This window comes from Panthera onca, chromosome B1 (genome assembly GCF_046562875.1).
Source record: "Panthera onca isolate mPanOnc1 chromosome B1, mPanOnc1 haplotype 2, whole genome shotgun sequence".
In the NCBI taxonomy this organism is placed as follows: Eukaryota; Metazoa; Chordata; class Mammalia; order Carnivora; family Felidae; genus Panthera; species Panthera onca.
The window spans coordinates 20,748,292-20,891,295 of record NC_138342.1 but is presented as its reverse complement, the minus strand read 5'-3'; the positions used below and the strand labels follow the sequence as shown (position 1 = coordinate 20,891,295).

The following is a 143,004-nucleotide window of genomic DNA, read 5'->3' as shown; positions in this document are numbered from 1 at the left end:
CTCTCTCTCTGCCTCTCTCCCACTCTCTCTCTCTCTCTCTCTCTCTCTCTGTCTCTCATTAAAAAGAACGTAGAAGTATAGGATAGGAAAGGTTGTATGCAAACACTGGAAAGTTAAACAGAAGAAGAAGAAAAAGCAGCAGCAAATAGCATTAAAATAATTATTGCATGAGTGACCGGACTATTGTTCCTCAGGGGAGAATATTTCCCAGTTTGCTGACGATAGCAAAAAAGAGGGGAAAACAAAGATTTGATGGTTATTTCTCATCTGTCTCCCCCCAGGGAAATTAGGCCTGAGTTATGGGGCATTTTTCATCAAGCCAGAGTCTGGTACAAAACTAGCAAGTGAGCAAACTACTGTGGGGCACCTGGGTGGCTCAGTCCATTAAGCGTCTGCCTCTGGATTCTGACTTTTGATTCCAGCTCAGGTCATGATCTCACACTTCCTGGGATCGAGTCCCACATTGGGCTGACGGCGTGGAGGCTGCTTCGGATTCTCTGTCTCCCTCTCTCTGACATTCCCCCATTCGCTCTCTTGCTCTCAAAAGAAAAAAGTAAACTTAGAAAAGACAAGACAAGTCAAGAAAAAAGAAAAAAGAAAACCACTATGAGGCGAGCCTAAGTGGATTCGGACAAGGCTGTCCTCAGTGCAGGGGTTTCTGGGCTCACCATCCCTGGTGCCTTGGAACTTCCTATTTCTCCCGCTCCCCATCTCATCCCTGCCCCACGACCTTGGCATGCTCAGGAGGAGTTACCCCAGCCTCTGTGTCCTATCTCCCTTGCAAGGATGTCCGGGTCGACAGGTCCCCTCAGCCCCCGCCGTTCACATCAGCCCTCCTCACCCCTAGCAATACTGCCTGCTGCTACGACGGTCATGTCACGAGGGCAGCTGGGCATTTTTACATTGAAGCAGCAACTCTCCAGCTCCTCTCTCTGAAGGAGACTCCTCTTTTCCGTCGGGAGTCCAGTCCATGGGAGGCTCCCTCCGCCCTTCCCCATTCACCTGACCCACAGCTGGTCCATCCATGAATCCTACGCTACTGGCTATTGTGACTGGTTCTGATGATCCAGACCAAGCAAACCAGAACCCTCCTTGGATTTTTTTTCCGGTGTTGTAATCAGCAGAAGCCATATCTTCTCTCTGGGGTCATGAAGCGAGGAGGATTTCAGTCTGGGCTTGCTGGTAGCCACGGAGCAAGGGCCTGTGTGAGAGGCAGGAGATCCCTGACAGCGCTGTTTGCCTACTGGATCCAGCCCTGCCTGAAGCCACTCTACTAGGGCATTATGGGAGCTAATAAATACCTGCCATGTTGCTCTTTGTTGAACGGGTTTCTGTCACTGACCACTGAGAACATCTTGATCAATACAGTTAGATAAGCCTCACATTTTGAAAATCTTGAAGAATTTATGTAGTGGGGTGAATGTGGTACAAAGTAATGTGAAATGGAGGGTAGTGTGCGGGGTTAAGTTTGCAATATCCTTTTAAAATAACACCTCCTGGGGCGCCTGGGTGGCTCAGTCGGTTAAGCGGCCGACTTCGGCTCAGGTCATGAGCTTGCGGTCCGTGAGTTCAAGCCCCGCGTCGGGCTCTGTGCTGACAGCTCAGAGCCTGGAGCCTGTTTCAGATTCTGTGTCTCCCTCTCTCTGACCCTCCCCCATTCATGCTCTGTCTCTCTCTGTCTCAAAAATAAATAAATGTTAAAAAAAAATTTTTTTTAAATAAAATAAAATAAAATAACACCTCTTGGGGGCCTGAATAGCTCAGTTGGTTAAGAGTTCAACTCTTCATCTTGGCTCAGGTCGTGATCTCATAGTTTGTGAGTTCGAGCCCCAAGTTGGGCTCTGTGCTGATAGCTCGGAGTCTGCTTGGGATTCTCTCCCTTCCCCTCTCTCTGCCCCTCCCCTGCTTGTGCTCTCTCTCTCTAAATAAATAAAGTTAATTTTTTTTTCAAAATAATGTAAAATAACACCTCCCATTTACTGAACATCTACTATGTGCCAGGCATTTTATATACTTTATCTCCTTGGCTTCTAACCACCATCCTGCATGCTGTATTATACCCATTTTAGAGAGAAGAAAATTGAGGCTCAGAGGAACTAAGAGACTTATCAAAGACCACTCAGGGCAGAAGGAAATAGAGGAGCCAGGATAGTGCACTCAGGTTTTTGGTCAGGTAACCCACATCATACAGATCTGAGAGAATTGCTTACTCCTTTGTTCAGCACTTATGGGACATTAGCTTTTTGGCAGATATGGGGTAGGCACTGAGGATATGAAATGAATAAGCTAGTGCCCGTTTTTCAGCTGTTTACAGTCCAGTGGGGGAGACCCCCACTAGGGTCATTATTATAAGTTGAACTGTATCCCCCCAAGGATATCTGGAAGTCATAACCCAGGGTACCTATAAACGCAAGCTGCTGTGGGAATAGGGTCGACGCAGATGTAATCAAGCAAAGGTGAACTCATTAGCGCGGGGCCCAATTCAATATGCCTGGTGGCCTTAGAAGAGGGAGAGTTAGACCCAGAGGCACACAGGGAGAGCGCCCTGTGAAGACCGAGGCAGAGACTGGAGTAGTGCCTCGATAAGCCCTGGAACACTGAGGACCGCCCACTTCCACCAGAAGCCCCAAGAGCGGCTGGAAAGATTCTCCCCACGAGCTCTCAGAAGGAAGCCATCTTACCAACCCCTTGATTTAGGCCTTCCAGCCTCCAGATACAGTCGTCCAGGGTGCCACTCCCAGGAGCCTCTGTTTATTTGAATCTCACCTGAGACTGCTCTTCCTGCCGTCCACCCAACAGCTGCCCTGGGACAAGCAGCCAGAGTCCCACCCTCCCCGTTATTGCACCGGGACCCACCCTCTACGACAACTCTCCCCTCACCTGCCCTCTGAACAAACTCTGGTCCCAAAGGCTAGCAGAGGCCCCACTGTTTGCTTTGGCCAGGAAAGTGCATGGTGACAGCGGTCAGCTAATGCCAGGGAGTTACACATCCTTTGTATTCCCAGGCTGTCTGTTTCCAGGATACAGGTCTCGTGGTTTCTCCTTTGTGATTAATGTTGGAGCCATTTCTTGATGTAGTGTCTTAATAACATGGTGAAGGCACACGGGCTTTGGTGGCAACATGTGACAGCACTTTTATCTGACCAGCTCTCCCCCACCCCCAGCCCATTTCTGAGAGTCAGGTAGGCAAGAGAGATGTGAAAGAAGGCGCAAGACGAGGGGAAATAAAGTCGAATTAATCAGCGATTTGCCTAGGGTAGTGATTAGCTATGATTTGGAGCTGCTGCCCGGCATTTTAAGCATTGGCTCAAATTCCTTACTTTTCAACTTTTTCACGACACTGACAGAACTCTTCTAGCATCAGGCATTCACCCGCTGATGTGTTTGGAGGGCAAAATACCAACTCGTTAAAAATGGTGGAGCCCTTACGAGCTAAAGCTTTCCCTGTGGGTAGACTTAAACTTTCCATACCCCAGAAGAATGGGGCAATGGCTGTCATAATTGTCTGCAGGTGGGTGCCCTCCTGTCAATACCTCAAGGCCAAGGCCCCGATTTTGCTTTCTTTTTGCACCTTTAAGAATGTCTGACAGAGTGGGTGCTTCCGGCCGGCTGGTAGGCTTGACTAAGTACAGAGATTTAATTCAGGCCATGGTGTCGCTAGTATGCTTTTATTAGGTATGGTGGTTAAGACTTTGGGCTTTGGGGGTTGGGGATTATTAGACTGCCTGGATTAGAATGCCAGCTGGCTGTGCGACTTTGGGAAGGTCACGTCACCTCTCTGAGCTTCAGTCTCTCCCCTGTGAAATGAATTGTTAGAAAGCATCAATGAGATAATATACCCGAAGTGCTTGGCATTCAATAAAAAGTCCGCCCATATTACTAACTGGTGACCGACAAAACGCTGACCACCCAGGTTTGTCTGGCTCCAGAGCCCAGGCCGATGCCCATCTAGAAAGATCAGCATGATTTCCATTGGAACTGCTCTCCACCATGGGGTGCTTTGTCACACCCAGATGTAGGACCGGCAGCCACATGCTGTAGGAGCCACACTGGACATTGCTAAATCCTTTCCACAGATGCCTGAGCTGAGGGCCCCACGCCCCCCAAACTCACAGCCAAGAATTCCCATACTCCCAGTCTAGCTCCCAGATATCTAGGGAATGTTCTTGCCACTTTGGGGGGAAATAGAAGCTCACTGGCCATCCATCTGTATTAGTTCCAAGCTATTCATCTGTATTAGTTTCTTGAGGCTGCTTTATCCTAGGTACCAAATACTGGATGGCTTAAAACAGACATGTATTGTATAGTTCTGGAAGCTAGAAATCCAAAATCAAGGTGCTGGCAGGGTCAGACTCTCTGTGATGGCTCTGGGAGGAGAACCTTCCTGTGCCTCCTTCAGCTTCTGATGTGGCTGAGAGTCTGTGGCCTTCTTTGGCTGTGGCAACACCAAGGCCAGTTGCATGGCCACCTTCTCCTCATGGCTCCGCAAAATCTTCTCCTTGAGTGTGTCTGTCCATGTGTCCAGTCATGTTGGATCAGGGCCCATACTAATGACTTCATTTTAGGTTGATTACCTCTGAAACGACTCTTTTCCAAAGATGGTCACATTCTGAGGTTGTGGGGGTGAGGCCTTCAATCTAAGTTGGGAGACAAGTCGATTCACAACACCATCTGTGATGGTTAATTTTATACGTCAACCTAATTAGGCCACTGTGACCAGATATTTGGTCCCACACCATTCTAGACGTTTCTGTGAAGGTATTTTTTTAGAGCAGACTAAATGTTTAAATCAGTAGACTTTGAGTAAAGCCGATTTCTCTCTATCCAGTCAGTTGAAGGCCTTGGGAGAAAAAGACTGACCTCCCTAGAAAGAGAGGGTACTCTGCCTACAGACTACCTCTGGACTCAAACAGAAATCCTTCCCCGGATCTTCCAGCCTATCCTGGAAGATTTTGGACTGGTCAAGCCTCCACAATCATGTGAGCCAACTCCTTAAAATAAATTCTCTCTCTCTCTCTCTCTCTCTCTCTCTATATATATATATATATCCACACAAATATATAAAAATATATACATATATATGTATATAGAGATAAATCTCTGTATATATGTGACATATATGCATATATTTGTATATCCATCTGTTTATATATACATATATAGATAGATCTATAGCTACCTATCTATATATATACACATATATGCATACATATATACACATACGTATATATATAGAAAGAGGGAGTTGGCTCTGATTCTCTGTTGGTTCTGTTTCTCTGGAGAACTCTGGAATACCCTAATAAGCCCATCTAAGGATCTCTGTAACCACAGGTCCTCCCTTCGGCCCCAGGATTTGGCGATGGTGCCCACAGTTGTGGCACGGCTGGGGATGCCCCACCTGGACAGTGGAAAATGACGGGGCTGTCCCTCAACCTACCCCACTGATAGACAAACTATCAGTCAACAATTGAACGAGCATTTCTGAGCCTTCAGTTTTTATTATTCCCTTAGCAAAGGAAGGTTGAACAGTTCAGTCTCAGCATGAATTGCTATAGGAGATGATGGGGAAGAAATGAGAAGAAATGTCTTAGCTTTACAAGATAACAGGGTGCTGGAAGTCTCTGTTCTATACAAGGAGTTAGAGCAGAATCCCTCTTTTCAAATAACGCACAAAGTTCTAAAATCTATCACATGGTTCCTTGTTTCCTTGCCTATTGCTGCGTAACAAACTGCTTCTGAATTTAGTGGCTTAAAATTGTAACCATGTTATTTGTCTCTGACTCTGAGGTCAGCAGTTCATTCTGGGCTCAGCGGGATGGCTTTCCTGCCTGATCCCTACGGGGGTCACTTACACAGCTTTTGCCACATCGGCAGGATTACTAGCTCAAGCGGCTAGAACACAAATGCTGTAGACCTTGTGGCTTAAACAACAGAACTTTATTTCTCACTGTTCTGGAGCCTTGGAAGTCCAAGATTAAGGTGCCAACCAATTCAGTTCCTGATGGGTCCCCTCTTCCTGGTTTGCAGAGGGAACCCCTTCCTGCTGTGTCCTTTCATGGCAGACCCAGAGATGATCGTCTCTTTCATGGTCTTCTTATAAGGGCACTATTCTCATTCACAAGGGCCCCACCCTCATGACCTAATTACGTCCCAGAGGCCCTACCTTCTAATAGCATCACCCTGGGGGTTAGGCCTTCCACCTACTAATGGGTGGGAGGCACAAATATTTGGCCCACAGCACCAAGTCTAGATGTTTCAAGATGGCTTCACTCACACATCTGGCAGTTGGGACCGACTGTTGGCAAGGCTTCCCTCTCCATTCAAGCTCTTCTTCTTCTTTTTTTTTTTTTTTTATTTTTTTCTAATGTTGTACTTATTTTTAGAGAGAGACAGAGTATGAGCAGAGGAGGGGCAGAAAGAGAGGGAGACAGAATCCAGGAAGCAGGCTCCAGGCTCTGAGCTGTCAGCACAGACCCTGACGCAGGGCTCGAACCCCATGAACCACAAGATCATGACTGGAGCCGAAGTCGGACTCTTAACCGACTGAGCCACCCAGGCGCCCCTCAAGCTCTTCTTTTTAACATTGTTAGCCAACGCTTCCTTACCTGGTGGTTCTGGGCTCTAAGATGGTGACAGTGGAAGCTTCAAGGTCCCTTAAGGCCTAGGCTCAGAGGTCGCCAAAACACCACTTCGATTGTATTCCTTTGACCAAAGCAAGTTACAAAGCCTCCTATGTTCAAGGCAAGGAGGAACAGATGCCACCGCTTGGCAGGAGGTGGTGCAAAGTGACATTGCAAAAGGCTGTGTGTGCACTGATGTGAGGTTCCCCGACGGCCAACTTTGCAAACAACCTCCCACGTTCACTAAGCAAATCAAACTGGTGAATGCAAAGGGCGGGTTACATCTGGATACATCGGGGGAGGTGAGAACACGATAGTGATCAGAGCCAGAGAGCAGAGGGGCATCTCGCATGTGCCAGGACATTGCCATTTATTATGTCGTTTGATTGAGAAGCCGGCATGGAAGTTTTCTGGACTCTGCCTGATTTAAAGGCTAGTCTATAAATTTTTTCCTATGAAATGAGTTAGTTGCCTCATCTCCGTAGCAGCACAGCCAGAAGCATCTGGCTGAGCCTGCTAACTTCTGTTCTTAGATTTTTCTTGGCAGAAATTAACTTTTTTTTCTTAAGAATATTTTTTTCTAGGGGCGCCTGGGTGGCTCAGTCGGTTGAGCGTCAGACTTCGGCTTAGGTCACGATCTCGCGGTTCGTGAGTTCAAGCCCCGCGTTGGGCTCTGTGCTGACCGCTTGGAGCCTGGAGCCTGCTTCAGATTCTGTGTCTCCCTCTCTCTCTGCCCCTCCCCACTTGTGCTCTCTCTCTCAAAAAATAAATAAATGTAAAAAAAAAAAAATTAAAGAATATTTTTTTTTTCTCTAGGCTGAGTCTTTGGGTTAGTACTGGGGATCCACAATTCATAAATTTGTTCCTCTTGGTTCATTGTTTCAAAATGAGACTTTTAATAGATTCCAAAGACTTAATAAGAGTGTTGCCTAGTCACATAATGAAGTTACTGTGCACGTGGCTGACAGGTAGTAATTTATTATTATCCTTGTCCCCGATAAGAGTCATGCCATGCACAGTGGGTGCCTAATAAATATTAGCTATAACAACACAAGCGATGGAAGAAAGTTTGTCCTTTGTGTCTTAACCAACCATTCATAATACATCTTTCCATTACCACCGTGTCTATTTTCTGTTAATTTTATCAATTATATGTCGAGGGGAGCTATAGCCGGGTGTCTTTATTATTGTTAGTTTAAATGTCCTAATTTATCCCACCACCGTGTTTTGCTGAGCATAGCAAATCACAATATTTTTCTGTCCCTGCAGTGAAAGACTGCAGTAAGTTGATCTCTCTAACAAGAGATAATTATTAGCTTCCTCGAGAATGTTACCGTACGTGCATTGCTAAGCATTCCAGGAGGATTCATATTTCTATGAATTTTGGACAAGCGGTCAAGAAAGGACTATTTTAACATTTGTCCTGGCTCCATTTGCATAGCCATCATGGGTAATTTGTTAATGCCGCATGCATTTCAGTCTGTGGTCACACAGAGAAGAAATGCATCTCTGCCGATTCCAAAGTGAGAAGTAGACAAGTCAGAACACCGGACGACTCTGGCAGTCACAGGGTTTGCATTCGGGAGCAACTTGTGTGCAGGGTGATGCTTTTCTGAAAAGTCGGCTACGATACGGCAGATTTGCCAGCAACAGCTCGTTGATGTACAAGGGTTTCGTCCTCACATTAGCAGAGCTATTCTGGCACTTGGAATTACACAGGTTTTTTTTCTTTTCTTTTTTAGGAGGCTTCGGGGGGGGGGGGCTTATTTGTTTGTTTCTATTGTTGTTGGGTACAGGCAGGGGAAGGTGAAGGGGGTTGAAATTCAGCAGAGCATTGCTGATGGAGGTCAGTAAGGCTGGGAAGTTTTTGCCAAGCTAAGGATCCAAAGAACTGGAAACCTTCTGAAGTGTCCGAGCCTGTGCATACATTGATTACACCAGACATCCTAACCAGACTGCATGTACGTGTTTATTAAAAACTGTTTATTAAATAATATATATGAATTATATTTAATATAATATAATTATATTTATATAATAATATGTACTGTTTATTAAAAATATTAAAAAATATCTTTGAAGATATTTCTAATTTTTTTAATGTTTTTACTTATTTTTGAGAGAGACAGGGCATGAGTGGTGGCAGGGGGCAGAGAGAGAAAGAGAGAGAGAGAGGGAGACACAGAATCTAAAGCAGGCTCCAGACTCTGAGCTGTCAGCCCAGAGCCTGACATAGGACTTGAACCTGTGAACTGTGAGATCATGACCTGACCCAAAGTGCAATGCTCAACTGACTGAGCCACCCAGGCGCCCTGAAGACCTTTCCAGTAAATTCTCCCATCTCAGAAAACTTCAGATAAACTGAAAGGCAAATGTTGATCTCTAAACTTGGAGTTGGAATTTGGCTGTCATTATTAAGCATTTGTGAAATACCTAGTTTAGTCATTTAGTTGTTCATTTAATCAACTAACAGATAATTGCTGAAGGTCTCCTATGAGTCAGATGCATGGCAGGCTTCGGGCATTCTAGAGGATTTGCAGTCCAGAGAAGGAGAAAGACAAGCCGATAGGCAGCTTCAACAGGATGGAATTTTTGGTAGGGGTCAGCACACAGGGCTGTGTGTGCACACAGAGACGCCCCGGGCCCAATGTCGGGGGTCTGGGTGGACCTCTCCTGAGGGCATATCCTCTCAAGGAGGGTAAGCAGCACCAGGTATGTGGGAATCAGACCCATGCTGTGGGGTTTGGGGGGGGTTGGAAGGCTTTAAGACAGGAAGGGGCGGGACCAAGCTGAGTGAGGCGTTCAAGGCTACCCTGCTTGCAGTGAGGAGGGTGGCCTAAGATGTCGCCCAGAAGTGGGGCCTGAGATGGGCTTCTTGGACGCACACTTTCCCGAGGGATGCGCACAGGGGAAAACTGGAGAGGCGTGGCGCGAACCCGCAGAGGGCAGGCAGAGATGTGGTCTCACCTCACTCTCATCCCATGGGGAGCTCTGGGGCGTGCCAGTCAGCCTCAGGCCTCCTTCTCTGCAGTCCTGGCTGTGGGCCACGGGCTGTCTGCAGACAGGAGGCAGGAGTGCCCCGGGCACGTCTCAGGACAAGGGAACAGCTGTGAGCAGGTAGCCACCCTGGGCAGGGGACATGGAAGGGGACCAGGAGCATCTATTTCCAGAGGGAGGGTGAGCAGGATAGGGGGCCCTCGACATCCTCCACGTGGGGGAGACTGTGGCAGGCCATTGCTGGAAAGGAAAAGGCGAATCCGTTCTTCTACTGGAAAATGCATTAGGCTTTCTAGAGAGAGCCGCTGAGCACGGGGCGAGAACCACAGGACATTACCGGCGGTTTGGCTGAGGGTGAGACCCGAGAGTGTGTATCCATCATCAATCACGAAGAAAAGAGGCCCAGAATTCAGAATTAATCGGAGGTAAAGGGAGTGGGATTTGAGTAACATTGAGGTATATATGTCAGGCAAGGCAGGGATGGGGTTATGCTAACGTTCTGAAAAGAAATGCTTCTCCCCTGTTTCCATCAGAGGCGCTCAAGGTAATTTGCAAACATTTGCAGACCAGTTTTCCCGGGGCTGAACTGCAGGCAAAGCCCCCACTGACTTCACAGGGAGCTCTCAGGGGATGCTCAGCAAGGTGAGGCCTTGGTTCTGGGTAATTAAGACTTACAGCACCCTTGTTAGTGCAGAAATCCCTGCTTGTAGCATTGAAATGCAGCGGCCCTGCAGTCCGGGAGCTTCTCGGTGGCCAGCGGCCGATAGAAGGCCACTCAAGCCGTCATTAATTTTGCTCTCCTTCACTTTCTGAAATCAGAGGATGATATCACTTTGACTTAGAGGGACAGTCACATTACAAACAGTGGAGTCTGCCTGTGTTTGTGTCAGGGCCATCTACAGATGGTCGGGTCTTCCACGGGGTGGAAGGAAATCGAAGGAGTTGGCAGAGATAGACCCCAAATCCATGTTGCTTCTGAGCCGCTGAAACTCTCCCCAGACACCCTACCTGAGCTTCTTTCTTACATTACTGTCCCCTTCTCTAAGACACAAAGGTGCTCATAGGTGGCCAGGACTGGACAGGAAAAAATGTCTCTAGAACACTCTTCCGATCCCTGCTCTAGAACAGGGTGCAGGAGGGATGGGTAAATGAGTTAGCAGGCGTCTATCAGACTTCACTATGTGTAAGTACTGTGCTGGCAGCTAGGAAGGGGGCTGAGAATTCTAAAACACACTCCTGACCCTCAAAGGGCTTAAAAATCTTATAGAAGAGGCACATCTCTACCCAGAGACAGATACCTACAAACTAGGCTTAGCAGGACAGCTTTGAAGATAGACAGCCTGGGTCTGAATCCCAGCTTTGCCACCCTAGCTCTGTGGCCCTAGGCAAGTTCTACAAACTCTCTGTGCCTTAGTTTTCTCATCTGTAAAATGGGGATAACAATAATACCGACTTCACAGGGTCATCGTGAGGTATAGATATATTAAGGAAAGGGCTCAAAACATGGTCATTACTCAATAAATGTGAGCAAAGCAACCAACGTTTATTGAGTATTCACTGTGCTGAGTTGCTTTCTACCCTTTATCTCATCTGATCTCTACACAACATATGATGTGGGCACCGTCACTATCCCTACTTTACCAACAAGGAAGTAGAGACTCAGAGAGGTTCAGTAATTTGTACAAAGCCACAAAGCCAGGAAGTGACAGAGCTGGGATTTGTACCCAGAGCCAAGGCACTTAGCCATCATTTTAGAACGTGTCTCCCGTAAGAAAACCAATGAGGGCCAAATGCTTTAGTTCCTCAGCGAACCAAGAGCTCCCTGGGAACCGGAACAGTCAATGGAGGTTTCTGCTGAGTCTCCCACTGGCGTATAGGAGGTTATTTATTTGTTCGGCCAGTATTTACTGGGCACATAATGCAATCAGGCACAAAGCTGGAGACATCGTGTGTAATGCGTGGTTTCTGCTGGCAGGTTAAAGGGGAAGAAGTAGGGTGCCTGGGTAGCTCAGTCGGTTAAGCGTCTGACTCTTGATCTCGGCTCACGTCATGATCTCGAGGGTTCATGAGTTCGAGCCCCATGTCAGGCTCTGCACTGATGGCGTGGCCTGCTTGGGGTGCTGTCTCTCCCTCTCTCCGCCCCTCCCCCGCTCATGTTTTTTTTCTGTCTCTCTCTTTTTCTGAAGAAATAAATAAACTTTTAAAAAAGATGAAGGGGAAGAAGGAAACCATCAAATGCTGCAGCAGCAGGGATAGGCTCCAAAAGGGTCACAGCAGGACCTTCAGGGGGGTGGACAAATCCCTCAGGATGGGACAGTAAGGAAGAAGGGAGAGGGCAGGAAAGGATTCCCAAGGAGGTGAAGGTTACGGTGCCCTGAGAGCAGAGGCTCAGAGGGATGAAACAACTGAAGGAAACCATTTCCCAAGTGTTTACTTGGCTGAAGCCAAGGGTAAAAGTGCGTATGATGGTAAGAAAGAATTATTAATAGCCAACATCCTTCGAATACTCACGGTGGGTTAAGCACATCGTACCATTTCATTTCTCTTATTTTTCCCTGGAAGTGGGCAAACTCTGGCCTGTGGGCCAAATCCAGCTCCCACCTGTGTTTTTTTTCAGCCCACAAGTTGAGACTGATTTTTACAGGGAAACATTTACGGTAGGTTTTGATGATAGGGGACACTAACTTTGAAGCTTACTTAACCTTCCCCCTCAAATAATTCTACTATTCTCATTGGCAGACCCGTATTATTAAAAAATTGTCCTTGATTATTACATTTTGAACTTTGTCAATAGCATATATTGTGGAAATTTGTTTTCTCTCTAGTTCTAAAAGTAGCTATACAATAGCCTTAATTTCGTATTTTGAGCTATGAAACCTGAAATCTTCACTACCTCGCCCTTTCTGGGGAAAGCCTGCCAGCCCCTGTTCTTTCCACATGCCCAGGATGCATCATTTTAAGGATAAGGAGACTGAGGCACAGAGGATGAGTTGACAGGACTCCTGTCGCAGGGCTAAAACGGGGTGGAGGTGGGATTTGAACCCAGGTGGTCTGGACCGCCGCACTCTGAATCCCATCCGATCCTAGTGCTGGCAGAGTTCTGGGGAAGGAAATTAGCACCTGAACTACCAGCAAAGGGAGAGGGAATGGAGGGGGACGAAACTGCCCAGATATGGGGACCAGGAAGAAGGAGGAGGTTCCCCCGGCTGACCTGATGTGTATGGACCTACACTCAGGCTGAGGGCACAGCGGGAGTAAGCCTCGTTTCCCAGAAGAGGATTTCTGATCAGGGGCATCGGATTGCTCTCTTGAATGACTTGGGCTCTTTGAATGCAGGAAATGCTGGAGGAAGAGCAGGGTTGGTGGCCGAGGATGGGACAGAGGGGATGTTCGGTTCGGACAAGTGGAGCTGGAGATCGCTGGGGGATAAATATATGCAGAAGCCCAGGAGGAGGGTGGGTCTCAGGGGCCAAGAGTAGAGTTGGGGGTCCTTGGCCATGGGGGCCGAAGTCTCAGAGAACCAGAATTCACACACAAAGGGAAGAAATTACTCCCTCTGTTAACAGGAACTGAAAGGTCTGCCTTCTCAGAATGGAGATGGGGACAGAACACTTTTTCATTTTTGAAGCCCTGGGATAGAGGGGAGTGGGGGACATGTTTCTGGGTTCAGTGGATCTGGGAGAAGGACATACGGATCTTTTTTAAAACCATCTGCTTGCTTGGGACACACGGGTGGCTCAGTCGGTTGAACGTCCAACTTCGGCTCAGGTCGTGATCTCATGCTTTGTGGGTTCGAGCCCCACGTCAGGCTCTGTGCTGACAGCTCAGAGCCTGGAACCTGCTTCGGATTCTGTGTCTCCCTCTCTCTCTGCCCCTCCCCTGCTCATGCTCTGTCCCTTTCTGTCTCTCAAAAATGAATAAACGTTAAAAAAAATTTTTTTTTAAATATATCTGTTTGTTTGTTTATTTGTTTATAATCCCAAGCAGGCTAGGCTCCTTGCTGTCAGCGTGGAGCCCGACCCAGGGCTCAATCACACCGACTGTGAGGCCATGACCTGAGCCAAATCAAAAGTCAGGTGCTTAACCAACTGAGCCACCCAGGCACCCCAACAAGGCTCTTTGTGAAATAGGTCACCATATGATAGCTCAAGTCACACACATGCTCCAAAAGATCTTAAAAGACATATTTAAAAAACTCCGGTGTGTGTATTCATTTAGACAGAATTATCTGGTTAACTTCAGAGGCTGCTAACTTGAGCGTGGAGATTTCCAAGTAAGAGCAGAGGGAAAATGCTCAGTATAATTGAGAATGCAAGGAGAATTTCCTTCTAGTGAAGTTTCAAAACACAAAGGAAGGAGCAGCCTCTGATTATATAATTCCTACCTGCGAAAGTAAAAATCTTTGATTATCTATTTATGCCCTGCCATGCTCAGGGCCCAGAGGAAATCAGGCAAACCTAAGAGAAACTAATCTCCACCCCTTCTCCCTTCCTCTTTCTTGTTTCCTGGCCTCGTAACCTTGCCATGCCCGCCAGCTCGAGGCTGACTTAGGCAGATTCTTAGCCAAGGGGCAGGTGCTCCTGCTGAGGGAGAGAGCAGGATAAAGGGCCCCGGGGCAGGGCTGAGCCGACCTCGCCAGCACAGGGGATTCTTACAGACCTAATGTTTCCCCCAAGAATTTGGGGGGCAAATAGGGAGAAAAACACCAGGCCGTGTGACGTTTTAGAGGAAGAGGTTTATCGAGGTCAGGATTGTGCCCGGTCTTTGCAACGTCTGCCTTGGTTTTCCTTGAGGCCAGTCCTGGTCTGTAGGGCTCCTGTGTGCAAGTTATAAAAAGGTGGCCCTGCTGCCCCTGGCCCCTACCCCGGAGCGAGCCCGAAGCCAGGACAAGTGGTAGGGTAGGCAGAGGGGGCCCCCACTTGCCTGCTTGGGTGAGCGTGGAGACAACAGAGCACAACAGCACATCTGGCCCCCCCGTCCTGTGGGCTGCATTTATTACTTTGCAGAAAGAGCAGCATCTGGAAAAGGGTGCCACAGCAACACCTCAAACGCCGATTTGTCCTTTCCCCTGGAAAACCGATGCGGAAGCAGGCCTGGGGGCACCTGTCATTTCTGGAGCCCCGTTCCCTCCTGCATTTAACCCTCCCAGGCACTCTGAAAACCTGCAGCCACACTTGGAGCTCCTATTCCACCGAACAAGTGATCACTCTGGCATTGTAAATGGAACCGGAGATCAAATCCACAAGATCGAGGAAATCCATGAAAAGGAAAAAAAAAAAAAAAAAGAGATGCGACATGGTGGTCCTCTATCTGCTACAAGAAGGAGGTTTTATGAGATGTCTTGCGAAGAGAAAATGCATGTGCATAAATATACAACAGCTGTGTAAACTAAAACAATTACCTCTCCTGATTTGAAGGGAGCATCTAATGTAGGTGGAGGCGAGACTTGTATGTTTACCTCTGAACCTGATTGGATTTGAATATCATTCTGTCATTTATGAACAGTCCCTCAAGTGCCTTGTCAAGAAGAGTCGCTTATTGAGCCACTGAAGGTAGCTGAGAAAAGTAGCAGAGAGCGTAAACGGTGAATCATTCCATGGAAGAACCCCGGTGGCCCCACTGGTTTCTGCACCGAGCTAAGAGCTGTGCAAACGTGTTCAGCACGCTTTCCACCGCGGTCAGTGCTAACCTCAGGCGAAGGAAGAGTCACAGCCCAGTGTGAAGGAGCAATCAGACGTTTAAAATACTATGCGAGGTAAAGGTACACATTAGAGATCAATTAGAAACAAACACCCTGACGCTGCACTGACCAAGTACGGGTCTGTCTAGGGTGCGACGGGAACAGAGAAGAGAGGGTTACCCAACTTAAGGGTGCCAGGGAGATGGCAAGGCAGAGACACCCGAATGAGGTCTTCAAGACGGGTTTGAAAGTGGCAAGGGGAGTCTCAGCATGGGCAAAGGTTTGGAGACATGACTGCACGCAGCGAATAAGGGCACAGCAAGGAGCACGGATGGCTGAACAGCGCCCTGCATGCGAGAGGGACAAAGAATGAAACCGGGAAAGAAAGCGGGGTGACCGGGCCAGCCCCACGGTGACTGCGAGCCCCGAAGGTTTCCAGGCTGAGAAAAGCACATGCAGATGGGTGTTTTGGATGGACTCTTCTGACGGCCTCCCACCTGCAGAGCAGAGCCTTTCGGTGAGATCCACCTTAAGCATGATACCGGGTGGTGGTGTCGTTTTTCTCACTGACTCAATGAATTCATTTCCTAGAGTTTTTGGCTCAGTCTCAAGGGGCGTTTATAGCCTAAAACAGGCTGCAAGCCCTGGCCCCGGGGATCATGTCTGGCCGGCCACCTCTTTTTATAAATAAAGTTTTATTGGAACACAGCTGCGTCATTCCATTCTGAGTTGTCCGTGGCTGCTCTTGCCTGGTGGCTGATTTTGAAACAGAGTTCAATGGTTGCAACGGAGGGCCTGTAGGCCTGAAATAATTATGACTTGGTGCTTACAGAGAAAATTTGCTGACCCTGGCCCTGAATGAAGTCTTTGCCCTCTCTCCCGTCAGACCAGAAACTTCGGAGATAACCCTAAAAGTCTGCCTCGTTAACTTTTGCACCATTTACCTCTGCCTTTGTCAAGCGGCCCAATTCAGTTGCCAATAGTGGGAAACAGAGTGGAGAATCACGGACAGAAGAGGAGGCAAGACAGTGAGCACCAGGCTGCAGGCAAGTCGGGCCAAACCCCTCTGTTTCTTCCCTGCATGGTCCCCGAGGATGAGATCAGCCTGCAATTCACACTAGGTATAATGATTGCAGCGGAGTTAGAAAACCTTTAGCCACGTCCTCGCGGGCAGGATGGAACCAGTTTAAGTACTTGTGTTGATGGTCAAACAGTGGCCCCCAAATGTCCAGACTCCTCTGCTGCTGCAATCTTGGGGAGATCTCCTACATGTTCTGGCAAGACTCTGGACTTACTCCTGTCCTGTTCAGCATTTTTATTGGTATATAAATAAATCAGAAGCCATGTTACCAATGTGGAGTTTTCTTATAGCTGGGGGCTGGGGGACAGCCAATAACTGGTCCTGATACATCGGCATCAGGATTCCAAAAAATTCTTGAAACACTCAAGCAGTGACCAACACGTGCTGTCGGCCAGAGAGGCAGTTTCTCCTAAGTGAGGACTATGAGGTTCTACCAGGTCCACCCCTAACATTCATGACGCTGGGGCAAGAGTACAGGGGAGGCCGGCATGCCATATGTCCACACATTTAGAAGTTATAAATCAAGCTCACAAAGAGCCAGACAAAATGTATGCTGTCCTCCTACCTTGATAAATATACTTTCTTCACCACCCAGAAGTCCAGATTCAAATCCAGAATTCTCTGACTCCTCGGGGTTTTAATGCCAGAACACGGCAGCTTGGGGAGAAGCAGCCCTAGTCCCCGGCCCCCAGTCCTTGACCCGTCTTCTTCTCTCTCACCTGTTCTTGGAGTCCTCAGCAACGTGTCTCCTTCTTTGCTGCCTCACCAGTGATATCTGTCATTTGGTGTCATTTATCTGGCTCTGCCCTCTGGCTTCTATACTCCTACTAACTCCTGTCCCCACTGCTGATTAATCTGTTTCCAGTCTCTTCAGGTAACCCTAGTTTAGTGCTTACATTTGGCACAATTCCCAGGCAATAGCGTTCCTGATGGATTTTTCCCAGGGCTAGGAAACAGAACCTGGCCAACTTTCTCCTATCTTCCAGCTCCCAGATCTTACATGATAACCCCCATCCCCCGCCACCACCCATGCCAATGCCCCTTGAGCTTAATGACAAAGGATGAACATACACTTCAGCAAATTTGGGGCTGCTGGGGGTGGGAGGCAGCCCCACCCACAAGTCATATGTTTATTTGAATGCTAGTGTTTTTATTTTCAAAGGGTCACATGCTTTAAGAAAAGGCTTCAATCACTGCAATACGATTTATGTGTAACATACATTCCAAGAAGTACACAAAACAAATATACAGCTTCATGAATTATCACAGGCATCTGACCAGCAGGTAAACAAATGGCCCAGCAGCCCCCCACCTCTTTGTGCCTCATTATCTTCTTCCCAAAGGAAACCAGCCATCGTTTTGACCACCGACGCTATTGTTCAGTTTTGCCTGTTCGGGGATTTTATGTAAATAGAATCAAACACTGTTTGTTCCTCTGTGTAGATCTTAGTCCACTCAACATGTTTTTGGGGTTCACCTGTGATGCCCTGGGCAGCTCTTGTCTGCTCATTTTCATTGCCACGTGTCCATTATGCGAGTATACCACACATCGCCGTTGGGCGTTTCAGCTGTATCCGGTTGCTGGTTATTATGACCGATACTGCCACGAATATCCTTGTAAATATCTGTTGGTGCACCTGAGCACAAATTTGGGACTGTATGTATCTAGAAGGAGATTGTTGAATCCTGCGTTCTACATACCTTAGTACCTCCAAACAGTCTTCCAGAGTGGTTGAACCAATCTGTACTCCCACCATCAGTCCACAAGAGCTCTTGTGGGTCCACATTTTCGTAAGGTTTGCCACCTGCCCGGGTTGGAGGAGGTGAGCTGTATGTTAACCAAGCTGACCTCTTAGAGGTTCTTCACTCAGCCTCATGACCTTCTAGCCTCTCATCAGACTGTTTCATGTTCATGGAACAGCTTCCCCCCCCCGCCCCCCGCCTCCCCGCCCTGCATAGTACCTGAGTCATATTGGCTGAATGTGAGAAGGATTTGCTGCTGACCTTCAATCCATTTTGCCAAGATAGTATTTATCTGAATAATCTTATTTTGATTACAGGTTCATCTATTTGTCACTGAGATTAGCTTCTAAGTCCTTTCAAGGAAATGGACCATATACTTCCATAATACATACCTTTCTCGTCTACAAGAATTCTTGGGACTCCATGGGGAGTAATCGGTATTTGCTAGCCGACTGACTGGCTCAGTGTAGCTTAAAATCCATCTTTATTTTTATATGATAGTTTAAGTGATTTAATGAGTGGCTGTCACTGACAAAGCACTTGGGGACTGTGCATAAAATGACACAATAATATAAAAATAAAGCTTTGCTCAGAGACTAACACATACCACTGCCTTCCATGTACACGCGGCTCTTTGTACTAAAGGAGGCAATTCTTCCTTTGGCCAAGTGCAGTAGTTTTCATTGATAAAAGTAAGTAAATCCACATTCCCTTCTACTGCCTTATTTGAATACTTCCCAAATCAGGAATCATATATAATATTCATTTCAGCAATGAATATGCAGGAAGTGCTACATCTCTTTATTTAGGGATTTTAAACATTGCAGTCATGTTCATCACGGTGACTGTAGGCTTTTATATCTAAGACGGACTCGTTTCTCAAAGTCATATTTAAATGCCTCAAACGGTAGTGTTGGCCTCTTGGGTATTGCACAACATACAACCGAAGAAGGAAGGTTGACTTCACCGAAAAACATGTAAAGAAATGGCGCAGCTGTGGATATTTCATGTTTAGGAAGCAGTGGGATGAGGGAAAAGAAGAAAAGAGAATTCTAGGGAAGCTAAGTTTGCAACGAGAATCTGGATGTTGGTCCCATCTTAGAGCAGGGTGTGGGAGTTGTTCTCTAACTTAATGACGCTCTAAGTGAAGTATACACTTTTTTTTCTTTTGTTCACATGTTTTGTAGGCAAGGTTTCTCGTCTGCTCTTTTCAATAATCTGAATACCAAATACTGATGGTCCAGATGCCACACATACAGTTTCATACCTATGGCTTTGCTCTTAGTTTTAGATCTTAGGATTATTTCATTCATTCATTCATTCATTGATTCATTCATTCATTCACTTGTTTATTCGTTTAATTAGATGATCAGGCAAGAAGTATCCAGCACCTACTCTTTGCCAAGTGTTGTGCCTGGTGCTCAGGGTACCATGATGTGTTCTAACCAGACACTATTCAAATAATTGTAAAATTGCATCAGGGTGCATACCCTGAAGGAGGAACATGGTATGATGGGCGGAAATGTGTATTAGAAGGATTTGACTTAGAGAGGTCCACGAAGTGTCCTTGAGGAACTGATGTCTAGGCTGATATCTGTTAAATGAGCAGGTGACTTAACTAGGTAGAGTCGGGGGAGGGGAGAGCAGCTTGAGGAAATGAGAACAGCTTGTGCAAAGGCCCTGTGGTGGGAGAGAAAATGACTTACACGAGGATTAGAATGAAGGTCCGTGTGGCAGGAGTGGCATAAGCAAAGAGTGTGGGCAGGACCTTGTGGATCCTGAAAGAGCTTTGCCCTTAACAGCAAAGTTGATACATGGTGAGGATAGGTGGCGGAGGGGAAGAGATTCAATTTTTTCAATTTTACGGTGTGGCCTGTGGGACTCAGAGATATACGAGTAAGAGGGTTTTAGAAGTTCTTGCTCTTGCCTTTACTTGCCTCAGCAGCTTGACTCAATTACAGGTGTCCCCCCACAGCTGTGAGCTATCAGGCAGACTGGTCTCCCAGGCCTGAGTGGATAATAGGGACGACACTCAGGGGTGGCAGAGGGACATGCTCCAGTGGTCCGGATCCGCTCTCTCCTCTGCGCACAATGAGCCATTTGGGCAGGAAGCTTATGCTTACCGCTCGCAGACCTGAATGTGTTTAACTGTAACGGCCTGACGGGGAAGCCTGGTTTCAACTTTAATAGAACACAAGACAACAGGCATAATCTCTCCTCGGAAAGGTAACGTGTGGCCTTTGTGTGCTGGGGCTTCAATTTACAACCGAGATGAAGTATTGATAACTTCAAAATAGAAATGCTTTGACCCCATGTATAATGCTAATCATAAAATGCATTTGCATAATCCAGGTATTCAACATTCGAAGATTTAAAAGATCTGGAAAAAAAAAAAAAAACATTTTTGGCTTAAGTTATTCCCATGCCTAGCATCCTAAGACAATAATAAATCTTGGAGGGGCAGAATTCCGGGCAGGGGGAAGGAAAGGGAAGGGCAACGATTTCCTGAGCTCTGACTGTGATTGTCATAGGGCAGGCTTTCTCAACCTCGACACTGTTGGCATTTTGGGCCGGGTCGTTCTTTACTGTGGTGAGCGGGCCTGTGTATTATATGTTTAACAGCATCCCTGGCCTCTCTACGCATTAGACCCCAAAAGCACACCACCCTGTCTCTCTCCAGGTTGTGACAACCAAAAATGTCTCTGGGCACTGCCGAACATCCTCTGGGGGGCAGTCCTCCCCCCACTTTGAGTCGCCGTAATGGGGGAGTCATAATGAACACACTTAGCGTAGAGGGTTTCGTGAAACAACGATAAACATCGCCCCAAATTTGAACATCTCCATCCAATTTTTAAGAATTTTATACACAATATGGCTAGCGTTTTTTCAACCTAAGAATCAGTTTTATTTCTCAAGCTATTTAGACACGTAGCATATATACGAAAATAACCACACTCAAGCCTTCCTCAAAACTCCCAACGAAGGGACAGAGCCTTTTCTAATTCCCTGAGGGAAGTTGAGCTTATGATTCTACAAGTCAGCTTTGAAGATTTAAGTTTGAAATGCACAAACGACTTTCCCATTTCTTCCTTTGCAGAGGAATAAAATAAATAAAATAAATTAAAAAAAAAAATAAAGGAACCGGTTGCTTGATTGCTGTGCTCTTGAGACTTTAAATATCTCTTCCCGTCTCAGTTTTGGTGGGAGATGGGAAGGTATTAAAAGCTATAATACAATCATTCACATGCTTAACCGCAGTCTGGAGGAATTGGAGAAGCTTTGTAAAGTTTCCCAAGAGGTTGAAGTGCTCTGATAGGGGTCCGATGCCCCCCCCCATCCCCCACCGCAGGGACAGACCGTGTGTCACTTTGTCGGGACACTGTTGCAGCCAACTGTAGGTGTTGGGCTTGCAGCCTCTTTACCATGCTGTACATGAGTGACCTTGAAAATGGGCTAAATCTCCTTGGATCTCCACTGTCCTTTCTTTGAAAATAAAAGTAAAAGCAGTCACTGAATCCCTCATGGAGTAGTTTGAGGCTTAATGAGATCACAGTTGGGGGACCGGGCGTTATCATTTGAAGGGTGTTACTTCTCACTTCAAGCCTGCCAGGCTCTCTCCGTATTTTGCCTATTTCTTTTTGTTAAATTGGTTAGGTAGGCAGATGTTTCTTTTATATAATTGGAGATGCAGGATTTAGAAATGTCACGGAAGTACCTGTTAACCACCCTAAATTTAAATCTGGTGAGTTGAGATTAGACATACCAAAGTTTAAGCTTATTTTGTGTACGTAAAAAAAAAAAATACATAAATTACATAAACCTATTATAGATACAAAATAAGTTTAAGCTCGTCTCTAACACGTGTCATTGCTCTGTATACATAATATGTAAAACAGATTCAAACCCTATATGTATGTATGTTACAGATACAAATATCCTTGAATAGATTCACAGTACACAATAATGAAACACTACCTAAAAATATCGGTAATGCCATGGCTTACACAATTTGAAAAAGCCTTTGGTATTTAGATTAGAAGGTATAAGCAATAGGTACTAAACATGTGAATGGAGTTAGAAGAATTTAGTTGGTGTGAATAAAGGAAAGCTCTAGACACAAGTCACTCCAGGCAGCCTGCCTGTTTATCTTGTGGAAGGAGAATTTATCTACAGCCCTCGGAGGAATATGAAGAGAGTGCTTGTTTTGTTGTGTCCCAGTGTGTTTTGTGGTCTGTGCAGCCGGAAGTCAGGGCATTAGGCAGGAAAATGTTAGTTCCTTTACATGAGAGCTAAAGACTGATCTCTGACTAATGTTGAAACGAACGAGATAAACTGGGGTTAGTCCAAGGGGGAAAGCGAATAATAAAGTGAGAAAAACATCTCTGAAACTGGAGCATGATTTTGGAACATTCCAGGGGCAGCAGCATGGGATGTTCGTCTTATGGAAGGGGATGGGAGGAGAGACCTGTGAGTTTTCAACCCTGACTCCTGCAAGTGTGTGCCCTGCACAGTAAGACTTTTCTCCCTGTCCAAAATGATACCAGTGACCCCACATTTGTGTACTTTGCAAAGCACTTCCCCTGCCGCCATTTCATTTGATCCTGAGGACAATCCTGAGAGTGGCTGTCATCATTTTCAATGGATAGAGCCCATTTAGGCTCAGGCTGTCAAGGGACTGGCTCAGAGGCCCTTATTTGGAAATTGGTGGAGAATCACTTCTATCCCATACACCAAGTTGTTTTGAAGGAAGGAAGAAGGGAGGGAAGGAAGGAAGGAAGGAAGGAAGGAAGGAAGGAAGGAAGGAAAAGAGAGAATGAGAGAAAGAAAAGAAAGAAAGAAAGAAAGAAAGAAAGAAAGAAAGAAAGAGAGAACAAATGAGGGAGGAAGGGAAGGAGGGAGGGAGGGAGGGAAGGAAGGAAGGAAGGATGAAGTTAGAAAGGAAGGAAAGAAGGAAAGAAGGAAGAAAGAGGGGAGCCTGGGTGGCTCAGTTGGTTAAGCATCTGACTCTTGAATTTAGCTCAGGTCATAATCTCACAGTCTGTGAGTTCAAGCCCCGTGTCAGGCTTTATGCGGTCACAGAGCCTGCTTGGGGTTCTCGCTCTCTCCCTCTCTTTGCCCCTGCCCTGGTCACATTCTCTCTTTCTCTCTCTGTCTCTATCTCAAAATAAAAATAAATAAACTTAAAAAAAGAAAGAAAGAAAGAAAGAAGGATGGAAGGGAAGGAAGGAAGATAAACTCTCTTTAAAAAGAAGGTAAAATAAAATAAAAATTGAAAGCCATCAGGGCTCCAGGTGGAGTTTGGAATCAATAGACTGGTCTTGTTTGCTTTTAAAAAAGTTTCTTCCCTTATAAGGAAGGGAACATAAGATAAAAACAGAGAGGCAGGCAAACCATAAGACACTCTTAAATACAGAGAACAAACTGAGGGTTCATGGAGGAGGGCTGGGGGTGGTCACAGGAGGGAAAAGGTAGGTGATGGGCATTGAGGAGGGCCCTGTTGGAATGAGCACTGGGTGTTGTATGTAAGTGATGAGCCACTGGGTTCTACTCCTGAAACCAATACTACACTGTATGTTAACTAACTTGAAGTTAAATAAATACATTTTAAAAATAAAATTAAAAAAAAAAAGTTTCTTCCCTTGGACTCACCACCACCCTTCCTCTTTTTTATTTTAATTTCTTGCCAGTGGTCTTGGGGTAAGGCGGATCTTTCATTTTAAAAAGGTAAGGAGGCCGGTCTTGTTAATCACTCGTCTCTTTCCCACACTGAAACTTCCCACAGGTCACTTGGCCAAGTCTCAGCCTTAGCTGCCAGGTGCCGAGCCCTCCGGCCATACGTACACGAACAAATGCATGTTGCAGTTTTAATGACCATGACCTCTCCAAGGACCACGTCTGTCCTCCTGCGTGGGTGCATTCCAATTTACTAGTTTTGAGATGCAGTGAACATAAGGCTGCTCCTGCAACTGCCCGAGAGTGCTGGACCCAAGAAGGCACGAATCTTCTGATGCCTGTATGGTTGCCCCGCTCACCCCTCGGCCATGCTCACTGCCTCCGAACAGCTGCCGCTTTCACTTCTTGTTTTTTAGTTTGTGTTTTTTTAATTTCCTAAGTTTTTTGTTTGTTTCTGCCCTCCACTGTTCTGGCAGATACATTTCTACTTTCCAGAGAAATGTTGAAACCACTTGTGCTAAAGTATTTTTTTTTTTTTTTTTAGGGGCGCCTGGGTGGCTCAGTCGGTTAAGCGTCCGACTTCGGCTCAGGTCACGATCTCGCGGTCCGCGGGTTCGAGCCCCGCGTCAGGCTCTGGGCTGATGGCTCAGAGCCTGGAGCCTGCTTCCGATTCTGTGTTTCCCTCTCTCTCTGCCCCTCCCCCGTTCATGCTGTGTCTCTCTCTGTCTGAAAAATAAATAAACGTTAAAAAAAAATAATTAAAAAAAAAAATAAAGGTATTTTATTTTTTTAATAGCGTCCTGTCAACGATGCATTGAGGATGTAATTTCAGGAAGTCAACATCTGTTTAAACACAACTTACTAACCGCTGCTGCTCATCATTTGGCCATTGCAATTTCATTTTACTTAATGCCATGTTCAATGTTCTTGGTTCGAAATACGTCCTAACTTTAACTTTTGTCTCAAAGGCAGTATTTTATTAAAAGATGCACTCCATTTGACTTTCTTCTAATAGCACCCTTCCTCAAAATATACTGGATTTCTGTATCATATCAATTTATGTGTCTTCCTGTTTGTCTCTCTCCGTAGCATCATTTATCTGTATAAGCAAAAGCTGCTTCTTCTGGAAGGTGGGGGGAGGGATCACCATAGTACCCATAGTTACCCCCCAGAAGAGGTCTTTTGTTATGCGGTCTCTGGTGGGTATCACACAGGATCGCCTCTTCAAAGCCAGACGCATCCATCACTTATCACCCCCGCCAGTCCTTTTCTGGAGTAATTTTGCTCCCTTTCCACTCAGATTTGAGGGAGTTAATTATTTAATATGTTTGCAAAGCACATTGGTTTCCCTAGAGAAAGTGTGCCACATAAATATATATAAATGAATAATTAATTAAAGTTTAAGCAGATTACTTGGCGAGTTCTTCCTTAACTGCCCCATTTTCCTAACGAGGTGTTTTGAAGTTACAATCTCCTTTTGGTTTCTCGCCCCTCCTCCTCTCTGACGCCTTCTCCTTCTTCCTCTTCTTAATTTCCTTCCGTTTCATTCTTTTTCCCCTCTGTCAATCAGTGCCTACCATATTGTGGGCACTCGGTCAATCACAGCGATTTAGTGCCAGATCCACAGGTAAAAGCCTTCATTAACTTCAACGGGTGTCATAAGCTCCTCAGAGCTCTAGGGTGAGATTAATAATTAGATAATGATTCTAATGCACTGTGAAAGCTAGAAGCCAGCCTCATGAAATGCTGAGTGATCAGTAGTCGACATCAGTGATCAGTAGTCGAGATCAGTAGTCGAGAAAACCCTTGTTGACTGACCCCGTTCCCTGATCTGTTTCAAGTAAAACAAGAGATCCCTGATACTCTAAAAATTAATATAAATCAAATCAAATCCCTCCTGCAATCCTGACTCCTCTCACCGGTTAGAACAAAACAAGGAGGTTGCAATCGAAGAGCACGGTTTGGAGGTCCTTTGGATTCTATTTGAGGGAACAGCAGACTAATTTGGATCGTGTTTGAAGGAGTGCCATAATTGCTTATTGAATGTTGACGTTCAAATCCTAGTTATTCCTTTACCAGAGATTAAGGGGAATTAGAGAACAGTTCACCTCCATCCGGCTAAACCTGACCCAGTTTATTTACACCGTAATCTTACTACAGAGCATGAGAGGTAAAACGAGCTTCTCTTATCAATTAATAGCTGGCGAAAAATTTAGATTTCAAGTTCAACATAAGAGCTATTTATTCTAAAGCACTACAGAAATGAAGAGGGGCTCCCTGTGATGCTGGAGGGAGGGACTCTGGGCAGGCGGGAGTGCTGAAGAGAATTTTTTTTTCCTTTTCCTCTTAAGAGTTTGAATTACTGTGCAATCTTGGATTTTCTAGTGACCCGTGTTAAAGCCCTGGGGCTAAAGCAGACCTATAATGGATCTATTTCTGAATTGTTCAGCAGTATTGGAGTTTAAGACAGCAGTCATGGTGTATGCATATAATGAGGCCAGTGCCTCCTTCTGCATCCAAGAGGGCATCGGTCATAGCCCTTTGTTGCCGCTCAAAGTACAGAAGGGAGCAATCTCTTCCTCCGCCCCGTCCAGAATTCTCCGTGGTTGCCATTCTGTCCTGAGCAGACACCGAAGTTGCTTTAAGGATATGAGATATGAGGTCAGTGAAAGACCCTACCCTTGCCCCCGGGTCCCCCTGTCCTGCTTTGCCCGCCCCAACCTTCAGTCCCACCCTCCGCGATCTGAAATGCACTCCTCTGGGTTAAGGCATTGTTTCACATTCAAATACCTCTGGGAGGTAGAACATATTCTCGTTATCAGGGATTAATAATTTAGTGTTCGTTCGACAAACATTTGTTGTTTGTTGAATTTATTCATAACATGAATTAACCAGAGTCAGAGAGTGAGAAGACGTGTTGGAGTTCAATGCTGCCTTTTGACTGGTAGGGTGACCCCTCTCAACCTCAGATGGTACACCTGGAAAGCCACGGGGCTGGATCAGATCTCCCAAGCTGCTTCTAGGCCCAGCACTGCCTACGTCTCAGCCAGTTGTGGGAACGGGCACAGACCAGACAGTGGTGACGGATGGGCGTGGGGGTGGGGGTGTCTGGGCCTAAGGATGCTGAGGGAGAGCCTGAGACTCGACAGAATGAGCATAGAAACTCATCAGAGGGCTCAGGTCTTTGATTTGTTTTGTATCAACCTGTAGCTTTGGGTCTGAGTTCTAGAGCTCAGCACAGAGTCTGGTACACAGTAGGTATCCAATAACATTGGATTAAAAAGGTAATCCAATAACATTGCATTAAAAAATATAAGAAAATGACAACACTTACATATTAGTTTTCGAAGGCTGCTCGAACAAAGTGCCCCAAACTGGGTGGCTCAAAGCAATAGAAGTTTGTTGTTTCACAGTTCTAGAAGGTAGAAGTCCAAAAATCAAGGCACAGGCAAAGTCACGCTCCCTCTGAAGCTGCTAGACAAGGATGCTTCCTTGTCTCTTCCCACTTCTGGTAGCCCCGGGCGTTCCTTGGCTTGTGGCCTCGTGGCTCCAATCTCTGCTTCTGTCTTCGTATGGCCTTCTTCCTTCTGTGTCTTCACATTGTCACCCCTCGGTGCATGTCTATGAGCAAATTTCCATCTTCTTGTAAGGACACTGGTCATATTGGATCAGGGCCCACCCTACGATCTCAGCTTCACTTGATTACATCTGCGAAGGCCCTATTTGCAAATAAGGTCATATGCGCAGGTACCAGGGGTTAGGACTCCCAGCATATCCTTTTAGAGAACACAATTCAACCCATAACAGGGTCATCCCCCAGGATTCCACAGGAATTGTTGAGACAGTGACCTGAAATATGGATGTGAAATGTCTTGGTGATTTGAAAGTATTTAGGAAAATGTGGTATAAGGAACTCAGCTGGGATTTGAGAGTGCTCCTCTCTGCTACCCTTCAGGCTGTCCACACAGAGGTTCGCTACGAGGACGCGGAAGTCCTGCTTAGGGGTGTGAAGACAAATGTGGGGGAAGACTACAGAAAACAAGGTCAAGGACACAAGGACAAGGTTCACTACCTTCACAGGGTTGGCTGGGCCTCATTCAGGTTCTACGTAAGTGAGGTGACCTCAAATACCCCACGTGCTAACCAGCCTTCCCAGAATGGGACCCACAGGCAGGTAACGCCTGTTCACCAAGGTCACACTGGAGAGAACAGAAATCCCCGATTCACACTCAGCTTTATGTGTTTCATTATCGTAGACTTGGAAGGTCACTTAATGAAGACAAGCTTTAATAAGCACCATAAGGCATTAAACATTGCACTACCCAGAACACGGATGCGGTTCCTGACCTCCCAGAGCCTGGGTCTAAAGGACACAAAGATGGTCACGGATGTATGTTACGTGTTTGTTTCCTTTCCCTTTCGGGGGCTAGCGCCAGGGAAGTGTTGCATTCTTAGGAACCACAAATCCAATTTCCAATTCTGGGCTGAATAGTAATTTTTCCTGAAGGTTTGAATAAATCATCCAATCTGCTTCAGTTTCAACTATTTTCAGCATTTCTATTTTAATCATTAATTTTGGCTGCTTAGGACCCCAGAGACACTGAGCCCATTTGTGACTTAATTTGGGGTGGGGATGAGGCAGGAGGCAGAAGAGACACTGAGCACCAAACAGGAGAAAATAGGCTTGAGCTACCGTCTGAAAGATTTGGGCCAGATGCAAGGAACATTTTGTTGTCAGTGACAACTGTAATTCTTTGGTTTGCTCTAGCAGGGCAGATTATAGAATTTGCACAACCGTAATTTTGGTCAAGACCGGAGAGATTCTAATGTAAGAAGATAGTTTAATTTTCATTCTGATTGGACCACAAGGAGACGAGTCAGATGAAATAGCCCTTCAGGTAAATCCTAATACTCAAGATAATAAGAAGTGCATATAATCCATCCTGCTCCCCTTGTTGCTTCGAATGCCAGGGAGCTCAAAATGAACTACACTGTTGACTTAAAATATAATATTAGCCTAGGACACTGTTTCAGTTACCTACTGTTGTCAACAAACTACCCCTAAACTTAGTGGCTCGGAACAGTTTATTTTTACCTTTCATGGGTCAGTGAGTTGCTAGGACTCAGCCGGGCAATTCTGGCTTAGGGATTCTGAAGCTGTTTCAGCTGAACGGGGCGGGGCTGGGTTCGAGTCATGTAAAGGCTCGACGGATAAACCTTCAGGATGATTTGCTCATTCTCAGGTCTGGCCCACACGGGGGTCGGAATGTCTGAGCATCTCTCTCCCGTCACATGGCTGGCTTGCTGGTGGTGAGAGTTGACACACGGCAGCTGGCTTCCCCCCCACCCCCCGGGGGGTAAATACTGGGGGGATACCCTCCCCTGCGCCAGGGTTATAATGGAGATGTGCTTCATGGGTGGGGTCATCCTTAACCCCTTGACAGGTTATTTATTTATTTTCTGTTTTTCATAAACTTACAAGGGATGGACCTTTCTTTGTGAGCCTTTTTTGGAAGTAGGTGAGTCTGAAAAATACACAAGAAGTGCTTTACTCTTGTCTAGGGCTTGACGATTTGCCACGCACCCTCACCCATGCTACCTCACTGGCCCCCACAACACCACATCGATGGCCAGATCGGTGACTTTATCCCCAGTTTTGCAGAGGCTGGAGACTGGGGTTCAAAAAAGGATTCGTGACCCGGCAAAGGCAACATAGCTGGGGAGTGGCAGGATGGCCCCAGACAGATGTGTCCCACATGGCAGTGTCTGTCCCCAGGCACCATGAAGCCCGGACACACACCTACGTTTCAAACCCAGGTGCGAGCCCTGGACATACCTCACGACACCTGCTTGCCCCTCCACCACCCGCTGTCACTACAGAAGTTTCGTGTAGTCGTGGAAGCTCCGGTCCTTGAGCACGGCTGCTCGGACCAAACCAGCTCTGCCACCTGGTGATGACCCTGGACCTGGGATCTTTCAAACGACTCAGTTCCTTCGTCTGTAAAACGAGGCTGCTGCTGCTGCTGCTGTCATGAGGATTGAGTGAATTAGTGCGTCAAAGTGATACGTGGTAAGAACTTTCAAAAGAAGTCTCTCAGTCAAAGGCTGCAGAGATAAGTAGCTGTTAAGAGAACCCTGGGCTAGCTTCCTCTTCTCTATGCTTTTCTTGATTTTATATGGACCTTACTAAGTGTCCATGCAAGTACAGCTCATCTTGACATTTCATTTCACTTGATATTGTTTATTACCGGATAGACTAAAAGCCCTAAGTCGATGTTAATGCCTGTCTAAGGATCGCGATTTCAACTGCAGGATGCAGTTATAAAATATTGTCAGGACTCGTAGATACAATCCGCTTTCCCCAAGGTCTCAGGTGTACTCACTCTCTCTCTTCAATTATTTACACTGACACTCCCTAGGTGCACAGTCGCTGTCCTTCCTCGCTCTCCGTCCCACGTGGATCTGCACACTCACACCCAACCTCCCTCCACCCTTTTCACACACATGTTCTTCTCAACATGCTCACCCGAAGATAGTTTTCTAACTGCATGCCCTTGACCTTCTGCATCCCAACGTTCTTCCTTCCTCAGACCCTCAGTGTACAGCTATTTCTGTGCTCACTGAGCCGAAAATGTCCCCTGGCCATCCCAGGTGCCCTGAGGATGGTAGGAGAAGTTTTTGCAGCCAGGCCCAGTGGGGCAGGTTGCAGACCTTTGTATGTATGAACGAGGAGGCTTTGGATACCTGGCTGTACCTGCTGTTCGGCTCACAAGGGTCTCCATCAGTCATCTGAGGGGGCCAGGGAGCGGACTCCCCTGCTGCCCCCCTGGCCACGGCATAAACAGCCGCTGCGCAGTCCAGGACTCTTGAGATAGCTGCTGCTTAAGGGGGCAAATGTTCCTGACTCGAGAGGAGGCTTGGCTGAGGGAAGCTGCCTGCTTCTTCCCAGCTCAGGGTCGGGGGGAGAATTGAGCTGAATATGCACCTATTCAGAAGGGCAAAGAGCCAAAAATAACCGGGAGCAACAGCATTTCATCTGACAGGCCCAGAAATAGAGCTCATTTCGGAGTGCGCCAGGCTTACAGACTGGGTGATTCTGAGACCTTCCGCATCCCCACAGAAATACATGGAAAAACTCCCAGCTTACACAAATGCTTCCATCCTCTCTTCACTCAACTTCTCAAAGCGAGGACCCTGTGGCCCAGGGAAAAGGAGTCTGCAGTCAGAGAGACTTGAGGCTCAAAAGATGAGGTCTGGGGACCCGGGGATGAGAATGGCACCTGGTGGAATGTTCTAAGAGAGGAAGAAACAGGAAATAATTGGTACATACGGAGGATTCAAAAAAGGAAGAACCGAGACAGGAACAGATTTAGGGAAGGTAAAGCCTAGGCTTTCTCTTCCCCCCCCCCCCCCCACTCCCCGTGAGAAAAACGGAAGTACTGAATGTTAAAAACGTCAGGCAGGATTTAACTGGATCCCCAAGGTCATTGTTGGCAGGAAAAAAGACCATGGTTTTCCGATGGGGATGGGAAATGTGTGGTCTGACAGCAATCTTCTCTTCCATTTTTGTTTTCTTCTCTTGTATTTTGATGTAAAAGGCAAATGTCACAGTTCATTTATCTTTATTCCGCATATCTGAAGTTGCAGAATGGATGGGAAGTGGCAGGGTACAGAATTCCAGAGGACCCTGCCCACGGGGAAAATTGTGTACTAACAGGAAGGAGCTGGAGGAGATAACAATGGATATAAAAGGAAAAGAAGGCAGGAAGGTAAAAAGGGGGCAAGAAGGAAAGGACAGATAGAAAGAAAAAAATGAAAAAGAAGATGATGAAGTCAATCTGATTGACTGACTATGCCTAAGAAGCTTCTACGTATAAGGCCAGGGGACAATGCCCAGAGCTGAGGAGAACAGGTGTACAAACCGACCAGAATACGAAGCAGGATTAGCCAGTTGCCACACGGGGTTACAAGCAATGTTCGCTGGGGACAGAGAGAAACCACCGATTGATTTTTGACCTGAGATCACAAGGGATGTCTCTCTAGAGCTGGTGGCATTTGCCTGGGCCCAAAGGTTTATGTAGGAGGGCGCTTTCCTCACTGCTCTGCAGTGCCCTCCCTGCCCCCTCTTATAACTCAGAGATCAGGTGTCTTTGCAGGGACACACCTCAAGACAGATCCCAAGACATCCTCAGTACCTAGAAATGTGGTTTCCAAGTGCCCATGCGTGGACTGTGACAGCCTGAATGAAGGTAGCAAAAAATAAGGCAATGACAAGTCTGGAATTTTTCACAAATTATATTCCGTTTAAAGAGCTGTCTTTTATTGTGATATTGGATCCTTCCTAATTTTTTGATGGTAAAAATACCGTCTTTTGGATGAAATAATGTTGATAAAAATAGTATATTGGGGTTTTTGTTTGTTTTAAATACTTTTACTTGGCAAGTGGATAGGTAGCCAACTGCATCGGTCCCTGGGATTTTACAGATGTTATGCCATTTCAGATTCTAAGAACTCCTGGCCTAGAACGCCATTCCGTGCTTACAGAGGCAAGCATATTCAGTGAAGGTCATGCCTTTTTCCTGCAGCCCTGACCTGACCCGTCCAGGCTTCTGGATGCTTCTCCTCATAAGCCTTGCAGAGAGAGAGGCTATCATCCTCCTGCTGGACTCGGTCTTTTTCTGTGTTGAGGTGTGGGATTGCTCTCTCACTGTCTCTCAGAGGGGATGAGATAACCCTAAGGCAGTGATGAGTGAGAGCAGATACAGTCCCCAGGGACCTTCCCAGGTTAGTGGAGCATTAAAACTTAATTCAAACCAATAAATTGTAAAGGTGGGAAAGAATGGTATTTTAAAACAAACGGTCTTCTTCTGCACTCAGACCACACCCTTCAAATTACTGATCCGGACAGAGGAGGCAAGTGCAATGACCGATTCCGTCTTCTGGATCAAAATGTCACAGTCCACTGTGAATAGAAATCCTGACCTTCTGTTTTTCTTTCCCCTCTTCAATACAACATTAATCAGTCAATCCTGCCACACCCCTGCCCTGGGCCACAGAGCAACCTGAACATCCCTTTTTGAGGACCCAATTGTCTTGAGGTCAGTTCTCTGCCTGCCTGACGCTCCTCACGGAACAGGGCACCTTCTTACCTCTGGATTTTGGGGTGTTGAGTGATGCCTGGCGCACAGTAGGGGCACAACAGAGGCCTAGTAAGTAAGAGATTCGGTGCACCACATTAAAAATAGCTCAGTGCCCCAAGGGGTGCCTCCACAACGACTACAGTTAGGTAAATTCAAACTCACAAGGCTTCTGAAACTTGGATTCCATGAATCCTGATTACAAACAACCTAAGGGAGCCATTTCGTTCCCTGAAGGCCAAACTGAGTCTGTGTGCAATGAAGTGGAAGAGAACTCCAGAGAAAGGCCCAGGAAGACAGGCGGAAATTCCAGAAATATCGTGAAGCCCCATTTTCTGGAACTGGCCAACAGTTTTCCTTCCATACACATTAAAGAGTATAGGGGCGCCTGGGTGGCTCAGTCGGTTAGGCGTCCAACTTCGGCTCGGGTCACGATCTCGCGGTCCGTGGGTTCGAGCCCCTCGTCGGGCTCTGGGCTGACAGCTCGGAGCCTGGAGCCTGCTTCCGATTCTGTGTCTCCCTCTCTCTCTGCCCCTCCCCCATTCATGCTCTGTCTCTCTCTGTCCCAAAAATAAATAAAACGTTAAAAAAAATTAAAAAAAAAAAAGAGTCTCGTCTATACTTTGACCTGCCCCCCAAAATAATATGGACACAATCTGGGACAAAGCTGCCAAATCTTTCAACCCCCCTGGACACTCAATAGAATAAACGATTTTCCACATCACACAGGAGAATTTTCAGTGCTGCGGGTCTTTGGAAGTGGGGCAGGGGTGCTGGAGACAGCTGTCAAACAAAGACACTCTCAGATGTTTTAATGTAGTGCCTGCTGGACGAGGTAGGAGCACAATGACCTTATCTACGTGCCAATGGTTCTGGAAATGGGGTCTGTGGACCAGCATACAGCTTCTCAAGCTTCACCCAGGGCCAACTGAATCTGAAATTCTAGTGGGGTTGTCCAGCAACGTGTGTTTTAATAAGCCCTCTCCGGGATTCACATGCAGGCTGAAGTTTGAGAACCAGTGACAGAAGGCATTACCTTGGAATGAGTGACTGGGAGCCAAGAACCTGACCCAGGGCCGCAGCCCTCAGGTGACCTAAAAAAAGAAAGGAATGACTCAGCTCAGTTGCTGAGGGTGGCCAGGCCTGTACTGAGACGGCCGAGGGCATACCCTGGGCACTCCATCTGTATGGCCAGACTCTCCTGACGCCTGCCGCGACTTGCCCTACCGAGGTGGCATCTCCAGAGGGCAAGGGCCGTGTCCTTCCAGGCTCCCAATCATTGTTAGTTCCAATACGCACAAATCCACCAGTGCCAAAGGGAAGCTTCTGAGAACTTTCGAACGTGGGTTAACTATTTCGGAGCTACAGCTACCTGCCCAAGCACTTGTCTGAACCTCTGGACACAGCCCAGCGCTTTCCAGAGCACCAGGGCGGCCGCAAGCTGGAAGACTCGAGGGCCAGCCGTGCCCCTGCGCTTGGCGGCAGGACCCGTATCCGCGAACAGCCAGTCCCAATCTGGGCCCCACGGCCAAGGGTGTGCCTGGATTTATTCTAAAAAGTGTGCGCTTCACGAGCCTCACCCTTTCGTTTAGGGCTTCAGTACAATCGCATTGACCTAATTAATTCGTTTTCTCCTCGGTCCGAAGTGGAAACCGGGGCACAGGGCTGCAAATCCAATGCAAACCCGCTTTGGGCGCCGATACTCTGGACAATTAAAACAAAGAGCGCGGCGGCGGCGGCGGCGGCACCGCACAAAACCCTCGGGAAACATCCAGAACGTGCCGGGAACCAGCCGGCAGGGCGGGGCGCAACCCGGGTTAAAAATGTGCCCGCAGGGAGGCGGCCCCACCCCTGCAGGTGGACAGGTGGAGGTTGGCAGGGGTCAAAATCCATCCTTAAAAGACTAGAAGCTGCGCCGCTGCGTGGCGCAACTGCAGGGGGCACAGTCGCCCTGCGCCCAGCGGGAATGGCGCCCTCGCCAAAAAAGCAAGGAAACAAAACCCATTGCACCGGCGGGAACTGGGCTGCGGGACCCGCAGAAGGAGTGGGTGGGAGCGGGAGGACGCGGGAGCGGGGTATAGAACGAGAAGGGGAGGGAGGGAAGGGAGAGAAGGGCAGGGAGAGAAGGCAGAAAGTGGAAGAGGGGATTAGGAAGAGAAAGGTGCGAGGGGGAGATGGGAGAGAGGGAAAAAGGGGAACGGAGGGAGGGGAGAGAGGGATCGCGGACAGGAAGAGCGCCCGAAGGGGGGCGGGGGAGGAAAGCGAAGAAAGGGGAAGGGGGGGGGGCGGGCCGGGAACCGAGGGAACCGGGCGGGGGGGCGGCGGCCAGGGGGCGGGACCGGGGTCAGTCCCCACCTGCGGGGTCCCCGGCCGCGGGGCGAGGTGGAAGCTGGGGTCGGAGGCAGCCGCCGGGAGGCGGGCTGGGCACGGAGGCAGAGGGGAGGGAGGGGACGGGCACTGGGAGGCGGGGAGGAGCCGGCGCTCGGCTGGGGCTGCGGGGGCGGCGACGGCGGGAGCGGCAGTGGCGGCGGCGGGTCCGGCGGCGGCGGCGGCAGGTGGCCCCGCGCGCGGCGGCCGGCCCGGCCGGGGGCGGGCGGGAAGGTGGCGCCTCGGGCGGGGGCCGGTCCCTGCACCAGGTGACCTGTTCCGGCCCGGATCCGGGCGGCCTCGCCATGCAGCGGCGCGGCGCGGGGCTCGGGTGGCCGCGGCGGCAGCAGCAACAACCCCCGCCGCCCGCGGTCGGTCCCCGGGCCGCAGCCATGGCCCCCCCGAGCGGCGGCGTCCCCCCGGGCCTCGGCGGCCGCGCTGCCTGCGCGCTGCTCCTGTTCTGCTACCTGGTGAGCGCCGGACCCTGCCCGGGTCCTCCCCTCCGCGCGGGGCCCCGGGGACGCGGGCGGGGGCGGCCGGGGACCTCCTCCTCGCCGGGCGATACGGCGCTGCTAGTTTTCTCGCTTCCGCGCCACTGCGCCCCGGGCGCGCCCGGCACCTGGGATGGGTACGCGGGGCGCGGAGAGGGGTGCGTGGACCGGACTTGCGGCGCGGCGCTCTCGCTCGTGTCCGTTCCTCTCCCTCCGAGACGCGCTCCGTACCCGGGTTACGTTCCCCTGGAGACCCTCCCCTCCTGTTCCCCACTCCCCCCGGGAGCCTCGCCAGCCGCGTTTCCTCCCCACCCGCCGCGCGCGGCTCTCCAGCCCCCTCCCTCCCCGTCCTGGGCTCCCCTCACAGTCTCGCAGCTCCTTTCCTTCCCGTGCTTAACTTCGCCTCTCTCTCGCGGCGAACGCCACCCGCCTCGAACCTCCTTTTACTTTCCACCGGGGCCTCATGGCCCGGACTGTCTTCTGCCAACGCACCGGCGAGGAACCTAGCGTTGCCAGCGCTCTTCAACTCCTCCGTGGTCACTCCGGCCAAGTTGCGGATGCCAGAAAGAGATCTAGTTCTTTGTAACACGCTTACCGCCCGAGTGGGGACTTTAGCTGCGTCTTGAACGTTGTCATTTGAGAGAATACGTTTGGCTTATGCACGTCAGTTTACAATTTGCACTCTTCTTGGCTTCTGTTTCCGTCATCAACTAAATGGCAGTAACCTATTTTTCAAAAGCAGCTCATTTAAAATACCAGGGTAATTTAAACCCTCAGAACAAGGTGGGGGAAATAGTCCTCGTCGGTTCCTTTGATGGCTTGCTTTCTTCTGCTTTGAATTCTCCTAAACAATAGTAAATTTACAGAAGGTGACACCCTTCCTGTCCAGCCTACCTTATGTTCCAGGATCCTGCAGAAACCTTGGGTTATCTCGCCATATATTACTGTAAATAAATGAAATAGAAAATGCTGAATCATGAAACTGATGTAATAGGAAATTCACAGAACGCTTAAAATTGAGCAATGTCATTGTCCAGAATTATTTTCATTTATGTGGTATTGCCGTTATGCAGAGTCTGTCTTCACAGAAGCTAAAAACTGCTTGGGAGACATTGTCAGGCATTAGAATTGGATTCCAAAGAAATTGCCACCTAGCCCAAGTTTCTTTTAACACTCTTTACTTCTTGGCTGTTGCATTTCTTGAAGCAAGAGGGTGTAAAAATGCAAATTGTAATTCTGCTTTAGAAAATACCTGTTGAGCAATCCATGCTTTGCCTCATATTTTAAAGTACCAAATTTTGTGGTTGGATTTACTTGATATTTTCATGAGAAGTTGTCAGTTAACCTGAATGTTTTTTTTTTTTTTTTGCACCCGAGAGATATTATTATTTAATATTTATGCCACAGGGTTACAGCACACAGGCTCATAAATAAAACTGCCAAAACAAATGACAGGGTTTCAGTTTAAACAGATGATCCCCGTCCACAAGGCACTGGTTACCCACAGAGGCAGAAATGATGACATAGTAGAGTCGTGTGTGAAACATTTGTGTACAGGTGGTCTGGAAAGTTGGAAAGTTCCACGTGGAAATCCGAAGGCCTGGCCGGGAGAGACCAGTTCTTGTCAGTTCCGAGAACTCAGAGGAACAAGAACAAAGCCTAAAGACCTAGTGGTCTGTGGGAACAGAGGCAGATGTCGGAGCGGGTGTAAAAGTTCTGTTTGGACCCAGAGGGGTTTTGGGAGAACAGGTCACAGAGAGGGGAAAGAGACGATACCCGAAGCATAAGGTGAGCTAGTGAAGTCATGAGGTGCGGCTCCGAAGAGAGATTATAGAAAATACCGTAATGTGGGAACTAACTGGAGCGTGGATGAGTGTCTTGGCAGACAGAGAAGGATGGGATTTGGGAACGATCACGAGGAGGGAAATGTCAGTGCTTCCTGACTGTGTGTGTTTCCTTCAGATGGGCCTCAGATAGGCTACTGTACAGGAAAGACTCGGATAAACAAGCAAGCCATTTTGCAACTAAATGAGAAGGTTTTGTCAAAGCCAGGAAAGCAAAAGTGTGATTTGGAAGATGGGTTTCCCCGTTTGTTCTAAAGGTCTAGCCGTCTGCTTAGGATTGTGTTCTAGAGGTACGAGCTACCTGAGCCACTGCTAAAAGGTAAGGCTTCCTGACCTTGGAGAAATTCAGTGTGCAAGGTGGGGGAAGCCGCAAACATTGGCACAAAACACATGAGGGCCAGAAAACAACAGATGAAAAAAATGCGTAACTGTGTCCGTTCTGCTTGTCAAGGAATGCTTTGTAGAGGAAGAGATTGGTCGGGGGGAGGCGAGGCCGGCAGGTGGAGGGTACGAGTGGGGCAGAATAACGAGGCAGGATCTCAGGAATGTGCAGACACTGGAGGGAGAAAGCTGTCCCATAATTTGGAAACGTGAATAGTAATAAGAGTAGCAATAATAGTTTGCGTTATATCAAGTCATTTATATCCATTATGCAGTATTAATTTTAACAACAACCTTGTGAGGTAGAAGCTGTTAAGATCCTTATTCAGATGAAGTGACTTGAGACTCAGAGAGGTTAAGTAAGTTGCCCCCGGCCACACAGGTAGTCCAGGATCGCAACCCAAGTCCATCTACTTCCAGAGCCCCAGTTCTTAGTTAGCCACGCTAACTTACTGCTTTTCTGGATCTCACTGCTTGGAACCCATTCCTCTCATGCATAGATGCATGCATGGGCCGTTAGCAAAGCTCTTACAATTAGCAGCCACTGTGCAATTGGTCAGGATGTGAGGTCATGTCTAAAGTAGCCTAAAATATACAAAGCAGGAAGCACAGGCCACAGAATAGAAGCAGGATGTTAAAAAGAAAAAAAAAAAAAAATAGGTGAAACCAGAAAATATTTGCCATCTGTGATGGAGAGGTTAAAGATAGGGTCCTTCTGTAGTCCAGAGGCAGCTGGTGGGGGTTAGCGCTCGAGTCTGTGTGAATGCGTGTCCAGGTGTAGAGCGAGTGTGCCTTGGAATGCATTCCAAAGCCAAGTCGTCCGTGATTTGGGAGCCGATTCCCACTTGGTGTTATCCCCGCCAGTTCGCTCGTTCGCAAGGCCTGGAGGTTGAGAGTGCTTTTCTGAACAGATGCCTTTAAGCCCCTGCCCTCGTGGGTGCGGGCTTCCAGGAGCCGGGGTCCCGAGGCAGCGGGCGCCTTTCTTCCCCATTGGCGGGGACAGCGTAACCTTCAGTCACAGCCCAAGAACAGTACTGTGACTGTAGCTAGGATACTGCCAAAGCATGAATAATTGTGACGAGGCCTGAAAGATAAGTCACGGAACGATGCCAAGCAGATTTCGGAAAAGATGATCCCTGGTTCCAGCAGCTGCCAGAAAATTCTAAGGTCACCAAAGGTCAAGATGCAGAGAGCCCCCTCAGAGAAGGTGAGGGCCGCGAAAGTAAAAGGTGACAGAATCGCTTCCGCTGAGGTCACTGGTGCTGAGCGGTGTGGCCCATGTAGAACTTGCCAACAGACCCCCTTGCCAGTCTCTTACATCATTAACTCTTACCCTCCTCCAGACCTGGCTAGACCAGCTGAGGCTGCCCCAGCCCCATCGATATCAGTGGCACTTGTAGAAGGCATTTCTGTCCATTCTGAACTCTGGTCTCGAATGTATAATTTTTTCTTAAATGAGAAAAACAGATCTCACAATGGCGAACATTGATGTCAGCTGTAGAGCCGAAATATTCAGAGCGGACATTTGCACTTGTTAGACAATCAGAGGACAAAGAAATAAGAGGGCATTAGTGGCATGGATGTACGTGGGGATCGTTAGCAGACGGTGGCTGCGACAGAATTCTCCATCAGTGGCCACAGACCATTGGTTATCCCTCTAGAAGTATTCATTAACTCCTTACTCTGGAACACAGGACTTGAGAAGATCAAAACAAGGTATAGAGAATTCTCAATTATCTCGCTTGCCCAAGAGTGAAAATGAATATATGAAATACAGAGATCACCTTCAAACTTCGCGTCAGCCAGTAGGGTCCACATTCATCCTGACCAGAGCTCTGAAAATCTCCCAAGCCATGGTGTTTGCCTCTTTCTTTCTATACCTTCTATTCCTGTTGACAATAGTGTGGGAGCCATGAATTGGCTGATGGAGGCAGCTGGAGGAAAGGTAGACGAGAAGGCTTAAAGAATCCAGGCAATTCAGAGAGGATGGATAGACTCAAGTAGACCATAAATAGTCTCAAGTGAATTCCTGTTACCCCACTCATCCTATTCCCCTGAGAAAGGAGTCAAGGGGCAGGAGGGCTGTGCAGCATGTGAGGAATTGTTGGAGAGATTGGCCGACATCCTCATCCAAAGAAGGGCTTACCCTAGCTGGGGAGCTGGCCCGGTTCAAGGTGTATGTTTGTGGGTAAGACAATACCTACCCTCCCCACAACCAAGCCGTAGTGACACGGGGGGATTTTCGCCCACACACATCCCCACCCCGCCTTCAGGATGAGAGTGAGCAAAGTCCCAACTTTTCCTCCACCTGTAGCCAGAAAGTGGGACAGGTGGAGAGGTGAGTTGGTGAGTTGAGGGCCTCTCCTTTGGGGTGTTAACTGGAAGGCAAGAAGGACACTATCGCAGACTTTGGAGTCAGATGGGAATTTGAATTTTGGTTCTGGTTTTTAGTGGTTGGTTGGCCTCGGGCAAGTTACTTACCGTCTCTGAACCCATGCTATTTTCTCAGCTGTAAAACTGGAATGCTGTGTCCCTCCCAAAGCCCTTGTGAAGATTGGCTTTGAAGGGAGACGTTCTGTGAAGGATGAGGTTAGAAGTGAGTGAGAAAAGGGACTTTCCGCACCTGTCCCGATGCCCGCACAGAGTAGGTACTCCATGAAATCGAACCAAACTCAACCTTGGTTACCATCTTATGATTTAAGTTTAAAAAAAATAGCGTATCAAATAGTATTAAAGAGGGGGGGGGGAGCAGACAACTAGAAGCATTGATCATTGTTGTGGTGGTTTCTCTAGCCAGCTCTCAGTTTGGGGAAGGCATATTAGTAAACTGGGAAGTATTTCCCAAGGCACATCTCGATTTTGGGGTCCATATTGACATCACTGCCCATTCGGTTTAATTGCATGCTTTGTTGACATAAACAGGATTTTTGCTTCTTTCTGGTCAGCAGAAATTGGAAAAGTAGGCGTTTTAAGGCAATACAGTTACCTCTTGACTCATGGAAAGTTTGATCTGGCCAGTTTGGAGAGAAAGCACACTCATTAGCCAAGGTTTCCTTAGGTGACTGATGGGATGGGATGGGCAGGAATGAGAAAAACACACACTCAGTTATTGTTTGTATATCACATGAACCCACGTACACGTGTTAGTGTAAATAAACTTCCCATAACAAGACGTGAATGATTGAAGATTTTGCAGTCTCTCTGTCCCTTCCTTAAATGACAAGTGGACCATATGGAGAAAAGAGCCAAGTTTTCTCAGCTTTTTAGAACCGGCAAGATTATTTGAATAGAATTTCTTCTTATTGATTTTGTTTAAAGGCATCAGATGCAGCCATCCTAAAAGAAGTTTAGGCAGAATTGATAGATTTTTTTTTTTCCCATCCAGAAGATACATAAATTCATCTGTTTTGCAATTCCCAGGCTGAATCGAATGCATTTTGGTCTCCAATTTGGGGTCTCTCATCATGAACACAACATTAACTGACCCATTTCTTTCTTTAGAAAAAATGTACAATACATACTCAATTACACAAACACAAGGGAATCTGTTTTGTGAGTGGGTGTGACATTGTCAAATTTGACTTTGATTAAGGCTTACTTCTGGTGTAAACAGATGTTTGAGGGCTCAGGCATCTTTCAGAGCCCAGCTCCATTGTGTGCAGAACAAATCAGTAGCTTCCGAGGTGGAACATCTCCGTGACTGCCTAAATGGCATAATTTAAGGGGCACAGAAATGCCCTGTCACTCCCAAAATCTTGCTTATAGACACAGTGCGTTTAGGCTTTGCTTTTAAGGCATTATCTTCACCAGGCTGGCATAGAAATGTAGGTATGTGACTTTACTGCAGCACTGTTTTCATTATCACATTAACATGGATGAACTTGCCAGATGAGCAGGAGTCCAACAGAGGGTAGAAGGATAGGAAACGTTAAAAAATTTAATTTGTATTTTTGGTGCGGAGACATGGAAAGTTCTAGAATGTAGGGAGGTTGTCTGAAAGGTCTGGAGGGACTTGATAGCTGAGAGAAGTCCACCCTAAATGGGTAAGGTAGGTGCCAGAGTGCCACCTTCCCTGACCTCACAGTCCCTCATGTCAGCCCTGACCCCCAGGGGCCCGGTGGGATGCCAAAGGGTGAGGGTTCTTTACAAGGAGATTAGCGAGGCTGGATGGAAACGGAGAAGTGGAGACGGCTCCCCATCGCAAAAATGGGAGTCAGGGACTCAAGATTGGATGGAGTCCTCCGGTTAATATACAGGTGCCCCCCCCCAGGAGCAGTGACCCAGGACAGACCACAGCGGGTCCTGGCAGAAACGTTCACGCCCGGGACTTTAGTTCAGCAGGAAGCACTTAACCAAAATCCTACTGTGTGCCTGCCTACCTGTATTTCAGAAGCCAGAGACATAACAATGAGTAAGACATGGACTCTGACCTCATAATTTCTAAACAAAGGAACGTTGGGGGTAATTTTTCACTTCCGCTAATGCAAGCTGGCATGTGAAAATACCTATGAAGGTTGGACACGTGTCATGCCTGTAGCTGAAACTCTTCAAGTTAATTGCCTTATTTTCCTGGCAGGAAACAGCTCATAAGCACACACATGACTTGAGCCAGGAAATCAGCTTCAGCTTAATCAATATTTAGAGTGTGATGTGTTGCTAATCGGTGTTGGTTTTGTACATAACAGAGGTAGCCACAACTCACGGCGTAGCAGCTGCCCACTGGGTCTCCTCCAGCCCACAAGATGCCAGCTTCCTACGTTGCATGGGTGTCCAAAGGACTGAAGACTGTAGTGCCTTCTGGCGGGATTCAGACCTTGCCCCTAAAGCCACACACGGTGATGTCAAGGTCCCCTTTGGGGCCAGCACTCCCCCATCCTATGAAGAAAACAATTGTCCATCCCTGAAATTGTTCTTCTCTCCTACTAACGCTTCTCCCACTTCTCCAATCGTCTTTGTCAGCCCGTGAAATTTTCCAGTCCTGAAATTTTTAGCCTCGGTCGAACTTCTTATCCCACGTAGATGTTACTGAAACAATAGGAAGATGTCAACACCGCCGCCAGGGAACCTTAGCAAAATAACAAATCAAGCGCCATCAACCACACGTATATGAAATTGTATCTAATTGCCCAATCTCATTTCTTCGGTATGATCGTTCCTTCAAAGTGCATATTTTCTGTCATCTTGTGTTTTCCTGAATTCTAAATCTAGAATAAAAGCTTGATAATCTTAGAACAGGAGTCGGCAGACTGTGCCCCACGGGCCCACCAGCCAGCCGCCTGTTTTGGTAAACACAGTTGTGCTGGACCACAGCCGTGCTGGTTCGCTTGTGAGTTAGTTGTCTGTGGCTGCTTTCGGCAGAGCCGAGTAGTCTTCACGGACACCAAGTGGCCTACAAAACCGAAAATACTTACCATCGCGCCCTTTTTTTTAGAGGAAAAGCCTGTGCTCGCTTCAAATCTGGAAGCGCACCATCCAGGAGAAATACGACGTAAGCCACAGATGCTAGTCACATAGGTAATTTCAGATTTTCTAAAAGCCACGTTTAAAAAGCAAACGGAGGGGCACCTGGGTGGCTCAGTCGGTTAAGCGTCCGACTTCGGCTCAGGTCAGGATCTCGCGGTCCGTGAGCTCGAGCCCCGCGTCGGGCTCTGGGCTGGTGGCTCAGAGCCCGGAGCCTGCTTCCGATTCTGTGTCTCCCTCTCTCTCTGCCCCTCCCCCATTCATGCTCTGTCTCTCTCTGTCTCAAAAATAAATAAAGGTTAAAAAAATTTTAAATAGGGGCGCCTGGGTGGCTCAGTCGGTTAAGCGTCCGACTTCAGCTCAGGTCACGATCTCACGGTCCGTGAGTTCGAGCCCCGCGTCGGGCTCTGGGCTGATGGCTCAGAGCCTGGAGCCTGCTTCTGATTCTGTGTCTCCCTCTCTCTCTGCCCCTCCCCCGTTCATGCTCTGTCTCTCTCTGTCTCAAAAATAAATAAACATTAAAAAAAAATTTTTTTTAAATAAATAAAAATAAAAAGCAAACGGAAAGAGGCAAAGTAAATTTTAGTCACGTGTTCGATTTAGCTTACTGCATCTCTGTACAACCATTTGTACAATAACCGGTATAAGAAATATTAATGAGGTATTTTGCCTTTTTTAAAAAAATCGTCTTTGAAACCCAGTGTATGTTTTACACTTACAGCACAACTCCCTTTGGACCAGCCACGTGACCAGTGCCTCATGTGACTTGTGGCTACTCTATCAGCTTAGCATGAGTCTAGGACCCATAAACCTTGGACTTAGTTCTGCTGCACTTGAGACTTGGAAGTATGTGAAAATAAAATAATCTTCATATGCATAGGTAGAGATTTCCTTTGAAAACAGAATTTCGAGGGAAGGGCCCGGAGAGAGTATGCTGTCAGGTGTCCTACGCCTTCTTCATTTTCATCTGTCACCACCGATCTCCGCAGTGATGAGCCCGATGTGCGGAAGGTCACGGGTCATCGAGCAAAACTGAAACCGGTTTCCATGTGCCGTGCTTATTCACTTGGGACAGGGGACTGTGCGTGTTTAGCCCTGAGGTGTAAGATAACGGACACTGTTACCAACTGCACTTTGCAATGAAATCTGGTGAAGTCGAATAGCCTTCCCTCCAGAATTTGGTTGACCAGAAAGATTCACTGGAGTTCCTAGCGTCCGTACTAAATGCATGGTCAGGGGTGTCTGGGCGTCTCAGCCAGTTGAGAGTCCAACTCTTGGTTTCGGCTCAGGTCATGATCTCATGGTTCGTGAGTTTGAGCCCCGCGTCGGGCTGTGCGCTGACAGGGAGGAGCCTCCTTGCGATTCTCAATCTCTCCTTCTCTCTCTCTGCCCCTCCTCCACTCACTCTGTCTGTCTCTGTCTCAAAATAAATAAACTTTAAAACAAATTAAGGGGTGCCTGGGTGGCTCAGTCGGTTGAGCGTCCGACTTCGGCTCGGGTCATGATCTCACGGTCCGTGAGTTCGAGCCCCGCGTCGGGCTCTGTGCTGACAGCTCAGAGCCTGGAGCCTGTTTCGGATTCTGTGTCTCCCTCTCTCTCTGACCCTCCCCCGTTCATGCTCTGTCTCTCTCTGTCTCAAAAATAAATAAACATTAAAAAAAATTTTTAAAAAATAAAACAATTTTAAAAAAAGATTAAAAAATAACTGAAGTGGGAGGGGCGCCTGGGTGGCTCAGTGAGTTGAGCGTCCAACTCATGATTTCAGCTCAGGTCACGATCTCACGGTTGTGGGATCGAGCCCCGAGTCGGGCTCTGTACTGACAGCAAGGAGCCTGCTTGGGAGTCTCAGTCTCTCCCTCTCTCTCTCTGCCCCTCCCCAGCTTACGTGTTCTCTCTTGCTCTCTCTCAAAATAAATAAATAAACTTAAAAAACAATTGAAGTGGGTGAAGAGGGCTGGGGTGAGTCTTTAAGGAATTACATAAGAGGAATGAGGAAGAGGTTTAAAGTCATTCTCTGAGAAAGAACACAAGGTAATATTTAATATACCACAGCATGTGTTGGACTCTAGTCCAGTTGCCTTACTAACTGGGCCAATGTCTTCTTCCCAGGGAACTGAGCGAGGGCAGCGTTGGGGGCACTTGGTAGGAGGGACACCAGCCACCGTTGGCTGCTGTGCCGTCCAGCTTCCATCTGCACCTGTGGCCTCCGTCTTCAGCCACCCTCTGCTGTGGGCTCGAGGCCGGATTCCCGTCTTGAGCGGCGGGCCAGACCTCCACACGTCCGACAAGCCACTGCTTATGGACAAATGCTGGGGGTATCTCTCATTCACAAGGAAGCCGAATTCAGCCCGGCAACTCTTCAGTCTCGCTGTTGTGCGCTGTGGGGTGAAGAACGGGGGGAGAGAGAGTGAAAACGGGGTGGGTGGGGGGAGGCTTCTGGGCTTGCCTCTGCTGAGCCACCGGCCCGGGTGATGTCGGAGAGCATCGCCTCTCAGCGACCCATTTCCTCGTTGGGAAAATGGGGCGGGCTGATTCCTCGCCAAGGGCTCATCCACTCTAACAGTCGCCACTTCTAATTATAAGATTATTTTTATGTTTGTTCCCCCCCTCCCCCGTGTAATTTGGAAGTATAAATGAGAACATAAAACAATTAAACCCCTTACTGCGGGGGCAGACAGTTTGGACTGTACCCACCTCTTTACATATTTCTTCCCACGCTTTTCCCATGACTAATCAAAAGGAATGGCCATTCTCCTGTTCTCACTCTGCCACTTGGAGAAACTATGTTTTTTATTTTCATCTTTAGGACAGTTGCTCCCCCCCCCCCGCCCCCCACCCTACTCTGTTTTGTTTTGCAATATTCATGTAATACAGAATTCAAAAGATAATAAATATGCATATACAGCCAATGTCCCTCTCTTACCCTGTCTTCTGGTCACTTTATCCTTTTCCATGTGAGCAACCCGTGCTATGTGTATTAAAGAAAATATGTATATATGTTCCTTTATTTATTTATTTTTTAAAATTTTTTAATGTTTATTTACTTGAGAGAGAGAGAGAGAGCAGGGCAGGGGCAGACACACACACACACACACACACACACACACACACACACAGAATCCGAAGCAGGCTCCAGGCTCTGAGCTGTCAGCACAGAGCCTGACATGGGGCTTGAACCCACAGACTGTGAGATCATGACCTGAGCCAAAGTCAGAAGTTTAACCAACTGAGCCACCCACGCACCTGAACCAGCAGTCTCTTGATGGACATTTAGTTTTCCACCTTTTGCTATTACAAACAGTGCTGCAGTGAAAACATGTACGTACATCATTTTGCACAAATATGAGAGTATGTGTAGGATAAAATCCTAGAGGGGGAATTGTTGGACTGGAGGGTTTTTTATACTTTCGATGGCTATTGCCTGACCACCATCCACAGAGATCACTCTTATCAGCAATACATAAGAGGCCCATCTGGCCGGTACAGTGTGTTATCGGACTTTTTTGATCTCTGTGAACCTAGTAAGTTCAAACTGGTATCTTCAGTGTCATTTCCATGTGCCTTTCCTTTACTATCCGTGGGAATTCACTAATTGATGAACTATGTCATTTCGCTCATTTTTCTTGATTGTTAGCTTTGTTTCTAATTGACTGTCAGTGCTTTTAAAATAGAAACGCAGTTCCCTTTTACGGAAATTTTCGTTGATTCTTCACTGTTAGTAGAATGAGATTCCACATGCCTTGGACTGGGATTCAGTGTCCTTCCTTGAGAGCCAGAACCCTGCCTTTCGTTTTTCAACCTCACATCCCTGTCCTTTTGTGTCGTTCCCCTCCTGTTCTCTGGTCAAAGCAATCTGCCCTGTATGTGGTCCCCACGTACGTACGTCGGTGTTTCCCTGCCTTCTTGCCCCTGCTGATGCTGTTCACACCACTTGCAGCGTTTTCCCCTTTGCCTTTCTTCCTAAAGAACTTCTCTTCATCCCTCAAAGCCCAACGGAAATACCATTGTTTCCATAAAGGCTGTTCTAGAACCCCCAGGAAGAATGACCCTCCCCTGGGATTGTATTCCTTTAGGACTTGCTTATAGTCCGACTAGAGCACTGACACGTTCTGCCTTGTGTCACTATTTATAAACACGATTTCCTGATACCCACATTTATGTCTTAGCCCCCTCTGCGTCTCCTACACCCTTCAGCCAGAATTGAAAAAAGAGTCCTTATTTCTTCCTTCTTTGGAAAAGACCACGGTGACCTTCCTCTTTAAACTTGTAAAAATATTCACAGCACAAAATTTACCATCGTAACCACTTTCAAGTGTCTCGTTCAGGAACATTAAGTATATTCACACTATTGTGCAACCATCACCAAATCCATCTCTGGGACTCTTTTCATCTTGTAAAACGGCAACTCCGTGCCCTTTAGACACTCACGCCCCGTGATCTTCTCCCCGCAACCCCTGGCAACCACCACCCTCCTTTCCGTCTCTACGAATCTGACCACTGCAGGCATCTCCTCTAAGTAGAATCATGCGGTATTTATTCCTTGTGACTGGCTTATTTCACTTCGCATAATGTCCTCAACGTTCATCCATATTGTAGCATGCGTCAGACTTCCTTTCTCAAGCGGGATCATATTCCGTTGGGTGTGTAGTAGATCACATTTTGTTTATCCATTTATTCATCGAGGTCAATTCTACCTCTTGGCTGTTGTGAATAATGCTGCTGTGAACATGGGTGTGTGTCTGTGAGTGTATCTCTTCGAGTCCCTGTTTTCTTTTCCTTTTTTTAAAAAATTTTTAAATGTTTTTATTTATTTTTGAGACCGAGAGAGACCCAGCATGAGCAGGGGAGGGGCAGAGAGGGGGGAGACATAGAATCTGAAACGGGCTCCAGGCTCTGAGCTGTCAGCACAGAGCCCGCCGCGGGGCTCGAACCCACGGAGTGTGAGATCATGACCTGGGCTGAAGTCGGACGCTCAACTGGCTGAGCCACCCAGCCGCCCCTCGAGTCCCTGTTGGAGGTGTATAGCCAGAAGCGGAATTGCTGGGTCACGTGGTAATTCTAGGTTTTGTTTTTTTGAGGAACTGCTACACTGTCTTCCTCAGTGGCTGCGGCGTTTTACCTTCCCACCAGCCATGTACGAGGATTCCAGTTTCCGAACGTCCTCTCCAGTGCTTGTTAGTTTTGTTTTGTGTTTGTTTTTAGATAACGGCCATACGAATGGGTGTGAGGCAGTCCAAAGTAACCTTTTTGCTATTGTGTTTTGGATGCCTGAATCACAAAAGTTATATTTGGAAGAGCTCTTAGCACCCATACATCAGCGCCTTATGCTCGAAACATTGCCTTGATCTCATGACCAACTTCCAAGATTTCTTCTGCAAGGAAGGTCCATTTTAAGAGGTCTTCGTCGTTTAAAGAACTAGGTAAATACACACACGGCTAAAATCCTTCTTGGCACCTGGAGCACCATCCGTGGTGAAAGAATCAGACAACACAGTCTGTGGTCCAAGGCTGGCTGCGTGTGATTTGGAGCAGCCGGAACCTCCTGCTGGTCCATCCGTCATGCGTGCTTGTCCTGGCTCAGAACTTCACGGGAGAAAAAGAGGCCAGGTTGGCATCCCCATCATGCTCCCTCTCGGGTGCACTTTGAACTCTTCTCCCGCCCTTTGATTTGGCTGTGTCTGATCACCATTTGAAGTCAGGACAATAGTTTGGAAATGTCTGAAGCTGGCTCGTCCCTTTCTTTCACACCAAGGCAGGTTCGCAGCTCCTGGATTTGTTGCGAACTAGCTCCTCCGTTTGGAAACCAACTCTGGAATGATTGCCACGGAGCTTTGAAAGCCCCATTTTGATCAGCAGATGCTACTGAGTCTGGGGAGAGAGTTGAATGTGGCCTAATCTTCATTCGTGTGTGCGTGTGTGTGTGTGTGTGTGTGCATTTTTCTCTAATTGTTCGGTAGTGGTTTTGCCATCTTTCGTGTCCCACGTTCTCTGCTTTATGTAGACGGGTATTTTTGTATCCCAGGAAAATGATTCACATATCTGTTAATATGATGATTTTTTAACTCCCTGTATTTCTTTCTTCTTCTTCCTCTTTTTTTTTTCCTTTTCAGAATGTTGTGCCGTCTTTGGGCAGGCAGACGTCCCTGACGACGTCGGTAACACCCAAAGCGGAACAGAGCACGGCTTACAAAGACTTTATTTATTTCACCGTCGTTGAAGGGAACGTCCGCAATGTTTCTGAAGTCTCGGTTGAGTATTTATGCTCTCAGCCGTGTGTTGTCAATCTGGAAGCAGTTGTCTCGTCCGAGTTCAGAAGTAGCATCCCTGTGTACAAAAAGAGGTGGAAAAATGAAAAGCATCTTCACACCAGCAGGACACAAATAGTGCACGTGAGATTTCCGAGCATCATGGTTTACAGAGATGATTATTTCATCAGACACTCCATTTCGGTATCCGCGGTGATACTACGCGCCTGGATTACTCACAGATACAGTGGTGGAGACTTGAATGTTAAATGGGAGGACAATTTGCTACATGCCGTAGCTAAGAATTATACTCTGCTGAAGACGGTCCCGCCTTTCGAACGCCCTTTCAAAGACCATCAAGTGTGCCTGGAGTGGAACATGGATTATATTTGGAACCTTCGGGCAAACAAGATTCCCCAGTGTCCTCTTGAAAGTGGTAGGTCATTTGCCTTGCAAGGAACCTCGTGCGTATTTCTTCAGATAGCCTGTATCACGAGAGGATGGCGGAGAAGGTTCTTATACCAGCAGTGGGGGGAGGTGAGGAAAATGGCGGGCACACCGAGCCTGTAGTTTAGGACTTTAGGGAGAAAGAGGGAGGAAGTAAAAAGGTGAAGAGAGGGGAAGAGTAGGAGAGAAGAGATTGCACTGGAGGGTCACAGAGGTCGTGGAGGGACCTTCAGAGGCTTGGGTCTGAACTGGGAAAGGAGCGTTACTGCCACTGAAACAGGCACAGGCACTGGGGAAGTCTTCCTCCCTCTCTCCCCTCATGAACCCTTTGACTATCAGTTATTTTTAGGTGGAGTGTTTTTTCCGGGAGGAGATGAGAACCAGAGCAGCCCTTGTGTCAGGCAGGAAATCACGTGGGAGTTTTCAGCCCAGCATACCTGGGTTCAACTCCTTGCTCTGCCACTTTCTGCCTGTGAACCTTGGCATTCTGGGAGCCTCAGTTTTCTTATCTGTAAAATGGGGATAATAAGTAGCAATTCCCTCAGAGCAGTGCTGTGGAAATTAAATGAGATGTAATGTGCTTAACACATAACCAGCACTTGATAAAATTAGCCACCACGATGATAGGGTCCAAACTCTACATCTCATCCTAAATGTCCCATGGTTATAGCCACCGAAGGACCAGTGCAGGAGGTTCCCGTGCCCTCCGTTAAGCACCGGGGTTGGAGATCTCTGGCTGTGCACTCTTAGAAGTTCTCTCCATTGGTAAGAGGGGCACCTTGCTATGTGGATGCTGAGAGCCTGCTGGCCCTTCTGCCCATCCTGCGATGGGGAGTCAACCTGGGCATGCTCCCAGCACTCACCTGGAACCCGGCCGTATTTCCTGAAATGTGGCCCTAGGACCAGCTGCAATGGAGTCACCCAGGGCTCTGGTAAATGCAGATTTCCAGACCCCATCCATATCCTACTCCGTCAGGCTCTGTAGGCTGTGGGGCCCTGAAATCAGCATTTTAAACACACTCCGGTGACTCCGATGTATCTTAAGGCTTAGGGGGCCTCTAGAGCAGGGGCAGAGCTGGTAGGACTCTGATCTAGAGTAACTGCGGCTCAACCCCCCCGGCAGGCTTGGTGGGCGAAGCAAACCCATGGGCCTGTGATAGCAGACCCTTCCCTCGGGAGGCGCCTGGGTGGCAAATCACATCTAAGCGTCATCACTCCTAGATGACTTAAGAACACCGAGAAGGTGATGGCCACGAATGTCTCCTGGGGCCACCCCCAAACAGCCCTGCATGTAATGACAGCTTCCAGGGCCGGTACCACCATATATTATAGTCGGTCGGAGGCCACTTGCCATAGAACGAACACATTTGCCCTTAAAAATAATCTCTTTCTTTTGAAATGATTTTAGATTTGCAAGAAGTTGCAAAATGGTAGAGTCCCATGTATCCAGCTTCCCCCTAATGGTGACGTCTCTCCCAACTGTAGTGCAGTATCAAAACCACAAAACTGATGTGGATCTAATACTGTTGAACTAGACTGCAGACCTTGTTCAGAATCCACCAGTTTTCACGTGCGCTTCTGCGTGTGTCTAGTTCTGTGCGATCTTATCCTGGGTTTTGTCTGAATAGCCTCGTTCTGTGTCTGGCTTATTCCCTGTGTGTGCGGTGCTTTTAAATACAGATATGCAGAAGAAGAAGGCAGATTCCTTTTCTGTGTGTGTGTGAGTTGGGGGTAGGGCGGGGCGGGTAATTAACTAGTCGAGCTGCCTGCATTTCGATGATCAGTGTGCATCCTTCTTCCGGGCAGAACCCCATGCCAGCATCTTTCTGGAATGCCCTCCACGGGGAGACCTAATTTATTAAGGAGAAGGAAGCACGAGGCGCGTACAGCCGGTTTTGATTTGCCTCCGATTTTGTCAGGGCGTAATGATTCCATTTCATGTTTGGCAAATCACATATTTCTCATTGAACAATGACTAAATTGCAAGCTGGAAGTTTTTAAATGAAGTCATTTATGGACTGGCTGAGGTCTTAGGGCGCCCGAACATAGCCTTAACAGGTGAACTGCCTTTTCTTTTCTTTTGTTGTTCCTTCCTGTGTTCACGGAGCTTTGGAACAGCGCAGTGGGATTTTTCTCCCCACCTTATTCCGAGCATTACTTTTGGGGTGAGAGCAAATCTAATAAAAGCGTAACGCAGAGGAAAACCCTTTCTAATAATTAAAGTCACCACAAATGGGGGGAGGGGGCTCTGTGCACTCTCAGACCAGGTCTGTGTGCGTGGCTGTGATTCCTTCACCAGAAAGGGGAACATTTCCTCTCCCTCTCTTTAAAAGAGGAATCAAAAGAGTGTCTGCGGCCGCCCTACGGAAAGTGTCCACGACCTTTGTTCTTGATGCGGCTGTGCGATGGAAGGGGGCCAGGCCTCTGGCTTGTTCTTAGCAGGGGCTTCTCTATTCGGCTCTTGATGAACAAGAGTCAAGTCAGAACAACAAGATGGCATTAGGGAGCCGCGGGGGTGCCTTTCATGTCTGGTCCCCTTGCAGTCTGCAGCCAGCCCTGGTGTGGGGTGTGGGGGAACGTTTTCTGTGTCGAGTGCCTGGTGTCCTACGAGGGCTCCGTGTCTGAACTGAAGTGCCCCCTGACTCGCTTTCATTTGCTTTTTCCTTTACAAAGAGAGAGCAAGCCAAGGTCCCCATGCACGGCTGTTCCGTGAGCGTGGCTGAGTGCCTCTCCACCTAAAGCTTAGGTTCGGCTCCCGAGGTGAGGGTTGTATGCACCCGCCCCCCCCCCCCCCCGCATCCCCCCACCACCACTCCCCGGAAGCTTATCTCCTTTGCCAGGACCGTGGCAAGCCCGGCCGGGGGTCCGATTGTTGGTGGACACGTGGGTAGACTTTTGTCCCGCCTTGCTGAGAAAATCTAGCCCATATCAAAAGTCAGCAGCCTTTCAGGACACGTGTGTGCCAAGGCTTGGCCACGTGCCCTCCTGGTGCACCTGCTCCGGCTGCATCCTGGGCATGTGGGCCATAGGTGGCCAGGCACGCCACACCTGAGGCTCCACTTACTCTTGTCCGTTTCCTGGGGGGAGGGGACCAGGCGGTAGCAGTTGTCCCTCACCCGTTAAACGTGTGTCTGACTCATGCATGACCATCGAGAAAAATCCGCGGCACGGGCAGCAACTCTAGGCCCACCTGGAATTCTCTTCATGCCTGTCCTGCCTCGAGAGGTGAGAGGGCCGCTGGTCCCGTGGCCCCCGTCTTCAGACTACGTTGCATATTCAATCACTGCTCGCCGTGCGTATTGCTGTCCTACTGGCCTGTGTCACAACCTGGCTTTGCCCTCATCCCTCACATGGCAACTGGTGCAAGGGGGGTCACACCGCCCCCCACCCCCCCGCAGGCGGTCCCTGCCATTACAGTGAGGAACAGCTGCCCAAGACCCTTACCATGGCCCGTGCAAGGTGTCCCCGTCCTCTTCCTGTTCCTGTCCCCTTCCCACTGCCTCTCCTGCCATGCTCCCCCCCACCGTCCACCTGCTCCGGCCCCACGGACCTGCTTGTTCCTCCTCGAGCTTCCTGAGTTCATTGTCCCTTTGGGACACTTATGTCCCTGCTCCCTTGCCCTACATGGCTTGCTCCCTTGCGTCAGGCCTCCGTGCTAATGTCATCTCAGGAGAGAAGACTCCCCTGATCACTTTATCTATGATGGCAGCCCCACCCCTCCCCCTCCCCCTCCCCCCCATCGTCATCTATCTTTATTTTCCTTCTCCGCCTTATCGTCACCAGACATTGTAATTAAATATGCGTCATTGCTTTTTTGCCTGTTGAATGTCTCTGTCTGGTAGGCAAGCTCCGTACCGCCAAGGTCCTGGCTTGTTTTATGCGGTGCCCGCCGCAGCCCCCTAGCACAGGCCAGGCATGCGGTGACTCTTTGTGAATTGAGTGATGAAGGCTCTTAGCCACGGGGCAAGGACCTTTTTCTCGTAGGGCTGTGTGTGACCGTCACACTGTGACATCCTCACACAGCTGTGTTGTCACATTAGGGAGCATGCAGGGGTCGTGGGCGGCTGTGTGCCGTCCCTAGGCTTGCGCACACACACCACAGCTGATCGGATAGAGCCCATCAGGGCGGTGCTGGTTAAGGATGCAGACTCTTGGTCAGTGATTCTCCTCGACAACCACACATGAGCTCACCTTTGCTCTGCCCTCGTGGTTTGAGTCTGCGATTCCTCACCTCCTGCTTTGACTACATCAGTTTCTTTTACGGGGAGGGGGGGGATAGCCTTCCCCACTGCTCCCCAATACCTCCTCCCCACTGCCACACCATACCCATTATTTCCGGTAGCCAGGTCAAATTTTCCCTCCCCCCCCCCGCCCCTGCCCTGAAGATTATTTTTCTTCTCTTTTCTTTTTGTCACCCCCAACATCAGAAATTAAATTCTCCCCCCTCTGGCCTTCCCTAACCTCGTGTTGGTACTTCTTTCCTTACACAAGGTGTTTCATGTTCAGGTCAACTAAGCAAAGAGTGATTGAGCACCTACTATGTATCCATTTCTTTACTAAGTCAGGTGGCTCAAAGATGCAGACATGGTCCCCTCTGTCTTTAGGTGCTTACGTGGGAGGGGAAAACAGCCACCCCCTAGTAACAGCTGCTTTCTGTTACTGAGTACTCACTGTGTGTTAGGCATTGTGCTAAGTGCTTTATGTATCTCATTTAATCTGCCCAGCACCCTCCTGTCAGGTTTGCAGAGGAGGAAACTGACTCAGAGAGTTAGTGTGACCTGTCTGAGGTCGCACCGCTCTTGATGATGGAGCAGAGATTGGAACCCAGGTCGTCTGGTTCCCAAACCCCACACATAACTATTGGTCTCCACTACAGAGAGAGCTCATGAGACCATTTCTTGACTTTAAGTCATTCATTCATTGAAAAAAGCTATTGAGCAGTCTCTGTGTGTGCAGAACTTTGCTCGGCTTCTTCACAGAGGAGGCGACGCTTGAACAGAGACTTGAAGGGTGACTAGAGTTTTCATAGTCAGAAAACGAGTAGGGGGAACAGCATCCAGGCAGAAGGGAAAGCACGAATGACAACACACAGAGGAGAAAATGCAGCCGGGTGGCAGAATGGCGACGAGTCTGCATCTCTTGATGTGTGAGGTTTCGTCCTGCCCGCCACCTCTGAGTGGGTGGGGGTGGCCACCTAGACGCGGTGTTGAGAAGGATTCTGAGGCTGAGTCTGGGCCTGAGTCTGAGAATGAGCGGCATGTGGACGGATGACCAGTGTCTGCCACAGGGTGGCGATGTGGAGTAGCAGCTCCTTGCTCTATTTGTTCACCCAGGTAGAGGAGGCTCAGGTATGAGTTGGGCAGTTCAGGAAATTACACTAGAATAGCAGGTTGGGGCCCCACGTGGAAGGTTCTTAAATGCCATGCGAACGTGTATTAAGCATTCTGCCCTACTGTCTGTCTATATGAACATTTTTCTGTTCTTCCCTTTTAGGACAGAAACTGGGGAACGTGGCAGTTTCCTTCTTTTCCATTCTCTTTTCCTTTTGCTAAACATCCGGTCTCATCTTCAGATCCGGTGGATTAGAAGTGTGATTTCTTACAACAAAATTCCATTACAACAAAGTAATGGAAGGACTAAGTCAGATATTGGAGCCAGGCTTTACCTGTCTCTGTGAAAATACCAGTTAGAAGTCAATGACATGATGATAATGTTTATAACTATGAGAACCATGTGTTTGGCATTTTGATTAAAAAAAGAGAGACTTAGTTCTTCTCCCCCCCCCTCCCCCCCCAGTTAATCACGGTAGTCTGAATTTCTCAGTAATAACACTAATTAGTGCCTGGTATCTGCCTTGCCCTTTATGATTTTCAGAATACTTTTTCTGTGCACATTGTCTCATTTAATCCTCATAATAGTCCCATGGGAAGGAGTCTTATTCTCATCCTTTCTTTTCAGAGGAGAAAACCAAGGCTCAGTTTGTTTAACGGGAGTCCAAGCTTCCTGATTCCTTCGACTTTGCTATGCCGCCTCTCTGAAATATGCTAATACAGCCCTAACCCAGGTTCTAAATTAGAAGGAATACTCTTTTTTTAAGTTGAATTTTTACTGATGTGAATCATCCTGTTTTCCTCACCCACTGGACTTTGTCTCTTTGAAGCAGATTGAATAGCTGCAGAGGCCCAGGGCGGGGAGGCCTCCGAATGTGGCTGTCCCTTTCTCCCTGCCTGCGTGGAAATGCTCAGACTTTGTTCTCTGCTGTTTTAGCCTAAAAAGGAATACATGTACCTGGTAAAAAATTCATAGAGTGTAAAAGGGATTGGAGCAAGAGCGAGTTCCTGCCCACTCTGTGTTCAAGTTCTTTTCCTGGAGGCAAACTCACTAATACCGGTTTCTGTGTCTCTTTCCAGAAATGTTCTCTGCTCATATAAGCATTAAGTTGACGGCCCTTGTCTTCGTACACACGTGGGAAGATACTGTAAACTCTGTCCTACACTCATTAACAATACAGCAGAGATTTTTCTATGTTACTGCATGTTACATGGCCTCATTCTTTTCAATAGCTGCTTAGCAAATCCTGTTGCCTGACGGCTCATAATTTACTCAGCCTGTCCCCTGCTGATGGTCACGCATATTGGTCACGTATTTTACTATTTTACTATCAACAACAAGGGGTTCACGGAACATCCCTGTCCGTGTATCTTTGTACACACCTACAAGCATATTTGGAGGATAAATTCCTGGGAGTGGAATTTATTTTATTCTTAACACTCCTACTATTGAATATTCTACTGACTTCCTTACTCGCCCACTTCACTGCCTTGTATCCTTTGGGGGGAGGTTCTGACCTAAATCATACTTGCTAGAAAATGGAATTTTAGTTCTCAGGCTTTGCTTTTAAAGAGAATGAAACACCCAAACAGTCCTGCCTTTTAACGTCCCGTGTTCGGAAAGCGCGATTGAATTACCCGTACTCTCGCTTTCCTTCTCCAGGTTGGAAAATCTTAACTTCTTTTCCTCCCGTTTCCACTTACAGACTTTTAGCTGGTTATTTTTTGCCTCAAGATTATCTCTAACTTCTCCACAAACGGCCCGAGGTCTCCCCTGTGTCACTGTGGTGGTGCTCGAAGCCCGTCCTCAGGAGGGTTTTGTTACGTTGGAAATGGGACCCTCTCCAGAGCAGATGTCCATGTCAGGGCTCTGATCACCCTGCTGAACTGGAGAGTGGGCTGTATGGCCAACCCCAGCCACCCCACTCAGATTAGACGGGGTGGGGGGGGGGAGGGGAGGGTGGCGCCCTGGTCAGTGTCCGCAGGCGCTAGCCGTAGTGCTGAAGAGGGATGGTGATGCAGGCTTTTGCCGAGCCAAGCTGTACCCTGAAGGAGAGCCTGGATGTGTGGTAGTGGTGGGGCCCTGGAGGGTCAACATAGCAGCCATCCTCTAACCAATATGGGCATATTTCAGTCTTTTAACCACCAGCGAGGCTGCCCAGGGGCAAGCCAGCTGAACCTCAGCGTGAGTTCTCTTTGATAAGGCCTTTGAGATACGATGTGGTTTCAAAAGAAGCCCATTGGGTTTGTAGCGGGAGACCAGCTTTGAGTCACGCCTGCATCTCTTATTAGCCGTAAAACCTTCAACGAGACACTAACACTTTCCTTGTCTCCCAGTGAAGGAGTTTGCGCCATACAAAATCCAATGCCTCCTCTTGCTCTAAAGTTGGAGAAAATGAAACAAGCAAAACAGTCAAGGTGGCGGGTTCCAAACCTGAACCGTGTCCCTCGTATTTTATGTTTATGTCGTAGTGATGCCTTTTTCCTGCCTAACTTCTTCATTCAAGATTAGCCAAAGAAAGGGATTTGGGGGAAGGGTCTGAAAGAAGAGAGACTGTGATCTGATTTGGGCAGCACGGGGCACATTATAAAATTGTGAAAAATGTTGAGCAAAAAAGAGGCAGGTTTAAATCCAGACTCGGCCGCACTGTGTTCATTTGTCCATTCATTTCTTCATTCGTTCACTCCCTCAGTATTTGTGGAGGCTTAGGGGTTGGGTGCCGTTCTGGACTCCAGGGAAGGGGTAACCATTGCAGTAATGTCCCTGCTCTCTTAGGATTTATATTCTAGAGGCACCTGGGCAAGCCACTTATCCTCTTTGGACCTACGTTTTGGACTTAAGTTTTTGTACCTGTGAAGTTTTTAATGGGGAATGACACTGGTACTCTTACTCCCCATTCTAGTGCCCATGACAGCCATCACCAATCAAGCATAGCACTCCAAGCAGCCACAACCAGTTAATAGAAAACAAGCCTACATGTTATCCCGGGCTAGCCGAATTCTTAAATCCTTTCCTGCTCCAGAATTTCATTCTTACTCCTTCTAAGTAAATGGGAAGACAGGATTATACTGAAGAAAAAATTGCAGTAGAACCCCAAAATAGAACCATTGAAGCTGCAGGTCTTACAGGGAAACCACCATCGCTTTGGTTTTTATTGGGTACGAAAGGTATGTGTTTTTGTAAAATTGTCTTAGATCTTTCGGTCTTAGATTTTTCCATCCACATCTTTTGCTGCAAGTTCTCCTGCTCAACCTGCTTTGCTTTGATCCCTGGATAAAGGAGAGGCTCATCAGCATTGACTTTTAACTCCTTTCCCTTTGGAAACCTCTTTATGAAGCCTCCTTTTACTGGAGGCAGGCTGGGCAGAATCAAATCCTGCTCCTTTTGATAAATGTTTCTACTGCACACTAGGTAACTGAACAGCAATCACTAGCAGAAGGCCTCCTAGGGGGCTAACGTGGCCATCTGGCCTTTTATGTTCCACTCCACGCGGTGGAAGCCAAACCAAGGTTGGGCTGACAGCAACGTCTTGGTGATTTTCCCCTCAGATTCCGAAGACACCTTTGCAGTATTCCCATTTGTGTGCCCTGCTTCCCATCCCTGTGATCGATCAGCAAATCCAGTGTTTCCAAGTGAGCTCAAATCGTGAAGAAAAAAAAAAATGGCATTGTTTCTGTTGGGATTGGTAGCCTTTGAGCTTTCAAATGCCTCTCTGCCTCTCACAAAACAGGGAGATGGGCACTGGGGACAGCTTGGCTCTATTTTATTTAATTCTATTAGATGTATCACAGGGGTTGGAGACTATGAACACTTTGCTCCTGTGATTTCTAAGTTTTAATGACCCAGAGGTACCTCTCTCTATAATAAAACATTCTCTCCAATGAGGAATGAGAGCTGGGGTCTCCAGTATCCTAGGCTGAGGCTCCCGTAATCTGTAATCCGTGCCATATAGGCGTTTGATAATTGGCACAGAACTTAACTCTTCTCTTTTCAATGGAAGAAACCCAGGTTTCTAGCATTGAATCATGGACCTTTAAACCACAGAGTGTTTTAAGAAAGAGGAAAGGGATCTTTATTCCTCGGTTTAAGTCCGTGATATTTTTTTTTCCTTTGAAGGGGAATGGGTATGGGCAATTTAGAAAAAAAAAAATCATTCTGGCCTTGTTTAGAACAGTAGGTATTAAATATAGATGAGATAACTCAGTTCTCCTTTTAAGACTTGGTAAGGGCATCCCTATCTTCTCTAGAGCCACAGAATTCTCCCACATTTGCAAAATGAAGTGGAAAGCTCTCTGGTTTTAAGGGGTTTGGTTAGTCATTTTTGCAGAGGGTAATGTGTGGAGTATATTGGAAAGTCTGCACAGAAGCAAAAAGCTTGTGTGCTCTTAAGGGCATGGATTCTGAAAGACTGTTGTGAAATTAAATGAGATTATTCCTGGGATGCTATGATTCCATATTCTGTGTTATATACACGGTAGCTAACCATTTTGGTAGCTGTGCCTCCATTTCCTCGTCTGTAGAATGGGGATAATAATGAGGCTTCAATGAATCTCTCCGTAGCTAGCTGGCCAGATGAGCTGTAGATACATTTACAGCAGCGTGGACCATAGTGAGTGCTACTCATGTGATAATCGTTACTGTTGTTGCGTGAACTCCGAATGCTTTCCTTATTGGAAGGGGCAGCGTGTGAAATGGTTAAGAACCTAGAACCCAAGCTCCGGGTCTGCCACTTATTTGTTAGCCGTGACCTTAGGCGAGTCATTTTCCCTCTATGCCTCAGGCTTTTCATCTGTAGATTGGGACTAATAATGCAATCTCCTTTGTAGGGTTGCTCTGAGAATGAATTGAGATCACTCTCTGTAAAGTGCTCAGAGGGTGCCCGGCGTACATTCAGGGTTCCATAAACCATTGCTCATATTTCCAGACGATTTCTTTTAACTCTCTGATTGGAGCGAGGCAGAGGGTTCCAGGAAGAATGTGCTTTGGGAAGCAGTGCTTTCTGGAGATAATTGAAAGGCAGCCGTCTTGCTGTTTGCAGATGTGGTCACCCTGCTGGGCTTTCTCTATGCCTCCAGTGGAGAAAACACAGGCATTGTGAAGAAGTTCCCGAGGTTTCACAACCGAGAGCTGGAGGCCACCCGACGCCAGCGGATAGATTACCCAGTGTAAGAATGGGCAGAGGACGGTGGGGGGCGCTGGGCTGGTGGGGCAGGACCGTTTTAACCTGAGGACCAGGGCAGGCTAGTGGACTCCCTTAGGAGGACATACCTGTCTAATACGTTTTGGAAAAATGTTGAGATCCACACAGCTTAGACGGAATTCGTGGCCCAAAGTGGTCTTGAGTTATTCTTGCGATTAGCAGTCCTCAGTTTGCCTTAGACTCTCTGTGTCGGTCCCAGGAATGACATGAGCAGGGGCGCAAGGTGTGGGGGCCTGAAGCCTTGCAAGCTTTCGGGGGCAGCCAGCCACAGCCGGCACACGTTGCCGCCTTTGCTTTGCCTTTTCTGTCTTGGAAGACTGGATGAGCTGCTTGAAATCTCACAACTTCTGATCTCCTCCATTGATTTCAGCAAAACCCAGATATAGTTTTTTCCTTCTGCTGAATTGAAGATGCTGAAAATGGTTCCTGGTTCACCTCAGACCGGATGGATTTAGCAGAGTGATTTAATTCTTCCCATGCTGCTGGCTGTAGAAAGATCTTGAGTCACTTTACTGAGCGTATGTTCTTGCTAAGCTTCCTTGTAATAACTTATCTTCATGAGCTTGCTCAGCTGGGTGGGTCAGGAGGGAGCTGTGTGGCACCATCTGTTTGCATATCTTACCACTGATTCCGAGGCCAGATTATAAAGCCCAGAAAATTCTAAAGGACTTGTTTGGATATATCCCCCAAAGAACCAGGGGCCACTGCCACTTTAACCCCCAACTGTGACTTGCTCACCGGGGTGATGGCAAGAACTCTGTACGTTGGTTTTGACCTTGATTGCCGTTTCATCTGCAAAATGCAGTTGTTCCCAGCTCCTCGTCTTTGAACTTCCGGTCGCTAGCACGATGCGTGGCATTAAGCAAGCACTCGGCAAATATTTGCTGATGGATGGATCACACATCTTGGCTAAATGTGTCCTAGTTAAGTTGACTACTCTTATTTTATTCCCACTCGGCAAATCACAGATGTACAATACTTTTTTCAACTAAAATAGCCCCGGTCCAGAAATGGAACAATTAGATTAGTCGTTCCATATGGGTCAGCCAGAACTGTGATCCTGCGCAACCTAATGTGTGCGTTAAAATAGTGTCTGTGTGTCCCCATTAACATAGAGCGATGCCATTTGCAGATTATGACATTTTTCTACCTTAAGGCTTTTATCTTGGAAGGAAACAAAATTGCTCAAAAAGCCCTAGTTGTGTTTTTTTTTCCTTTTAATCACTGGAATTAGAATAGCTTCTTATCAAATCACCTCTTATTAAAATCCAGATTTTTGTTTTACGTCTGGCTTTCTAAACCCTAATCAAGAACTCAGATGGGAGGCGTGTGAGATTCTCAAAGGGGCACAGAAACAGAGTTTTGGGCGCAAGGTATGCTATCTGCCAGTTTTGCACAATGACTCTTAACTCCTGTCTTTTGCAGTTACTATAACTACCTCCTTTGTCTCAAAAATCAAGCTTTGCAAGCTGATCTCCCATGATGAACATGAAGGCAAATTCATCCCTTCATTGGAAAGAAAGCAATTTACTTGGTCATTGTTAACTATAATTACCTGTTCTTGGATGATATCAATCTGCAGAATTTTTTATTTCTCCTCACTTGTAGGTTTACTGTTTCATTGTGGCTTTATTTACTCCATTATTGCAAGGCCAGTCTCTGTGGGATTCTGTACTTTGTTGATTCTAATGAGATGTACGGCACGCCGTCTGTATTTCTTACCGAAGAGGGTAAGTATGAGACAGAACCTTTAAAACGATGTTGCAGTTTTCTCGTGCTCTATTGGCAGATACGTCTGCAATTAAGGAAGATGTTGTCAACGTGGCAGTTCAGCGAAAGTGATGATTTTCAAACGTGGGCTTCACGTGAAACTTTATTTCTGGCAGCCTGAAACAAAGGCCTTCTTTACAAAGGAGTTCACTTGCGTGTTCTTTTGTTTGCTTTGTTTTTGTTTCAAGGAAGGAGGAACACGTTCTAGCTGGGTAGCTGCTTAAGACAGTTGATGAAAAGGTGCACCCACTTGACGCACTTCGAAGTAATATTTTTGTGTGGTTTTCACGAGCTTTGATTTTCCTTGTAGGCCATTTGCATATTCAGATGCACCTTGTCAAAGGAGAAGACCTTGCGGTAAAAACGAAATTCACCATGCCCTTGAAGGAGTGGTTTCGACTGGATCTCTCTTTTAACGGAGGCCAGGTAGTGGCATGCACGCCCCATGAATCACCAGCATCATCACTGATAACATTAAGCGTTGCTGTAAAGTCAGGGAGCCAGGATATCCGCCACAGCGAATTTGTGGTACATGATAAAGTCTTTACAGCTGCACACTTTTTCAATCAAACTTTTATAGATGGAAGTTTAAATCATAAGAATCCCGTCCCATTTAATTAACTTTTAAAGTGCTTCTTTCGACCATATTGTGAATGAGTAAATAATATAGCCAGCGATATGGCCACAATTATCTGAGCAATTCAGTTTTTTACCCCCCCGAGGGAGATAGGCTTAGTGGAGATAAATGTTAAAACAGCATCGGCCATGTTTCTACAGTGTTATCAGATCTATGACTTTTTTTTTTTTTACAGGAAACTTATTGGTTAGTTCAGCCAAGAGATGGTTTCCCTGTTTTTGACAGTTACACGGTTGCTTATGTTTGGCATTAAACAGACAAATAACAAAATAAACGATGATTCTGGTGGGACAGAGGGTCTTTATCTATCTTGTACTATAAAACGGTGCACATAACTGCCTCAAACTCTCATAGCCCAGACTTTATGGATTCTGGCAAATCTGTTGTTATAATTGAAGACTAGTCCGTTTCTCAATATATGTGATGCCATTATCTTTTTTTTTTTTCTCATCAGCTTTTCTTATTGATTTGTGATTTTCCAGTAACAAAAGTGGAAGAGACGTTTTGTCTTATGTATTAGATAATACACAGACTTCCCTTGGTGTTTAGGTTTATAACATTTCCTTTCCCTGAAGAGAAAAGAAATCAGGTCAGTCCTTGTTGCCTTGCTAAGAAGAATCTGTGAAAGGTTAGCTAGGATTGTTGTGTGTGTGTGTGTGTGTGTGTGTGTGTGTGTGTGTGTGCGCGTGCACGCGTGTGTATTTGTTTCCTTAACAATGTTAGGTGACAGGGCTGTGGTCCGTGGTCCCGTTTATATGCTTCCCATTTATATGAGGATTATGATGGCATTATAGTTTGGTTGCTGCTTTCTCTTAAGGAGAAGGTCAGCTCAGTACTTTGTGTCCCTTAAATGGGTACCAAATCATCAGAACAAATCACGGAGCTTATTTTGCACCTTATGTATGCAAGGCACTTTGCTCAAGGAGCTAATTGACTATTTATGGAAGAAGCACTGAGCAGGTGAGGGGATGTCATAAGGAAAGCGTAACTGCCAAATGATTCATATTGATTCACGCTGGGATGCTCAGGGAAGGTTTCGTAGAGAAGGTTCCTACGGATTGGGCGAAACTAAGAGCAGAGAGAAGGGAAGATTTTAGCACATCACTGGGGGTTAGTGGATAAAGCAGTTTGGAGTAGAAGTTTGCAGACTATAGAAAACTACTAGAAGGGGGAATGTCTTTAGCGCTAGGATGTGGACAATCGTGAGTATCAAGGAATTGGGGTTTCTGTTTGCAAGGCGGCAGGATGTCATGGAAGGTTTTTGAGCAGAAGGAGAGAAAACCAAAGGAGTCCTTTAATTAAAGAGACAAATTTAATTTAGCAGGGCACGTAATGGGGTAAGGATTAGGAAGACCACATGGGATGGAAGGAAAAATAAAGTAGGTTTTTGTTTTTGGTAGATTTTTTTGCCATCTGTCCTACCTTCTTTCCATCCTATCTGGTCTCCCTGATATCTGTAGGTCCCCAAACGATATTCCTGTTTTACCACACAGAATCCACCTCTGTGGCGGGACTTACCATACTCATTGCTTTGGCCAAATGGACAAGTGACTTAAAGCCAATGGCTGGTTTAGAGAAACCACTGGTTTGAATCCTTTTCTTCTCTGACCTGACATGTTGCATATGGCTGGAGTGGGTTGGTCTTTCAGTGTTAGTTTGTCTTTCGTAGACACTGTTGTAGCCACACCTTTGAGACTCTGATCAGGCCAGCACATGTTTCGTCCACACTCGCTCTGTGCCAGCACTGGGGGAGTAGAAGGAGCCCCTTAGCTCCAGGGGTTTATGTCGTCGTAGTAGTCCACGGCTCAAGAAGAATATGGGACAGCCAGCGACAGTCTCCACAAAAACATGGTCCCTGTTGAAATGCCAGTGACAATTCTCAGTGCTTGGGAAGAGAGTGGGGAATAGCAGTGCATGAAAAATGCTCAGCACCAACTTGTTTCTCCCCCTAAGGATCTCATGGAATCAGAGTAAAAATTTTTTTATTCAATTTTGTTAATATTTATTTATTTATTAGAGAGATCGAGAGAGAGAGAGAGAGAAACAGAGTGCGAGCGAGGGAGGGGCAGAGAGAGAGGGAGACACAGAACCCAAAGTAGGCTCCAGGCTCCTCAGAGCTGTCAGCACAGAGCCCGATGCAGGACTCGAACCCACAGACCCCAAGATCATGACCTGAACTGAAGTCGGACACTTAATCGACGAAGCCACCCAGGCGCCCCCCAGAGTAAAATTTCATAAACTCCTTGTATCTTACCCATTTCCTGGTCTTTCTTTGCAACAAACTTATGGGCACAGATACACCCAACGAAGCTTTGGCTTGTAGCTTGGAAGTATCTGAAACCTACTGGGGGAAACCCCACGATGGATATTGTGACCGTGTGAAGTCACTTGGAGAAATTAAATTTCTTAAATCTTACAATATTCACGGGGCTAGTAAAGTGTTAATTTTACTTCTGCAGAAGTGGATCAGGCGAGAGAAAATGCAGCCCACCTTATGAGTAATTCGTACCCAGGACTGTATCTATGACGTGAGGTGTTGGGGCATAACTGATCTTGTGTGTTTCTCCCAACACAGATAGTGGTAGCCACCAGCCTTGGACAGGATTTGAAAAGCTACCATAATCAGACCATTAGGTAAGTGCAATATTTTTCTCTTTATTCAAAATGTCGGTTGAGGACTCAAAAATCTTCATACGTTAGCCTTCAACCCCCATGTTTTTCCCACATCTCCGTATTCAGCTTTTGTGGCTGGTCTGCCCTGTAGCCAGCCTTTGTATTTTTTTTTCTGTCTGCAAGCTCGCCCCATTTCCCCCACAACATTTTTTTTTTCCAAGCAAGAGAAACTGTTCCTCTCTCCAGATCTCCTGGTAAATTCTTCCTTTCGTGGCACTTGATAATTCATTTTCTTTGAAAATTGTCTTCTATGAAGGCTTCTGAAAAATAAATCAAGGTATTAACGTTGCTTATTGAGAATGGTTGGTAACTTTGGCCTAGTATAAAACATAAAAGCAGACAGCCCTCATATTTATGTTTATGATCTGAATTTGAAATGCACACAACGATTGGTATTGCTGTAACTTTTCATCTTCCTGTAACCATTCCCCGCAAGAGTTACAGAAACTGAGAAGGGGGTCCTTTGCTTCGCATTTCATAATTTTTTAATTTGCTTCAGCATCCTTGTCTAATAGCGGGTTTTTCTGGTGGCAGAACCATGGGGTAGCCTCCTTTAGGGACTCAGGGTGCCTCAGCCTCGCTAGACAACATATATACAATCAAATGCTTAAGAATAAGTGTAGAGAATAACAACAAAAATTACCAGCTTTATATGTATGATTTATGTATGCGTGTATATTACACATGTACCAGCTTTATCTGTATAATTAAAAAAAAAATGTATCAGGCACTTTGGCTGGGGAAGGAGGACTCGTTCCTCCTCGCTATTGTTGTTCTACAGCAGGCAGGCAGCTCTCTCCGAACGGGCTCGTTCGCTCAGACTCGTCACACAGTCCGGATGTTCCTGGAAACCAATTGTTAAAGAAAGGAATATAAGGAGAGCTGGGGACAAGGGAACTGAGGGGGGGCATACAATACGCCCTACTTCCCGCCCCCCTCCCCATTCCTGTTTACACTGAAGTCAAACCGATTGCTTTCTGGCTCTGGGCACTTAGAACAATTCTTATTTTCACGGCCGGATTAAAGGATTACCGTTATAAGGAGGGGCTAAGGAGGTGTTACTCCTCAGCTTGCAAGGAGAAGGTCAGGGGCGACTTGATAGTTTTATTGAGACAGAGAGGCTGATGCCTAAGAACAGAGGGGAGGTCTGGAAAGGGTACCAAGTGGATTCAGAGCAGTCAGAAGGAGTTCAGCAGACGTGAGTTTTGTTGTACAACAGGTGGCCGTGGGACCTCCTCTGAAGAGTTGGGGAATAGGTGAGGCCTGGGAGTTTGTTCGCTGCAGAGAAACAAATGATGTGTGGCTCTTCCGGGAGCTCCTTCTAGTGCCCTGCTCTGCCAAGTGAGCCCCAGAAAAGGAGGGCTTGCATTTTGGGATGTGAAGTGTGAAATAGTACCTTCTCCTTTCTCTCCCGACACCCGCCCACAACCCCAGGACCTTTTGGACAAAAGATTGATTTTATAGGCTCTTTTTCATTCGCTGTGTAAGGGCTTCCTTTCACTTTGCATCTCAGGGATCTAGATGCTGGCACGACTGAATGGTAGACGGAGGGATCGCAGGGTGATCCGGAGCTGGGACCGGGATGTGGAGAGAGAGACATAGGCCTTCCACATAAAATTTAAGGAGGTGCCAAAAACCTCAGTAGTTGTATTAGTTTACTAGGGTTCCTGGAATAAAGCCACACAAACTGAGTGGATTAAACCACTGAAAATTATTGTTTTGCAGTTCTAGAGGCTAGAGGTCCAAGATCACGTGTCAGCTGGGCCGTGCTGCCTCTGAAGGGTCTGGGCAGAGCTGTTCCAGGCTCTGAGGCTTCCAGGCCTCTCTTCAGCTCTGACGGCTCCTGGGGCTGTGGCAGCAAAACCCCAGTCTTTACAGGGTATTTTCCCTGTGACGGTGTGTGTGTGTGTGTGTGTGTGTGTGTGTGTGTGTGTGTCTTTGTCCATATGTCCCCTTTGGACAAGGCCACCAGTCGTATTGGACTAAGGGCCCATTCTGCCAGTGTGGCTTCATCTCAACTAATTACATCTGCAATGACCCTATTTCCAGATAAGGTCACCCTCCGAGAGACTGGGGGTTCAGACTTCAACCTGTGAATTCGGGTGGGGACAATGACACAACTTAACTCATAACAGTAATCATGATAAATACCACTTAACGTAATATGGTGAGAAAGAGAAATTAATGGAAAGAATGCGCAATGAATGAAAAATAAAAGTTTTGAGTAAATACAGAATCCGTGTGATCACATAAGCATCCAGAGAGGAAGACTGATTTTCAGGTACATACCAATTCAACATGCCCCTTAAAGCATTGCAGTGATTCCTTACCTGGTGGTACAGGCCGTCCCCAGACCCAGGAATGCCCCCTGTCACCTCCTCAGCTGCCCTGCCTGTATTCCCGGGACCTCACCCATCAATAAGAGAACTAAAGAGGGGCGCCTGGGTGGCTTGGTCGGTTAAGTGTCCGACTTCGGGTCAGGTCATGATCTCACCGTCCGTGAGTTCAAGCCCCGCGTCGGGCTCTGTGCTGACAACTCAGAGCCTGGAGCCTGCTTCCGATTCTGTGTCTCCCTCTCTCTCTGCCCCTCCCCTGTTCATGCTCTGTCTCTCTCTGTCTCAAAAATAAATAAACGTTAAAAAAAAAATTAAAAAAAAAAAAAAAAGAGAACTAAAGATTTAATGTCGTGCCTACCCGGGATTCCTGTGGTTAGATATTTGGAATCTCATCCATCAGAGAGATCTCTGGGCCAAGCCAGTGAACTAAACGTCAGATATTTTATTCCTTTCTTGTCATGGAAACATAATGATAGCTGCTATCCCATAAAGGTAGTGTAGAACGATTAGTAATTAAGTGCTCGGAAGCACAGTGCCATACATGAACGAATGGCTGTAACACTGGGTGACAGGTAACAACTTCAGGCCTGTACTGTGTTTATCCTTCCTTCTTTCATTCATCCAGCATATTCTCATTCGTCCCAATGCGTCCACCATGTACCTGACACAGTGCCGGCCTCTGGGGATGAAATGATGAACGAAAAGAATACAGTCAGTCCCTGCCTTCAAGGAGGCTAAAAAAAAAAAAAAAAAAAAACTAGTGGGGGAGACAGATCCTAACTAAATTCACAAATAAATTTAAAATTGCAATTCATGGTGAATTCTGGGGAAGGGATGACTATAGGGTGACCTGAGGGGAGACAGGAGGTCAGAATTTATGGCAGGTCCCCGGGGAAGTGACATTTGAGAGCACAGCTAATTTGAGGCTCTGAGTTCCCCTATGAAAAAACCCTCGAGCTGGAACTGTTTTCTAATTCTGAGTGAGGTTTATTTAACGACATCGGAGATTCATCTGGGCTGCTGGCGTTCTATAGTAATACACCAAGGCACTCTCCTATGTCCAGATAAAAGTAAAGATAGTTTGCCACTGTGTCTGAGGTTTCCAAAAGGGGTGGTCTGGGCTTTGGAACTGTCTAGCTCAACTTTTACGTCAGTGAAATTGATGGCCTTCAAACAATGCACGCACAGTACAAGGAAGCTCTTGGCAATCTTTGGGCAGCCACTGAGAATTTTGGAGGAAAAAAATGTGGAGGCACCAATGTGGATGGAGACTAAACTGGAGAGATCTCTTATTTAGTTGTTCTTTGGGGGTTCCCAGACCCAAAACCGGGATTGAGGAGGTCTTTGCCCCCTACCACCACCAAGCAATTCTCAGACACCAGCAAAGTGTCTGAGAATTCAACTCCGTTACGACACTGTCTATCTGGAGATCGCATCAGATGCCACAGGGTAAGGGTCAGTCCTACAAGACTTTCCCTACCCCTACTTAAGATGCCAGTTCCAAGCTCCAGGCTGCAGATTGGAGGTTCCAATGACCTCCTCTGTAGGTTCTTTTAATTTGCTACAGCAAATCAAACTCAGAACTCAGGGAAGCACTTACGTAAATTTACTATTAAAGGATCTGATATAGGATACTAATCAACGGCCAGGTGAACAGATACATAAGGCGAAGTCTGGGGAAAGAGCACAGAACTTCCACACCCTCTCCAGGTATGTCACTTTCCCCAGCCTCCATGTGGTCACCAACCTTGAAGCTCTAACTCAGTCTTTTATGGAAGCATCATTACATAGTCAGGATTGACTAAGTCATTAGCCGTTGGCTGGTTCGACCCGCAGCCCTTCTCCCCTCCCTGGAGGTTGGGGGATGAAACCAAAAATTTCAGTCCTTTAACCACATGGTTGGTCAATCTGGCAACCAGTCTCTCTACCTTTGGATGGAGTCCAAAAGGGACCTTCGTTGATGTAACAAAAGAAACCCTTATCACTTTCAACACGTAGGAGATCCCAAGGGTTTGGGGAGCATCATGAGCCAGGAACTATGGACAAAGACCAAATATATATTTCTTCTAAATCACGATGTCACAGCTGTATTGTGATAATGATCTTAAAAGCGCAAAAAATTACAATCCAGTACCATAGGGACCAAGTAGTTTATTGATTGGTTGAAAAATTTGAGTTAAAGCGAAGATCCATTTGAAAAGACACTTAACTATAGGGGCACCTGGGTGACTCGGTCGATTGAGCATCTGACTGCTGATTTTGGCTTGGATCATGATCCCAGGGTCGTGGGATCAAGCCCTGCATCAGGCTCCACGCTCAGCGTGAGCTTAAGATTTTCACTCTTTCCCCTTCTACCCCTCCCCTGCTTGTGCTCTCTCCCTCTCTAACAAATAATTTTAAAAAGATACTTACCATAAACGTTTTATTTTAATTAAAAAAATAGAAGTGTATATCCATCCACCAGTCTTTCCAGATAGGGCCTTTCCTTTGTTACAAATCTACCGATTGGAGTTTTTTGTGCGTGCGGTCTTTCTTACATAGGTGGCACTCAATTTCTCTTTCTTAACAAATGAAAAAAAAACCAAACAAGCAAAGACCCCTGTGAAACTATCAGAGCCAAAATACATCTAGACGTCTCCCATTTTTTTTCTAATCCTTTACAGTTGTCCTAATTCCACACTTTTTAAGCAACCATGACCATTCTTTTCTGAGTCTACCCAAAATACTCAGCTTAATTGTTATAAAGGAGCAACTCTTTCTTCCTGCTCATATTTTATTGGAGAACATCATAGTTAATCAAATTGTATAATTACAATGACCATCCAATCGGCACGGCCAGGTTTGGGAACAAACACTGCTTACTCTTACTCAACCCATAGTCCTACCAAGTTGGTAGCAAAAGTCCACCAGTGAATGAGGTTAATAATAATAATAATAATGGTTGTTAACAGTGATGGCGCTTACTCTGTGCCAGGCACTGTTCTAAATGCTCTCTTTAAATTTTAGCTTATCTAATCCTCACAACGACCCAGTAGGTGGGTACTATTATCACCCCGATTTAAGCCATGAGAAGACTAAGGCTCCCGAGAGTAGGCTGCAGCCAGTGAGCACCCAACACGTTGCAGGGATGGTGCTCAGGTGAGCCGATGAGTTGGTTGAGCCGAGTGCCAGAAGGAGCTTCTATTACAGAAGCATTGCTCTGTATCCCTCCAGTGCCAGGCACTGCGTCGTGAGCGTGGCTGGAATGTTAAGTCATTCTACGGTCTTGAGAAACGAAATCAATCCACGGCTCTCAGAGATAATAACTTTGCAGTCCCACTGGAAAAGAAAGGGAAGGACCATCATCGTCTCACAGCCCTTCAAGACTGAGCTCTTCTGAAGAGAAAAATACCGGAGACGAAGCCCTTCTTTTCCAGTTTAGCTGCCTTCCGTAAAGCTAATGTCCAAGCGCTCACTTTGTGCTGCCGTCACTTGATGGGGTCAGAGAGTCTCATTCCTTCCCGCTTTTGCCTTCCTTTCTGGCCAGGTGCACCTGTTAGGGGTCAGGTTCCTGGCTAACCGTCAGTACATCCCCTCTCTGGGGTAAGCCCAGGTTGCTTGGCTCCTGTGATCCCACCGCTGGTGTCTTGCTCCATCCCTGTTGGCGTCACCCTGGCCCATTGCTCTCGCGGCCCGCCGGGCTTCTGGAGGCTTGCCTGGCATTTTGTTTTCTTTCCATCTGCTTCCGTCTGCCCTCTGCCTTCCCTGGCTCTTTCCGCTTTGCCTGGCTTCTCGCTTGATGCCTGTCTCGACCCCCTTCCCCCAACCTGCTGTCCACATATGCTCTGGTGGCACCTTGTCCACCTGTTCCTATTTTAGTTTTTAGTTCTTAAATAGGTAGTAAAGGCACATGTTTTAAAAAGCGAAACTAGGGGCGCCTGTTGGTTAAGCGTCTGACTTCGGCTCAGGTCATGATCTCACGGCTAGTGGGTTCGAGCCTGGCATTGGGCTCTCTGCTGTCAGCGTGGAGCCTGCTTTGGGTCCTCTGCCCCCCTCTCTCCACTCCTCCCCCACTCACTCACACCCTCCCTCTCAAAATTGAACATTAAAAAAATAAAAATAAGTAAATAAATAAAACTGAAAACTATATGAAAAGATAGACACTTAGAAGTCTTACTTCTAGCTCTGCCCTCAACTAATCCATCCTTACTCTCCACACCATGGGGAAATACTCTTATTAGTTTCTTGCAGTATATACTTCCAGAGTTTTTAAATGAAAATACAAAAAAAAAAAAAAAAAAAAAAAAGAGAGAGAGAGAGAGACATGAAAAAAGCCATTCTCCTCTTTCTTGGATAAAAAGTGTACTCTTTGTTTTAAATTTTCGTTTTACCTTTTTTTTTTTTAAAGGTTATTTATTTATTTTGAGAGAGACAGAGACAGCATAAGGGGGGGGGGGTGCGCAGAGAGAGGAGACAGAGAATCCCAAGCAGGTTTCACACTGTCAGTGCAGAGCCTGATGCAGGGCTCGAACCCATGAAACCGTGAGATCATGACCTGAGCAGAAATGAAGAATCAGATGCTTCACCGACTGAGCCACCCAGGCGGCCTTGTTTTTAACTTCCTGGTTTAGGGATCTCTCCAGGTCAGTTCACAGAGCCCTCTGTCCCTTTTTTAAGCTATATATGAAAGAAAGGCTCACATTTAGGGTCCATTGGTTGGGTGTGGGCTGGTCTTCATTGACAGACATCTGGGATTTCCAGTCTTTGGTGAATATAAACAGCACTGCAAGGAACAACTTTGTGCATTTGATTCATGCTGGCCCATTGTTCCCTCTATTTCCCTTCTTGCTCTGTTAAGTCTTTTAGGACAAGGTGGATTTTCAGCACGTCACCTGTGCTGACCTCTGGTGTGCGGCCATGCCCTTTGACCTTGCTGTGGCCTCTTCCTCCTCACTCCAAATTTTACCTCGGTTCTTACCTACCAGGATATGTTGTTAATTTTCATTCACAGCCACCTTCTATCCATTTAACAAGTTGTTTGTTTTGTTTTGTTTTTTTCATTGTAGAGCAAAATATTTCCAATTAAGACTAGCGATTCCAAAGAATTCCAATCCCAGACAATTTTACCAATATCAAAAACTGGCAGGTACGGAGTATTTATGGGGGCCAGGCACTCTGCTAGACGTACGCCTTTACATTTCACTTAATCCTCCTAAAAATGTAGTTATTGAGGAACTAATTTCTTCATGAGAAAACTCCGTCTCAGAGAAGGTAAGGGACAGGTCTAAGGTCACACAGCTGGTAAATAGCAGAGTTAGGATCCGAGCCCAAGTGTGCCTGACCCCACCATGGTCTTATCTACTAGAACGCAGGTAGGAAGTGAGGCAATTTGGGGGTTTAAGTCAGGAGGGTTAATGAAAGAGTCTCTTTTTTTAAATTTCTGGTCCCAACCGAGATTTCTCTTAATTCTTTGTTTTTCCCTAGCTTCAGGGAGGATTTCTATTATAATGACACTGCTGGGTACTTCATTATTGGAGGGAGCAGGTATGTGACTGGCATTGAAGGGTTTTTTGGATCCCTGAAGTACTATCGTCTCCACACTCTGCACCCTGCACAGGTGAGCCCGGGGCATCGAGAAGTTTCTGGGTGTTCGTGCATGATGGGAGTGTGGCTCAGGGACGTGGAGCCCAGTGTAAATAAAAGATTTACCCAAGCCGGACCTCGCATCGGCTCTGTCATCACACACAATTAATATGGAGGCTTTTCCCCCAGCAAACTCGATAATAGATTTCTGTTAAGGTTTGGTTCATTTAGTACTCATAAAATGGAAACCATTTACTTCCTCTGTTTTAATAACTACTAGCTTAATTATAGAGTAGATTTTTATCAGGCTGTTGCCTATCCAGTGATTAAGCTAATGAAAGGAGAGAATCTTAGTTATTTGGTAAAGCTTCTTTTATGTGCTATTATTTAAAGTATCAGAGGAGACACTCTAGCAAATTAAAATCTTGGTTCTGTTCGCTGGTCTCTTCAGAAACGCAGGCCCTGGGCCCCCACTGGGGTGGCTGGCTGTGGTTGTAGAGATTGTGGAGGGCTGAATCTACTGCACGCTGACCCTCACATCCAGAACCTACCCGCAGATGGGATGGTCCAGCTCTCCAGGCCCGCTCCCGCGGGGGTTGGTGCAGGGAGACGGGGATTTCCCACCTTCACGGAGGGGGGTGTTTTCTGCCTTGGTAAGGAGATCACCAGATACCTGAACAAGGTCATTCCTGTGACCCTGCGGGGTGGTTCTGGGAAAAGCAGGAGTCCCTAGGCAAAGTATAGGAAGAAAAACGCGACGCCCTACTATACCCATGGGTGCATCTCACAGCCCCTGTGGACAGACTTCTACGAAGAGGAAAACAAAGAAAGAAATCAATTGATCCATTTTGCAACAAATACTTCTAGAACACCCGCTATGTGCCGGGGCCCTGTGCTGGTGCTGAGGCGTCCGAGATGATTAAAATGGTAGCTCTCAAACTTTTTTTTTTTTTTTTTGAAGGTGGTTCACACAAGAAATCTACTTAATATCATGAACATACATAAGCACACACACACACACACACACACACACACACACACACATACACATATATATATACAAAACCAAATACAAAACCAAAACAAAGATTTTACTAAGAATACATATCTTTCCAATGTTAAATGCACTCGGATATTTTGTGTCCTGCTTCGTATAAAAATAAATCACTGCTGATTACAACCTGCTGAAAATAATCGCATGCCCCTCCAATGGGTCACAACCTGCATTTTGGAAACCAATAAATTGAGATAAGGTCTCTGTTTTTGAGAAGCTCCCTGTCTGGGCCTCAAACACCTAAGTCAAGAATGCGGTATGTGCTTTAACTCACTTACAAGCACAGTGTTTTGGGGGGCGCTGAGGTGGGAACATCCACCTCCTCACATGCTTGAGGGTGGACTGTTAGGGAAGCCGCCCTGAAGCGTTGACCTTGGATCTGGCTCTTGGGGAGGTGAGTAGGAGCTTGCCAAGCAGAAGAAAGTGGCGGGAGGGTTCCCAGGCAGCGACACAGCACAGGGATACTTGGTGTCCTTTGGGGACTAGAAGGAGCCATGAACCTAATTGTCTAAGGACAGCGTGCGGCGAGGGGAGAGCAGAGGATGGAGGCCTGGCGTCTGGGAAATCCTGACATTTAAGAAGCTCTGCGGAGGACAAGATGCCACAGAAAGCAGCTAGAGGGGACCGGCCAGAGCTGGCATGTCCTGGAATTATACCCTCCCTTTGCTAATGCAGAGCGGATGACCTGTGTGCAAAAAGCAAGCCGACTGGTCGTACCAGTGCGAGAAGGCAATCCACCCGAACACAGCCTCGTAGGTATCGACGGGTGTTTGATGACAGCTTGTTGTTCATTCAATTCTCTTGCCTTCTTGTAGATTTTAAACCCCCTCCTTGAGAAGCAGCTTGCTGACCGGATCAAGTTATATTACGAAAGGTGTGCTGAGGTTCAAGAAATAGTGTCTGTGTACATGTCCACGGTACAGCAAGGGGGCGGGAGACCAGAAGCATGTAAGTACTGAGCTGCAGGAGAGCAGTTTTGAGCTCTGTGTATTTGTGTCAACACGTGTGGCCTCTTTCTAACACGGTTAACGTAGAACATATGTGAGTTGAGCAGTGGGGGCACATATGACCTCGAGCCCTCCACGGATGGGCGCACGAGACAAGTGTGTGTTCCACGTGGATTCCAAGGAGACCGACAGTGACCAGGAACCCAAATCTGCCTCTCAGCTTCCACCATGTGCGACTTAGTTGAGGAATACAAATGAAAGCCTTTTGAGTCTCACATCGCGTCCCTGCCATCCGTAATGGGATCTTAGGCCGGTCTAAGAAAATAAAAGTGAATTGGAAAATAAATTAATCATTAGAAATGTTTCCCCATCGGTGCACTTTTGTCTTGGACCATTAATATCTGAATATTAGCTTTCAGAAATGTTGAATAGCGACTTTGTTGTTTGGGGCTCGGTTTTATTTTTTTCATCCCTGAAACTGATCCACTCTCGAAGACCCCGGTCATAGCCAACAGAAGGAATGCTTTTCAGATAGACTGCTTTCGTGCCTGCTCATATTCGCATGGACATCCTTCACTCATGCAGGGTGTTCATTGATTACAAAACTTGTCTCCCAAAGGCTCCAGCTTGGGTCTAGCGCTTATCAGTGTCTCTGTGCTTAGACCCTCTTGCCCAATACGGTGGTGCTAGAGTTAGTCACATATGTTCCTTCAGGAAGAGAAATTCCCACGGGGCCTTTGCCATCAGCAAAAGCGAATTGAGTATCACAGTCCTGCCCACGCATCTCAGCCATCTCCAGGGCCGCACTTGCCATTGTAGGCTGTGGATGGATGGGTGCCTCTGGAACATACCTCAGTCGGATAGGGTTCTCATACGGCGGCCTCAGGGAGGGAGCAGAGACGGTGATAGGTAAGTGTGGAAAGTCGGCCCTTCTGCAATTTAATTTAAGAAGAGGCAATACTGGTCCCCAGCTGCTGCTTGTACAGCTGACTCATCCAGAAAATATGATGCTGTCAGAAGAGGGGGAAGATATATAGGAATAGTAATATCCCAAACAGGAAAGAAACTGATTTTGATAACTGATGTAATTTCGGGAGAGATGCTCTGAACTGGAAGGCCATCCTTGCCTGCTGATCTGTTCGGTGGCCTTGGAAGATTTTCCTAACATCCACTGCCTTGCCTCCCTGGGGGACCTTGTGCTTTGCTCCTCAACTCACGCTGCCAACAAAATGGCCTAGATATTGGCCTCCTGGGGAACAGTCCGAGGCCAGCTGCTCATTCTGGAGAATTATTCAACAGCCATCAGCAACTTTGGCACATTGCCCTCGGACGTGGCTTTGAATGTGTGACCTCGAGGCAAAGGCATCGGAGCCAATTTCAAATCCCTAATGCACCCAAACCAACATCCAGTAACATAAAGTCTGACCTCTTATTCCTAGTTCCTCTTAGGGAGGAGGGGTTGAGAAGGATGAGACCTTTCTTCTCCTAAGGGGAGTGCTATCTTGTGTTTCCCTTGCCCAGGCGACCTCCGGAACTCCTATCTGGACCTGAAGCTCAGGTACGGGAGGCCCTCCACGTGCAGAGCCTTCCCCTGGGAGCAGGAGCTGAAAGACCGCCACCCCAGCTTGTTCCAGACCTTGGTGGAGATGGGTTTGTTGACAGGTGATTGTGTAGGTGCCTTGCCTTTGGACACTGGCTGGGAAGGCTCCCTCTTGGCCACTGTTTCACTCACCCTCTTTGGCGGTTTATGCCTCAAAGTTATTCTTAACCCTAGTGTTCTAGGTTAACATCAGATTTAAATTCTGCCCTTGTGTGTCCACAACCCTCAGGGGGTCTGTGCACATTTCAAAAGCCAAATACAAAAGCAAATTTGGGAATCACTCCAGCAATTCTTTTAAAGCCAAGGCCACAGATGACAGCCTGCAGCCAGAGCCGGCCACCAAAAGTGATTGGTTTGGCACGCACGTTATTGTCCATTTTTTTAAAAAAATTAGTTGCTAGTGTCTAAAAAATGCAATTTTTTTTTTAGCTTTTCTTGAAAAATCCAATGATCTGGCAATGCTGGGGCCTCCATTCCTACATCACAGCAATTCTGGAAGTGAGAGTTGGCACAGGTGTGCTCTGTCCACCCACGGTACCCCTCACCCCCTCCTATTCCAGCACCTTCTGCCTACTTCTTTCATGGATCTTACCTGCCTGGGTCCTTAGGGCACTTGAACTTGAGATCCCTGATTTGAAATGCACACTTTAAGCAGCATCTCGGGAATCTATACTTCCCAAACGTGGCCGGCTTCTCCTGAGGCCCGTCACAATTTGTGTGTGCTTAGTAATTAGTGCACTCTGGGGCCACAGGGGATCTCGAAACCATGTCTGTTAGGAAGGGGAGGGAAGCCAGAGGTGTTCAGCCGGGGGAAACTGGTTAGAGGCAACCCGTGGTTTTCCTGGGCATCCAACCAGGACCTTGAGTCAAAGTAGTGCAGAATCTAACTTCTAGTTCACGTCAGGGCCTCCTAAGAATGTCAGTGTTGAGTGGAGTAGATTCCCTACTATACATAGTGCAAAAGGAATCTATTCTGGCCGGAAAGAATTCAAACCATACAAGATGTTTCCTCTTACGTTCATTCGATACTTGCTGAGCGTCTGACCAGTTACTTGGCTAGGCTTTAAAGATAAGTAAAATAACCCAAGGTCCCTGCCCTTAAGGGACAGACTTGACAAAGAAAAACGGTGATGCATTTTCAGTAAAAATGGTGGGTGGAAGTGATAGAGTCATAAAAAAAAAAAAAGGGAGTTGTCAGGGAAGGCTTCCTGGAAGAGGTGGCATTGGGCTTGATGCTTGAAGGGTCAGTAGGTGTTTGCTAGGTAAGCAAGGTAGGGGTTTGGGGGGGGGGGTGGGAGGCAAAGTAGAGGCAGAGAATGGGAACAGTACAGCATTTTAAATGATGTACAAGGGGGTTGGGAGGCAGGAGAAGGCCCGGAGAGTGATGATTCTGACTGCGGTCCGGACACCGTCCTCAGAGTTTGGACTTCGCCTTGTAAGTGACTGGGGCCTGTTGAAGGGTTTTAAGCCGCGGGTAGAGGTGCGATCAGAATTGGGTTTTGAGGTTACTCTGGCAGCAGTGGGAGGTTGGGGGGGAGGTGAACAGAGAGGTGTGGCGTGGAAAGCAGGGAGTCTGTGGCCTTGGTCCAGGAAGAAAGGATGCAGGGGTCAGAGCGGTGGGGACAGAGCTAAAGGCTGTAAAGGGGTTGACTGCTTGGGCGCCGGCAAGGGGGACAAGGAGCAGGGAGGCCGTGTGCAGTCGTGTGACAGCCTCTGCAGCCAGGTGGCCTGAATCCAGCTTTAACTTAGCACTCACTAGCTGTGTGATCTTGGGCGAGTTCCTTCGCTTCTCTGAGCCCTGGTTTCCTCATCTGCAAAATGGGGATGATAACAGCACCCCTCTCCTAGTGTCGAGTTGAATGAACCGAGGCACATGACACAGAACAGAACGGGCACATGGGAAGCTCTGGGTAAACAGTGTTTCTCGACCTTGCCACTACTGACATTGGGGCCTGGATGATTCTTTGCTGGGGGCGGGAGGAGAGGCCTCTCCTGCGAATTATAAGATGTGCAGCTACGTTTCTGGCCTCAACTCATTGGACACTAGTAGTACTCCCTCCCCTCCCCTGACCCCCGTCTCGAGTGGCGACAACTAGAAACGTCCCCGTGGTTTGCGGGACGTCCCCAAGGAGGCCAGATTCCTCACAGGGCGAATCACCGTGCTCCACGGCAGTGGAATCACCACCCAAGACAGGCCAACGGGAGAGAGGCCTGCATGTTGAACCGTTGAGGCTCAATGGGCCGAGGCCGCATCCGCATCAGATTCGGTTTTATGAGATTTCTGATCCCATTTAAATACCGTTTCGCTGACTGGGAACAGGGGTGAATCATTTTCACCAAACATTCTTTTTAAGGTAAATACTCTCAGTAAGGATGTTTTCGTGTTAATTTTATAGCTCAGAAGTTTTGTTTATGAGAATTTAGGATTGTTATTTTCTCTGTGGAGGCCTGGGGATGGAATCTAAGTAAAAGCCCAAATCATGGGGCTCCCGGGTGGCTCAGTCGGTGAAGGGTCCGACTCGCGGTATCTACTCGGGTCATGGCCTCGCGGTTCGTGGGTTTGAGCCCCATGTCCGGCTCTGCACTGACAGCGTGGAGCCTGCTCGGGATTCTCCCTACTTCTCCCTCTGCCCCTCCCTCGTGCTCTCTCTGTCTCTCTCTCTCTCAAAATAAATAAATAGACTTCAAAACTCATCACGAGCCCTTGAACCTCAGGACGCCCTGGGCTAGGTGTAGGGACCGTGACATTGCCATGTGTTCTGCTTACCCCTGGTAGGCCTCCGGGGGCCCCACCCTGGTGGCATAGGGAACCCCAAGGCCGGATTTGCCACCTTAGAGCCCACTGCTGGCGCCGAACCAGCCAGTGGAGTCCTTCTGGTGCCACGTCTGCTTAGAAGAGCTCCAAGGAGCGTCTTCTGAGGGGCCGTGCGTGCCCCACGCATAGCCTCTGTCTCCCTCGGGCACACAGCCACCTGCGTTCCTTCCCTTCCTGCCATTTCCTCGCACCGGCAGGCAAGGAGGGAGGGCGGCAAGGGCAGGCCGATCTCCGGAATGAACCTCAAGCCCCCTTTCCGCCTTCAGCCCCTGGTTTTCTAGGTTACACCGTCCTGTCCATAAGGACTGGGAGCCTTCTGCAGAGGGAGGGCACACGCTCCCCATTAAAATGCCTGGCACAGTGCCCTCACTCGAGGCCATCACAGTGTCCTCCTGCTGGCCCCCGAGAGAGACTGCATTTGTGCGTGGCGCCCGGGTTCTAACAGGGCTGAGCGGAAGGCAGAAAATTTGATTTTGTAAATTGAGGTTAAACAAACAAGTTTACGTTCTTAACATACCTTTGCTCTGCTGTCCTATAAAAGGCATGGTTGTTGACCAGCGTGGCTGGTCCTTTCCTGGTTCCTCCCATGCCCGTCCTTCCAGATTCATCTTGGGGTTAAGTGTCCAGCTGACTTGGGAGTGCTTCGGACAACTCTAGTTAATAGGAACCATGTCTCCATTATGTTTTCTGCCTTGTTGCCCTGAGCTGTCCCGTCCCGTGGACTAGTCGACTTCATTAGAACCTCCTCATCATACTACATTTTTCATATCTGAGATAAAGTCCAAGAATGGCAGTCAAACATCAGATGTTTTTGGTGTTTGGAATTCTGGCTTTGGGAACTAAATGGGTGGTAAGAGAGAGAAGGAATTCAACTGTGTGAGAAACTTCTAGGTTGCCCATGGCACCACCTTCGTTCACTCGTTCGTTCAATCCATAGATGTTGGCTGAGTGCCCCCTGCGAGCCAGGACAGAACGAAAACGGGGCTGTGTTTTGAACGAGAGTCATTTAGGTAAATTTAAAGGAAGACGTCGGCTCCCATTGTTCCTACAAAGGGAATTAATTTGTGGAGTTCTGTTTCTCCTGGCATGTTGAAAAAAAAAAAAAAATAATAAGACAACGGAAGACAGTGGCCCGTGATTTCTGGTTCTTTCGACAGGCTCATTTTTTTTTTTAAACGTTTATTTATTTTTGAGACAGAGAGAGACAGAGCATGAATGGGGGAGGGGCAGAGAGAGAGGGAGACACAGAACCGGAAACAGGCTCCAGGCTCTGAGCCATCGGCCCAGAACCCGACGCGGGGCTCGAACTCACGGAACGTGAGATCGTGACCTGAGCTGAAGTCGGACGCTTAACCGACTGAGCCACCGAGGCACCCCAGGCTCATTTTTTTTTTCTTTGCGGTGTCTCCTCACATCCACGCGGACTCCACTTCCAGGCCGCTACGCATGCACGTTTCAGAGTTAAGAGTGTATTTTCCCCGCACTGTGTGATTTCAGGCGCCTCATCTGCTCTCTCTCTCTAAGCCAACAACACACTTAACGAGGAGTGAGAACATTGCAGGGGGTGGGCATTTGGGGGCTTTGGCCTCATCCACAGCCAGGAGGGAGCCTATGACAGTGTTCGCTGCATCTGGCCCGGTGAGATCAGGAGTGTCACCACCTTTCGGTTGTTCCCGAGTCCGAGTGGTATTTTCTTACAAAAGACAATCACCAAATAGTTGTACCCTCACTCTTTAAGGACTGTAATTAAAACTTTTTTTTTTTAATTTTAAATATTTATTTTTGAGAGAGAGAGAGAGAGAGAGAGAACGAGCGGGGCAGGGGCAGAAAGAGAGGGAGACACAGAATCCGAAGCGGGCTCCAGGCTCCGAGCTGTCAGCACAGAGCCCAGTGCGGGGCTCGAACCCACAAACCGTGAGATCGTGGCCTGAGCCGAAGTGGGACGCTTAATCGACTGAGCCACCCAGGTGTCCCAAAACATTTTTTATGGTAATATACATGTAAAATAAAATTCTCCATCGTAGCCATCTTTACGTACGCTCTTCAGTTGTGTTGAGTACAGCCACATTGTGGCACAGGTCTCTAGAAGTTTCTCAGCTTGTAAAACTGAAACCGCACCCATTCAACCACTCTCCGTTTTCCCTCCCCGCCGCTCCTGATAACCACTATTCTGTTTCTATGAACTTGCCTATCCTAGATACCTCAGCTAAGTGGAATCATACGGTTTTGTAACTGGCTTATTTGACTTAGCACACCGTCCTCAAGATCTATCCATGTGGTGGCTTGTGTCAGAGTCTCCTTCCTGTTTGAGACTGAATAACACCCCATCGTAGGTACAGACTGTATTTTGTTTGTCCATTCATCTGTCGGTGGACCCTTGGGACTGCTTCCACCTGCTGGCCGTTGTGAATGACACTGCTATGACCGTGGGCGTGCCAACGCCTCTTCCGGACTCAGCTTTCAGTTCTTTTGGATGTCGGTTCAGAGGCGGGGCTACTGGATCATATGGTGATTCTACGTTTCATCTTTTGAAGAACCTTCATACTGTTTTTCAGTGCAGCTACACCATTTGACGTTCCCGCCAACGGTGCGCAAGGGTTCCGATTTCTCCATATCCCTGCCAACCCATGTTTATTTTCCATTTTTTTTTGATACATGGCCATCCTCATGGGTGTGCGATGTGATTTATGTTTGTAATTTATCTACTGGGGAACATTTGGTTGAAGACCAGTTGAGAACAATGCTCTCGTAAAGTGACATGATGCTATGAAAGAGCTTCCTGGACAGAGGGGCACCATACGGGTATGAGGGATAGGGTCGCCTGAAGAGAGCGCGTCTCACTCGGCCTCGGGTTACAGTTATTCGATCGTGTTTGTGTCTCTGTCACTCATGCAACTGCAAGCTTGTTGAGGGTAGCTCAAAAAGTAGAAGTACCCCGCTTAGGGGCGCCTGGGGGCCTCAGCCAGTTAAGCGTCCGACTTCGGCTCAGGTCATGATCTCACAGTTCGTGGGTTCGAGCCCCGCATCGGGCTCCCTGCTGACACCTCAGAGCCCGGGGCCTGCTTTGGATTCTGTGTCTCCCTCTCTCTTCCCCTCCCCTGCTTGCTCTCTGTCTCTGTCTCTCTGTCTCTCTTTCTCTCTCTGTCTGTGTCTCAAAAACAAATAAATAAACGTTTAAAAAAAAAAGAACCCCACTAACACCTCCAGTTCTCCACAGAGCCTGCAGTGGTACTGGCCACATATTATCGATTTCTTCTTCTGTATGACCCTACACAGCACCTTTCTGTACCTTTCCTCTCCAGGAGCATACTTCATCTACCCATGCTCCTCAGCTGGCCTGTAAAGCGTCTTCAAGTCCCAACTCAAACTGCCCCCTCGCATCTGTGCCCCCAGGCAGGTGGCTTTTTTTCCCATGCTCCCCTTGCCACTTTGTGGGCAAGGCCTCTTCAGCGGACCTGCCCTGTTGCACTATTATTGTTGTTGATTTGCCTGTTGGATTCAGCGGAACTTGTGAGCCTTCAAAGACAGGAGCGGGATCTAGGTTTTCTTTGAAGTCCCCCAGTTAAGTATTTGTTGGGTAACTGAATGCACTCCAGACGAATACATGATACCGTTGTAAGTACTAGAAATGTCTTTGCTGGGTCAGTGAATCACTGAAAGAACGAGGAATTTGACTACCAGGAGACACAGGTTCAAGGTCCACACGAGCCAAGCTGTGACACCAATCCAGACTGATAGATAGAGCTCTGTGGGCTTCTTCGCCTTCTTCTCTACATTTTTCTCATTCCCTTCGTACTTCTTTAGCCTGTTCCCTCTCAGGAGCTGCTGCCCTGGCCCTGAGATGCCTCTGCAAACATAGCTCTGTTCCCCTGGTCTGCCAGCAGACTGTTTTCCAACTCCTCCCGTCAACAGCAGCAGACCAGGACCCTTCTTATGCATACTCCTTGTAAAAGAATTCCCAAAATGCAGCCCTCACGGTTCTTCCTTTCATATATCCGTTATCTGGTGGCTGACGCATACAGGTGCCCAGATGTAAAACAGCCCCGACGTTCGTGCAGACCCCGTTGGCACCCGTGGACCGCAGCCCTCCAGCACTGTGCTGGGTCCTGGGGCAACCGTAATGAAAAGACATGCAGAACCCTCTGCCAAGTGCCAGGGGTCTGGGAGGAGGGAGGCTTCTTACTTGTTGACAGCTGAGGTGCTAACCTGGTATGCAATGCAGCTGTCCCCGCTGGTGGTGGTTCCCGCTCTGCAGTATCACAGGACGTGTTCCTCGTCTCCCAGAGTAGGCATGCCTTTGAATTAAAGATGGCAGCCCTCCTTAGGCGCCCAGCTGCAGTGCATATAGATGTGGCAAACACCCTTCCTGCCTCCCGGCGTTCCAGACCCACTGCTCTGCATCTTGATTTCCTTGCTTGGCACGGGAATGCTACTGTGCTGCTCTGCCCCAAAGTCCACCACGGTCCAGGCTCTGGGTGGCATCCAACACGAGACCCCCTGTTCACGGCTTCAGGGGGACTCTTCTGATTGGTCACTCTCTATGTCATTTCCCGGGGAACCTCCAATTCTCCGGGAAAATGGCTCCTGTCAGAGCATAGAAATTGCCCTATTAGCATTTGGGCTTTTTCTAATGCTAGGATGGTAGTATTCTAGTATGCATGCTTTTTCATTATTTAAGAGGTGTGCTGGCTATTTCTTCTACTCTCCTGTTGCAACTTCCTTGTCAAAATGGAACCCTTAGAATTCAAATACCCTTTGAATGGGGGGACTAGGCATCCATTAGCAGTGGTGGAGATGGGGAGGGGTGAGGGGGAGCTGGTAAGAGACCTGGGGAATGGCAGTGGAAGGGGGTGGGACTCGAGGCCGGAGAGCTGGTTTGGGTAGGAAAGCGCGAGGAGAGCTGCTCAGGTGCATGTGGGCAACAAAGGCAGGGAAGGACAGGTGCATGGGACAGGTGAGCGGGCCGGCACTCCCCTGTGGGCATCTGCCCTGGGGCTGGAACCCCTTACTCCCTTCCCTCCCTTCATTCTGGACGGGGCAATTCTGAGCCCAGGGGAGTAGGCAACTCTGGCTACAGAAGCCAGAGGTCTGCCGGCAGATGGGTCTCAGGAGGAGGCCGGGTCTGAGGTGGGCTCGCCTCCGTCTTGTTCCTCTCCTTTGTTGGGACCAGCCTGACTTGCCCCAGGCTTCAAGTGCAGGGGGAAGGAGCCTCCACGCAGTCTGCCAAGGGGTTGCTGGCCCCACATGCATCACCCTCGGTTGCCTTTAACTGTTCTTATTTTTGCCGACAATTGCAATGTTTATTTGGAAACACGAAAATGCAGAGCATAGAAATGGTAGAGATACAGTAATGTTCCTTAATAACGCCAAGATACCGTGTCCTTTAAGAGCTATTTTCAGTGTTGTGCATTGCAAAACCATCATCTTTATTTTTTTTATTTAAGAAAGCATACATTATAGATTTTTTTTTTTACAAAAATGCACAGAAGCACCAAGAAGAATACAGACAGGGAGATACTTTTGCTGCCCAGAACATCCCTGGTGACAGTCCTGAGGGGCAGTGGGTAGAGAAAGGGAGAGAAATCACACGCACAAACCCAGAAAACTTGCATACAGAAAAGTACGAGCCGAGCCGTTTACTTCTGACAAATAAGCCACCTCCTTCCGTCTCTGGGGCTCAGGGGCTCAGAATGCAAAAGAGGAATATGCTGTGGGGGTTTTTTAAGTAGTAAGCCTGGTGAGATCTTCCTTTTCTGGTTAAATGACATTTTCTCCTTTCACTTTCTTTCCCTTTCCAGCTTATACTTTGGGTGCATTCCACCTTTTGGAAGCTTGAAACTAAAAATGACTTTCTTATTGATGCCCCCGTCCCTCTCACAAGGAATGGGTCTGCATCCCTCCTGAATTCTCAGGCAGATGCCCACTCTGGCTCTCCAGCCAGGGCCCACCTTCTCATTTTCTGCTTTTTGCCTCTGTTAATGATGAGCCCGCAAATGGCCACCTTCTGGTATTGCTGTAGAAAAGAGAGCAAAACAAACAGTGCCGTGCTCCTTGGAAAATAGGGAGGGTTAATTAGTGGGGGCGCTGACCTTTTGTTTTTTCCTTAGCTTTGGGGGCAGGAAGGAAGAAAATGGGAAAATGGCTCCTTCTATTTTGTTTGTTTGTTTTTTTCATTACCCCATTAATCTCCATAAACAAGGCATGTGTTTTAGTTACAGATCGACTAGAAAAAAATGCATATGCTAAACCAGATGGGTGAAATTAACAGTTTCATTAAACTAATTTTAAAATTGCCAGTTTTACAATATCACCAGCGGTATAATGGCTTTGATTTTTCTGCCGCAGTTGGAATTTGACCTTTAAAGAACGTGCAAAAAAGAGCAGTTTTACTTTCGAATTATTTGTTTTTATTATATTCACCAGTGCAGAAAATTGTTGAGATTCTTTTGCAGAGAAAATACTGATCGGTAATATTTTGGGGGCAGTTAGGAATTTTATCATGTAAAAGAAATAATGAAACCTTTGCAATCCGCCTCTGTTGCCTTCTGCAGGGTGTGTGTGTGTGTGTGTGTGTGTATGTGCCCGCGAAGGCTTTGAGCTTTGTGAAGGATTCCCCTTTTGCTCCTTATCCTCCAGCAATCCCGGCTACCTGGGAAGTGCTGCTAATGATTTCTGGGGTTCCATGCCAGAGGTCAGCAGGGCAAGTGTTTCATTTGGAGCATCATTTGGTTTGGAGTTTCCTGTCTCTTCTGAGCCCACAAAGCCCATGTCTGTGGGTACTCAGGCAAAACCCATCATCTTGATTAGGTGTTTGTCAGAGCAGGTAAGGCGGGGGTGAATCGTTAACAAAATGTTAATGTTGCTTTGCTCAGAACGCGCACAGAGGGGCATCGGAGATGAGTCCATATTTAAAAGTAAGTCTATGAATAAGTAGGAGGAGGATTTATTTTGCAACTCCATCCGAGTGCTGCGGTGCATGCTAAATCCAGTGGAGAGGGTTCTTATCCTGTCTAATGGTTGGACTTCTCTCAACTATTCAAAGGGAAAATCCAAAATGAGATCCCCAGACTCCTGATGGAAAAGGGTGTTATTATTCAGATATACCCCAACAGATGAGCAGAGGAAAGTTCAAGGATGTTCATTGCCACGTTGTTGGTTATAGCAAAATGACTGGAAGCAACCCAAGAGTCTAAAAATAGAGAACTGGTTGGGGAAACAGCACTGCTGTGGAATGCAATACTATTGAAGCTTTAGAAAGAATGGGCCTCTGACAGCCACGGACAAATACGGTATGTGGTTAATTTAAACATGAGAGTTGAGGGTCAGAATTATAGGAGCTTTTTGGAAAGAAAATGCATATGTATCAATACAGATAGATGTGTATGTGAATTATCATCTGTGGAAAGGGAAAAGTCTGGAAGCATACACACCAAGCTTTTAACAATGTTTATCTTCACTATTAAAGAAGGATTGGGAGAGAGGGCACTCCTGGTTTTATTTTATACAAATCTGCTTTGTTTGATTTTCTTCTTCTTTGTTTTTTTGTTTTTTTGTTTTTTTTTGAAACAAGCAGCTATTTCTTTAGGGATTAAAAAAATACAGAAAGAGAAGCATCTTCCATTTGTTCAGTGAGGTGATTTTTTTTCAGCACCTATTGCTTCGGATTGGGAGAGTAAAAGCAGACCCAGCTGATGCCTGTTGGGATCTGGAAGGCTGGGGTAAGGAGTTCCAGGAGCGGGGAGAGGAAACTGCCTTAGATCTAGGCAGTCGTGGGCTCCTTCCTCACAGCCCGGCAAGTGGAGGCACGTGTCTCCCCACTCAGGGACCAGCCAGTTCGCTCGTGTGCCCAGAAGGACTGGCACCAGCTCATAACCCGTGCCTGGGCTTTTACAGTTTCATCCTTGGATCCCACCGGCCTCTGTTTTTAGCATGGACTCTGCTAGGGGACTGCCTTTAAGTAAATCCAATCTCAGACCTCCCATTGCAGTTGTCCCACATTGGAAACTCACCTGTGTTCATTCCTTAATGGAGTGCTGATAGAATGAATCTCTTGTGCCTCCTAAAAGCTGTTGGTAACATTTGAATTTTGGATAGAATGAAGATAAGGAAAGAAACACGTTAGACATAACAATTTTTAGGCAGGTAGAATTTTAGTCTTAAATAAGATGACCGTGGAGGCGCGTGGATGGCTCGTTCGGCGTTCTGCTCTTGGTTTTGGCTCAGGGCGCGTGCGTGGATGGCTCGTTCGGCGTTCTGCTCTTGGTTTTGGCTCAGGTCATGATCTCACAGTTTCGTGAGTTTGAGCCCTGTGTCTGGCTCTGGGCTGCCAGTGCAGAACCTGCTTGAGATTCCCTCTCTCCTCCTCACCCTCTGTCCCTCCCCCACTCATGCTGTCTCTGTTTCCCTCAAAATAAATAAATAAACTTTAAAAAAATGTGAACATCTTTGGCCATATTTAAAAAAAAAAAAAATAATAGGATGACCATAGCTCTTTGAATGAAAATGTATCTATGCAATCCTTTATGGTTTTTTGTAACATATCATCTAATAGATGCACAGGATAGAAACTAAACATTTGTTGCCTGAATTAATGAACGAGAGAGATGAGTAATGTAGACAGACTTTGGAAGACGGTAACACTTACATTATAAGGACATAGACCTTGCTAGTTTGGGCTTAAATGTTGATCAGATTTATGGGAGGATTAGGTGAAAGGAAGTATCATACAGCTTAAAGCAGTTGCACAGAGAAGGGTCTTCCGATAGTGGTGAGGTACTTATTAAGACATCTGCTTGCAGGGTGCCTTGGTGACTCAGTCAGTTAAACTTCTGACTCTGGCTCAGGTCATGATCTTACAGTTCATGGGTTCAAGCCCCACATTGGGCTCTGTGCTGACAGCTCATGGTCTGTAGCCTGCTTTGGATTCTGTGTCTCCCTCTCTCTCTGCCCCTCCTCCACTCACACTATGTCTCTCTCTGTCTCTCAAAAATAAATAAACGTCAAAAAAAAAAAAAAAAGACATCTGGTTGCCTATCAATCAGCAGGTAGGTGCAGCAGAGTAAGTCGGAATGACTTTCTTGACCTGCAAAGCTGAATTCAAAACTGGGCTCAGCCCCTTGTCAGGTTTTGTAATTTTGGACAGGCTAGTTGACTTCTCCAGGCCTCAGACAATTCATTGGAAAAATAAGGACATTAATAATAGTCAAAGTTTTCAAATTACATGCCATAATTTGCATAAAACACCTAATCCAGTATTTGGCATTTTGTAAGCCCTCTATAAAAGTTGACTCATTGTTTTTATCGTCTTTAGAAACCCTCCAGTAAAACTGGAGGAAAAAGATAAGAAAGCATCTCAAAATAAGGTTCTTTTGCTCCACTTTTTAGAGCAGCACCTAGGAACTATTTCTGAGATAAAACACATTCTTCTGAGAGTCTTAGAGTGGAAAAAAGTCTCTTTGGAACTTTCGGTGGTCCTGATTTGGTGGTGAGTTACACTCAGTAAATTACTCTCTGGAGGTGCTTTCTCAGCTATATAAGGCACATCCTTTTTCCCAGGATACTAGGCTGTCATTTAGTGCCAAAGAAAAAGCTATTTGCAGAGTGACACCGTGGCATCCCCAAAGGGTTTAATTTACCTCCCTGGAAGGTGGTATATTTCAAGGCACTGCAGAACCAACCATATTAATAACTCAGGTGGTTTAATTGGCTTTTCCCTCTTCTCTCTAAAGCCCCGTCGATCCCACGGTAATTAATCGTGTGTCCTGTGAATTGTGGTTATTTACAGTACCGAGGAACCAAAATGAATCTGTATTAGAAGTTGGCGGGAGGATATTTGAAAAGGCTGTGAAGAGACTCTCCAGTGTTGATGGTCTTCACCAAATTAGCTCTGTCGTCCCCTTTCTGATGGATTCCAGCTGTTGTGGATACCATAAAGCATCCTACTACCTCGCAGTCTTCTATGAAACTGGATTAAGTGTACCTCAGGATCAGCTGCAGGTAGAGTATTTATGGGTTCCAGAACCATCAGTCACCTGTGTTATGTGTGCAGAGTAATGCTCTCATGCCCCAGGCGGAAACCGGACAGGTTCACGCACATCCTTTCTGGACACAAGCTGGGGGATATGATTGGCATGCGCCAAGGAAGAGTTTGGGCAGGGCTTACCAGACTCCTACTCTTTCGAGAACAACAGGTGGCCCTTACCCAATTCTTATAACTACTCTGGCTGTAGGGCCATTGTCCCACATGACTGTTCGGCTAAGTGAAGTCATCTGGATCTCTAAGCAAAGTATTGTCGCCTCCAGCCTTCTACCATCAATATAAAAGCCATACCAGACTGTTTTGCTTGTGGTTTTTGAAACCCAGTTAATTATGCGACCTGCCAAACATTTGGGATCCCATTTTTATAAGCGCTGTGAGTGGTTCTTGACCATTTTTAGTTTCCTGATCTGCACATAGGGTTGTTTGTCCTGGATTTGAAGAGACTCAGTTTGTTTAAACCTGCCCAGGTGGTTCCATGTTCTTTTTAAGTGACTTCTCTGTGTATGTCTCTGGCTTATTGAAAGTCATGACTGATGGCATGCTTTCCTGAAGTCCCCAAGGCAATCCTCACGAAGGTGAAATAGTGAAGAAGATTCTAGCCCTGTGTCTGTCACAAAGTCGCTGGTTGGTCATAGACACCTGACGTCAAGTCTCTGGGCCTCCCTTTCCTCAATTGTGAAATGAGGCTGTTGGACCAGCTGAGCTCCAAAGACCCTTCTCAACACTAACGTTCTGAGAGCGTAAGGTTAGGACGTGGTCACTATTCATAGTACCTGCCATAAATGACGTAACTGAAACAGACCAGGGATCCTTAGACTAGGTGGCAGATACACAAAAAGATTCAGGGAACAGCCGCTCTTTTCACTGAGTAGAGGGCAGAAGTCAAGGAATTGTGAGCTAATATTAGACATTAAGAAGGACAGAGAGCTAGGTCTGAAAACCGTCAGAGAGCTGCTGTGGCTTCTTTTCTGAAGATTTTTTCTAAAAGGCACGTTAACATGTTTCCGGAATGACTAGGTTCATGCTTCAGGACGGGGCCAGATGACCTTCCAGTGTTAGGATTTTATTACCTTTTTTCTACAATCTTGTGAACACTTTGTAAATTTCTCCCTAACAGGGCATGTTGTATAGCTTGGTGGGAGGCCAGGGCAGCGAGAGGCTGTCTTCAATGAATCTTGGCTACAAGCACTACCAGGGTGTCGGTAACTACCCCCTCGACTGGGAGCTGTCTTACGCATACTATAGCAACATTGCCACGAAGACACCCCTCGACCAGCACACGCTACAGGGAGATCAGGTAAGATAAAGAAGTGGGCGGAGATCATCATGGCCCTGTTTACACGGACTTCCTGAACCATTTCATACAGTGTCTGCACCTGTGGCTGGCTCATTTTCAGGCCTTCAGAGGATGATCATAATCGAACGGAGAGGAAAGCCATCTTACGTGCTCCAATTCATATTTCCTGTGTTCTCAGGCTGAATGCGGGAACAATCCTCCATCTATGCATGAAAAGCTTTTCGGGAGTGGGAGGGCTGGCGCGGGAAGGGTAGATTTGGCCCTGGACAGAATTTGATTTTGCAGAGAGCGTGTACCAGAAACAAAGACATCTTGTCTTTGTTCCAAGACCGTGTGAGGGGGTGGGGCCGGGAGGTGTTAGGGATCGGGTCACATTGAGTGGGGGCCACAAGCTAAGGGGTCCTCTCAACGCATAGTCAGCAAGCAGGGTCTGCGGTAGAAGGAAGCAGGCTCCGTCCCTAGCTACGTTCCCAATGCTGGGCACCTCGAGAAGTGGCTGTCCCCATGACATGAGCCTCGCTAGCCAGGTCTTCCAAGTGACTGATGTGTGATGTTTGAAGACTCTGCCCAATCCCAGATTAAGGACTGGATGAAGGGCACTATCTCTGGCCTCTCCTTTTGTAGGCTTCCAAATCTTATTGACTCATTGGACAGAGAAATCAGTGGCTCACATCCCCCCAAAAATACATAACATGTTACCTTGGATCAACTGATGGTTTGCTTTGAGGATGGTGAATAAAAAGCTATATACATAGAAGTGATGGTGTAAGATTTCAAGGAACGATGATGCAGGTCTGCATTCAGTGGGAGTAGACTATGATGTGGTTGGCTTCTTGGAAGGTATTTGTATATATCCTCTTTATCCAGGAAGGATTTAAGACGTGATGGTCGCAGCCCTTGAGGCAGTCAGGTTGAGAGGAAATGCAAGCCATCTCTCCCAGGAGTCGGCAGGGTTCTTTTTCTGTAAAGAGCCAGATAGTAAATATTTTAGGCTTTGCTCATACACCCTCTGTTGTAGCTGCTCACCTCTGCCAGAGACAGTATATAAGCAAACGGGGAACCTGGGTTTGTGCAGCCATAAATAGTACATAAACTGCATGGTCGGATTTGGCCCTGGTATAGGCCATAAACTCTCGATTTTCCCTGCTTCTGCTCCGTAAGCCCAGGGGATCCGCCTGGCTAAGCCAGGATTGGAGAATCTTAGCCTGAGCAGCTACCCGGGAACCAGAACCACTCACTGGTCCCCAGCTCTGCTCCTGGATGGCACTCAGAAACCCACAGTGCAGAAAACTTGTGCCTTGATGGTTGGCGATGGATAGTATCTGGAAATGAAATCTACAGGGGCCACCGTACGGTTATGAAATAAATGAGTCAAAAATACATGCTGTCAGTGAACATTAAACATGAGTCAGACTATAAAATACCACATGGCTACCTATATAGACATTCTGATTCCTTCAGAAAATAACAATTTCCCCTGAATAAACTTGAACGATCTTGTCATTATTGTTTGTATTCTCTCAGCGAAAATATAAGCTATGTGCAAAATTTGACCTCCGTTTGACAGGAATTAATTTATGAATTGATCAAAAAAAAATTTTTTTTAAGCAATTATTCTGAAAAGGCATTCATACAAAAAGCAAGCCACAACGCGATCTTGCGGTGGGTTCAGCTAAGCCTGAATGTGTTAAGAATGTCCTCTATGTATGTATTATACTTTTAAGAATTCTAATTCAGCATAAATTAGCAATGGGAAATAGTATGTTGCTAACAAGCTCCTTTTCTTTTGAAGATTTGGCACATGAAATGTTATGATTATGAAAGAAAGCGTTTAATTGGTCAGAACCAGAGAAGATGAATAGAAGAGATCCATCTTGCAGCTGAAAGTCGTATGATTAAGAATCACAGATACGAATTATACAGTTAGAAGAGTTGTATCATCGCTCATTTTCTTAAGAATGTGTAATTAATGGCTTCTTGAGAATTTAAGCAGGTGTCATACATTGATTTAAATGTCCTTTTGTTGAGAAATCTATTAATTCACCAGCAGCACGAAACAAATGAGGAGATATGGAAAGCCAGACCTCTAATTAACAAACCAAGGATCCGTCAGTAACTCCTTCCTTGATTCTTGCTTCATTTTCTCTTTTATGTAACGCGTGCTTCAAATCATTTCATCTTCTTTATTAGTACTCTCGCTTCGTGTCACTTCTTTATGAGTTAGCAGGTCTCTGGCTCAGGTGAAAGAGAAAGAAGATGCTGGCTTTTGTTTGTTTTGTGACTTAATCGTAGACGAGCTGCTTTCCTTCAGTCGCTCCTCGGAATGTGCTTTTCCACGTTGGTGGTTTGGTCCCCCGCCTCGTCTCAGCCCCTTCCAGAGGGGCAGGGGTCTCGTCCACACCCTTGGTTTCAACTGCCCTCCACATACTGGTGACACTCAGACCTTCCAGTCCAGCTGAGATTTTCTTACGCACCCCCATTTGGATTCATAACACAGTGCGGAGGAGGTAACACACCGCCCGTTCCCCGTAACTCCTCCGCTGATGGCCCTGCTGTCCCTCCTCGCAGCCAAGGAGCCATCCCCCCATCCTCCCGTCAGTTACAGCCCCCGCCAGCTGCCCATTTCTCTCTCCGCCTGTCTCCATCCCTGGGGCCATAGGTGACATTTGCCCCTTCTCATCTCTGCCCCCAGCTGCTGGACAGCCTCCTGCTCTGGGCTGAATTGTGCTGCTCCCCATCCCCATCCCCCCCCCCACCCCCGCCCAAAGAACAGGAGAATAGGATTTAAACAGATAGCAGGATGACTATGTGGGGGGGCACAGTGAGAAAGTGGCCACCTGCATGCCAAGGAGCGGGGCCTTCGAAGAAACGAAACCTGCCAGCATCTTGATCTTGGACTTCTGGCCTCTAGAACTTTGAGGGAATAAATGTCTGTGGTTCAAGCCACCCAGTCTGTGGCGTTTTGTTATGGCGGCCATAGCAAACCGATGTGCTTCCTAACTGGTCTTTCTGTCACCAGCCTTGTCTCTTCCCTTCTCTTCTCACTACTTCTTCCAAAGTAGGCTGTCGGCAGTCAAGGCTCTCAACCTGGCTGCACGTCACAATCACCTGGGGGTTTAAAGAACAACTCCGCGCAGGCTCCACCCCATGGTCTTGAGGTCGCAGCATGGGGGGGGGGGGGGGGGCTGGGCACACGTGTATGTGTGTATGTGTATACAGTTGACCTTCGAACAACAGGAGGGTTAGGGGCACCGATCCCCCACACAGTTAAAAGTCCACATATAACCTTGACTCCCCCAAGTTTACTACTAATAGCCTGCTGTCGTCCAGAAGTCTTACTGGTAACATAAACAGTCAATGAACACATGTTTATTTTGTTATACGTATTATCTGCTGTGTTCTTACGATAACGTAGGCCAGAGGACAAAAAAATGTGATTAAGAAAATCATCAAGAAATATATTTATAGCACCGTATTTGTTGGAAAAAAAAACAAAAAAAACAAAACCCTGCATTAGGCGGGCCTGGGCAGGTCAAACCCGCGTGGTTCAAGTGTGTTTGAAAAGCTCGGATGTTCATAATGTGCAGCCCGTGTTGAGAAGGACGGACCCACGACGCCTCAGCTCAGCGCATCGCTTGGCGTCGGAGGGTTTCTTTGATCTGGTTTCTGTTTCTCCGGCCTCAGCTCTCAGTGATCCCTGCTCAGCCTGTCCACCCTGGTAACACCATACCATAGGCCACGCCTTGCTGTTCCCACCTCCTGGTGCTGTTTGGTCTCCTCTGCCCGGTCTGTTTCTGCACACTCACTCCTCTTTTCCTGCCTGCTGACCCCTCCTACTTGAACACTGGGCTCAGACCTCACCTCCTCCTCCACATCTCTTGGCGGTGGGGCCAGGGCACCCGGGTGTATCCCTGCCATTGCCCTTATGAACCCTTACGAAGGGTGCCACGCACAGGGTCACAGAGCTGGCTTCCCCAGGAGACCATAGGCTCCCTGTTACAGGCTCCTTGTTCATGTCAGTGATCCCAGTGCCCAGCACTGGGCGTGACACACAGTTGGCACCCAGTGTTTACCAATGGGCTGACGGACGGGGTAAGAGTGAAGAGCATCCAGTGATAAACCTGAAGTTATGACATTGTCTTGTTCACTCACTGGTGCCTAAAAAAAAAAATATTTATTTATTTTGAGAGAGAGAGAGAGAGACAGAATTAGTACAGCGGGGGAGGGACAGAGAGAGAGGGAAAGAGAGAATCCCAAGCAGGCTAGTCAGTACAGAGCCCTGCAGGGGGCGGGGGGGGGGGGTCAAACTCACAAACCATGAGATCATGCCCTGAGCCAAAATCGAGAGTCGAAGCTTAACTGCCTGAGCCGCCCAGGCGCCCCAGACTCTGGTGCTTTTTGATGTGACCAGTGTTCATTGTTGACTGCAAGCACCCAAAGCACTTGGCTTTAAACCCCGCCCCTCTCCCAGTCAGCCTTTCTGGGTGGCATCCCGCGTTTGAGAATTGTGGGTACTTATCCTTGCAGCTCGTATTTCCCCATTCTTACTTTAATAAAATCCCTAAAATGTGAAATTTCAGCAAAGAAAACGCACACACACACCCACCATTGGGAGCCAAGCGTTACAGCTGATTTTAAACACGCTGAGAGGCGGGTTCCCAAGGGCGGTTCCCACAGGCCTCGCAGGAAGTTAGCAGAGGTAGGCGGTTTAAGTGTAGGCTTTGAAATTGCCCTGCTCCTGAGTTCCCAGGGGTGCTGGCTGAACCGTCATGTCTCACAACTCCAGGGAACGCAGATGCTCTGGAAAATGTGAAGGCCCCACTTGCAAAGTCGGAGGGGTTTTCCAAGGCCTGCCCTTTCTGCCTCCCTTCCTCTCTGTCTCTCTGTCTCTTCCCCCACTTCTCTCTCACTCTTTTCTCTTGTTCTCTTTGTCTCTTTTCTGTCTCTTCTCTTCTTGTCTCCACCACTTCTCTTGCCCTCCCTACCCCGTCTCCTCTGCCCCGCCCTGTGATCAATGGCAGATAGCCGATGCGGTGTGAACACCGCCCTTGGAAGCTGCAGGCTGAGCAGAGAGAAAGGTGGTGACACCGGTGAAGTGTCAGCGTCTCTGGGACAGTGTGGCGCCTCCTCTGACAGTGGGCGTGGGGGCTGTAAGGTCTGTCCAGTCTCCAGACGTTGGACCTCCTCTGACCTGGTCAGCAGATTTTAACCCTGCAGTACAGGATATGAGCTCATTCGAGAGACCTTGACTTTGTAACGCAGCAACGAAAAGAACCCCTCAGAAGCCACAAAAGTCCCAGCGCCGGTCAATGTGGGGCCCTTGGGTCCCTGCCAGCATCTCTTCAGCTCTGCCCCCCAGACACCCCCACTGCTGCTTCTCCACACCGCACCTTCTTCCTCCTGGCTTGGTCATATTTCCATCCGACGCATCATTCTCCGGTCACACAATGTTGTGTGAATGCATGAACGACCGAACGTTCCTCCCTTTTAGGGGTTGCTCCTTCATCAGATGTCTTTGCAGGTGGTCGGCTTTCACAGAAGGCCCAGACCATATGGCTCCGGTGCTAGCTGCCGCTGTAGTGACCCCAGTACCACGGAGAAGCTACCAGCTGCCTGGGTGTGGCCCACAGTGGAGGCGTGGCTCCGGCCAGATTTACTTGGGTTAAGGTCCCAGGTCTGTTGTTCACTGGGTGTGAAATCTTAGGTGATAGTGCTCACCTCTGTCTCTGCACAGCTTTTCACCAGTAAAACGGGTGCCGTGATGTGTACCTCACACGGGTGTCACAGCTTGAACAAGCGAACCCACATGATGTGTGGCTAATGGAGCCCAGCTTCCGTCCCCACAACTCCCCCTTTAAAGTCTATGACTTTCATCTTCTGACGCATAAAATGCTCTTAGATAGACCCCACCGCATAAGGTTGTGAGCTGCACAAAACTGCGGAACCAATAGGAGGGCTAATGTTCTAAACGGCTCCCAGCCTTTTACGTGTCAGAGTGAAGTAAGGACCTAACAAACGATGGGTTCCATTACTGAGAGCTCACCATGCACCACACGCTCTGCTAAGCTCTTTTATAAACAGTCTCATGGAATCTTCACGCAACCCTACGAGATCGGTTCCCATTTTACAAATGGGGCAACTGAGCCTCAGAGAAGCTGAAGATCTGCCCAGAGTCACACAGCGGTTGAGTAGTGGAGCCTCGATTGGGACCTAGGCCTTTCTAACTCTTCATACAGTGAAAAATAGTGACTGTTAGGCTGAGTGCTTTTGATCTAGCAAGTACCATGCTAAGCTCCACTTTATGGATGCAGAGACTGAATCGCAGATAAATAAAGTTAGTTGGCCAAGGTCCATGGGTAGTTCGTGGTGGGTTAGAATTCTCCTTGGTCTGATATGAAAGATTGTGCTCTTAATGGCCCTGTCCTGCTGCAAAACTTGATGGCACGACCCAGGGGAGCTAGACCAGGGTACCACGACACAAAGGACAAAAGTGTCACTTCTTCAGAATTATGCACAGCTACCCAGTTCCCTCAGAAATGTGGCCTCTGCCAAAAGGCCATGAGTTCACTATCAGGGAGGACAAGGAAGCAGTCCACCATTTGCTTCCTCTCAAATGCGCGAGCCCTTCACGGGGTGGTGAGGTCTATGGGCCCCACAGCCGGCCAGCCTGGATTTGATTCCTAAGTTTGAAGAACGAAATATATGCTCTTGGATAAGCTACTTAACTTCCGAGCCTCAGTTTCTACATCACTGAAATGGAGATATTGACAGAGACACTCTTACAAGGTTGCAAAGACTCAATGAGGCAATCTTGGGCAAAGCAGTTAGAACAGTGACGTATTATCAGTGCTACATCAACTATCATTGATATGTCAGTGATCTATCGTCACTGCCAGAGAGCGGCAGAAACATCTAAGGGTGTAAATCCCGCAGGGTAGGACCCGTGTCTTCATATGTCATGCCTTTCATTCAAGCCCCATGACAAAGTTAAAGAGAAGGAAACAAAATAAGAAAAATAACCAAAACTCAGAAGACCCCGAACTGTCCAGTCGAAAACAAAATTCTAACTGAGGATTCCGTTATCTGAACAGCTCCAGCATCAGCCCAATCCCAAGTTCACCCCAGACCGTAGAGTGTCCCCTGGAGTTCGAGCCGAAGCACCCGCTCGTTAGTCCTACGCTTGTCGGCGTCAACAGGATAGAGTGGATTCTAGGGCCTTCTCGCTAGAGGGTGACACTGTGGGGAGCCCGAGAGAGCCCTTTCTTTGGAGTCAGGCCGGGCTGGCTTGACAGCTCTACAAGGCAATCATGAGTTCCTGGTTTCACCTTTCAGGCCTCCGCTTCTTTGCCTATAAATCGAGGACAGTGACATTTGGATGGCAGTCCTGTCGTGAGGATGAGGTGACAAAAAGATTTGTTAACCCCCTGGCACAAAGATGGTTTCAATAGAAGGTAGTGGGTGGCCTTATTCTAATTGTTGCTCTTTGCCTGGTGGCCTCCACGGGTTAGACACTGAGCAAGACGGGATGCCTGCTGGGTTCCCGACACAGTCCCCACTTCTCAGCCCCCCCGTGCCCCGGGGAGGGACCCATGGTGCCATGCGGCCATAGCAGAGGAGACAGCTGCCAGACCGTCTCAGGAATGGGCTGCAGGCTAGAGTTCGTGAATCTAAGAATTCTTCCTCGCTAACAAACAAAGAGGGTCAGAGGGGAAATCAGGCCTGGCTCCTTGTTCTCTGAGGCTTCTTTCCCAAACTCATGCAGATCCATTTTTTTATTTTATTTTATTTTATTTTATTTTATTTATTTATTTATTTATTTATTTTACCATCTGCCTGTGGCATGTGCCGGGCATGGGAAGCCCTTCCCAGCACCCCTCACTGCATTGTTAAATAGAGTTCATTATGTATAAGGGGAGACCGTGAAACAACAGCGCTGGTCTCTTGATAAACAGCCAAAATTTACACTTCGAAATGAGTCTGATTTTCTGCAGAGGAGTCGGATACCTCCGAGGCGGAGCGCAAATTCCAAACATTTTGGGAACTTTCCCTTTGGATTCCCCCTCAGAGCTTCTAGCACCTTCTTCCTTGCATCCTCAGAATTAACAATGCCCTCTTTTCGGCAGGGTAGATTTAATTTTTGGAAATAGCCAAAAGATATTTGAAGCTGAGCCTTCTAAATAAAAAGGGTTAGTCATGCAGGATAATAACACTTTGGGATTTAAAAAAAAAAAACAAAACAAGGTTATACTTAGAAAATATTGATTCACCTTTTTTGAGGCCGTGTGGAATCTGCCTCTGAAATCAGTGGTGTGAACGTGGTCTTCTGAACAAGCTTGAGCAACGGAAGAGGGAGTGGAATAAATTTTGTCCTCCCAAGGCAAACGCTTTGGTAGGAACGAATATGCCCATTTAGGTATAGGAGATGTGATACGTTCATTTAAGACGCATTTGATCTTATGACATTGTGAACATACCCCGTGTTTCAGTTGTTCAGATAGTTTTTACTTGAGCAATTGCCAGTTTAAGAATAATGCCATGGCTTTTGCGTGCCTAAATCATTTGGGCATTTCCCTTGTCCCCCTCCTTCTGTTTTCCTTCCTTCATCCCTCCCTCTTTCTCTCCTCTCTGTCCTTCCTTTTTAGGCATATGTCGAAACAATTAGACTGAAGGATGAGGAAACGCTCAAGGTACAAACCAAAGAGGATGGAGATGTCTTCATGTGGTTGAAGCACGAGGCCACCCGAGGCAATGCGGCAGCTCAGGTAAAAATGCGGGCCACTGTTTTGGAAATTCTATCGGTTCTGATAGACCAGGTTATGTCATGGTAACAGATTATCCCAAACCTCAGTGGCTTGAAACAACACGCGTTAGGTTCTCACTTCCACTACCCGTCCCGTGGGGGTCGGCACGTGCCGTGCTCTGATGAGCCCCTACAAACCAAGCCACCAGGGGCTTCATTGCAATACAGTCGCCCACAGCCACTGCGGCGGGGCTCTGCACAGAGGTGGCGGGGGCCGCCTCTCACGTTTCACTGGCCAACGCAAGTCACCTGGTCTCCCTTGACTTCACGTGGGCGGGAAGTGTAGTCCTACCCTGCACCCAGAAGGAGAAAGAGCTTTAACATTTGTGATCTGTCCTAAACACTACCATCAGACATTTTAGTGCATTGGATAGAAATGAAAAAGAAGCATCTTGGGGTGCAGTAGAGATTAGAGGGATATCAAGAAGAAGGGCCGTGAATTCAGCTAAGAGACTAACAGAAAATCACATGCAGTATGTTAGACCAGAGGACCAACCTTGTCTCTTGAACATGTCTTGTGTTTTTGGAAGGACTTTTCAGAGGTACCAGGAAGGGCAGAAAGCTGGGAGAATGTTCTCTGACTTCTTCCCTTGATTTCACTATGAAGAGAATCCCTTAATTGGAGACAGCTTAGGCCGATTGCGCCGGTTGGGAGAAAGCCTCCTTCCCCAAGAGTGGATTTAGCTTTTGCTCTGTGCTCCTGGTGAGCACACGGTGTGGGAAGAGCCTCTGGGTCTGTTAAGCAGGCAGAAGCTCAGAGATGGGAAAAAGAAAGAGAACAGAAAAGAACAAATGCATTGACAAGCAAATAGTTCAGAGACCCTTTAGTGATGAATGGGTCTCCCATCCATCTGTAGAGGTCTTCCTAGAATTCCAGGAGATACTTTGAGGGACGTTGTAGGTATTTGAGGAGTGAGGGGAAGGAAGAGAAGGAGACGAGAGAAGAAGCAGAAAGAAAGACCACAAGAGGCCAGAATGGGCCAGACATTGCTCTGGCTCCTGTTGGACATCTGTCCCTGGCCTGCAGTCTTTCTAGTGCAGGAAAGAATTCTAGTACCTAATTCTGGAAATGCCACTGCCAGAGTCATTTCCTGGGTACTCCAGAGCTTGCATGAACTTTGCTTCCTTCGTTTAACAAATCTTTGTGGAATAGCTTCTATGAGCTTCTACTGAGCTTTGCTGAATGGGGGCTGAGGGGATAAAGGCAGACAAAAAAACATCTTGAGGTTCCTATCCCCAGAGAGCTCTCAGCCTTGAGTGTCATGGTGGAGTCAGTCGTGTGGAAAAATGCTGGGATGGGGAGAGATAAGTGCCTTCCTGATATGGATGTGCACAGGCCTCCATGCCATTCCCTAGGCCAAGTGACAGGCAGTACCTCCCAAAGGAGAGGGGCTTTGAGGACAGGAGACAGTCGTGATTGTTGACCAAGTTCCATCCAGCTCTGGCCCTGGGTGCTACAGATACGTTCACATACACGTGCACACGTGCCTTGTTTCCAGCTGGTGCTGAGGACTCGTATTTACACGAGTTCACCTTTCAGGGCTTCCAGTTGGAAGATAACATGCGCCTACCTATTTCTTGGTTCTCATAGGAAAACATTTTGAACTTGGTTTGTCCTTCCACCTTTTAAAGTCTTATGTTAAGCATTACACAGGAAAGTCATTCTTCTAAATTGCTACTGTCTTGAAGCAACGATTGGCCCAGATGCTGTTTTGGGGCCAACAAGGTGTGGCCAAGAATCCTGAAGCGGCAATCGAGTGGTACGCCAAGGGTGCCCTGGAGACTGAGGACCCCGCGTTGATATATGACTATGCCATTGTGTTATTCAAGGTAAGAATCCCTCGGTTTGTGCCAACGTTATGCAATTCTTATCAGACTTCTGAGCAGTTTCCTGTAGGCGTGCTGGCAAACAAGGAATCTGTAACTGAAAGAACTTAGTATGTATGTGCTTCTGTCACTCTTGATGGAAAGGGATACTTGCTGGAAAGGCAGAATCAGAAACAGTGCCCTGGTCTCATTTTTAATCATTAGCCTTATGTTTGGCACCTGGATTCGCTTTGCTTTTGCAAGAACTGTAGCATTCTGGAGGAGGCACCACGTTTTACGGATTGGAAAACGGCCATCAGCCCCCAAAGGGGCTGCAAGTTCGCCACCAGGCAGAGTTGTCATTGAATTACAGCTTAACCGAAGTGTGTGTTTGGGCTGGATCCCAACGGTCTGGTTGGTCAAAACAAAGATCTTGCTTTAAGCCAACAGCAGAATGGTGGGGGCCGGGGCGGGGGGGTTTGAAAGCATTAGCACAGGAGACAGAGGATGGAGTTCAAGTCCCTCCTCTGCCATCATCACCTATGTGTCCTTGGAGTTATTTGATCTCATGGGACAACGGCAATGATCACAGATTGAATGAGATAATATAATGAATGGGCTTCAAGAAATGAAAAATACTGTATCTTACACGAAATCTGAATAGATCACACTGCTTGAGCACTTATTACCGGACTTACATGTATGAATGCATTCAATCCTCATCACGACCTTGTGAGGCAGGCCCGGGGGTGCATTATGATTGCTGTTTATATATGTGGTAACAGAGGCAGAGGAAGGTTTTTTAACTTGCCCAAGGTCACACAACTGGTACATTTTAGAGATCTGGGACTGAGCTCCAGGCACTTTGGCTTCAGAGTCTGTGTTCTTCACCCCCAAACACAGAGACATCAACTCCCCAACCTTGGCAAAGCAAAAAGCTGTTGGCTCCAGTAAGGAAACCCTTAGATCCTATGTCATGCCCAAAGCAAGTGGCTGTCCTCAGATAGTGAGTGTCTTCAGACAAGGACGTGGATTTCTGCGGCCAGGTCCATCTTTGGAACCACAGCTGTGGCCACTCACTGATTCACAACCTTGACTCTGCTACATTTCGGACCCTCCACAGCCTTAAAACCTATTGGTTGATGTGGTTTCCAAATGTAGAGTCTGGACTTCCCTTTCTCAGTTGTCAAGTCAACACAGAAACGGCTTGACTCCTAGCCATATGCTGATGCATCCGTGTGTTTATTCAATAAACACCCATTCAGGGCTGACAAAATGCCAGGCTCTGCGCTAGATGGAGTGACAGATGGACGCGGGCGCCGCGTCCCCGACCTCAAGGGGCTCATGCACTGGTGGAGAGGGCAGGCACGGAGAGGCACCTCTCCGCCGGAGTTGGGGCCGGCCACTGTCAAAGTGCAGAGAAGATAATGGCTCGAATCGGACATGACTTCTGCCCACCCGGAGCTCGCCATCTAGAGGCAGAGGCAAATAACATAAACAAATGACTCTGGAGGTGACCTACTGTCTGCTTTCCCAAACCTTAGCGACTTTTGTTTTTCCTGCATTCTAACTAAGAATCCCTCAGTGGGATCAAGGAAGCTGCTCATTAGCGTATCGAAGATCTTACCTCTGGCCAGAAGGTCACTTTAAGTGTATTCCACGGGAAAGAACCCCATGCAGAAAATGAGCTTCCCAGATGTGACAAACAGTACTGTGCTCCGGGCTTTGTGTGGGCCTTGGGCATATTGTGTCATGGTGCCATGACAGCTGCAGCTTGTCCAAGACAAGACAGTCCAGGCCATCCCGTCTGGCATCCACAAGAGGACAGAGCTTTGACCTTTCCTGCAGCAGCTGTTTTTGATTAATTCACTCAGTGGATATTATTGAGCACTTACTACATACCAGGGCCTTCCATTTCTCTCACTTAACAACTTCCAGGACTACTCAGATTTGTGTAGAGTGCATAGCCCCTGTGCAGGAAGTTATCCCACTTAGGATGAAATGAACAAGTATTCTGGAAAATGCATGGCAGCTAGAAATCAGAGTATCTGAGTTCTAGTCGTAGATCCGACTGTAAGTCTTTGGATGAGTCATCCTCTCTGGGCCCCAGTTTTATTCCTTCAAAGCAGAGACGTTGCAGAAGATAAAATTTGAGTTCAACCAGGTTCTAACATTCTGTCATCCTGGTCTTTCTGACACTTTTCCAGAAGTCCAAAAGTGTTGTCTCATTGCCCTGTCCAGTTTTTCCAAGTAGCCTTCTTGTTCTTTTTTTTTTTTTCTCTCTCTTTTTCTCTAATTAAATGAAGTAATGGTGCATTTCCGAAAAATATTTTCATCTTCAACTTTGCCTCAGCTCATTGGCTTTATTAAATAGGTAAGTTAAAGTCTAGAAGAAAATTTGGTGCATATAGTTTCACTTTTAGTTGGAGTCACGATTTTATTTTTGGGTCCTGAAAAAATAGAGACAACCATATCCTGCATGTTTTCTGGGTCCTGCCAGGAGGTTACAAATCGTTATGTGTTCTCAGCACAGAACTGGAATGTACAGGAGGCAAGAGAGAGTGGTAGTTGTGTGCTTGGACTCTGGGGCCTGCCTGCCTGGGTTCAAATCCTGCCTCTATATCTCACTCACTGTGCTAGTCTGGGCAAGGGCTCAGATGGGAATGCTCACAGCACGTCTCCAGGCTTGTGGTGAGGATTAGGTGTGACAGCCCAGGGTGGGGCACACCCTAATTAATGCGGGAATGTTTGCTAGTGTCATTTATTTGCTGTGGTGCTAAGTATTTCAACAGAGTTAAAAGCTATATTCATTGCAAAGCCCTGCCACATTATGTCACAATGTGACCCCATCAACCGCCGCGTCTGAGGCCAGGAAGAGTCCAGGGGGCACCTGTGGTGTGTGTCGGTCACAGATCCCAGTCGAGTTCGGTAGCAGCGACGGTTTTCATCCAGCTCCCGTTGCCCGCCATTTTTGTTGTCAGTCCTGTGTTGAGACAGACCTCAGGGACCCCTCCAGCTCCCCCCTCAGACCTGCCACTTCCCCACATGGTCCTGCAGACACCTTCAGCGTGATCCCACGAAGTTCCTCTCTTGCAGCGAGAACCGCAAGGAGCACCTGGGTGGCTCAGTCAGTTGAGCGTCCGACCTCGGCTCAGGTCGTGATCTCACGGCTCGTGAGTTCGAGCCCCGTGTCGGGCTCTGTGCTGACTGACCGCTCAGAGCCTGGAGCCCGCTTCGGATTCTGTGTCTCCCTCTCTCTCTGCCCTTCCCCTGCTCGCACTCTGTCTCTTTCAATCTCTCTCTCTCAAAAAAAAAAAAAAAAATTATATATACTATATAAACAGATAAAATTATAATATTTTTATAAAAATATAGAAAATTATAATATATATTTATATAGTATATAAAATTATTTTCTAATGTATTTCTCTCTGTGGTGGTGCTCAAACCACGTCTGCTGGGAAAACTTGCTTTTGCCGGAGGAGGAACCTTGTCAGTTTCTGTCAGCATCTGAGGCAGAGGGTTCCAAGGGGTCCTGTCTCCTTCGAGACAGGCTCTCAAGCTGGTTCTGAAACCACCGTGTTCCACCCTGGGGACTCCTGAGAGGACCCAAGAAGGCTGCAAATGGCAGGCCTGATAACTTTTGACTGTCCAGTGCAGATAAAGCGCGACATCTGGCTCACGGATGAGACCATCCCCAGAGGAACGCATCCAGGATGACCAAACTCATTTAGCCCTATTCTTCAGGGCTTCTCCCAGTGGTACCTGTGGACAGACAGGAATGCGATCCACTGGATGATAATGGGGGATTTTGTATGGACGCTAAGCTGGGAAGGTCAGGTCCGCTGCCTCAGCTCCACACACATAAGCAAAATAATGGTGGTGGTGGTGGTGATGATGATGGGATAATGGCTCTGCATCGAGAGATCTTTAAGGGAAGGCTTCTAAATAGGAAGGCTCGGGTTTTATTGTGTAAGTATTTTACCTGGAACACTGATGTACCCGCGTGATGTCTTTGAGCGCACTCTGGGTTGATTTTCTTCGTACTCATTGCTGTTTATCATGGTTTAGGGTCAAGGAGTAAAAAAGAACAGACGGCTTGCCTTAGAGCTGATGAAGAAAGCGGCTTCCAAGGTAACACTTTTGCATATTGTCAGAGGGAAACATTTGCACCACGCATGCCCACACGCCTGCAAATCTGCCAAAGTGAATGGCCAGCCTTTGGCCCCGGTAGAAAACAGGAGTCGGGAGGGAGGTCACTGGCATTGCGGTGATTAGTCATTTTGGAGCTACAACACATACGGAAACCTGTCACAATGGGGACGGCAAAATTCAAAAGCTGAATTCACCTTCCAGTCAATAGAATTCAGGCCGATCTTGTTTGAAGGCTAAAATTATAATCACTGGCTGCCCTGATAACAAGCAAGCGTTGGGGGTTGGGGGGGGGGGGGATAGCGGGGCTCCTTGGAATTGAATGGGTATGTATAAATGCCATTGAACTGGGAAAACCAAAGGCCTAATTCCCTTGAAGCTTAACCCTGTTGTGTCCAATGCTCCTTTACTTCCTGGGCTTTAATAACAGAGACGTTTATCCAGTTTGTTGCCGGGTTTAGAAATTTCTTTGCTTTGGTCACTATTTACTCTTCGCTGCTATTGGCAACCCAGCTGGTTTCACTCTGGCCCTACAGAATGGAGGTTAAGAATCGTTTGTGTGGGGACGCACCCACACACAGTGCACGCGTACCCACCCAAGCACACTCAAGGGTGCACGCGTGCAGATTGGCAAATAAATACATTTGTAGAAACCCCTGTAATTCTACAACCTTGACAGGGTCCTCTCTAGCCCTTCTGGCTCTTGAAAATGCCTCCCTCCCCCAGGCTGCCAATATCTGCCTTACCGACAAAGACTCCTGAAGATCCCGTGCTGATTTTTTTTCCCTCATTCCCTCCCCTTGAGAAGTTCAGAGTGTCTTTTTTGTGTCGAGCAGAAAGTTGGAGCATGGACCAAGAGAGCCAGAAGACTTTTCCTCCACCTCTGTGGTGTCAAGAGGGCACATGACCCAGGAGAAGGGAGCCGACTTCAGCACACAACAACTCCTGACCCCACACAAATGTTAGGGCAGAGGTAGAGAGGCAGTTTCATGGTGGTCCTTGAGGGCATTGTTTCCAGAGAATCCTAAAATGGGGCAACGCTGGGGTTTCCCGGAAGCCGGGAAATTTGTGTCTCTTTGGCCACCGTAGTGGTGCGTTGCTGTCTACTGTGCTTTGTCTTGAAGGGGTTTTGAGCAGAGCTTGGTTAACTATTGGGAGATGCAGTTTTATAGCCTGGAGTCACTGCCTCCTTAAAAGCGCTTTGTGATTCTCACTCATTCACTCAGCAAGGAATTTCTAAGTCCCTACTCTTTGTCGAGCCCTGTGGCGAAGGCCGCATATCATTTGATTTTTGGAATGAGTGAAGAGTCACATGGAAGCAACTCTGGTGATTGAGCGGTACCTCTCCAGAACAAAGTATGAATAGTAAGCAAGAAGACGGGATTTCTTGTGGGGCTCCAAGTGCGGTCCCTCCAGGAGTTCCGCAGATGTTCTGAGGGATGGCAGGTGCATCTGAATAGGCCTGTGGCCTCTGGCTTCGCAGCAAAAGCCATTGTGAGGTGTACATTCCACAAGCCTGTTCCAAAGCTCGTTCTTGCCACTGTATAGCATTCCCTGGTCTATTACAGTATTGAAATCTTACAGCATTCTGTAAGATTTACCAGCAGACCACCTTGCACCTGCTACTGTGTGAGGTTCAGGAAGAACGCTTCTATGCCTAGATCCACAGCACTGATACTCCTTCCAGATGTCCGTTATTTTGGAGTCCGCTATCTGGGGGGCCTGGAGATCTGAACCCTACTCTCCATCCTCGGGGTATAGGGTTGGACTCCATTTTGTTTAACACCGAGATTCAAAGGGCGGCTTTCATTCATTTGTCAACTATTTCCTGAGCACCTACTCTGTGGCAAACACTAATAAAGGGACTTGGGAAACAAGATTCCCGCCCTCATGGAGCTTCTCTTTTAATAAGCTTTGTTAGTTTCTTTCCCCTGGTCTTCCCAACACCCGGAGTCCAACAGAGAACCTAGGAAGTATAGGCTCTTAGGATCCGTGGCAGACCGAAAAGGCTCAGACTGGGATCTTGGCATGTATTCTTAAGGGACACTTGTCCTTCGCTTGTGAAAGGGGGGTGAAAGAGGTTTGGTTCCATACTTAGCCTCTAACTTAACAAGTCTCACAGAGGCAAGGGCGCCGTTAGACCCTCGGATCCTTTCTCCCCTGCTTCTTCGTTTGGTTTGGTGGGGCTGGCAGGAAGGGAGGAATGAGAACACTGGACGCCCAGGTTACACACAGTGTTCTCCCTGCGGGTGGGAGGCTCGATCCGAAGCACTCGCACCCCCTCAGGGCTTCCGAGCTCTCAACAAGCAAGCCGCCCGCTGCCCTGTGGAAGCAAGTGGGAGCTCCTAAGGAAAGCAGACGAGAGCACCTGACAGCACAAATCAGCAAGCACAAGGAGGCTCCAGGCTAGATTCGCATGAAGCGCTTCCTTGGTACCAGCCCCAGGTTTAGACACAATTTGAAAACCCTCCTCCCATCTCCACCGCCCTCCACGTCTGCCTCGGCCGCACCAGACTCCACCTGTCAGAACCGGGATGCTAAGTGGCCCCGAAGCACCTGTGTTTTGCCGGCCGCTTCCCTCAGAGGATTTGTTGGTGTTTGGGGCAGAGGAATCAACAGATGGGCAGGCGGGTCACCTAGAAACTGTCCCAGCCGGGGGTTGGGGGAGTGCCTGGCCTCCTCTCGCAGGTGAGCGCTTGTGAGTTTCAAGGTCACTGTTGACACTGCAGGGCAATAAGCAGCCTTTTGGGGACAAGGGCATTGCGTAAGAGCCCCCAGGAGCTGAGTGAGGCTTTGGGGGGGTCAGCATGACCGCGGAGCCAGGAGGCAAGAATCCCAGCAGCAGCCGGAAGAAACCCACCTGGGAAGGCTCTGAGGCAGGCTTGTGTTTTCTAACTCTTAGCGTTTCTTTAATGCCATCTGCCCCCAAAAAGAGATAGGAAAGGTTTTGCTCAGACTCAGGCAGAGTGCTTTCGCAGCAATTGATTCTCTTTAGGTTTCACTTAAAAAAAAAAAAAAAAAAAAAAAAGTAATTTCTTTTTTGTTGTTCTAAAACCCAGGGATTGCATCAGGCAGTCAATGGCTTAGGATGGTATTACCACAAATTCAAGAAAAATTATGCCAAAGCGGCCAAGTACTGGCTAAAAGCAGAAGAGATGGGGAACCCGGATGCATCGTACAATCTTGGAGTCCTGCATTTGGATGGCATTTTCCCAGGAATTCCTGAAAGGAATCAAGTAAGTCTTGAGAGCAGCTGGGCAGGTGGCTGCCAGATCATGGAGCCTTGAAGGTCTTATGTGCCCCGTGGGCGGTGCAGGATGAGGCCCCGTGGGCGGCGCAGAATGCCAGCCAAGACGCAGACCCTGTCCTCAAGAAACTCAAGGGTCCAGTTAGGAAGATAAGATAGCCAAACACCAAGGACGGCATCTAGCCAAGTGTCCAGTGTGTGCTAATTGCTATGACCCAAACGGCTCTTAATGGGAAACTGTGAAGGCCAGAGCAGTCAGGAAGGCTTCCTGGAGGAGGAGGGCCTGAACTAGGGAGGGAGGGGGAGATGATACAAAATGAGAATGCATCAGAGGCAGTGCAGAGATTGATATTACTAGAAGGAAAGAGAGCTGGGTCCAGAGAGGGTTACCGGAAATGAGACGAGATTTAATGAGAGTAAAAACAGGGGTGCCTCAGTGGCTCAGTAGGTTAAGCAGCCCTCTTGTTTTTGGCTCAGGTCATGATCTCACAATCTGTGAGATTGAGCCCCATGTCAGGCTCTGTGCCGGCAGCTCAGAGCCTGCTTGGGATTCTCTCTCTCCCTCTCTCTCTGCCTCTCCCCTGCTCTCACTGTCTTTTTCTCCAAATAAATAAATAAACATTTTTTAAAAATGATAGTGAAGGGGCGCCTGGGTGGCTCAGTTGGTTGAGCGTCCATCTTCGGCTCAGGTCATGATCTCACAGTTTGTGGGTTCGAGCCCTGCGTCGGGCTCTGTGCTGACAGCTCAGAGCCGGGAGCCTGCTTTCGATTCTGTGTCTCCCTCGCTCTCTGCCCCTCCCCCACTCACACTCTGTCTCTCTCTGTCTCCTTCAAATATAAATAAACATTAAAAAAAAATTTTTTTTAAATAAAAATGATAGTGAAAACAACAGTGATAGTCTCCAGCGTTGGTGAAGCACTTTCTCTGTGACAGAGACTCACAGATACTTGACATGCATCCCGTGTCATTCTGTCCTCTGCAACAGCTGCTGTTACACCCATTTTACAGAATGAACACTCAATGCTCTGAGAGGTTATGTCACTTACTCAGAGTCACACACTTAGTGGAGGCAGGGCCTGGATCCCTGCACAAAGTGAAAGCCCCTCATTATTAATATTGATGATGGTAATTATAATTTCTGCACCATTACATTCTGCAAATTCCATCGAATGCCCATCCAGGCACTCTTCCAGGCCCTGGGGATACAGCAGCAGACAAAAACAGTCCCTGATCCTGGGAAGCTTACATTCCAGTGGGGAGGAAAGACAATAAACAAAGAAATATATAACATGAGAGCAGGTGGAGATACGTGTCACGGGGCAATAAAGCAAGAAATCAGAGAAGGCCTCTCTGATAATGTGACATTACAGAGACTCCTAAGATCTTACATGTATCTGGGAGAACCTTCTAGAATGAGGGAACAGCCAGGGCAAAAGCCCTAGAGGAGAACAAGCTTGGCATGCTCAAGGAATGACCGGGAAGCTGGAGCCGCAGCAGCAGGAAGCAGGGGAGGGGCGTAGGTGGGAGATAAGGTTGGGGAGGCAGGGGCACAGGTCATTGTAAGGACTCAACTGCTCCAAGGAAGATAGGAAGCCTGTGGGCAGCTTTGGACAGGGCAGTGATGTGCTGTTTTAGAAGCCGCCCCTGGATCCTAGCAGAGACTAGAATTAAAGAAGACAAGAGGGGAGCAGGGGCTAATGTATTGAATCCGAGGGAGAAAGGAAGGGTGACCCCAGAAGGGGTCGGAAATGTGGCTCGACTACGTATGTACATTGAAGGTCAAGGTGACCGGGTCGATAGTGTTTTGGACGTGAGGTGTGAAAGGGGAGAGGAGTCAGGGTGACTTCAGAGTGTTTGGCATTTATTGAGGTAGAGTGGAGACGGCATTTAGTGGGATGGGCAGGACTGAGGCAGCAGCAGATTTGGGGGATGGGGGACCAGAAGATTATTTTTGTGAAGCATCGTACTAAGCCTTGAGAATACATCTCATTTAATCCTTGAAACAGCCTTGGGGCGGCAGGGTGGCCCACGGTTAAGCATCTGACTTTGGCTCAGGTCATGATCTCAAAGTTCGTGGGTTTGAGTCCTGTGTCGGGCTCTGTGCTGACAGCTAAGAGCCCGGAGCCTGCTTCCGATTCTGTCGCCCTCTCTGCTCCTCCCCCACTCACACTCTGTCTCTCTCGCTCTTTCGAAAATAAACATTAAAACAAATTTAAATTAAAAAAAATCCTTGAAATAGCTTTTCCTGCTAGGTACTATCAGAAGCCACATTTTTCAGTTGAAGAAAGTGAGTTAAACTCTCAGTTGGAGAGATTAACTAACATGCCCAAGGTCACACAGCTACTAAGGAACAGAACTGGGATTTACACCCAAGCCTGTCTGATGCCAAAGCCCTGCCTTGAGAACGACAGCTAACTACCTCCGAAAAATAATAGTACCCAATGGAACATACACCCTGGTAAATGTTTGTCTTCTGCATTGCTAATGTCTGGTAACCCGCCCACGTATCTGCAAGTGTGGATTTTTTATTGTCACATTCTAATTCTCACCTTCCTACTGGAAATGCAGTTTCTGCACAGGGGTTTGAAGGAAGGTATTAAGCAAGGTCAGGAAAGTAAATGCCTGGATTTTCACCTGGTGTAACTTCTGGTATGTTCTCCTACTTAGCTTGTGGGGGTTAGATGATTCATAGCCACGTGCTGTCTTGTTTATTTACTGGGTAAACTTAACACTCGCTTACCGTTAAGGTAATCACATCCAGAGGCCAGCTTCTGTGGTTGGCTGTCTTCCTGAAGCTTGACTTGGTTTTCCTAAAGATACCAGAAGTTATGAGCCTGTGAAAATCTCAGGCGTTAAGTGTCTGTCTCACCACGTTGGCTCTGGTGAAACCGGCCCAACTAGAAGGACTCCTTACCAATGAGATGACTTTGCTTATCTCTCTACAGACGTTAGCCGGTGAATATTTCCATAAGGCTGCACAAGGCGGACACATCGAAGGAACCTTGTGGTGTTCTCTCTATTATATCACAGGCAACCTGGAGACCTTCCCTAGAGATCCCGAGAAGGCTGTGGTGTAAGCATCTGTCAGATGTTGTGTGCGAAGGAAAAGCCATGTACTTTATTCATTCACAATGCCTGACCATGGGGTTCCTTCTCTTTGTTTTGCAATTTTTAATTTAATTTTTTTTGTTATCAGGTATACATGCACATAGTTTAAAGAGCCCCATAATTTGACAAGGCAAACATAGATTAGAAATCAAGCTAAAAAAAAATAATTTGACAAGGGAAACCAGGAAATCTGCTACCCCACCCACCTAGACTCTTTCCTGCTCTTAAGAATAAGTCGCTTTCAATCTTTGAATTATTTCTTTATGATTGGCCTCTATCTTTAAATGACATGTTTATACCACTGTTTCTTGTTATTTTCATCATAGGCTTTGTCTAATGACGTCTCACTGTGGCAGATAAAGATACAGTTCTCTCTCATTCAGCTACCACCTGCTATCCCACACATCCACACTTCCCACCCTGTCCCATTTTCCCAATAAATATATCATTATTTTGGTTAGATTAGTATCAGGGTGTCCATTATTATGACCATGTGAATGCTGTGCATGGCTGAGCCATGCATTGTCCTGGGACTACCTTTTCTTTCTTACACAGCTTTTTGTTTTCTGTGGAGTAGTAATTATATTTAATTGTTCTTTAGTTGCTTACCTTTCTGCGTACTTACCATTTTTCATGTGCTTAATCTCCACATTCTCCCAGGGTTGTCCAAATCTCTCCTCCGTATGTCCAGACCCACCAGGTATTCTATTAACCTAATCTTCTCGGGGACATCTCTCCCGGAGTCTTCAGGACATAGCTACCCTCCTGAAATTAACTTTGTCATCGTTGTGAGGGTTCCCTTTCCCTTCCTCTCTGTCTCTTTTGGGTTCTGTTTGCTGGGCCCTATTTCTTCCTCTTTCTTGGTCTACTCCTACACTTTTGTAGAGCACGTTGTACAGTAATGTCCTAAAGAACGGTGAACAGGAGGCACATTTTCGAGGTCACACATACCTGAAAATGTTTTACAGAGGTTGGCAAACTATGGCCCATAAATACCATGTGTCCCACCATCTGTTTTGTATGGCCCCAAGAGCTAAGAATACATTTTACGTTTTAAAGCGTTGTAAAACAAACACACACACACACAACAATGAATATGAACAGAGACCATAAAAATATTTACTATCTTGCCTTTTACAGAAAAAGAGAAAACAAACTTTGCAGACCTCTGCTTTAGACCACGCTCACACCAATGGTCTGGCTTTTCATCAGACATTTGAGAGCAAATCCAACCTGACCTGAACTCAGTGATGAAACTTGACCTAGACAGATTTGAAGCTTTATCATTGTTATTCAGGATGTTTGGTGTGAACATTCAGATGTTTCATACATTTCCTTGTTATCTTTTTGTTACTGATTTCTAGCTTAATCCCACTACAATCAAAGAATATATTCTGAATGATTTCAATCCCTCGGAATTTGTTGAAACTTGTTTGATGACCAGCATATTTTGCTACACCTGCCTTTTTTTTTTGTTAGAGTTTGCATGTTATATCTTTTTCCAGCCTTTGCTTTCAATCCTCTCTGTCTTTTAATTTCAACGTGTGTTTCTTCTAAGCGGCATGTAATTGGGTTTCTGTGTGCTCTTTATTCAGTCTGAAAAGTTTCGTTTTTAATTGGTGTATTTAGACCATTTACATTTAATGCAACATATTGATACATTTGGTTTCAAATCTACCATTTTACTGTTTATTCCTTATTTGTCCCATCTGTTCTTTGTGCTTCTGCCCCATTTTCTGACCCTTCCTTTATATTAACCAAGTATTTTTTAAACATTATTTTATTTCCCCCTTCCATTAGCTTGTTAGCTATGTACCCTTATAATATTCTTTTAGTGGTTGTAAATCTAAAGATTACAACAAGCCAGTTCATTATTAATAAAAGTCTCCAGGAGAAATTAGAGAACAGAAAAAAATGAGGAGCCTTATAATGAATCAGTATATATGTTTTAATGGAGAGAGTACTAGAACTCTTGGCAAAGATTATCTTTTTTCATACGGGTGGTTATTTTTCATTAGGTACCGTTCGTGTCTTTGTTTCCATGCATGATAACTCCTGAGCATTCATAAGAAAAGGCACTGAATGCAAAGCTCTCAAAATGCATAGTGTTTCGTTCTGATTTGTTGCTGTATAAAAATTCTAGCAAGCAAAATATTCCCCAAGTGGGATTTATTGAGATCAAATGAAGAAAAAGCAATTGTTTATTTGCCACAGTTTGGGTATTTTCTCGTTCCTTTCCTTTCAGATGGGCAAAGCACGTAGCTGAGAAAAATGGCTACTTGGGCCACGTCATTCGCAAAGGCCTCAATGCCTACCTGGAGGGTTCATGGTAAGCTGGGGACTTCTGTTAGAATGAACTTTCTCAGCTCTCACCTTTCAATTTGTCCGTGTAGTCTTAGGAGATGGAGTCTTAAAATACAACCGAAAATGCAATTTGCAGGGAAATCACGGCCTCCCACTAATGATATTCAGAGTATCACAGACTGATTGGCTGTTGATTGGAAAACATAGCATTTCCATGTTTAATTATACACAAAAATTAGTTCTCCAGGGGAAGCGTCCACATTCATCAAGTTGAGAGACACGTGAATGTATTGACATCTCTTCCCTTCAAGCTTGTTCCTCTTGGTTTCAGAGTGGAGACAGCACAGGGGGTCCTAGCTGAACCTCTGCCTCTCCCTGGCAGGCCACAGAAAGCTCACGGGAGGAAGAGAGAGCAGTGTGTTTAGGGCTCAAGCTACATCCTTCCACTGATATTTTACCACATCTTCCACGGCCGAGAGCCTGGATTTGCTGGAACTCACTCACCACACCTCTGATGTCATAGCCAAACAGTCTCCCCATTTTGACTTTCTTCTGATGAAGTTAGCAAGTCTCATCCTGGACCCTATGGGATGAGACACTGCACATAAAGACTTGCAAATGCTCCCCGTTTGCTGTGCCTTGATTTTACAAATAAGGGCACACCTTTCCAAACTGCAAACCCACCTGATCCATCGTTCTGTTTTCTTCCGCCAGTCCTCCCGTTCTGTCTTGCTTTTCCATTGGGCCATATTTTCTTGGCTGGTTTTTTGCCTGAATGATCTGGGTATTTCAGTAATAACTAACAAGGGCATGCAAACCAGCACATATCCCATCAGTCCACAGCCTCAAAGATATTAGACCAGACCTGTCACAGATCACACTCTGATCTGAACCTTAATTAAAAATTAAAATATGAGTCCAAAATAACGCGATTTTCTCCTTTGGTCCATGGGTGCCCACATAATCAGCAGATAGCGTTCGGTAAATGAGAATCTTAAAGAAGGCAGGGCAAATGAATCCAATGAAAACAGCACCAAAAGAAATGCTTATCATTATCATCCCGTGAAAGCGTATTATCTATAACCTCACTGTACACAATCAGAAAAAAAAATTTAATGAAACTGTTATTTTGCAATTGATACACCTTACAATTTTTCTGGTGTTCCATCTTGTCTCCCAAGTAAGCTTCAGTTCATAAAACTCCCAAATTTGACTTTAATTTATTCTCTACTTCTCACCCTCCAAACTTCCCACCCCCACAAGCTTCTGAGGGGAAAAAGAGCATTCAGATACCGAAGTGTGTATGCGAGGGATTTTCCCCCAGAGAGAGCACATCTGTAAACTCCCCCACACCGCCACACACACACACACACACACACACACACACACCAAGATGTTTGACACTGTTTTTCCCATAAAGAGAGTGCCTATTAATAGCTGACATTACTTGCCTGCTTTTGAATTTAACATCACAAAGCGTTTCAGGTAGCACATTTTAAAATTTGCTGTGAAGGTCAAGATGAATTAATTTTCGCGACCTGTTGTCCTTCGTGCAATATTCAGCCACAGCATGAGATTGATTTTTTTTTTTTTCCTTTTGGTAGAGGGGAGGGGGAAGTTAAGTGTATTCTCCACTGTTTGTGAGTTTGGGTCCAGTTCAGCAGACTTTATGGAGTAGACTTAAATGCGGGGTGCCTCATCTAGTCCTATGCTTCAGGGGATGCCACCAGCAGGGCTTGGGGAAGTTTGCGGCCTCACCTCTTCTCATGCTGAACTCACATGGCCCGTACTCTGTTTGACCTCTGGATCTTTGAACATGCTGTTTCCTCTGCCCAGAAGTCCTACCTAACTCCGTACTCCCGTTAGGATCATGATGGCCCTTGTTGATTGCCCTGTGTCTTGTACCCCAGTGCCCAGCCCCGAGTGGTACCTGGGAAGTGCTCAAAAACAAATGAATGTATGAACGAAGGCAAGTAGCACAACCATAACTCAAGACCCATGAGCAGCATATCAAGAGCATGAAAGATTCTGAGGAGGAAAAATGCTGTCCAGTTTGTGGGACTTAGGTCAGCCTTCACGACAGAGGTAGCAGAGGATATGGCCTTGAGGGGTGGGTGGAATTTCCGCTTAGCCATGCAGGGAACAGCGTTTCTGGTGAAGGGAATAGCAGGAACAAAAGCAAAAAGATAGGAAAATTCTGGATGAATCTAGAAATTTTTAAGCCTCCAGTTTGCCTTCAGGTGAGATTTGTAAAAGGGAGTGATATAGAATAAGACCAAAGAAATGCTGCTCTAGGGAACTTTAAATGGCAGGTCATACACTTTTTACTCTATTTGTGAGGAGTGGGGAGTTGTTGATAGTTTTGGGAGAGGGTACTGAGATGACAGAGCTGGGTTCTGAGCTGTTTAACCAAACAACTGTGTTTGATGGTAAAGAGAAGGGAGAGTCAGAAGGGGCATGTTAGTTCAGAATCCAGGTGAAAGGAGCTGAGCATTTGAGCTGGACATGGGGCACAAGCCAGTTCAGTTGTTCTTCTCTTCTTCTGTCATATAATGGTTGATGCGTATGAAGTAATATGTGATATATACGTAAGTTCTCAAGCGTAATGATAAAATGAACACCTATAACCCTACATAAGAGAATGAACAGCTCTGGGGCGCCTGGGTGGCTCAGTTGGTTAAGCCTCCGACTTTGGTCTCGCAGTTCCTGAGTTCGAGCCCCACGTCAGGCCCTGTGCTGAGAGCTCAGAGCCTGGAGCCTGGTTCCGATTCTGTGTCTCCCTCTCTCTCTGTTCCTCCCCTGCTCGTGCTCTGTCTCTCTGTCTAAAAAATAAATAAACATAAAAAAAAAAAGAACTGTTGAAGCCTGCATTTCCCTCTCAGATTAAATCGACCCCCATCCCTATACCCAGAAGTAACCATCATCCTGAGCCTTATTGTTTTTTGTTTTCTGTGTTTTTTTTAAACATTTATTTGTTTTCGAGAGACAGAGACAGAGTGCAAGTGGGAGAGGGGCAGAGAGAGAGGGAGACACAGCAACGGAAGCAGGCTCCAGGCTCTGAGCCCAGAACGCTCCAGCACAGAGCCCAGTGCGGGGCTCGAACTCACAAATCGTGAGATCGTGACCTGAGCCAAAATGAAGAGTCAGACACTTAACCAACTGAGCCACCCAGGCGCTCCCCATTTCTTATATTAACACACACTGGCATTTCCCTTTTCTGTTGTTTTTAAGAACAATGTGGCCATGAACATTTTTTATGTATATTGTGGCATGCATCAGAAAAGTTGCTCTGCAATATAAATTTAGGAGTGGAGTCATAGGGCAGGCACGTGTTCAACTTTGTCAGATGATGCCAACGGTTTTCCCAAAGGATTTTTACCAGTTTGCTCTCCTGCCAACCATGTATATATTTTTGCTGCTTCAGATCCTTACCAATCTTGATGCTGATGCTAAGCGTTATTAAAGATAAGTTTCAATCTGGATTTAAAGCCTTTTTTTTTTTTTTCTATCAGCAGGAAGGGACATCTAGTATCCATTACAATGGGAAAATCGTTGTCAAAGTATGGTTGAGGCAAAGTGCTTGTATCTCCCCCCACTCTCCAAGCCCCAAAACTTGCCCTGGGGTTAAACAGGAAATCTATGACTGTTGGCCTTCCCACACCACAGGGTGGCTTTTTTGAAACCGTCTATTTGGCTGCAATAGAACTAAATCATCCATCAATGTCCCAAGTCCATCCCCCTTCATTTTCTGTGAGTGAATTTATTCTGGACGTTATTTTCAAATTACGTGTGTCAGTTTGATGAGCTTGTGTTTTTCTGTGTTGTTCCAGGATTTATATGGGATAGTTTAAAAGAGGAGCATGATTGAGAAGAGGGCTTTTTGCTGTATAGGCATAATACGGAAGATAATGTTGTCATGCCTGAGGCTGTCCTCGGACACCAGGAGAAGTCAGCTAAGGAGAGGCTGGCTGTCATGTTTCATTTCTCTCCGCCTTCCCCCTATGTGTGTTTTATCTGTGAGCTAGGTGTTTTATTGTCCTTTGTCTTAAATATGTCCTAAATATTTAACCCCGGAGGTTAGCCAGAGGGTGGGGGGCTTGGGGCATGCCAAGTTCCAGCTGAAAGAGATTCACCTTTCTGCAATAGACCAGGGGTCCTGAATTCCACTAAGATCCCAGGATTTTTTTTTCCATCCGTCCAGTATAAGCTGCTTCAGGCATCGGCAGAGGAAAGCACAAAGAAAATAACATAATTGTTTGAGAAGCTGCTCAGAGGTACTCAGATTCACAGTTCACAGCAAGCAGCTAAAGGATTGATTATTAATATGTATCATTACAAAAGTTCTGTAAATGTGTATGCCGAGGCAGAAGTGGGGGGATAGCAAATGTGCCCCTAAACTCGTTCTTTACCGTAAATCCCCTCCTCTCCGCATCCACCCCCCCACCCCCAGTCCTTGTCAGAATGACTGTCTGAGGGACATTTTCACTTTGGTGCATTGGAAATAAAGCTTGAGGCTCTGGTTAGCTTCCTAAACCTTGAAGAAAGTCTTGGAAGGGCAGTACGGTTCTATGGCTTGCCTTTGGGCGTCCTGCCCATAGCAGGTGCTGCCGACATGTTTGTCCCATGATTATAATTATAGAAATATCTGTAATTAATACCTCCGGGCAGTTTGTGTCGGAACACAATTAAGTAAGAACAAAGCGCTGGGAGGTAAGGTGGGTAGGATTTCTGCAAAGGTGTCGTTTCTCAGAAGTCTTAATGAGCCGAGCAAGTCTGGCCTTGAGTGTGCTAAGCTTCGCCTATGGATGGCGGTGATATAGGAGAGCACCAGCCTTCGATGATCGCTTCTGCAGGATGGAACACGGGGCTGGATTTCCAGTCGGCATTTCTACAGACATCAATGCTTTTTAGACCTCTCTTTTTGATGGATTTCAGTGCTTCCTCAAAGGAAACGCTTGAGAATTCTGTGAAATTTCCTCTTGGCTTACACATTTAATTGGACAGTGGAAGTCTTCCTGTAAAACTCGTCCCTTCCTCCCCTCCCCACCACCAAGGTAGCTTTTGAGACAAGATATTGACTTTCTGAAGTTTGTCATAGTGACTCAGTTCTTACAGGAAGCATCAACCTCCTGCCTCCCCCGCAAATTCTAACAGTCTGCCCAAAGTGCTGTCAAAGAAAACGTCCTTTTATTGCATTTTAATAATAATGTGAGCCACATTCCATCCATTATGGCAGCAGAGGGATCCGGCCCAGTATTTGGCCTTGGGCCAGTAAGTCTACACCTCTCTTTTCCTCATCCATCCCCAGGGGGAAACCAGGCACTGGTTCGCCTTCAAGCATCTCCAAAGAAATGCGAGATTGTAAGACCTTGGGAATGGGTCCCTGTTGCAGAGTGATGGGGACTTTCTGCTGGGCCACCTTTGCAGACCCTCCATCTGGGATCTGTCTGTTCTGAAGATTCTTGTCCCAAAATGTGGTTTTTGCAAGCTGTGTAAGAATATGCCTAGGCGTCTTCTGTGCTGTGGGCTCGTTTTCTGGCTTGTGACGTAGGGGACACTGCTCAGCCAGCCTTGTGTCTCTTTAGCATGAGTCATGGCTAATTGGTCGGCTGCCTTGGATGTCTGGGAAGCCAAGAATCAGCTCACTCAGCAGCTATATGGCCCGTGACCTGCGTTGTGTCTGATTGAAGGTCTCACTGTCCTAATTTGACCCCCAGTCACCTCTCCCTGTCCCCAGGGGTTGGGCCACCAGAAGCTGCTTTAGCAGAGTAGAAAAGACAATTTCAGAATCTGATTCCTTTGTTTCCCCAACCCTCCCATAAACCAGCTTCTAGGTGGAGTTGCAGTTAAAAAAAAAAAAAGTTCTTAATGTCAACTGCTTAGAATGAAAAATAAGCTTTAGAAACAACTATATATGGCTAAAATAAAATTTTACTCATTAACTGGGAAACACAAGGAAAATGGAGGAAATCATACAAGTAAAAAGATGAAAATAAAATGATTTGGTTCTCACCACCGAGGGATAAGTGCTATTAGCCGTTTTTTTTTTTTTTAATTTTTTACACATTTTATTTATTTTTGAGAGACAGAGCGTTAGTGGGGGAGGGACAGAGAGAGAGGAGACACAGAATCCGAAACAGGCTCCAGGCTCTGAGCTGTCAGCACAGAGCCCGACGCGGGGCTCGAACCCAGGAACTGTGAGATCATGACCTGAGCGGAAGTCGGATGCTTAACCGACTGAGCCACAGGCGCCCTCGTGGTGTTAGCATTTTGATAGATAATTTTTAAGTTTTATTTGTTTCCTCTCCATACATGCATCTGCATGTGTGTGTATATGAATGGATACATTTGGTTTTATTTCTGTTTTACAAAAATGGAATTGCTCTGTTTTTCATCCTACCCTCTTTTTTTTTTAACCGAAAGGAAAATTTTACATAAACATCTCTCCACGTTTTTGAATCCTCTTCTACAACATCATTTTTAACGGCCTCATCTGAAAGTGGCTGCACTGTGGGGTAATTTAACTACTCACTGATTTTCAGATACTTAAGTTGCTTCCGGTGTTTTTTGTTCATATAAACAGGTCTCCCATGAACTCTGTGGTCACAGAATCTTTACACGTGTTTCTGTTTTTTTAGAATAAAGCTTTACAAGGGGAAAACTCTTGGCTGAATGGTGTGGGCATTCTTAAGACTTCCCGCATTTAACCGTTGGGTTAACCAGCCCTCCCACAACCAGCGGCTGTAGGAATCCGTCCGTTTCCCCAAACCCATGCTGCTACTCTGTATTGTGAATCTTGTGCCAGTCTTTCGACAGGTGAACAGTCATGTCTCATGGTCTTGCGATCATTCAGTTACTAGCAGTATCGAGCATTTATTTTTGTTCCTCTGTGTTTTTGGCCATTGGTATCCAGCCCCTTGTCAACTGCCTCTCCTCGGCCAAACCTCTCATGCATCACAAAAGCTCAGCTTTAATTAAGCTTGCTCAGAATCCTAAGCCCCATGAAGCCTTTCACAAAACCGGGCTTTTTCTACATACCACTTACCTCTGCTAAGCGGGGATGGACGGATTCAAGGACCAAAGGCTAAGAGACAACGCAGCCAGCATGCCATATACCATTCGGCCAGTAGAGGTAGCTGTTGCATCAACCAGCTCTCCAACCTTATCTGTGAGTTCAGCCTTTAAGGTAGAAAATAAATCAGTGCCTGCAGTATTTTTAACAACAGTATTTATTTAAAAAACACACACACAACAAACTCATGATTTTGTGGTTTTAAAAAAACTGCTTATTTTGTGCCCTCTTATGCTTGAATATAAAGCTCTCTGTGAATATTAGTAAGAGCCACTATATGAAATTTATTATTAATCATCTATTTTTAGGCACGAAGCTTTGCTGTATTATGTTTTAGCAGCAGAAACTGGAATTGAAGTGTCACAGACAAATTTAGCACACATCTGTGAGGAGAGGCCAGTAAGTAAATGTATTCTTCTCAGAATGGAAGCTCTAAGGTTAAGGATAATGAATTGGGTTGTAGGAAGGCAAAATCAGTCACTTGGCTGAAATATTAATGAATTCACTTTTTCTCCCCTTTCACCCCCTTAGGATCTGGCCAAGAGATATTTGAGCGTGAATTGTGTTTGGAGATACTATAATTTCTCTGTTTTTCAAATCGGTGCTCCTTCGTTTGGTATGTATAGAAAAATGGGTGCTAAGTTGAAGCGTTGGGAGCTTTTAGTCTTTAGTAACAGGGAACATCTAACAGCTCTGTGTGAAGTATGATATTTCTAAACAATTAGAAAAGAGTGTGAAAAATCTCTGCTGTTAAGATCATGAGGCTGCTGTCAGCCTCAAGCAATGCGCTTCTCCTTGTCCGTGGTCCACTGAATACTTGAACCTACCATTTCTTCAGAGTTGGTGAGAGGCCCAAAGAGAAAGTTGTTTTGGAGAGATTCTCTGGGCCAGTCGTGTGCTTTTTTTGCCCTCAGATGTATCCCTGTCTTCCTCTACTCTGCTCTGTGTAGTAGGGGGCTGATCCCCAGGAACTACAGTTCCCAGACTCCTTTGCCCCGGGGCATCTGATTAGTTTTAGCCAATGAGAGTGCTGGTGAGAAGCCCAAGTATTTCTGCTCTTCTCTCTCTCTACTTTGGGCTGTGTCTCCAGCAATGGCCGCCCATTTATGGTTCCAGCTCCTGCCTGGCAATCCAGCCTCTGTGGTCTCAGCTGGCCTCCAGATCTAGGGATGCGAGTAGTTTCCTGCATTCCTGTTCTCTGGATTGTCGGTTGTTCCTCCATTTGCCTTTTCAGCTCTTCCAACACCCTGGCAACTAATCCTCAGTGTTGAAATCCATCTTTTGAACTACTTGACATAGATTCTATTTTTCTGACTAGACGTTGAATGATACATACGCTGTTAAACAAAACTTTTTCCGGAGGGAGAAAATAAAATATATGGCTTAAACAGAGTAAAGAAATACCCATCAGTCATCAAACCCAGGCAGCAAAATTTCAGATGTGAAATAAAGTGCCCAGAGCAATCTTGGCCGATTGGGCTGCAAAGTTGCAGACTGGGATTTTCACAGACCCATTCGGGACAGCTGCCTGGCAAAGCACAAAAATGTGCCTAGAAATGGTGATGCTCGGTACAAAAGCTTTTCTTTTTTTTCTTTTTTCTTTTTTCTTTTTTCTTTTTTCTTTTTTCTTTTTTCTTTTCCTTTCCTTTCCTTTCCTTTCCTTTCCTTTCCTTTCCCTTCCCTTCTTTTCTTTTCTTTTCTTTTCTTTTCTTTTCTTTTCTTTTCTCTTTTCTTCTTTTCCTTCCTGGCACACCAAGGAAACAATGATGTCATGTATTCACATTCCGGTAGGAAAAACTCTCTGTCACGCAACTGGGCCAACCATTGAAAATGTCGGTCTGAAATAAAACCACTTCACAAATGGGCCTGTGCTTTCTGTCCTGCAGCATATTTGAAAATGGGAGACCTTTACTACTATGGCCACCAAAACCAGTCACAAGACCTTGAGTTGTCTGTGCAGATGTACGCCCAAGCCGCATTGGATGGAGACTCACAGGTAAACAACAGAAACGAGCTCTTGGTGATGTCTGTTTGTGAGGTTGCAAGGCCTCAAGTCCTCACAAGCCGCACCCCCCCTCCATCTTTATCTTCTTCCCGGTTCACAAAGTCATTCCTCATCCATTTTCATAGCTCTGTGAAGGCATGAACCGTAATGGTGAACGTTTATTGAGCACCTACTGTGGTTCCCATCCCATCGTCACAGCAGTCTCATCAAGGGGGGATCATTATAACCCTTTCATTTAGAGGGTAAGACTGCAACAAGGTGATACATTGCTCAAGGCCAGGCAGGTAGCAGGTGAAGCAGTCCGATCCGAAACCCAGATCTTCTGGCTCCAAATCCAAGAATTCTTTCTTCCAGATCCCATCAAACTGACTCACTGCATAGAAGCTGAAGAAATTGGAAGTGTGGTCAAAATGACAAGTGGTTTGTTTATTTGGCTGGGCCACCGATTCGGTGATAGGAATTTGCTCTTGGTGACTTTTTTTGGGGGGGAAACTTCTTATTTTGGAATGTTTTTACATTTATAGAGAAGTTTCAACAAGAGTACGGAGAGTTGCTATATACCGATCATCCAGCTTCCCCTAATGTGAATATCTCGTATAACCACAATACCGTTCTCAATCTAAGAAGCCAGTGATGGTTCCGTACCATTCAGTCCACTTCAGGCTTTACCTGGATTTCACTTATTTTTTCACCAATGTCCTTCTTCTGTTCCAGGATCCCATCCAGGGCCCCATATTGCATTTATTTATCGTATTTCTTTAGTCTTCTTCAATGGGTAATAGTCACCCAGTCTTTCTTTGTCTCTCATGACCTCGATACTTATGAAGAACACTGGTTGGGTATTAGGTAGAGTGCGCCTCGATTGGGCTCTGTCTTCTGTTTCCCCATGAATAGAATGAAGTTCTGCATCTTGAGCAAGGAAAGCACAGAAGGGATGTGTCCTCAGTGTATCGTCTGAGACGTATGTGGTGTCGGTGTATCTCATTACTAGTGAGGCTGATCTCAGTCACTTGGTTGAGGTGGTTTCTTCCGGGGTGCTCCCCGGTAAAGTTGGTATTTTTCTCTTTCTAATTTATATATATATATCTTGGGGAGAGAGCTTGCAACTCTGCAAATATTCTGTTCGTCCTCAAATTTCTGTCCACTAATCTCAGCATTCTTTAGTAGATCTTGCCCGCAACAGTGATTAATGTGGCTAATGTGCTAATGGTGATCCTCTGTTTGCCTCACTCCTTTGACATCTGCTAATCAGAATTCTCCTGTGAGGATCTCAGGGTCATTTTCACGATGGAAGTTGTAATAGCTGTTACCTTCTTATACACCAGTTTTCTGGTGTTGTGCTGTGGGGTCTGATTATAGAGAAAAAGCCATGGAGCCCAACATGGGGTTTGATCCCACAACCCTTGAATCATGACCTGAGCTGAAACCAAGAGTCAGACACTCAACCACCTGAGCCACCCAGGTGCTCCTGAGTGTTTCTCTATTTGGGTTAAAACCCCACATCTCTATCACTTCATAGCTATTCATACACGGCAAGTCACTGAATCACTGAGTCTGTGTTTTCTCGTTTGGAAGGTGGAGGTATTTACCTCATAGGTTATGAAGATGAAATGTTTAACGTAGGGGCACCCGGGTGGCTCAGTTGATTAAGCCTCTGACTTCGGCTCAGGTCATGATCTCGCAGTTCGTGGATTAGAGCCCCGCATGGGGCTCTGTGCTGATAGCTCAGAGCCTGGAGCCTGCTTTGGATTCTGCGTCTCCCTCTCTCTCTGTCCCTCCCTCGCTCGCACTCTGTCTCTCTCTCTGTGTCAAAAAGAAATAAACATTAAAAAAAATGTTTAATGTAAAGCACTGAGTGCAGCATTGAGTACACTCAATGGACATGATCTTTTCTATTATTATTTCTTCTGGAATGAACTAGGAGTTGGTGGTAAAAGGCCTCATTATAGAGCCAGACTCCCTTAGATGATGTCTGTTGTCACTCAAATTTAGGGGAGTTTTTTCCCCCAATTCTGATTTATGTTTTTGGAAAAACAATGTTATACAAACATTAAAAGATAATTTTAAAGCAAAATAAAAATTAAGGGATGCAGCCACAGTTCCATGGCAGGGGCTTTACTCTGTCCTGTCTTCTTGTCCCCTTCTAACCCCGTCTCTCTGTAACGTTAACAAGATTGCCCATGCCACTTAAAAACCCATCTCTTTTCACAAATTGTAGGAATGTGTGCATTTTATTGCGGAGTCTCTGTCATTATTAATTACTCTTAACCACCGCCCCATATTCTGTTGAGCTGAGCTGGTGAAACGTTTTTCTCGTGTGCTATTTTATTCATTGATTCGCCACATATTTATTCAGTCCCGCCATGTCTTAGACACTTCTTAGTGATGGGGACGTAAGAGAAAAAGATAGACAATATTCTTGCCTTCGTGGGATTGATCGTCTATTAAGGAAAACGTGGAGGCCATTTCCTGTGTGTTGCAGTGCCACAGGGTGCTGTGGTGGACATTTTCATATTTCCATCTTTTGTCTCCACTTGAACAATTTCTTTATAATCTGAAGGCTAGTGTTGCTGAGGCAAACAGTCAAAATGGGTTCATGGTTACATAATAAGAGCATACTGTCGACTTGTTTTCTGAAAGGGTTTCTCAAGGAATACCTTAGCAAGCAGTGGTTGAGTGTAGGAAAGGAATTAAAATCTTGTCAGCACTGGATATGTTCACGACTTCACTTTTAATTATTCTAATTAAATAATTATGTTGATAACTTCCTTAGTGTTTTACATTGCATTTATTTGATTACTAGTGGTGATGGACACTTTTACATGTACTTTATGATCATTTACTCTTGACATTTATGTGAATTCTCTTTTCTTATTCTTTGCCTATTTATCTCTTGGATTTTTGATGCTGTTTTTTTTTTAATTTATGTCGTAATTAGTTCTTTATACATTTGCCCGGTAGATAATGAACCTTAAGCTGTTACACTGCATACAAATATTCTCTAGTCTATTTTCCCATTTATTTTAATTTTGTTATTCTTCCAAGAGACGTTAAAATTATATAAAGTGATTTTTTTTCTTTTTTTCTAATAGTTCAAGTTTTAAGAGTACCTTCCTTTTAGGGGCACCTGGGTGGCTCGCTCAGTTGAGTGTCTGACTCTTGATTTCAGCTCAGGTCATGACCCCAGGGTCATGGAATGGAGCCCCACATGGCGATTCTCTCTCTCTCTCTCTTTCTCTTTCTCTTTTTCTCTTTCTCTTTCTCTTTCTCTTTCTCTTTCTCTTTCTCCCTTTGCCCCTCTCCCCTTCTTGCACTCTCTCTCTCTCTTTAAAATAATAATAAAAAGAGTATCTTCCTTTTAAAGAATGGAGAGATAGTCTATATTCTGTTCGTGTGTGTGTGTGTGTGTGTGTGTGTGTGTGTGTGTGTGTTGTGTGTGCATCTTAAAGACACAACACTTTCATCTATTTAGGGCTTATTTAGCCGCGTAGTGGAAGTTAAGATTTGAGATTTGGACCTCGTCTGCTTGCATTTGAATCCCAATTCATGCCCCTGTCTAGCTGTGTTACCTTGGGCAAGTTCCTTAACCTTTCTGCACCCCAGTTTTCTCACCTAAAAAGTAGAGAAGATAATAGTACCTATCTCAGTTTGTTGTTATGAACATCAAGTATATATAAAACAGAACAATGTCTCACATATAATAGCACTAAGAAAAAGTTAGCTGGGGGCACCTGGGTGGCCTAATCGGTTAAGCGTCCGACTCTTGATTTCAGCTCAGGTCATGATCTCACGGTTCATAGATTTGAGCTCCATGTCGGGCTCTGCACTGGCAGCAGGGAGCCTGCTTGGGATCCTCTCTCTCTCTCTCTCTCTCTCTCTCTCTCTGCCCCTCCCCCCCCCACTCTCTCAACCATTTTGTAAAAACTTTAAAAAATGAAAAGGAAAGAAAATGTTAGCCGCTATTATTTTTATCATGATTATTGCACGGGATAGCAGTGAGAGGCTTAGTGTATACAACCTGTTGGGTGATTTTCATTGAGATCCTTATCAATGGCAACTGAAAGGAAAGGTTGAAGGGAGGATATAAGTCATTAAAACATGACCATGAATTCTTTGAAGGGCCACAATCCAGTTCCATTCGTAAATCCCTAATGGTACGTTACCCATTGTTTTTCATTTATTTCTTGGTCCGGCCACGTGCTCAGCTCATGATGGTCAGGGCTTCTCCTCCAGGCAGTGTGGTAGCCTCCATACTTTATGAAGCACCTCTACTGTCAGGCTCTTAACTCTGCTGGGTTTTTTAATTGCATCTGCACAGCCCAATGAAGCAGGTCCTACCTCTGAGGGTCAAGACCAAGGCATATAAGGAAGAGGTAGGGAAATGTACTTGGGAGGAGCTGGGCCAAGAGGATCACGAGAGAAGGTTCTCCGCACGGGCCTAAGAGAGCAGAGACAAACCCCCGTATCCGACTGTGTGCAAGAGAGGCTATGTTAGCCTGTCAGTCGGGAGTAGCACCCCCAGCCACCAAAGCATTCTGCTAGATTTCCGACATGCTGCTGGTGTCCCAGGGCATGATCTGTAAGTGATAGACATTGCCTTCAACTTGGTATTTTGGTTTGTTGATGATACAAGGTCACGTTTTCCAGTGAGTTCTGTCTTGAGAGAATGAGCAGGAAAGGACAGAGTCCCCTGGTTGACTGGCTTCTGGCAGATGGGACACAGCATTCCCTGAAAGCCTCCTGGTTCTCCTGCAAATAAATTTCTCAGATGCATATATTTAGGGAAACAATCCATCAATGAAGATGACAAAAACATCTGGCTTGAGGGACTGAAAAAAAAAAATCTAGAGGTTGTAAAAGTTTACATTTGATGAAGGGCTTGTGTCTGCGGTTTTATTATAAGGAGTTGATGAGTTTGGTTTGTGGCTTGTTTTCAGGGATTTTTTAACCTGGCTCTGCTAATTGAGGAAGGTGCTATAATCCCACATCATATTTTGGATTTCTTGGAAATTGACCCAACTATCCATTCTAATAACATCTCCATCCTTCAGGAACTGTATGAAAGGTGAGTTCAGAGCCTCTTTAATACTGTGGAGTCTGGGTGGCATTTACTTCTTGGTAAAAGTTAGGCTTTCTTTTATTATGTAATGGCAGCTGTTATATAAAGGGCTCAGGACTTGTTTTGATTAGAGAGCACTCAGCTGGACCCAAACAATTTCTCTGTCTGAAGCCTACCATACAGAATGTGCTTGATCTGAAGTCAAAGTGCGGACCAGGGTTTCCCATGAGGGTGGAAAGACTAACGCGTCCGATTAGACCACGCCTTGCTGCAAATAGAGAAGCAGTCCGACGTCCAGACTTCGGACAGGCGCTCGGACCGAAGTATTGCTCTGGCAGCTCGTTGCTTCAGGGTCCTCTTTGACCCATTAGCTTTTTTATTAAGGACAGGACTCCTTTTTCTGAGGTTTCTGCCAGGATCCTGGAATTTCAGGGCAGACCCAAGCCCTTTAGAACTGGCTGCGTTTCTTTGTCTTGCATCTCAAGAGTGGCCCATGTGCCCAAAGTAGGAGGCGGGCGTGAGGGTCTGATAATGTGGGTCATAAGTAATGCCACTGAAGTTTGCCAGTACATCCGGATGCCCCGTGCTTTTTGTCCCGCAGGTGCTGGAGCCAAAGTAGCGAGGAGTCCTTCAGCCCCTGTTCCCTGGCCTGGCTTTACCTTCACCTGAGGCTCATCTGGGGTGCCGTCCTGCACTCCGCCCTGGTAGGCGCCATGTCCCCCGGCCCTGCCCACGGGGGTCCCTGCCTTTTGTCAGTCATCTGATTCATGCTTTGGATTTTGCAGATCTACTTTCTGGGAACCTTCTTGCTGTCTGTATTGATCGCCTGGACTGTGCAGTATTTCCAGTCTGTTTCAGGTAAAGATTTATAAGAAGCCAGGGCAATATAAAAACGTAGGGATTCCTTTCACCTACCAAGAAGATGACACTCTTCCTCCTCACGCCCTTGACTATGCTACTTCCTTTCATTAGGTTGGTCATTCGTAGGGTGGAGGTTTCCCCCAAGGTTATACTTTAATCTCTGGCGGATGGAAGGTCCCAATTTTTGTTATATTTGTCAAAGTAAGCGAGGATTTTTTTTTTTTAAGTAAGAAGCTTAAGATGCTGAACTAAAAGGTCTTCTCCCATTGAAAATTCATCCACGATAGATACTCTGTGTCTGTTGCCTTAAATCCAGATCTGAAGCCCCCTCCAGTATGAATTCTTCGTATTTATCCCAGTCAAGGAATCAGATGTGTGGGATGATAAACAAACACTCATGATGAATAAAAATACCCAGCCACATGGAGTCAGAAGGAGGGGCCGAAGAGGAATATGAAGTGAGCATTTAGGTTAGCGTGATTTCCACTGGTCACTGTTATTTGTCTGAGCTGGCGTAGGACCGTAGTTAAAGAGACGGACACTGCCTTGGCGTCTCTTTGGGCTTTGGAGTCCAAGCTTGGCTACTCATTAGCTGTGTGACTTATGGTGCGTTGGTTCACCTTCCTGATCTCCCAATTTCTCAATAAAATTAGGTTATAATAGTAGCGATTTCCCAGGGATGTCAGAAGGGTCCAGTGAAAAAAAATACGCATGACACTTACCAAAATGACTACTGTGCTTCATCTGAGCTGTTATAGTTATCTGGCATATAAAACCCTCTCGGTAAATGTGAGCTAGTACGTTCCTCTCCCCCGTCAAACCGTAAGAGGAATCAGAGGCAGGATTTCGTGCATCACTTAGGATATCGCACACTTAGTAGGTGCTCAAATTTGCAAACCTCTGACCGTGGAGAATTATCATTTCCCGCCATCTTGGATGACCGCAGAAGGACATAATGTCTCACGAAGACCAGGAGGGACATTTACAAATGGATAAATTAGGACTGGACATGGCATTTGAGCACTTGAGCATTTGCTCAACCATTATTCATGTAGCAGATAATGAAAAGCGAAAGGAGTGCATTCCACCACAGATTCGATGGTGGGAAGGAAGTCACTGTCGCGAGAGGCTAATGCAGAATCACTTCCCTCTGATTTACCTGAGGAGGTTAACAAGGAGCCATCAAAAGCCCATCCAGATTTGCTGCCCCGTTGTATGCCGCCTTATAAATTTTCCTCATGCAAATTCTGTCCCGTCCCTAAATTTGTTGCCAGGTAGAGCACATTTATTTTGCATCTTGTCAGTGTTTTCCATTTCAAATTATCTTTGTCAGTTTTACTCTGCAGAAATATTGTTATGATTATTACAAATGCAATTCCGTGAGAGGAGCTGAAAATTGTCTTTATGATTTTATGCCAGCTGGTAGCCATGAAAATTCATGGGCTGGTGGAATCGCTTTTATCAGAAGTTGTCTCTTTTTCCTGTCTTCCTGTCTTCATTATCAGTCTCTCCACATTCTCGCCTCCCTGTCCCTCCTGCCCTTTGATATTTTTTTTTTCCCTTTGCTCTTTTACACATGTTCTTCATTTATTTGCAAACTCTTTCACTTCCTGTGCGGACCTCCCTCCCTGTTGCTGGCCTTGGACGAGTCTGGATGGGCTCTTAAAGTTCATTTAATTCTACGCCCTTCATTTCACAGATGGACAGACTGAGGCCACGTAGACGAAGTGGTCTGCCCCAAATCACAAAACAAAGTCCAAGAAAGGACAGAGGGCAGCAGGATTTCACACTTTTTCAGACTCGCAATACAGGTGGCCCTTCAGCAACAGGGCGAGTGAGGGACACCGACCTACCCTGAGCTGAAATGCTGCAGAAAACTTTGACTCCTCCAAAACTTCACTACTGCCTGCTGTTGACCAGAAGCCTTACCAGTAACATAGTCAATTAACACATATCTTATATGTTATATATGTTATGTGCTGTATTCTTACATTAAAGTAAGTTAGAGAAAAGAAATTGTTATTCAGGAGATCATAAGGAAGAGAAAGTACTTCCATGGCGCTGTAGTGTATTTATTAAAAACCAACACAAACTTGTGTACGTGGGTCCATACAGTCCAAACCTGTGCTATTCAAGGGTCAACAGTATTTTAAAACAGTGGCTACGATCGTGTCTCTGACCTATTGTTGCCTTATATAAAAAATATTTTGTAGCACATTTTTTGGGTACCTTGAAATGAACGATAATTAACCTGCCTCCAGACATATTTTTAAAAATAATACCCCACAGCAATATAAAGGAGAAATAAAAAGAAACCAATTATAATAAAATGATGCATATTTCACTATGTAAATTCTAGCCCCATACTTCTTTATTGTAATGTGCACATGAATCACCCAGGGATCTTGTTTAATGCAGATTCTTGAGTCAGTAGGTCCAGGGGTAGGATTCCACATTTCTGACAAGATTTCAGGTGATGTCCATGCTGCTGTTCCATGGGCCACACTTTGAGTAGTGAGGGCCTAGAAGTAAAAAAAAAAAAAAAAAAAAAGTCTCCACGTATTTCCAAAATGCGCCCCGAGTAGTACCTACCAGCCCTGTTAGAACTAGTGTGTCAGGAGTTAAAATATGTAGTCAATTATTTTCCTGTTTTTAAGGTCCTCCCCATAAGTGCAAATTTGTCAATAACTTTGAAATAGGAAGGTACTCTGTCAGTGACTAGACAGTGGGGCAGGGGACGAATTGGCACACAGGAGCAGGGGGAGAAGACGGCTGAGAGGACAAAGCATCTGTCTCCCCAGTGACCCCGGGGCCGGAGGTCTCACGACTTGCCCGGTGGGAAGGGGGCGCCCTCCCGTAGAGGCTGGTGGCCAAGATGTGGGGAAGCAGGCACAGGAATGAAGCCCGGGCACTGGCCGACAGCGAGGAGGGACCAGATTTGAAAGTCGGGAGCCTCCTTTAAGTAGCCTCGTGTAAGGATTGTGCTGTAAGTCAGGGATCTTTGTCATTTTGTGATTTGCATTTTTCCAGCTAGTTGTTTTTCAACATTAGTGATTTATGGTCAAACTTCTAAATTGAGCTGTCCATCCGTTTTGCTTTCGGCTCCAACTACCTTCATTTCCCTCCTGAGTTTATGTGCTCTGTGATATATGGTCCACACTCTGCCGCCTTTGCCACACTAAATCGTCCCGCGTCCGGAAGGTTAGCAGTGTGGGACAGTAGCTAACCGCATGGGCTCGGGAGTCATGCGCTCGGATTCTGGCCCTGCCACTGACTTGTGTGACCTTGGGCAAGGGAGGGAGCCCATGCGCGCCTCGGTTTCCCTTTCTGTAAAATAGCAGAAATAGCGGTCCACCTACCTCCTGTTGCAGTTGAGGGAAGCCAACAGCCAGATAACACGACGTAAAGTGCTTAGAACTGAACAAGCGGTGGCTGTAGTTCCCCGAGGAGTAATATCCTCGGGGGGTTCCACCCTCAATTCAAGCTTGACCTCAGGTAGCGCCTGTACTTACACGTCGTGCTTTATCTCAGTAACAGACACAATTCCCAAAACCCAGTGGGTTTTTCTACGTTGTTAGACTCTTTCTCAAACACAAAACGCTTTTTTAAAGTATCTAAAAGATATTGACCAGGCCATGAAGAGAGCCAGAGCGAGTACATGAAAAATATCGCACGTCTCTCGTTTCCTTGAACTTGATGTTGCCTCCCAGCTTGTGTTCTACCAAGTGGCTCAGTCTTTCTTGAGGCCAGCGCCCCCCAGGGTGGTGCAAGGGTCCCTGGGTCTTGGTCCACTCACACTGTCGCCAGTCTGATAGCTGAACACACGCTGCCGTGCGCCTACTCTGTCTCTCCAAGTCCACTGGCTTTGCAGCTTCTGGTCACCTAGGGGTCCCTCCGGCTTTGCTTCACCTTTTTTCTCCCCGGTCTTCCTTTCTGAAATTGCTGAAGGGGCAAGGCGAGGGCTTAGCGGCCAGTACAACCCACAGCCGGGGCTCAGCCACTTTCCCAGGCTCCAGACCCTCCTTCTCCTGCCTCCCTGAGTCTCCGAAGTGCTCCGCCTCTCCCCTGTCAGGGACGCCAAGCATAATTGCCTTAATGGACTCAGGCTTTTGAAAAAACAAAAAAATCCCGAAGCAAAGTATGTCTAGAGCCGTTTCCTTTTCTGCCCTGCTTGCAGTCCCCCCCTGAGACAGAGAAAGCATGGAGCCTGGCTGGCTGCCCAAAGGGAAGGGAAGGAGAGAACCGAGGGGCAAACCGGAAGGGACGATTTCAGAGACTCCTGCCTTACCAGTGTTACCGTGAACTTCAATTCCCAGTAGAATGCGCAGTGTAGAGCAAGACATTTAGAACAAACTACCAGCTCCCAGGTGTGATGGGCTAACCTCTCGCTCCAATGTCATTCTACTCCAAACGTTCATGATTCAAGCCAACTCTTTCTTTCTGCCTACGTGGTTAGCCCAGTGTCTTTGCAAAAGAGTAAGATGATATGAACGAGATGAATGAAGTCATTTCTACTCTTCTGTCCTCTCCATTTCCAGTTAATGAGGTTGCTGCTAAAACTACAGTGAAATGTCACAAAGCAGTGCTCATGAAAAAAACTAGTAGCCTTAAAGTCAGAGCGACTTAATGGTGAGAATTCACTTTTCTTCGATCTCATTGCCCTTGGCACTGATCTAGTAGCTTTACTCATAAGAAATGTTTAAATGACATGAATTGTATACTTGTCCCGGGCCTCGCTAGATCTGGAGACCCAGGTGAAGCAGGCTATATCTTGTTCATAGCATAAGATTTCCAGGTCTTGCCTGTTCCCACCCCTCCTTGCCCCCCCACCCCCAACCCCCACCCCCCGCCCCGCCCCGCCATCTTTGCAAACTTTATTTTACCATTTCAGGACTGGCTCAATATATTTTCTCCAGTTCTTCTTTCTTTCATGCTCCCATCTGGTCAACCAGCAAGCAGACATTTTTCCTACAATGGTCCACCACAGGGGTTGGCAGATTTTTTCCATGAAGGCCAAATAATAAGCATTTGGGGCTCTGAGGGCCATCTCAACTACTCAACTTTCATTATACACCCAAGGCAGCCAGCCATTGGTGACACATGAAAACAAATGGGTATGGCTCGTTTCTGATAAAACTTTACCGAGGACATGAAAATTTGAATCTCATATGTCTTTCACATGTCATGAAATATTACTCCCCTCTTGATTTTTGCTCGATCACTGACAGTGGTAAAAATAATTCTTAGGTTGCAAGCCATACAAAAACAGGCGGTGAGCCCCATCTGGCCTGTGGGTTGCAGAGTGTCAACCCCTGGGTCTACACCGCTCAGGGCCAGCTCTTGGTTAGTCTCACTAATGTATAGAACATGGTCCCCCAAGCAGCAAGTGATACAGAAATCATTTCTATTTGGTGCTGGAATAGTCTCTGTAATATTTGAAACGGCACACTCATTTTCCTGGTTACCTTGATTCCAGCCCGGTAATCAAATTAGCACACATTTCAGGTGAGCAGAGACGAAGAGACCACTTTAAAATTATGATGGGCTGTGGGGGGCTTGTCCAATGATGGCAAACCCCTGATGGTGGCGGGGGAGGGGAGAGTTCTCGCATGGATAATAACAAATTTACTGTGGAAACATCGAGCACTTTCATTATGCTCTTACGAGAAGATTTAAAGTGTGGCAATGCTAATTATGCATTCCTTTTACATTTACACACTGGCACTTTTTTGTTTTAATCAGAAAACTGATTGCTGATTTTTCTTGTTACCATGGTGATTTAAACATTTTTTCTCCCCCCCCTCCCCCCACCCAGAGCTTGAAAAGGAAAAAATGCATGCTTTAGTACTTTGTTAACTTCCTCAGAGATCAATCTCCGGGCCTAAGGGGGTCTGGGACACCATCTGAACCAAGCCCTTCAGTTCACAGATGAGGAAACTGAGGCCTATGAGATTTAAGCATTTTAGGACTAAAATAGCTGCCATTCAGTACCTACCCTGAAGTCCCCTGCTAATGGCAGATAAATGAGACTTGCCCAGGCCAGGTCTCCTGACTCCAGCAAATGGTCTTTGTACCACGTCACTGGGCCACATGCTCCCAGCTATGGTTAGATCATCTACCAGAGTTTTGGCTTTAACCTAGAAACGTCCACATCATCATGCAATACCCTGGGTCCTCCCTGCCCCACCAACCACCACCACTGTCCTGTTCTTTCAAAACCATCTCCGGATTCACAAGATCTTCTGTAGGTGTTGAAAAGGGTCCCTAGGAGAATTCCTTTCCATATCCAGAAAAGCCAGAGGGTTTGGAGCTCGTTCCGAAAGTTCGTGGAACGGTCTCTTGGCGGTGAAACTCTTGACGAGTCTATCTAGAAGTCAGATTGTCAGTGTGGTGGCAGCTTTTTCAAGTTGATACATTTCAGGCTGGACACTGGGAACTTCTAAAAATGGTCCCACCTGCTGAAGACTGTATAAGACTCCAGGATTGCTGAGCATGATTAAGATCACTACTTAAAGACAAGCTAGCAGTTTGCACAAACGATGGCCCCTGTGTTAACCGTATGTCACACACGCCTGCAAACTGCTACCCCCATATCACAGATGAAAAAACCACAGCTCAGAGAGGCTAAATAACTAGCTTAACACTCAGCTGGTATAAATGTCAGAGTCGTGTAAGTCCTGGTCTTTCTGGCTTCAAAGTTTGTGCTGTTTTCAGAGGCTCCTGGGGAGGGTTCCTAGAAACAAATGCACCAACTCTTTTATCAGTCCTATAAGACATGTCCCTGAAAGTAATAAATCTTAAAACACGTTTTGAGGGTAAAACAGGTATACTATCACTAGTATTAATAGCTAACATTTGTTGAGTACCTCGGCATGCCAGACCCTGTCTGGGCACTTGATATACACTAGCTCATTTAATCCTTATAACAGCTTAGCGTGGTATAGATCCTTTTATTTCCCCCATGTTTTAGAGGCAGAAGGAGAGAAGGTAATGTGCCCAAGTCACATAACTGATGAAGGAGAGTTCCCGAGTGGCCAGTGGCCAGAGACTACAGTCTTCGTAACCGGGACACCTCTCAGCCTCAGTCCGTAAAGCAAAGTATGCCAGCCTCAGCACCACTGATATTTGGAGCTGGATCATTCTTTGTTTCAGGCAGGCTACCCCACGCATTGTAGGACTCCTAGCAGCATCCCTGGCCTCTACCCACTGTCTATTAGCAACAGCCTGCCCTCCAGTTGTGACAACCAAAAACGTCTACCGATGTAACCAACTGTCCTCTGGGAATCACGATTGCCCTGTGTGAGGGGCGACTGGGTGGCTCAGTCAGTTAAGCATTCATCTGTTGATTTAGGCTCAGGTCATGATCTCACGCTTGTGAGATCAAGCCCCGGGTCAGACTCTGCGCTGACAGCATGAAGCTTGCTTGGTCTCTCTCTCTCTCTCTCTCTGAAAAGTAAACAAATAAGCTTTAAAAAATTGCCCTATTTGCAAAGGGCTGACATAAAGTACAAAACTTCATAAGCTTCCCTAATATTTATGGTGGTTTAGCCTCCTTACTAAAGGTAGATAATTAAACCGAGTAGTCACGATTTCTGAAACTTATCCACATTTTATCTAAATAACATAATTTAAACCAAATTTGGTACATCATCCAACTGGAATAAGAATGTGAATAAAACAAACACTCCTTTCTGATTGACTGGTATAATTAATTCATGGCTCACATTACATCAATGCCATGAAAGAAAAAAAAAAGAGAGAGAGAGATGACCACAGGAAACATAGACCGGGAAACATAGACATAGAGAGTTGTTATTCTTTCCTTCCTTCCTTCTTTTCTTTCTTTCTTTCTTTCTTTCTTTCTTTCTTTCATTTTCTTTCTTTCTTTCTTTCATTTTTTTTCTTTCATTTTTTCTTTCTTTCATTCTTTCTTTCATTTTCTTTCTTTCTTTCATTTTTTCTTTCTTTCATTCTTTCTTTCATTTTCTCTTTCTTTCTTTCATTTCTTTCTTTCTTTCTTCCTTCCTTTCTTTCATTTTTTATTTCTTTCATTCTTTCTTTCATTTTCTTTCTTTCTTTCTTTCTTTCTTTCTTTCTTTAACTAAAATATCTGCCTGGAAGTCACAATACAAATGCAGAACTTTGCATCCCAGGAGGTCAGAACCGGCAGAGATCTTTGCACATCTGTTCCAGTCTGCCATGTTACAGAAGGGGCACCAAAGTCTGAGTAACCTACATAACGGGCGTAAGGTTACTTATCAAGTCAGGGCCACTGGACTAGAAGCTTCTCCCCCGGCTTGCTGGGGTCTACACTGGTTTAAACATCCAACACCTGTCGTACATGTGTCTCTGCAGCCAGTGGTTCCCGTCCCACACCAGCCCGGGCCTCCTCAGACCCCACGGCCCCATCCACCAGTCCGGCTGTGACTCCAGCTGCAGATGCCTCCGCTCAGGACCAGCCCACGGTCACTAATAACACAGAGCCTTGAGAGTGAACTGTGCGCTCCAGCTCTCTCCCGATGAGAGACAGTCCTCATCAGCTGGTATTGGAAAGCTGGGGCTAGGGCATTATACTGATAAACACCTTACATACATGTCTTGTCAACTGGATGCGAATTTTGCACTTGGTGTCTTTTTTTTTTTTTTTTAATCAAATTAGGAGGAAGTACCCAGAGCAGGCAGTGGCTAAACCAAAGGTTATCAGCCAGATACAAGGAGACTCCTGATCACAGGGGTCTGTTGAGGAGGTTAACTGGGTCACTGCAGATGTGTGTATGGGGAGTCAGAGTTTGCCCTGTGGCCCATCTGAATCCTTACACACTGAGATGCATTTAAAAAAAATCTTAGCCCCTGTTCATTCCCTGTTATTAAAGAACAGAAAATTGTGACTTGTCTACCAGGTAGGGAATATTTCGGTATGTGTGTTTGCCACAGTCCGGCTCCTCAAGGTCCAAAAGACGGGTTTCAATTTGACTTCCAAGACCCGGCGGTTCTAAGGCACCTTGAAATAAATAGGTTATGGCTGGAAATGCAGGGAGGGTGATGGCTTTGTAAATGGGTTTACATTTTTCTCCTTGGATTTTTCTAGGGTCGGGCTTCCGAATCATTTAATGACATTGTTGGATATCGTTTACTTTTCAATCAAATCCATAAAATAACATTTAGAAAATTCTTAGTATTTAACTGTAGTCTTCTCCATGAGTTACCCATTAGAATAGACTGGCAGCAGGGGAATATGCAGGAAATAAGCCTTTAGCTCATAGTTCCGTCCCTACCCCTTATGCCTGCCTGAGTTTGTGCGAGGGTGTGTGTGTGTGTGTGTGTGCATGTGTGTGTGTGAGAGAGAGGGGGGGGTTGGGGGGGAAAGAGGAAGAGCAGACTGTCTGTATGCTGTATGCTGCTAAGGTAGTAAATAAATCAGTAATGCAATATTGTGGGTCCAAACTACTCTTTGCACTACTTTATTTACAGTAGTAAATAAAAATTATTTTTATACTGTTGACTTCTGGGAAGTGGCTTTTTTTTTCCTTTTTCATAGTTACTGCTGTCCTCATACAAAGTCCTAAGGTCCATGCATGCTCCCCAAGGAGGCAAAAAAAAAAAGAGTCCTCCCTATGAGAGGGATTATTTCTGGTAACCATGAATATTTACAGATATAAAGGTGGAAGGAGGCTCTTCTCCAGGGATCCCATGCTCAGAGTTTGGCCCCCCATGATGTTCGCGTGGTGCCAAACATGGTCGGGGCTTCTGACTACTCTGGGGCTATATTTATATCAGTTCTGGGTAACACTTGCAGCCCATGCCCTTTCTCCTGTGCCTACTGTGTGTGTAGAACGCTCTTGTTTTATCAAAGGTTGTCTTTCCTGTTTGCGAGCGAGCCAGACTTTGGAGTCTGACGGCCCTGGATTCAAATTCTGGTTCTATATCTTACTAGCTTGATAACCTTGGGTAAGGCATTAACCCTCTCTGAGGCTTGGATTACTGCTTTATAAAGTAAGGGTCATAAAATCCACCCCTCGGACTTCTCATGCAGCTTAAATGACATAATGGAAGTAAACCCCCCATGGCAGTGCCCTAGACGTGGTTGATTATCTTTATTAGAGAAGGCTGAGGGGTGCCTGGCTGGCTCAGTCAGTAGAGTACGAGACTTTTGAGCTCAGGGTTCTAAGTTCAAGCCCCACAGTAGGTGTAGAGATGACTTAAAAATAAAATCTTCAAAAAAGAGAGAGAGAGAGAGAGAGAGAGAGAGAAGCCCGGGAGTCCAGATACCAGGTAAAGGGCTCTTTGCTCTACCTGGATCCTCTCTCCATGGCAAACACACTCACTCCTCAGTTGCTGGGATCATAAAACTGCTGGTGGCTCACAGCTACATCCCTCACTGGGAACTGCCCAAGGTTATGTCCTTGTAAGAGCACCTCACGGCCAATGACTTGTTGATATAGGGCAGGCTTTCTCAACCTCAGAACTAGTGACATTTGGGACCTGATGGCCACCTTGTGTATTGTAGGACATTTAGCAACAGCTTCCCTGGTCTCTACCCACTAGATGCCAGTGGTGCATGTACCCCCCCCACCCCCCCCCCCCACACACACCAATTGTGAGAGCCAAAAAATATCTCCGGACATTGCCAAATGTTTTCACGGGAGTGGGGAGGGAGGGAACTCACCCCTGCCACCCTTCACCTCGGGAATGACCAATGTAGGAAAAAAGGCTTCTTGCTTCAACTTGGAACAGCCCTGAAGGGCCCTCCCAGCTCCAGGATGCCAGCTTGGTGGCAACCTGATTATAGTTCAATATCTCCCTCTGCCCCATTCTGCCTTCCTTGTTTGTGAAGGATTTCCTGACACTGGTCCCATAAAATTTCACATGCCACCCTGCACCTCAGAGTCTTTTTCCAAGGAACACAGCTATATTAGTCTGCTAGTGCTGCGATAACAAGGTATCCCAGACTAGGGAGCTTAAACAACACAAATGTTTTTCCTCACAGTTTTAAAGCTTGATCCGGGTCCAAGATCCAGGTGTCAGCAAGGCTGTTTTCTTCTGTGGCCTCTCTCCTTGGCTTGTAGGTGGCACAGTCTTCCCTCCATGTGTGGCTGTGTCCTCATCTCTTCCTCTTATAAAGACACCAGTCACATTAGATCAGAGCCCACCATAAAGACCTCATTTTACAGCACTGATCTCCGTAAAGGCCCCATCTCCGAACACAATCACATTCTGAGATACTGGGTGTTAGGACTTCAATGTGAGAATGTTGGGAGGACACAATCCATCCCATAACATCAACCGGAGACACCATGGGAGGCTGCTTCAGTTCCAAAGCGTGGATTCGTGGGAACCATCTTGATTCGAGACGGCCAAACGTGCTCACCTGCAGGTAATGTGGGAAAGAGCTGGAGTCGTTTTGGTACCAGACGACCTCAGGAGAAGCTGGTAGGTAGGTCACACATCAATTCATGTCCCAGCTTAGACACCTGTTCTCATGGAGGTTCTCGGGCTGTGTGATGGGGGTCCAGCCCACACCTTCTCAAACCTTGACCTCCCTCTTCTCTTCTCAAGCTCTAAATTCAATTCCTATGAGGCTAGTGTCCAAGCTGACTGGAACATAACCTTGCATAGTGAAGTCAACATGGGTTGGAGATGGGGGGGAAGGAATGGAAGAGTAGGGTCAGAACTGATATTTACTTCCTTTCTTATTGTCCCCTCCCTTTGGGACAGTCTCAGATCAGGGGGTGTAGACCAGTAAATTGTGAAACAAATCTAGCACACAGATGTGATTTCTTTGGCACATCCAATGTATTTTTTTTTTAATTTGAATTATTTCCTAACATCTTAAAATCAAGGATTTGGGGCTCTTCCTAATAAAATCTGCAGATGTAAAAAAGTAGCTTTCCTTCCCACATGGCAAGAATGAGCTGAAGCTAAGGAGGTCTGCTCCTTTTAGATAGAGCTTGTGCCTTCTGGTTTACCCCAGTCCCCACCATTTCCTGTTGAGTTACACCTAGCCCACCTAGGCATTACAATCTATGCTTTGTACTTCCTTCTTTTATTCTTAGTGACCTCATTTTGGCAAATCTGAGAGAGATGCCCAGATTCATCTAGTGCTTAATCATTGTCAAGCTTCTGTTAGCTGGATAAGTAGTGGTCTTTCTTTCCACTCTTTGGTAGAGAGAGATGCCAAGTTGTGACTCATTTGAAGTCCCAACAAAGTGTCTAAAAAAGTTGTAGGATACAATGGCAATTAAAAAATAACCAAAAATATTTTTAAAACATTTTTAATGTCTGGTAATTAACCCAACCGTAAATTCACTAGATCTTCACCAAGAAAGCTAAAAATTTTATTTTAGAAGAGTTTTTTTAGGTGTATTTGTTTATTTTGAGAGCGAGAGCATGAGGGAGGGGCAGAGAGAGATTGAGAATCCCAAGTAGGCTCCACATCATCAGCACAGAGCCTGATGTCGGGCTCAAATTCACAAATTGAGAGACAATGACCTGAACTGAAGTCAAGAGTCACATGCTCCACTGGCTGAGTCACCAGGCACCCCTAAAAAAATTTTAAGCATAAAAGAGGATATAAAGTAGTCCGAATGTCCATTGATAGAATAATAACATACAAATATGTTAATTTCCTCAAAGTTAATGTATAAATTCAACGACATTTCAACCAGTCCTGATTCTGTGTTTGTGAGGAACTGATAAGCTGGTTTTAAGATGTGTATGGAAGGGGACACGTCCACGTACAGGTGAAGAAAATCTGAAAAAGAAGAAGAAAGAGAAGTGACTTACCAAACATCATTTTACCTCAAAGCACAGGAACAGAAACAGTGGGGTGGCGATGGAGGAATAGACAAATGGTTCAAAGGGGAACAATCGAGAACCCAGAAGCAGACCAGTTATAAATAGACATTTGGTGCATGGTAAAGTGTCATCACAAACCAATTGGACTAAGAGTGGAATGTTTAGTAGACAGAGTCAGGAAGTTGGCAATTCCCAGGTAGAAAAACAAGATGGACACTGTATTTCCTGTCCTTTATATAAAAAAATAAATAAATTTCATATTTAATTAGACTTAACTGTGAAAGGCAGAACTGCAAGACTCGTAGGAGAAAATTCAGGAGAGTATTTTACTGAGCTTGAATCAGAAAAGATTTTTTAAACAATATAT

The 143,004-nt window shown here is 46.7% G+C and overlaps 1 protein-coding gene and 1 long non-coding RNA gene across 9 annotated transcripts; one reads left to right on the top strand and one right to left on the bottom strand.

Moving 5' to 3' along the window:
* Positions 1 to 24,573: 24,573 nt before the first annotated feature.
* LOC132692639 (uncharacterized) lies at positions 24,574 to 36,393 on the bottom strand. 5 transcript variants are annotated; one of them, XR_014137570.1, is made up of 4 exons: positions 36,155 to 36,257; positions 28,890 to 34,025; positions 27,129 to 27,643; positions 24,574 to 26,433 (listed from the first exon to the last, which is right to left on the bottom strand). It is a non-coding gene; the product is annotated as an uncharacterized LOC132692639 (long non-coding RNA). The 5 variants fall into 5 exon arrangements; XR_013555323.2 differs by having other exon boundaries at positions 27,129 to 32,033; positions 33,968 to 34,025; XR_013555324.2 differs by lacking the exon at positions 36,155 to 36,257 and adding an exon at positions 36,282 to 36,393 and having other exon boundaries at positions 27,129 to 34,025.
* SEL1L3 (SEL1L family member 3) lies at positions 35,412 to 139,344 on the top strand. Of its 4 annotated transcripts, none has more exons than XM_081795499.1 (24): positions 35,413 to 35,768; positions 49,585 to 50,155; positions 60,536 to 60,662; positions 62,306 to 62,427; positions 62,778 to 62,896; positions 65,680 to 65,738; positions 73,577 to 73,709; positions 75,545 to 75,677; positions 77,198 to 77,338; positions 89,876 to 90,087; positions 91,248 to 91,427; positions 100,070 to 100,189; positions 101,917 to 102,057; positions 106,105 to 106,167; positions 109,245 to 109,421; positions 112,379 to 112,506; positions 114,787 to 114,870; positions 122,226 to 122,316; positions 122,449 to 122,533; positions 123,804 to 123,913; positions 128,860 to 128,987; positions 129,583 to 129,685; positions 129,767 to 129,839; positions 131,542 to 134,619. In XM_081795499.1, the coding sequence occupies exons 1-24, from the start codon at positions 35,604 to 35,606 to the stop codon at positions 131,562 to 131,564; spliced, it is 3,288 nt and encodes a 1,095-aa protein (XP_081651625.1). In that variant the 5' UTR covers positions 35,413 to 35,603; the 3' UTR covers positions 131,565 to 134,619. The 4 variants fall into 4 exon arrangements, with proteins under 4 accessions (XP_078302353.2, XP_081651625.1, XP_060511288.2 ...); XM_060655305.3 differs by lacking the exon at positions 131,542 to 134,619 and adding an exon at positions 138,198 to 139,344 and having other exon boundaries at positions 35,414 to 35,768; positions 62,778 to 62,893; XM_078446226.2 differs by lacking the exon at positions 131,542 to 134,619 and adding an exon at positions 138,198 to 139,344 and having other exon boundaries at positions 35,414 to 35,768.
* Positions 139,345 to 143,004: the final 3,660 nt, after the last annotated feature.

What these genes read in the sequence shown, in the direction of transcription:
- SEL1L3 (XM_078446226.2), top strand. Translation starts at nt 35,604, where the DNA reads ATGCAGCGGCGCGGCGCGGGGCTCGGGTGGCCGCGGCGGCAGCAGCAA. An exon ending in GCCTACCTGGAGGGTTCATG is followed by an intron (nt 114,871 to 122,225) that starts GTAAGCTGGGGA and finishes ATCTATTTTTAG; the next exon opens with GCACGAAGCTTTGCTGTATT. An exon ending in ACATCTGTGAGGAGAGGCCA is followed by an intron (nt 122,317 to 122,448) that starts GTAAGTAAATGT and finishes TCACCCCCTTAG; the next exon opens with GATCTGGCCAAGAGATATTT.